Source organism: Ostrea edulis, chromosome 2 (assembly GCF_947568905.1).
Source record: "Ostrea edulis chromosome 2, xbOstEdul1.1, whole genome shotgun sequence".
In the NCBI taxonomy this organism is placed as follows: domain Eukaryota; kingdom Metazoa; phylum Mollusca; class Bivalvia; order Ostreida; family Ostreidae; genus Ostrea; species Ostrea edulis.
In genome coordinates, this window is record NC_079165.1 from 25,548,263 (window position 1) to 25,670,158 (window position 121,896).

Here is a 121,896-nt window from a genome sequence, read left to right on the forward strand (position 1 = left end):
TCCCATCCCTCACGCATAGTACTAATTATTTCCCCAGCCACTTAATGACCAGATATACACGACTATTGAATGTAAAGCACTGTTCAGTCATTGTGTACTCCCAATTAATTAACAATCTACCCTCGTAAATCATAATCGTTACGCTTCGTTGGACATGAAACCTTAAATCAATCCATTGACACTACTTAGTCAACGATTTTATATTGTGATACATTTCTATGATTTCGGACATTTATATATCAGGATTATCTGATTTATTTATCAGTGTTCAAAAATCAAAGTACATGTACCGTTACAACGATTTTATACCTACTTCTTATAATACCCCCCTGGATACGCCACTAGCTAAATTAATTCTGGTGATGCCTATAACAGCGGTACATGTACTCACCTATCATTCTAACTTATTGAAAGTTAAAATAAATGTAGATATAATCTAATGTAAACATTTTGAATACTTATATATATATATATATATATATATATATATATATATATATATAAAGGCATGCCTTCATCATATGATGTTATGTTTATTAACTTTAGTGGTAGATAACCGAGAACGAGACTCCACCCCTACTTCGCACAATTCAATTTCTAATATTGACAAGCGGCCCATTTTGACCAGATAGACATTACCCTTGAACGTAAAACACTGGTCAGTCATTGTGTATTTCTAATTAACAAACTTCATCATTGAATACAGCCACTGACACTAGTCGTGAGTTGATTTTGTACGTGATAAATTCCTAATGATCTTTACTCGTGTGTTTCATTGCTTATTTGGAGTTTTTATTTGTTTGGTTTTTCCCCCTTCTTCTTCTTCTTCAAGAGCAAAGTATTGATATTGCAGTTTAACCCCCTGGAACCGCCAGTTATTAGGTAGACGTATTGTGTTGATCTACTAATTAGGTAAATGAAGTCAATGGATATCTGCGGTAATATTTAGCGTTATTCACTTAATATTAGCTTCCTAACTATATTGAAAGTTGAAATAAACAACGTTAACATTTCGAATACTTTAAATATCTAGGATACATAATCATACGAGGATTATTTTTTAATATTTTGAAATTAGAAAAACAACTTTAGAGGCGGAGGAGCGGAAGCCATCCCTCTTCCTGCAGGATTTATGGTCCAAAATTGACAAAAGGCTCGTTTTGACCAGATAGAAATGGCACTTTCAAACGGAAAATATTGGTCAGTCATTGTGTACTTCCAATTAAAAAAACTACTCCCATTGTAACTCTACTTAGTCCCTGGTATTCTACAATGTACAATTTGAATATTTCATATTTGTATGGTATAAACAGTCACACGATGTTTAGTTCGGAAATTTAAAAAAAATGTAGTGGGGACACTGGTCAGTCATTGTGTATTCCCAATTAACAAACTACCCTTTTAAATCCTACTCGTTACGGTTCGTCAGACACGACAACATCTTGTGGGTGTACTTGTTTATTGTAATTAAGGTCTGCTTCGCAATGAAAACCTGTTATCATTGACAATTAATTGTTATTCCACTTAGTCATCGATTTTTTATGTGATACATTTCTATGATCATGGACATTTATATATATATATCAGGGTTGTCTTGTCAGGGTTTATTTATCATTATTCCAAAAGCAAAGTACTGTTATCACGATTTTATGCCTACTTCTTACCCCTCTGGATCCGCCACTAGCTAGATAATTTTGGTGATGCCTATAACAGCGGTACTCATCTATCATTGTAACATTATTGGAAGTTAAAATACAAGTAAATTTAATGTTAACATTTTGAATACTTTACATATATACATGTTAAGAAATTCATCATATGATGTTTATTAACTTTAGTGGTGGATGACCGAGAGCGAACATCCCCCTCTCCCTCGCACAGTTCAATTTCTAGAATTGACAAGTGGCCCATTTTTACCCTTGAACGTAAAGCACTGGTCAGTCATTGTGTAATTCCAATTAACGAACTTCACCATTGAGTTCTGGCCGTTACGCTTCGTCAGACACTAACCCACTAATACTACCTAGATACTTATTTTGTACGTGATAAATTCCTGTGATCTTTACTAGTATGTTTCATTGTTTATTTGGAGTTTCTATCTGTTTGGGTTTTCTATTTTTTCTTTCTTCAAAAGTAAAGTATTCATATTGCAATTTAACCCCCTGGATCCGCCACTTTTTAAAAGTACACATATAAATATAATTGTGTTGATCTATAATAATCAGGTAAATGAAGTCAATGGATATCTGCGGTAAAATTCAGCGTTATTCACTTAGCTTCCTAACTATATTGAAAGTTGAAATAGACAACGTTAACATTTTGAATATTTAGAATAGATAATCGTGCGGTGTTTATTTATGAATATTTTGAAATTTAAAAAAAACCAAAACTTTAGCGGCGGAGGAGCAGAAGCCACCCCTCCTCCTGCAGAATTTATGGTCCAAAATTGACAAAAGGCTCGTTTTGACCAGATAGAAATGGCACTTGAACGGAAAATACTGTTCAATCACTCTACTTAGTCCCTGATATTCTATACAATGTACAATTTGAATACTTCATATATGTACAGGAAATAATCACACGATGTTTAGTTCGGATATAAAAAAAAATATAGTGGCCCAACTGGTCAGTCATTGTGTATTCCCAATTAACAAACTATCCTTTTAAATCCTAGTCGTTACGCTTCGTCGGACACGACAACATAACACATTGACCCTAACCGAACAAGTCTTGTAGTTAAGGTCTTCTGCTCCCAAATGGAAACCTGAATAAGATATCATTAAGGTCTTCCGTTTCCAACGGAAGATTTCGTTGTTCTTGACACTACTTAAATAAAAAAAAAAAATAGTGGTCCCACTAGTCAGTCATTTTGTATTCCCAATTAACAATCTACCCTATTATATTCTACACGTTACGCTTCGTCAGACACGAGATCATAAGCCATTGACCCTAACCTATCTAGTCTAGTATAAATGGGTTTTTTGTTTACTGTAATTCAGGTCCTCCGCTTCCAACTGAAGACCTCATTGTTATCTCTGTTATCATTATGGTCTTCCGCTTCCAAAGAAAGATTTCGTTGTTATTTTTGACACTACCTAGAGACATAATCTCGAACATTTATGTATCGATGATTTGTTGTTTGTTGTAATTTTTTGGTGGAAGCTTTACTGGAGTTGAAATAGTTACGGTTGATATTGGAAATAGATTTTACAATGAAGAACTAATACTGTCTTCATTACTAGGAAAACTTTAGTAGCGGACTGATCAAAGCACCCACCCTTTCCCCAACCCCTCGACCAGCCATCACGTATAGTTCATTTTCCAAAATATATAGATGCAACACTTGATCGTAAAATAGTGATCAATCAATGCATATTCCTAATCAACAAAATACCTTTAAAAGTGCGACATTTAACTCTGGACACGATAAAAGTGCGGAGTTTTTTGTCTATGACAACCACATATTTTCTTCAATAAAAACACTAAAATTTCACTCTGTCATTAAATGTACGTATACGACGCGATCTAATCAAGCCGGCATAGAGGCGCCCCATGCGAAAATTACCCTTATCAAATGTTACGTACTTCGGATTTTTATTGAGCTTAATCCTAAATATTGCACATCTAGATAATTTTCCAAAAATATATGAAACTTTTTACTTGTATCAAAATTCTTTCTGTTTTATATCTTCTAAATTTTATCATAGAGTTAACTAACAGTCTCACTTGCAGAATTAAGGGGTGTGGAGATGGGACCCAACCCCCACCCCCCCCCCCCACCCCCATCATTTCAAAGATAAGAATTTAATGTGCTTGCAATTGATCATTACCTGTAATGCTTCAATATTTTCTCCCGTAAGGGAGGGGGACAACCCCTCCCGAACCACCCTAACCGTGATTTGGTTAGTCCTCAATTGCAAAGCCCTTGTAGTCCAATATCCAGTATCCAGTTAATGTAGGGCTTTTACATGTAATATGTATATCAGATATGTTTCATCCCGTGGGGATCCGGTGTTGTATCATAGACCCCCCCCCCCCCCCCCCCCCGGAAAAACGGGCCCGGAATTGCGCCCTAGGATATAATTTCCCCCTATGTACAAAATCAGTATAGAGTCTCCCCTTTGGCGGAAAAATCGCCCTGGTATATATATAACCCCCCCCCCCCCTGTTTCCGGATTTCATTTGTTATAATAGTTTAAGGAAATAGATATGCGCTCATTAATATTACGATATTCATAAAACAAACAAATATTTTTATTGTAAATACAATATGCTTACCAAAAGACTTTAACGATGGTCAATATAAGTAGGATTTTTCGTAAAAAAAATCGACTCACTAAGCGCACGGTACTGGTGTCACTTTACGTTACACTTATAACGTCATAAATTGTGGCAAAATATAATCACGAAAGCAACGTCACATTTTAAACAAATTCATTATCTCCAAGCTGTAATATCATAACTAAAGCACATGCATGATTTAATGTTTAAAAATTGAAAATAAATCTTTGTACGTGTATAGTGTACATTCATAAAAATTATGAATTCTTAGAAATACTCCAAAGTATACGTACTGTATTTATTTCACCGTGCCTACAACAGCAGGCATGTCGTATGAAATAAGGGTACCCGTTTCGGTAGGTTTCGTTTTGCTTCGGTAGATTTCGTTTCCTTTCGATTTCGTTTCGCATTTTACAGGTAACCATCCCATGAAATAAGGCTTGCAATTCTTATGAATATGACCTCTGAAAAATTTGAACACAGTAAAAAAAATCAGTTTTGGTTTTTTCTAGGATATATATAGACTTGTTCAAGTCTCTATGTTTAATAATCATTGCTCTCTTTAATACTTTTTATTAATGCCAAACACGGAAGGGGGGGGGGGGTTAAAAACTCCCGTACGTTTCTGTCATCGATCTACATCGATCACGCTCTAGTGGAAAAAAAACAACAACCAGCGCATAGAAAGTATATGTAGTTTTGCGCTTTATAAATGAATAATAATAATAACCACGGTGAGTTGAAGTGAGAGATAAAAACTTCCAAATAATATTACATTTTAACGTTTTAATGTTCACTTTCATTTCTGAATAAACAGTAGAAAAGGTATACAGAGTGTTATTTATACTCGTATGTTTTACTTGCGAATCGGTTAGTTTCAATATATATCATATTTAGTTTTGAAGGGGTGGTCTCGTGAAAACCGTGTGACTTTAGATTTTTTTGTCAGATGTTGAACTTTTGATCTAATGATATTGTTATTCATATGCGGAAATCTTGATTTGTATTCGATAATCTTGATATCTATATGCGGACGGAAATTTTGATTTATATGTGAGAAATCTTGATATCTATATGCGGACGGAAATTTTGATTTATATGTGAGAAATCTTGATATCTATATGCGGACGGAAATTTTGATTTATATGTGAGAAATCTTGATATTCATATGCGAATTTTTTTAATTTTACTCTACGAGAGAGAGAGAGAGAGAGAGAGAGAGAGAGAGAGGCTTCCTCTACTCTTCTGGAGTACCAACGCATATGGGCGAAATATTCCAGGGGCAATCGCTCACACCCGCCAGAGATCACCTGGGTCCTAAATACAACAGTGAGGTTGTTCAACACGTCACTGATACTCTAACAAGATTTTGACATTCAATTCATTTAATATGTGACTTATGTATATATCTTTCATTCATTGGAAGGGGGGGGGGGTACATAAGATCTAACACGCTATATATATCCACCGTTCTGGTGCCTGTGCTCACATCCACCTCCTAGGGAATGCTACTGGCTGGTGCATGTTGGAAACTGTAGGAGGGTCCACAGTTTGCTCTGTACTTGCTCTTTAAACCAGGTAGCACGCAGGAGACAGCTGAGATGCGCAGAGATCTCTTCCCCCTTAGATGATCACCCGTTCAGGTCCAGGCACCTATGTCCACATAGGGCCCCCTGTGTTGCCCCTACGTTGGTAGTCAAACTGGCCGCCTCCCCAGTTCCCCACAAAAAATTGCACGCGACCCTTTCCGCCATATATGTAAATTTGCACCCTGTTTCTGATTACGATTAATACATATTCAAATTTGTATCACACTTGTTAATCCAGCTAGGTAAGCAGCCTATGGGGGATTACAGGGCAGCCACCCAAGCTTCGACATAGCTACTGGGTTTATTCAGCATATTAGGGCAAGGTCAACTATTCAATTCAGGCAGTAGGCCAAATGTCTCACGGCTGGTAGTGCTGTATATTTATTAAAGTTTAATTTTAGCAGAGTAGCTCCTCTAGTTAAATTTAAGACATCCGAGGTCAGGTCATGGTCAATGAAGCTAATTCTTTTATCAATTTTTGAAATTATGCATTTCACATACAATCAATATGACTAAATTCATGCGTACATCTAGCATGTGTACATCAACATTATCAAATACGAATCAAATATTATGGAATATAAATCGAGATTTATATAATTATCGAATATAAATAACAAGGTTACCAAATGTAAATAAATAACAAGATTATCGAATATAAATCAAAATTTTCGCATATAAATATTAAGATTATCGAATATAATTAAAATTTTGTCATATATGAATAACAAGATTATCGAATATGATTAAAGAGTTTCGTATATAAATCAAGATTTGTATAATATTGCAACGTTTTACACACCGTAAGTGTATCTGTTCAATGCTGAATTTTTATATGCATACATACAGTACATCGTCGCAAACCACGGGTTATTGTTTCATTCTATTTCACAAACGTATGTGAAATAGAATGAAACAATAACCCGTGGTTTGCGACGATGACATACAGTAGTACATGCAACAAAATGTAGTCTGTACAATTGTCATTTGATAAAGTCAATTAAAGTATATGTACCAGATCTAGAGTAAAACATATCTATGAGATACACATGCAATAGCTTAAATACCTTGTATACTATTTTTAAAAATCATTTTAATTTAGATAATTCAAAAATAATAAAAGCAACATTTTACGTTTTAGCTAGACGTAGGTTGTGTACATTGACGTCGCGTCATTGCGCGACAAAATCACATGGGACATTTATTTGGACATTAAGTATCTTTTCGTTTTCCTAAATGGACGCGGGATAAAATGAAATGTTGTATATTCTATATAGTAAATTTTATGTACTTTCTGTAAGTTATATTCATTAAAATATTCGCGTTGGAATAATGCTTAGAAATAAGACATAAAATGGTAGAATTGTTTAAAAAGCGCGGTATTTGTAGAAAAAGGACATTTCACTGGACACCGATAAAATCAATCTACTTCATGGATATACTCAGAATTTTATAATACTGGTATACATTGTGCTCCACGATACATGTACATTATAAATGTAACAAGGATAGTCAACTTCCCCCTGTATTAGGCGTGCTACTGGTCATGATGATTTGCATTTGCAGTCTATCTACAAACACGGGACACCACTGACAGGCACTGTCTTTGCCATTTTTAAGGTCGCTATATCAATTCTATGAACTAAATGTTTAAAGTAATTGGTTTATGGTTTTTAGATAAGGACGTCACAATCATACACCAATTCTTACGTTATTTGGGACAAAATCAATCATTTTATTAATCTGTGGATAAAGCGTATGCGTATTTCATGTAACGCGGGACAACGAAAAATGACGACATCTGCGTGTATATAACTCCGTTATTGATAATATAATGCGTGTAAATTATATTTTATATAAGCTATTATTATTATTTATATATTTTCCTTGCCATTGATGTATAAGACTTTAATAATCCACAAAATATACAACTGTGTAAACATAGCGGAAACATTTTCTAATGCACGTATGAAAGTAACACCAGTACCGTGCGCGACGTGACTATAAGATGTATAATTAAAATATCTGAAAAGTGAAATAGATGAACTGTATAAATAAAAGTAATTCAATTTTCTCGTTTATTTAAATTAAAAAAATCATTTAAGTTCTTCCCAACTTTACTAATTCAAATGTTAGATACTAGTAAATAACGATAAAGACTTAAGATGTCTGAATGAATTTTGATATACCATTACACGATTTGAGCAATTTCCTTTTTATAAAAAATCATAAGATGATGATTGTTCACGATACACACACACAAAAATAATCAGAAGAATTACTGGGTCTAAATAAGCAAGAGAATTCTAGTAATAGAAATGGAAACAGATACATAGCTAAAATGTAAGAATGGGGGTGTACTGTCATTTAGGGGGAATTTCTATACTGGGACGGTTTTTCTTAGGGGGTTGGGGTTGGACCCGGGTTAATTCTTCGTAAGGGGAAATTCTATTCCAGGCCCATCTTTCCGGGGGGAATGTCTATCCCGGGCCCGTTTTTTCGGAGGAAAAGTCTATGCGGGAGGGGGGGGGGGATTTTATGCTTTACAACACCGGGTAGAATAGGTCCTCAGTACTCCTTGCCTGTCGTAAGAGACGACCCAATGGGACAGTCCTTCGGATGAGAACGCAAAAAACCGAGGCCCATTGTCTCAACTTCTGTGGCACGATAAATTCCCTCCCTGCTCTAAGGCCGTAAGCACCGAGCATAGGCCTATGTTTTAGCCCTTCACCGGCAATGGTGACGTCTTCATATGAGTGAAAAATTCTCGAGAGGAAACTTAAACAATATCCTATCAATCAAATCTGAGTGTCTGTTTTCATATCCATGTAACGTGTGTCTCTAGTACTTAATACATTCTAAGGAACTAAAGATCATGCACCCAATGTTGGGAATGAACTAAGTAAACTTAATTTGTACACTTTTAATGCGATATAGTTTTAGACTTTTTTTTCATTAATGTATATTAAATATGCGCATGCCAAATATACAGCTTTTAAGAATAAAGATATGCAATCAAAATACTTTAGAGAGTACTGGTGCTAGTTTTCGCAATAAAAAGAAGAAAGAAAAAAGCGGGAGCTTTCATAGGCTTTGTCCCCTGGAACCACCCAGGACTTTGTCCTGGACTTACTGAGGTCTAAAGGCGGTCTTTAGACCCACCCACCCAGCAATTTCTCCGGGCCCCAAACTGAAATATTGCACCCACCTCTGAATACAATACATAATTCATGATTATCTTGCCTTAAAATCAACAAATGTAAATTCATGTAATACTACACAATTGTCTATTACTTAAATGTGGCCATTTGCACGGATCTTGAGAGATAATTCAATTATCCCCTAGATTATAACGCGAGAATCGGAAGGATAGAGCCAGTCAGACAGCAGAAAGGCATGCGCATTTGAACGCGTGTAGATTCTTCTTTTCCAATATAATTTCATACTAGAGCATTACACACCCGTTTTTTTTTTGTCAAACTGCGTTTTGGAAATCTTAAAATCTTCAATTCAAAATACCCAGTCTAAGCTTCGATGATTCGGGCTGTATGAACTTCGTAATATCAGGGGCGGGTCCAGGAAATGCGGTTACAGGGAGGGGGCGCCACTTTATGAGGCAGGGGGTCCGGGGGCCGCCTTGAGGCCCACAGTGGACCCAGAGCAAAGTGCTGGTGGTAGCTCCGGGATTTTACAGGGCTTGAAATATGTCTCCTATTTAGTCATTTGTGAAATTAATAAAATGACTCAAATTTTATGGGTTTTAGAACAAAATTAAGTTCTCCCAATAAAGTAATGCAAGAAATCAAAAGATTTTGTCATTTATTTCTCCGGGAGTGGAAGAAATTATTGCTTCTTTTATCGTTTAGTACATTTTTTTAAACAAGATACCGCGATTTACCTTAAATTTGAAAATTTTAGGTGGGGGGTTGCACTGAATATAGGTGTATGGAAATGTATAGATCTATGTGCGTGCATTTTAATAACCAATTGGGACTTCACTTCAGAGTAACACAAACTGGGACTAAAGCATGCAATTCCTAACACTAAAAGCTGGTCTGAATCCCCCCCCCCCCCCACTCGCTTATATACCCTACAAAATTTACCTGCAATATTACATAGTATTTACTAATGTCAATTTATATACATGTAAGTTCTTTTCATTAAAAACATGGAATTTACAAATGGATGAAAAATACAAATTTCACTACATAGACTTAGGTGTACAAGTGGTTTTCGTCAAGTTTCCGCACTCATTTTTCATCTTGAAAGCTTTCTCCCTGCAAAAACTTGGTGTGTCCTGCTGAAACTTGACATATCTACGTTGTTTTCAAGTAGTTTCCGCAACGAAAATTTGCTGAAAGCTGATCAAGTTTGCGTAAATTTCGGTTTGCAGAAACTGTTCTGTTTTAGTATGCACGTTGCTATATTGATAGTCTACCGCAAAGTTTTGATAAGTTTCCGCAATATTTTAGTTCTGTATCAGTTTGTACAATATGGTGTATACCAATTTTCAGCTTTGTGGAAACTTACTGAGACTTTATCATCGCCATGTAATTATAATAGGATGTTTGTGTTGCAATCAATATATAGAATTTTTAAAAAGATAACTGAAAACACTCGGACTAAATGCAAAGACAGCCTGTTACATGTATATTATAATTTGCGGAATGTGTTTTTCCCCTTTCGTTGTTAGTCTCACCCCCTCCGTTTGGAGGGATGGTGGTGGTGGTGGTGTCCATTTGTACTAATGAAGTATCACCTATAAGGTGTCAGTATATTCTGGTAGATTATTGCAATATACATCAGTGGCGGATTTAGAGGTGGCGCAGGCGGAGAAATAAATGACAAAATCTTTTAATTTTTTTAATTACTTTATTGGGAGAACTTAATATTTTCCCAAAAAACCCTTAAAATTTGGGTCATTTTGTTAATTTCACCTTATTAAAATGATAGAAAATACATGTAATACAAATGACTAAATAGGAGAAATATTTCAAGCCCCATAAAATTTGTAAAACCCAGGAGTTTCCGGGGGCTTCGCCCCCTGGGCCCCAACCAGGGCTTCGCCATGGACCCACTGCCTCATAAAGTGGCGCCCCGTAACCACAATTCCTGGACCCGCCCCTGTACATGTAGATATGAGGAGATACTGTCTGTATAAGTTGATAGCTCATCAAACGCACCTCCTGCGATGTGAAAGTGAAAATAGCTGCAATCCTCGCCGGCGGAATTATGGTAAGGTTCAATTTCAGCAACTATTTGCGATAATGTGCTCCACGAAGATTTCCTTAAAGATTACAATTATTCTAAATGAACCCTGTGCTTCCTAATCCCCGTAATGTAGTTCTTGTTCATCAGTGGCGGATCGAGAGGGTTGTAGTCACTCCACTTTACTTCCATAGTTTTAAACAAAACTTGTCATTTTACCAGTTTGAGATATTCACCCATCTTTGGGGCCGGGGCGGAATAGGCTCAAACTTGGGTCGCAATCCGCTCATCCTTTAAACAATTCCTGGATGCGCCCTTGCCTGCACAGGCACCTTAAATATGGATATTACTACTCCCCCCCCCCCCCCCCACCTTTTTTTCATATTATTTTTGGTGGGAATAATTTCTCTGAAATGTATGAATTCGTAGTCTATTTCATCCCTCTTTCGATTCATGTACTCGTTTCACGCTTTTTTGTAAGCTTTAGAGATTGGCCTTCTACCGGTATAGAGATTGGCCTTCTACCGGTACAATAAAATTCATTTTATTATATACCAGTAGAAGGCCAATCTCTAAATACATGTATCCGTACTTCCGGTGCCTGTCCCCTTGCCCGTGGAGAACAATACGTAGAGTGCACTTGTAAATATATTACCATTTTGTCTGTAATGATATTTACGGGTGTATTCAATACCACCTCTTAATAAAAACACGGGGGGGGGGGGGGGGGGGTGGTGGTATCGTATAGACTCTCATTATTATCATTACAGACAAAATTACCGGTTCCTGTGATTAGACAAATATTGATTTATGTTCACAAAATAAAAATTAAACCAAAATCGGAACCAGGAAAGCTTAATTGATTCCCAACTACATGGAAATGGACATAAGATTTTAATAGTGATATTGTTTAGCTACAGTTCATAATGCATAAGATATAATTGCAAAAGTCTATCTGTTAGTTGGATAATATCTTGTATACAATATAAGAATTTCATAAGTTAACATCAGGGACCTATATACTAACTAGTATATAGGTTAACATCAACACTGTTCCAAGTATCTGATTTAAATCATTACTTCTTTTTACTGGCTAACAATTTATATTTCTATTAATTTGTCTTGAAAATGAAAAATCCATCGTACCACTGGACCTGTTCATAAAATGAAATTGATCCAACTTCGCCCCAAAATCACAGATTAAACAGTGGCGGATCTAGACCTCACTGTGTGTGTGTGGAGGGGGGGGGGGCTTTTTTGGTCAAGAAAAGGAGATATGGTTTTGGTATTAAATGTTAATGAAAATTGAAACATCCATACTTCTTCATTATACTAGCCCGAATATTTAGAAATAATTGTCAAAGTGCACAAATGATCTTACAAAGATTTGGCCTAAAAGCAAAATATGCTTGACCTGGACCATTTAAATTGGCTTTAAAAGTGTTTCAGGTGTTTTCCCCCAAAAAGTCACTAAAATGATTTTAAAAGATTTGAGATGACCTTATAGAAATTAACAAATTTTGCACTAATCAAAATTTATAATCCATAGTTTTGAAATGTTTGAGTGGTATGAATGGTTGGTATGAGTGATTATATATCAATTGTACATCTTACCTTTAAAAGTATATATTATGATGCACTTAATTTCTATTTGTACAAATAAATAAAAAAAAATTAAGCCTAAAAAAAAATAATTTAAAAAAATTATTATAATTCGAGGATTAATGTGCATTAAATTATACTTTGTTGTACAATATGAAAAAGGTACAAATTAAACAAATATTAGAAAGAGATTACATATCTTAATGGTAGTATAAGTTAACCACATTCACTAGCTGCAGAATTGTAGCTCTCTGAGAAAATATTGGGACAGATCTGTACCAATTAATATTTTCTCAGAGAGCTACAGTTCTGCAGCTATGCATTCACATGATTATGAATTTCACAATATTTCATATGAATTTAAACGTAAAAATTAAAATGTATCCTTTGCCTTTGTATTGGGTGATGTACATGTATATTGCAACATAATTTTCAATGTTCATGCTGAGAATTGCTTTGCCATTATTTTCCAAATATTACCATATAAGCCTACAATATTACATATTATGTGTCAAATGAATTATTTATAATATTGACTGAAATAGCATGACATGTTGATCATGATATGAAATGCTTATAAAAGTATTAGATGGCAAATTACAACCTCACAAAGTCATTCACCCAGTAATTGTAGATAAGGAACAATGAGAAACAAAGCCAGGGGCTTGCTGAGCTGTAAAGAACATCCCATGTGTATTATACACAGAGGGATTAGTTGGGGTAAAAGTCACAAGACAAAACCTGGGTACAGATATAAAAAAAAAAAAATGGACAAAGTGACCATGCAAGGACAAAGTCAATATTAGAAGTTTATTAAAGCATAATAACAAAATGTCACAGGACATAATACTGATTTTTATATAAATTCAGGGGGGAAATCTGTTCCTTTTGTAAAGTTTACAAAAATGCATGTGTAAAATATATGTTATATTTTTTATGAGATTGTTTTTCAATTTTAAACTATAGATTTTGATAATTATTATTAAATGCTTATTCCTTTTATCATATCTATTGCAAAATATGAATTAAAATAGGATTTTCTTTTACTGATATAGAATACTAATAGGCTTTGTAATCATTGGGTTTACAAATTGCTACACAAGATCTGACATTTTTCACATAGCTTCTGCGTGCATGCATGTCATTTGATTCCATATCAACATATCAATTAATAAGCAAGATTCAAAATGTGAAATTACTTTGAACCAAAAAAAAACCAAAAAACACAACAAAAATCTTGATGACTGATAATCTGTAATATGCATGATAGTTCAAATTTTCTTATGAATATATATGTATATCAAATGATATGTCAGAACAATCAATTTGCTATTATTGTACGTACATGTATATGCTTTCATAATTTTGCTGTTGTGTGATAATGAAATATTGTCAAATTTAAAAAAAAATGTGAAATTACAATTTAGTGTCCTTAGGTTTGTAATCAAGAATGAAGGAGTAAATGATAACCCAGTGGTGGATCCAGAAGGGGTGCTGGTTCAGGAAATTTTGCTAAAATAAAGTAAAAATAACACATTTTGAGGGTGGACCCCCTCCCTTGATAACCAAAATTAATGGTAAAATTCCCCTCTCTCAAAAATTCCTGGATCCATCCCTGTAAGCATTAGACAATCATTAATTTGTGATTCCATTATTCATAATTTCTTCATTGGACACATGGAGGCCAACTCTCACATGTATGTATATAGACATAATTCCAATTATTTTGAAAATAAAGAGGTCAAAGTACCAAATTGAATTCAATATAAAATATATAAAGAATATCTTATCATGGATATAAAGATTAAAACATTTCAATCATGTTAATTGATAGATTTTTAGGTCAATTGATTCTCTCATGTGACCTATTGCTAGTGGTCAGCTTCTGTTGTGACAGTAAACAAAACATCAAGCTTGTAAATATCATGATTCCTAGGGTAGAAATTCTGACTCCAGGAGGAACCAAACTTGATATATAGTGTTTATGTGTAAAACATTTAAATTTAGATAACATCTTCCTTAATGCTATTGATGCTTTTAGGTAGAACAGGTAATTGTAAATTTCATGACCTCGATCAGTGATAATAATAATAAAATTTATATACATGCAGCCTTATATAAAACAGTTTATTACTCTAAGGTGTTTTACAAGGGCAAGAAGAGGAAATGCAACAATAAAATAGAATTAAATGACATTATGACAACTTATACATGTATCTGTAAATTAAATTATCAAAATAAAACACTATGATTAAGATCAATAGCTAAAAGTTGGTTGGTTTTTGGGTGGGTTTTTTTTTTTTTTTTTTGGTATTTGATAATTAAAAACGCAGTTTATATATACATGTTAGAATCTAAAGGTTTTGATACTAGCTTTAAAATAGATGGAACCAAAATGGTCATAGTAATTACATGTCTTTATGATTTAAAAGAATCCTTCTTTAATTTTGTTGACACTAGAATATTATAAATGATGGATGCATTGTCAAGAAAAACAGAAAGATGTACAAAAATTGTGACACTTGCAACTCCAGGGTTCTGATTCAAGGTCAGATCCAAATAGTGTTAAAAGTGTATATCAAGTTTATAATTGTAAAATGTTTCATCAGTATAGATGATTTTGGGGGAATGAATTACACCTTATATTATACTTCTACTGAATATTAGAATTTAGCATATAAATGCATGCCTAGAGCAAGAAAAGTTACTGTATTATATAGATTTCATTCATATTGAGGTTAGTAATACTTTTAACTAAATAACTCAGGTGACTGGTAAGGTCAGTGTCTTGTTGATATTTTTGATGTGTGTATGCATGTACGTGTATGTGTGCGTGTGTGTGTGAAATACAAAAAAATCCAGAAAGATTTGTTTCAGAGTTTTGAGTAGTGATCAGTTTTAGCAATCATCAACAGCTAGGGTATGAATCTGTACACTCATCTTTGTTAATTTCTAAAAAGACTTAAATTGCATTTCAAAAGTAGTCAAGTGTTATGTGAAGGAGATTTGAGGAACAGATGTTCCTGCTGAATGTGTGTGATCATACATTTGGGGTGTCAATGGATGGAAAATCATCTGAAGATTGAAGTTTTGAAGAAATTGAAATACTTTTTTGAATATTAATCAATCTTATTTTCATTCTAAAATCATGTACTCAAAGGAATTTTCTTTCAATTACATATGTAAGTGCAATAAATTGAATTATTTTTCTATTTCTGACTTACATTTAAAACAGTTATGTTTGTCATTTTGTTTCTCAAAGTAGAAAATATTTTCATGTAGATTTTTCTTCCAAGATTATTATTCCTTAGATTTCAATTTAGAACATTCAAGTAAAAGAAAATAAGACTCTAAAAAAGGAGGTCTCCATGTGAATTGAGAGAAAGAAACGGAAATTATAAATTCTGTGGTGACATTAAATTTCATTTCATAATTTTGCCAGCTATAAAATAAGGTACATGTATGATATGAGATTCAGGGTGGTACATTTATGTGCATACATGTACCTTGTATCTCCAATTGAAAATTGATTGCTTTAAATCAATTTCAACATTATGAATATCCTACAAAAGTAAAACATAATGAGATTTAAAGTTTAAAAAACACATTGTTTCACTCCTGAAACCTTGACCTCACATGGATATATATTGGTATTTAGTGTTGGTAGGTTTTGGTTCTTTTGGGGTGGATTTTGGATAATGTAGTGAATTTCAGTTAGTTGTAGCACAGTAACATGGAGTGAGCTTGCTTGCTTCCTGATATCTAGTCAATCACTTTTTAAGACATACATATTTTCAAACTCGCATTGCACATATTTGTTTACATTTTTGTTAGAAGTGTTTTATATCCTCATTATATATCTCATCTTCATATATAGATGTGTATATTGTTTGCAAAAAGAGGAGACATCAAAATTCCTAATAAAAATGATAATTACATTTAAATCATAATTGTGCACTTCATGTACTTTTTACATGCAAATTCATTTCATATAATTATATGGTTTTTGTACTTTCTGTCCATATCTGTAAGTATGTCTGTCACAAAGTCTTAAATTGTGCATTAAAATGCTTCTCCTCCTGTATGGATTATCTGATAAACTTGAAACTTTGTACAATGCTTCATTGCCATTTGCAGATGTGCACATTGTTGGGAGAGGATTTATTGTTATCCTAAAAGTTATAGTGGTTCGATCCAAGAGGGATGCGGGTGTAAAATAGCTTGTGACCATTTCTCCTAGTTGCAAACAATATTGGAGAGTCTTGAATTTTTTTTTTACAATACTTCATTATCATTTAATGATGTCTAGATTTCTCTGACCCAGGAATCTAATATTTTCCTAAAATCTACAGTGGATCAAAAACAAGTATTTTTAAGTGTTGTTTTTTTTACCCTTTATTGAATAATCTTTGTAAAATTGCATGTGCAAAAGTAAAGATGCTTTGAAAATTCAATTACAAAATTAAACATTTCACTGGTTTGTTAAGGTACTTACTACACTAAAGCTTTATGACACTATGTTACAAGATGGCGATTTAAATGTTTTGGGAAAGTATTTGTATCGATCGATTTATTCGTCTATAACACGGTAGCTAAGTGGTTAATTAATAAAGCATTGGACAAGAGACAGACAGAGAGAGAGAGAGAGAGAGAGAGAGAGCATTGGGCTGGTGAACTACAGATCTTGAGCTCAAATCCACCAGTCTTTTGTTCATGTGTTGAAATACACACTTATTGTATATCTTCTGGATCTTTTTTAAAATATTAAATCAATTTGTACTGATTTGAAAAACTATTTCCCGGTGTAGTGAGCCACCTTAAATGTAAACATAAAAAGACTCCAGTCTTTGTTTACATAACGCAGAATGAAGGCTAAAATATTGCTTTTATTCCTGCATCCAGAAGGTTAAAATTTTGGCTGTCAACACAGATTTAGTCATACTTTTCATGTTTAACATTAAAAAAAAAATGAAAACAAAATTTTCAAAAGAAAAAACAAAAACGTAAACGTCCTGCTTGAGAATTTTTCACTTGTATGGAGACGTCACCATTGCCAGTGAAGGGCTGCAAAATTTAGGTCTATGCTCGGTGCTTATGCCCCTTTGAGCAGGTGTGGATTAATATTGTGTCACACATTTAGGTAATGTCATATAACTGTAAACAATGTCTCTAGAGGATTTGGGTGTTGCTCAACCGGAAATTTAATAAATTAATGCATAAGATTGGGTCATACTTCTTTTTGGACTAGAACATCCAGGACTGAACTTTCTTAAGGTCGAGATGTCTGTTAACCGTTTATTCGTATTTACCTGTCAAAGTCTTTTTGACGCTTAAGGTATAGGAGAAAGTACTTTGACTTCAGAATGAATGTGATTGTCAGAGGGAGAATGATGGACCGAAGCATGCATTTTGTAAAATGATTCTTGTGTTGTTAAATCTTCGAGAATCTTGTTGGAGATGTCTGATTCGGTTCACGAAACAACTTAGCATCATCTAGCAGTAGCAGATTTCACCGTAAGCACTTAATTAACACTAATTTTAATATATTGTAACTGTAAGCTAGGCTATTCCAAAATTCCACAACATATCAGAGGAACCGATAATTTAGCCTGTACATAATGATAAGAGTAGGGGTATATACCACACACCCCTAATAAAAGCACTGGGATTACTGAATCAGAATGACAATTGGGGTGGGTGACGATAAAAGCAGAATTTTCGAATTATTTTGAAGCGAAGTTTTGAGTAAGAAATGGTGCCATTCCTTTTGGGTTATTTTTTTCATTGGGGATGGTACCATAAGGCGTACTATTATTATTACAGACAAAAATACCGGTTCCTGTGAATATTCACACCTGACGACCTGTAAAGGGTTGTCAATAGTGAATATGAACAGCTGCATGTAAATAAGTTAGTGTTCTAACTGCATAATTTAATACCGTTCAATTTTATTCTGATATTTTTGTGATAGGGTTATATGTATACATTTAAAATTGCATGGGAAAGAGTTTAGTAATGCAGAGCTCTAATATAATTTAATTTCTCATGTTGTTTAGACATTTATCCATTAACACATGTATAGGTCTACATAATTTAGGAGTGTAATTACTAGATATAAAGTTAATGTCATTCCTTAGCTTGCAAGTACATTCTTAAGAATCATGACAAACAACACTCTTTAAGATACAATTTTCTGCTTTATTACTGTATTCATGGGATAAAAGTCCCCATCCTGTGTTTTATTTGGGATATTTATTCCCATTCATGCTCAAATAGGATATTCACTGCCATTTCATGTTCATTATGGGACATTTCCTCCTATGGGACATTGTATCCCATTTTAAATTTAAATACGGGAGTTAAAATCCTATGGGAGAAATTATATTTTTTCTCCCATGGGATTTTTGGTGGGAGTGAAAATCCCCCAAGTGGGATTAAAAATCCCTCCAAAATCCCATGGGATTTTTTGATTTCAGGTGAAATATCTTAAAAACTACAATAGTTACAAGTGTAAATGTTGGTGCATGTCTTGTGGACATAAAATCCCATCTTTTTTTGTAAAGGGTTTATTTGTATCCTTAATAAAAGGGTTGGCGAAACTCCGGACTTTTGTCGTGTCCGGAGTTAAATGTCGCACTGTTTTTTCAAGGTTTTCTTACTAAGTGATACTACGACCTTGGCATCTTCCTCTCATCATGATGATCAAATGTAAAAAGTTGTAAAAAGTTCGGTCTGTATTTAGCTCACAAGGTCCGGACAGACAGACGGACGACGCCATACCATAATACTTCGATAAACATCTGATGCATATTTATACTTCTCTTTACGGTTTAGTAAATTTTAGGAAAAACTTAATCTAACATATCAATGTAAGTCATTGTCATATAAAACAACAGCAGAGATACAAAGATAAGATTATGTCGAGTTTAAATAAAGAAATGCGAAATCGAACAGTCAGTATGCTGCAAGCAGGCGTTAGTCAGCGGGAGGTCGTAATACGTTTTAATCTTCATTCCTGTACAGTAAGCCGTTTGTTGTGACGATATCGTCAGACAGGATCAATAAATGATCGCCCAGGACTGGTCTACCATTTGTGACAACGCTACGTCAACAAGCGTACACACGTCACTTGCGTGATGTTGCGACCACGGTGAGGCAATGGTAGGTCAAATCATCCTAGAATAGTACCTAGCTTATAGAATATTGAAACGTCAAGGGATCGGCTACAAATTGCAGTGGACCAGATAGAGGGTAAATCAATGTCAAAACTGGACATGAGGCTTGTTCTCCGACGATTCTCTATACATTTAACATACATATCAGCTAGTTAGTGTACCCACTCTTAAAATTGGTTAAAAGTAATGATTACATAAATCTAAACTAAAACTCAGTCTTTAAATATTTGACTCTCGTGTTTATTTTGACACCATTCATTTTGCAAATCATTTTATGCTATGGAAAATGCGCATTTTACTGGTAATTGTATCTTAGTTAAATGGTAGAATATTTACAAGTGTGTATTTGCCTTGTTACAGTGTATCTATGTATGATTGCACAATATTTCCCCTCTACCAGTGCGCCCGAGTCTTGATAAATATATTATCCCGCGGTTCGCTAGTAAAAGCGGGAAAATGATGCATTCACGTTATAGTAGCGTGTTTTGATAAAGTTGTTGTAATGTTCCGGATTCCGCACGATTTGGTTTTGTATGTTAGTATATCTACTTCCGTAATAATTAGTTGTAACCGCATGGAGCTGCGTTATAACTCTGATTTATTCGAGTGAATACACAACATATCTGGCGATGAGGATGACCACCGGTCGTATAGGAAGACTCGACGTGTTCGATCCAGCAATCGAAACGTGGACGACTTACGAAGAAAGGTTGGATAATTACTTCACAGCAAACGAAGTGGACAACGACAAAAAAGTTCCCGCGCTTCTGAGCCTCGTGGGGCCCAAAACGTATGCACTGTTAAGGGACTTAACGGCACCCGACTTGCCAAAGTCTAAGACATATCAAGAACTCACAAAAGCATTAAAGGACCATCATTCACCGAAACCATTAGTGATTGTCGAAAGATTTAGATTTCACAAGCGTGACCAGAAGGAGGGAGGGAGCGTGCGTGAGTACATTGCTGCTCTTCGAAAACTCAGCGAACTCTGTGAGTTTAAAGATGTTTTATATGACACATTAAGGGACAAATTTGTGTGTGGGTTAAGAAATGAACAAATACAAAAGAAACACATATCCCCTACGTCCGGTATCAACAAGCTTAGCACGTATAAAGACAAGAAAAAAGGTCACCAAAACAAATCTACGGCAGCCCAGCAGTGTTATCGAAGCAATGGAAGCCATGCCTCGGATGCCTGCAGATTTATCCAGGAAACGTGTAGGCAGTGTGGAAAAAGGGGACACATACAACGAGCTTGTCGTTCAAAACCATCTGTGAAACCAGCAAAAAAGAACAACAGGAAAAATATACACGAAATGGAAGTGTCAGATGATTTTGAACCAATGTTTTCACTAAGTGGCAGCGCTATGGGAGGATTCAAGGATGCAATTTGGATAAAACCCCATGTGAATGGAAATGAATTCCCTATGGAACTGGACACAGGATCAGCAATGTCGGTTATCAACAGCGAAACCTACGGTAAAAAATTTCCAAACGTAAGGTTGACAGACGCCGACATTACCCTTAGAACATACTCTGGAGAAAATATCAAGCCACTGGGTGTGTGTTCAGTCAACGTAAAAATGGATGATCAACAACAACAATTAAAGTATGTAGTTGACAAGGGGGGACCACCCTTATTTGGTCGTGAGTGGCTAAGAAAACTAGACTGGGCCGAAATCAAGGCATTGGAGACTAGCAAACAAAGTGTAAGGGGAGTACTTGAGAGATACAAAAACGTGTTCACTGATGATCTGGGAATGCTGAAGGACATATCTGCAAGAATAAAAGTACAGGAGTCTGCAACACCCAAATTTTGTAAAGCTCGAGTTGTACCATACTCGTTGCGCCCCAAAGTCGATCAGGAACTGGACCGTCTTATCAAAAAAGGAATCCTTAGCAAGGTAGAACACAGTGAATGTGTTACCCCCATTGTTCCTATTCCAAAAAAGGATGGATCTGTGAGAATTTGTGGTGACTTCAAGGTCACAGTTAATCCTGTCTTGGATGTAGAACAGTACCCACTGCCAAAAATTGAAGACATATTTGCAAGTTTGGCAGGAGGACAAAAGTTTACAAAATTGGACTTGAAAAACGCCTATTTACAAATGACAATGAGGGAACAGGACAGACCATACCTTACAATAAACACTCACTGTGGACTGTTCCAGTATCAGAGACTCAAGTTTGGAATAGCCTCCGCCCCAGCAATATGGCAGAGAGCCATGGATACAGTTTTGCAAGGACTAGAAGGAGTACACTGCAATATGGATGATATGATCATAACCAGGAGAACGGCTGAGGAACATCTAGAAAACTTGGAACAAGTTTTGAAGCAACTCAATCGTTATGGATTAAAAGCAAATGTTGCTAAGAGTGAGGTCATGAAGGACAAAATCGAATTTTGTGGCCATGTTTTAGACGCAGAAAGTTTGCACAAGACATCAAAGAAAATTGAGGACGTACTGAATGCCCCTGAACCAAAGAATGTGTCCGAACTCAGAGCCTTCCTGGGACTTGTGAATTACTATGGACGTTTTATGGAGAACTTGGCTACTCACTCAGCACCATTGTATAACCTTCTTAAAGACAATTCTAGATTCATTTGGTCAGAACACATGCAAATTGGCATTTCAGAAAATCAAAGAACTTGTGACGTCAGACCAAGTACTGGTCCATTATGATCCGCAGAAACCTGTAACGCTAGCAACAGATGCCTCACCAAATGGTCTTGGAGCCGTACTGTCTCATACGATGTCTGATGGGTCTGAAAAGCCAATTGCGTTTGCATCTAGATCTCTTAGTCCAGCGGAGAAAAAGTATGCGCAAATCGATAAAGAGGCACTAGGATTGGTGTGGGGAGCGAAGAAATTTCACACATACTTGTATCGGAAAAGGTTCACCCTAGTGACTGATCACCAGCCGCTAGTATCTATTTTCAATCCTGCGAAAGGATGTCCTGTGACTACTGCAGCAAGACTGCAGAGGTATGCGCTCTTTTTATCTGGGTTCCATTATGACATTCGATATAAAAACCACAAAGAAACACAGCAACGCTGATGCACTATCAAGACTTCTGGTACCAATTGGAAATGAAGAATTGAATGAAGAATCATATGATGTAACTGAACTGTACATGATTCAGCAACTCGACAGCCTACCTGTTAGTAGTAAAGAAATTCAGAGAGAAACTGTGAAGGACACTACTCTGAAAGTGGTATATGACATGAATGCATCAGGATGGCCAGCATCTGCAAATAACCTGAATGAAGCCCTAAAGGCATACTTCACCCGCAGGAATGAAATCTCCATTTATCAGGGATGTTTATTTTGGGGAATTCGTGTTATCATTCCTCAGAACATTCGTTCCCGTGTCTTAGAGGAACTTCACGAGGGACACTCTGGGATCGTTAAGATGAAAACTGTTGCATGCATTCTAGTATGGTGGCCTGGTATTGACAAAGACCTAGAAACTCTTGTAAAAAGCTGTAAAGGGTGTCAAGACAACCGACCCATGCCACCAGAAGCACCTATTCACCCATGGGAATGGCCCCAACGAGCATGGCAAAGGATACATGTAGACTTTGCTGGTCCATTCCAAGGAAGTATGTTCTTAGTTGCAGTTGACGCATTCTCGAAATGGCCTGAAGTAGTCCAGATGTCAACGACAACAGCGGACCGCACAGTGGATGTACTGCGTAGAATAATTTCAAGAAATGGTCTACCAGACTCACTTGTCTCAGACAACGGACCACAGTTTGTGTTTGAAACCTTCCAAGACTTTATGAAGTACAACGGATTCGTCATGTGACTTCCGCTCCATATCACCCGAGGACAAATGGGCTAGCAGAGAGACTAGTCCAGACACTGAAACAGTCGATGCGTGCATCAAAAGTGGAAGAAGCATCTATTACGAAACGACTTGCCAACTTCCTGTTGACGTATAGAACTTCGCCGCATTCAACAACAGGAGAAACACCTGCAAAGCTTTTCATGGGACGTGAACTATGTACAAGACTTACACGGCTGAAACCAAATATTCGCAACACAGTAGAAGCGAAACAAGAGAATATGTGTTACCCGCGCACATCTGAACCTGCCCGTCAGTTCAAAATCGGTGACAATGTTGCTGTTCGTGACTATCGCTGCAATAGTGAGAAATGGATTCCAGGCAAAATTGATTCTAAAACAGGACCCCTTTCGTACAAGGTGGGAATTACACCTGGCACATGGCGAAGTCATACTGATCAGATCCGGTCCGCAGATTTCTCTAATTCTCCTCAAAGCCACGGAACTTGAATTGTGATCAACCATTAATATCGTCGTACGATACTACTTCAGCCATAAGAAATCTCGGACGACCATGTTGTTGGACAGCAGGACAAGGGCAATTTAATCGAGACCGATATTTGTGCACCTGAACCGCCTCGGCCAACTTCGGCAACCGCTGAAAAACGTTACCCAGCCCGATCCACGCGAAACGTTTTGCCAAAACGTTACCAGGACTGATGAAAAACTGTAATTCTATATACATGCAAAATTTTGAATAGTTAACATTTTAATCTAGTCAAAGTCTAGTCAAGACTCTCTTTTGGAAGTTAGTATGCAAATGTTCATTTTTTAAAAAATGTATTCCTTTCATTTGACTAGTGTGAATTATTTGTTTATCACATTTAAAGGGGGAGGAATGTAATGTTCCGGATTCCGCACGATTTGGTTTTGTATGTTAGTATATCTACTTGCGTAATAAATAGTTTGTAACCGCATGGAGCTGCGTTATAACTCTGATTTATTCGAGTGAATACACAACGTTTTGTTAGGCTGGTCACTTTCTAGCCGGCGTTCATGCAGATAGGACAAATTTTGCTATTTTCAGTTCTTATCTAGCATTTTATATCTTTGTAAAGTGTGAGGTCCGTCACACTCTCCCTGTATCATGGAGCAAAGACATCGGATACAGGTTTCCTAGAATTTTTCACGATTATTATCGTTTTATTTCTAGGTTTTTCCTGGCCGACTCTGGTGTTCACAAAGGGGATTAATGTACTATTGAATTTAAATGCAATTGTACTAGTATATTTATAGGAACGGTATTGTGTATTTTCACTCACATTTGCGTACAAGTCTGAATGATAAACGCCCGTCCTCCAGCGTACACGGCTGGTTGTATGCTATGTACTTAAGTGTTGAGTCATGTTAAATACATGTAGGTAGTAAAGTTTTATATTTACACGAGCTTCATTACCAATCGATACACTACATGTGGCCAGATTGGCAAATATATTTTATTGGGACTAAAATTGATGGACTGGTGTCTTTTCCTTAAACATATATTTCTTTTTTATTGAATCTTCAATTTTTTTTTAAAACAAATAAAATAATTGCATAGATGCACCGCCACGGCACATGATACGCCCGTCACATATTGTTAACAGTATAGATTGTACCCATTAAAACATTTTTTTATATCACCTTAATTAAATGTCACAGTGACTTAAAGTAGGATGTGACACACCTTCTACCTAAGATGCATTAGTTGACCAATTTTGGTGATTCTAGGTCTAATAGTTTTCAAGTTATGAGCCGGACAAGTTTTTGCCATATATGGCCATATCTTCTTAACGAAAAGTCACAGTGACATGGTTTTAATGTGCGACACACCTTCTACCCAAGATGTATCTACATACAAAGTTTGATGATTCTAGGCCTTGTAGTATTTAAGTTACGGGTCGGACACGAAAAAGCTAACAGACGGACGGACAGACGGATATCTTCTTAATGAAAAGTCACAGTGACCTGGTTTTAATGTGCGACACACCTTCTACCCAAGATGTATCTACAGACAAAGTTTGATGATTCTAGGCCTTGTAGTATTTAAGTTATGGGTCGGACACGAAAAAGCTAACAGACGGACGGACATGAACGCCATACCATAATACGTCCCGTCTTAAGACGGGCGTATAAAAACTCGACCAGTCTTCAATAAAATTTGATAAATTAATGAAATTATAAGTAAATCCAAGCCTTCGTTTGAAACTAATTCTCGTGTGGGTTTTTTTTTATGTAGCAGATTCCTGTTGCATAGATCGTTTTATTCTTTGGAAGATGTTCTGACAATGGTAAATGTAATTTTTTTTTTTTAAATTCATCTTCTCGTTACATTTAATTTTCATTTTATACATACAATTAAAACGTCGAGAGCTTGTGTTTTGTAAGCAGAGTGGTTTTATGGTTACGTAATACTTCCTGTCTTCACGCGTTTACAATCCGAGTTTTGAAATGCACGGGTTTTACGAGGAATTGTCAGTTCGAAGCGGCATGGTTTATCTGCAAATTCTACCTGAAAGTTGGTCAAATTGAAGGCGCACCCCCCCCCCCCCACCCCTTATATTAAGAATTGTTACTTATTCTGTCATTCATCTTTCATTTATTGCAAAGTAAGAAATTTTAGAAATGAAATAAAAATTGCATAGATCCAAGCCTACGATAAATCAATGAATTCAATTGCGAAAAATAATGATAAACAAAAAGAAAGGTTTTGGGGCGAGATCAAAAGTTCAATGTCTGACAAAAAACTAAATTCATATAGTTTTTACCAAGACCCCCCCCCCCCCCCTCCTAAAACTAAATGTGATGACTGTTGAAACTAATCGATTAACAGGTAAGGACAAACGAGTATAAATAACACTCTGTATACCTTTTCCACTGTTTATTCACAAAAGAAAGTGTACATTAAAACTATTTTAAAATCTTAATTAAAATGTAATATTATCATGTGGTTTTTAACAGTCACTTTTTTCTCTCTTTCCACTAATATCTAATCGATGTCGGATGACAGAAACTTGCGGAAGTTTTCATCCCCCCTCCCCCTCACTATTTGAATTTAGATTTTTATCCGATATCGATCTTTAAATCTCGCCCCTTACATATATACTTCATTTTGCCAATCATTTTATTCAAAATCTAATAAAATGTTGGATTTCGTGTCCATTACTGACTTCATTTGTTTCAGTAAATTTGTATGTAGTATGATTTTTTAAGGTTGCGTAATCTGTGCGTTCGAGTTTTGAAAGGCACGGTTTTGACTAGGGTCTCTTTATCAACACTACAAATGAAGATGTACACACATTTCCTCTCTCGTTTAAAATAAGAATGTTGTTGTGTTGACCTCGCAGGAGAATACATATACATATGTCTTTTAGAAAATATTTCCCCCCCATTTTTTATACTTTGTTTGATATACAGTTGTACATCACTTATGCATACCACGAAATTGATGATGTAATTTATGATGGGTTTTTACCCCCCCCCCCTCTTTCTGATGCTACTTTAAAATAAAATAATCATCTTCCTGATGATCAGTAATCTTCATAAACCTGTAGATATATAATAAATTGAAATAAACAAATAAAATAATAAAACTAAACATGAATAATTCTTCTGCAATACCGCGTTAGATTTTCCCCGGTATGCAGTAAACAATTTGGAGCTGCGTTGCAGTAGTGTATCCCCTAATCTATCTCTTTACTACTTTTGGAACTATTGAATAAATCTGGCAAATCGCTCATTTTATCACTATTTTGTCTTACAACCCAAGATATTAAAAAAAAAATTAACACTTTTCGCTGTATCAACGATAAAACGCAGTCAAAACAAATGCGCATTGAAAGTGCGTTAAAGTGCGTGATTGTGGGGCAAAGGTATATGCGTTAAAGTGCGTAATTGTGGGGAAGGGGGTTAACGTTAGTAGTGTTGACGACAGAGCCAATCTAATTAAACTCAGATTTCTTAGATCCGCGCCGTATACTCTGTGTAAAAACGTCATGAACATAAGCAAACGTAACTACTCGGCCATTTCCGTAACCGCAAATGGACCGGTTACGGAAAAAGACGAGCGCGTGATCCGATTGAAACGTTATGTAGACAATTGTGTCCTTGAACGTAACAGATTCGACAGAGGTAGCATGGTTGTATAGAGTGCAAAAACGGAATTTTTCTTTTACATTTGCTGATTTGGTCGTTTTGATTGGAACAAAACTATATTAATAAATAACTGACAAAACGACATCAATAAATAACTCACAAAACTATATCAATAAATAACTCACAAAATGATATCAATAAATAACTCACAAAACGATATCAATAAATAACTTTAAAAAACGATATCAATAAATAACTGACAAAACGATATCAATAAATAACTCACAAAACGATATCAATAAATAACTCACAAAATGATATCAATAAATAACTCACAAAACGATATCAATAAATAACTTTAAAAAACGATATCAATAAATAACTGACAAAACGATATCAATAAATAACTGACAAAACTATATCAATAAATAACTGACAAAACGATATCAATAAATAACTGACAAAACTATATCAATAAATAACTGACAAAACGATATCAATAAATAACTAGCAAAACGATATCAATAAATAACTGACAAAACGATGTCAATAAATAACTAGCAAAACGATATCAATAAATAACTGACAAAACGATATCAATAAATAACTCACAAAACGATATCAATAAATAACTAGCAAAACGATATCAATAAATACCTGACAAAACGATATCAATAAATAACTGACAAAACTATATCAATAAATAACTGACAAAACGATATCAATAAATAACTAACAAAACGATATCAATAAATAACTGACAAAACGATACCAATAAATAACTGACAAAACGATATCAATAAATAACTCACAAAATGATATCAACAAATAACTCACAAAACGATATCAATAAATAACTTTAAAAAACGATATCAATAAATAACTGACAAAACGATATCAATAAATAACTCACAAAACGATATCAATAAATAACTGACAAAACGATATCAATAAATAACTAACAAAACGATATCAATAAATAACTCACAAAACGATATCAATAAATAACTAACAAAACGATCTCAATAAATAACAAACAAAAAAAAAAAAAAAAAAAAAACCGATATCGATGCATATCTAAAAAAAATGATATAAATAAATAATTAACAAAACGATATTAATAAATAATTACAAAACGATATTAATAAATAACTCACAAAACGATATCAATAAATAACTAACAAAACGATATCAATAAATAACTGACAAAACGATATCAATAAATAACTAACAAAACGATATCAATAAATAACTCACAAAACGATATCAATAAATAACTAACAAAATGATATCGATAAATAACTAACAAAACGATCTCAATAAATAACAAAAAAAAAACAACAAAAACCAAAAAAACAACAACAAACAAACAAACCGATATCGATGCATACCTAAAAAAAAAGATATAAATAAATAATTAACAAAACGATATTAATAAATAATTACAAAACGATATTAATAAAGAACTCACAAAATGATATCAATAAATAACTAACAAAACGATATCAATAAATAACTGACAAAACGATATCAATAAATAACTCACAAAACTATATCAATAAATAACTGACAAAACGATATCAATTAATAACTGACAAAACGATATTAATAAATAACTGACAAAACGATATCGATAAATAACTAACAAAACGATATCAATAAATAACTCACAAAACGATATCAATAAATAACTAACAAAACGATATCAATAAGTAACTGACAAAACGATATTAATAAATAACTAACAATACGATATCAATAAATAAATGACAAAACGATATTATTAAAACATTTTTGTTACGCAATCCTTTTTAGGCTTTTATATAGAATAAAGTCCACTTGTAGTGAAGAGGTTACCTGTAGGTGCCCAATAAGTTGACAATTACTGTCCATTATTTTTAAGAATGGACAGATTCGTCGGGAAAATGTCTAAATTCAAATAGGGGGAAGAGGGGGTAAAAACTCGTAAGTTTCTGTCATCCGACATCGATTACACTTTAGTGGGGAAAAAAGACAACTGACTTTAAAACCACATAATAATACATTTTAATAAACATTCATAGTTTGAATGTACACTTTCATTTGTTTTACCTGTTAATCGATTAGTTTCAACATACTTCATATTTAGTTTTTGTATTGGGGTGGGGGGTGGGGGTGGGTCTTGGTGAGATTTATGCGAACTCAGTTTTCTCTAACATTGAACATTTGATCTCACCCCTAAAATAATTTATCAGATTAAGTAATAAGAGCAATAGATATTCTACTTGGAGAAAACATTTATTTTCAACACATGGCAATTGGATGCTTTTACTGTTATATATACCCACATTTTCAACACATGGCAATTGGATGCTTTTACTGTTATATATACCCACATTTTCGTAAGAAATTCGGAAGTAACCATCGCTAGATACTGTTAATTGAATGAACAACTGCAAGTTCTGGGAATTCTAGCAAAAACTAAATTCCCCGATCTAACACATTATTAAAGAAATTCAGCATTTCGTTAGCATTATCTATAACGTCATAATAAACCACAGCAAAGGTTGATTGTTAATGTTGCGTTACTGGCGTACCTTTCAACCTATATCACTGGTCCACCCCTAACTGCATGTCCATGATGTACGAACGCGACACTCGCGTATATATATATATATATATATATATATATATATATATATACCATAGTCAGTAAACACGCTTTACAACGAAACCATCACCATTTTTATCACTCAGTACAACAGTGTACCACTCTTGTCATCAATGTAGTTTATCGATACTAGTCGTTTTTGCGTGTTATTTGTTTATGTAATATACGTCTCTTGATAAAGACGCGGGTTGCGTCGAAAATTCGAGTTTTAAATAACCAACAGTGTCGTGGCCTTTTCAGTGCTTATATATATATATATATATATATATATATATTTCCAATGTTATTTATTACAAGTGTTTTGATTGGACAAAAATAAAGCTGAACAAGAGTTTATACATCAATAAATTCGAAAACGCGATGTATTCATACACGCCTGAAAACAAATAACATAGTGCGGGGAAACTATTCAAATTTTTGCAATTGTTAATGAAGTAAATGAATTGGAATTATAAGAATCAAACATTCTTTTTGAAGAATTTATCGATGTGTAAACTCCGGCCATTTTACTCACAAACTTAACATAAAAGTGCTTCGCACTTTTATTCAGTTTGTGAGTAAAATGTCCGGAGTTTACACATCGATAAATTCTTCAAAAAGAATGTTTAATCCTATAATAACACGAGTCGGCCTAAATTGCAATAAAATCAGTAGCAAAGACGTTTTCAACACTTAGTTCGTGTTCAGACCACAGGGACTCGCCACGAATTGACCCTCTCTATTCTATATTTACATTTATTTGTAAATATAAAATAGACGATATCAAATTTTAAAAAGACAAAACTTTGGTGACCAGCCCCTGTGTCCAGACGAAATATGCTTCTCTTGGATTTTGTTTGCAGTTTCTTGAAAGTCATCCCCCCCCCCCCCCCCCCAATTTCTTGCAGTTCTACAATTTAAAGACACCGATGGTACATTGTCAGGGGTACAAATATTTCTTCTTAATAAATTTTCTCTGATTTCTCTATTATATACACTCGATTTCTTTTTAATTTCATACTCGATAAACAAAAGTACATCCGGTGTGAGCTTCGTTGGCGACACTTTCGGTGCAAGAGTTCACATGATTGTCAATTTTATAAGGTGGCCTTTCTTACTGATTTTACCATAAAATAAACCCTCGGCATGTAATTTTAAAATCAACGTCATTGTTTTAGTTGGTATTGGTTTTCCCTTTTCAGTCTCTTCCATCGTGCTAAAAGATTATGTAATGACACGCTAGTGTAAGGACACGTACATGCCCATCTAAAATTATTTTTATTTCCACCCCTTTAAATATTGGTCCAATTGCAGTGATTGTTCTTTCCTTGATGTGTCATCATTGACAGATTTGTTTTGAAATCAACTATCCGGGACCGCGAATGAACTTGAGAAGCTGAGTCGTTCACACTTACTGTAAATTCACAGTAATGCACACTTCAATTCAATTATTGCTCTCATTAATTGAATTAATGAAAGCAATAATTGATTTGATGCATGCATTATTTCAATTGTTATCCTCTTCAATTCAAGAGAGCATCAATTTCATAGAAATATTGCTCGCAATAATTAATTTAGAGCTCAGTATAAATAATTTGATGATCTCTTTAATTCACTTGAAGATATCTTTAATTATTGACAATGCTTTTGTATAAGGAATTAATGTGTGCATCAATTCTTTTAAAGATCGAGAGCAACAGTTCAATTAATTAAAGAGTGGATATGTTGAATTGAAGATATCTTTAATTATTTAGTTGATCTCTCTAAAAGAATTATTGCTCTCTTCAAATGAATTAAAAATAACATGAATTCAATGGAAGAAAGCAATATAATTGAATTAATGCATGCATCAATTCAATTATTGCTCTCATCAATTGATTTAATGTGCGCATTATATCAATTATTGCTCTTTTCAAGTGAATTGTAGGGCACATCAATTCAATTGTTGATATCATTAATTCATTTGAAGAGATCATTAATTCAATTAAAGCGCGCTTCAATTCAGCTGAAGAATTAATGCTATCATCAATTCAATTCATGCTCGCAATAATTCAGAATTGAAGATATCATTAATTATTTGAAGAGATCTTTAATTAAATTGTTGCACACATCAAATGAATTGATGATATCTTCAAATAATTGAAGTCTTAGATATCTTCAATTATTTGAGTTTATTTAATTTGGCACTCCATAAATATATTACTATGTTCAATACAACCCTTTAGCTGTAACCATGTGAACCCACAATTTATAGGGGTCATCTACTCCTTATGATGTACCAAGTTTGATGTCTGTCAAGCAAATGGTTCTCAAGATATTGAACAGACAATATCTTCCTATGTCCAAAGTGGACTCGCTGACCTTTGACCATGTGACCTCAAAATCAATAGAGGTCATCTACTCCTTAGAATGTACTAAATTTGATGTTTGTCAAGCAAAGGATTCTCAGGATACTGAACAGACAGTTTATTCCTATGTCCAGTTTGACCCATGACCTCAAAATCAAGAGAGGTCATCTACTTCTTAGGATGTACCAAGTTTGATGTCTATCAAGCAAAGGGTTCACAAGATATAGAGCAGACAATATCTTCCTATCCCCAGTTTGACCAGAGTGGACTCGCTGACCTTTGACCATGTGACCTCAAAATCAATAGGGGTCATCTACTCCTTATGATATACCGATGTACCAAGTTTGATGTCTGTCAAGCAAAGGGTTCTCAAGATACTGAGCAGACAGTATCTATCTCCAGAGTGGATTAACCCTTGACCTGAACATGAATAGGGGTCCTCTTCTACTCCTAATCAACTCACATATAAAATATCATTCCAATCAAATGAACGGTTCGCAAGATATTGAACGGACATTATGTGGTCTACTGACCGTCCGACAGAGAGGTGTAAGACAATTATATGCCCCTCTTTTTTAAAGGAGGACATAAAAATCATTCTACCAAAACACGAATTTAATCCTCAACTTCATGAATGTTACATGATACACGATAGTTTTGGCAGAAGGAATGGATGAAGACAATGGATTGGTAACAAAAACAACTAGCACTGTTTTTAACTTTTAATCTACAAAATGCTCGCATCAAATGCAGTGTATAAGATTCTCAAAAGAGGATTTTAAACTTTTTAATATTGAAGTAACAACATGTAAATAACATTCAAAAGTCTCACAACGAGTCCAAAGTGTAACTTTCATGCAGAGAGACTAATCACAGAAGCAAAACATTAACAAAGATAATCAACTATAATAAATGTACAAAAAATCCTAATACTAGTTAATTGCACATTTCCTCCCAAACCAATCATGAAGTTAAAATTAACATCATAGTAGGAAAAGGATTTGTGAAAATGTACAGTGAAATACCATTAAAAAAATTCTATCAGAAGCAGAATGAAGCTCTCTGAAAAAAATAGTAAAGCAGTATTAAAATTTCTACAATGTCAAGCAGTATGAGAAGCCTAAATTATACTGATTCTTCTAAATTGGTATTTATAAAGCTGTTACTTCCCCAAATAATAATACATATTTCCTGTTTTCCCCAAATTACAGATATGATTGTTAATTTCAGGTCATGAACACCTAAGTGAATGCTCATTAAAGTAACCTAATTATAGATCAACAAATATGGTGTTTAATCTGAATTTTGTTTTTTTAAACACATGTAGACTTCCTAACCATGATCCCCCCACCCTCTACAACAATACCCTCACTCATAGAGAAAACAAAATTCATGCCTGTTTAATTCTTAAAAATCACAGTTAAAGGAATGTATTGAATTTTTATTTTTTATTGCAAAGCCCGAGAAACCATGAGGAAGTTATGTTCACAAATACTTTCTCAGTAAACCAACCATTTTTGGTTGAATGATGCAAATCCATTACTCCATGATGCAATATCATGGAAAAGCAACAACATGTAATTCTTGTAATTCATACTAAACTAAATATAAATAATTAGAGGTACAGCAAAATTGGCTATGGTGAGTAAAGAAAGAACATCAACATCTAAAAACCCGGTCCAAATGTTTACTTAGAACTAAGAAAGAACATCAACATCTAAAAACCTGGTCCAAATGTTTACTTAGAACTAAAAAAGAACATCAACATCCAAATGTTTACTTGGAACTAAGAAATCATGACTTTTTTTGGAAAAAAAAGAGAGCAAAACACGTAAGGATATGCATATCTTGGGAGTTTCAGCTTTCATATAATATATATATTTATAGAGACACTAATATGATTTATCACAGGGACCAAGCACTCTCTGTCACATACACAAGTAATGACATACTTAGCTTACGTGGTACTCAATCATAAAGGGATAAACAAACAAAAACACTAACACATGCTCGTACCAGTATTTCTAAAATACATTTAAAAATATCATACCCTCATTCAGTATTCTATTAATGAAAAAAAAACAACAACCAAAAATCAGGATACCCTGAAAACTGAGACTCCCTTGAATCTTTCAAGTGATTATCGAAGATTGTTTTTAATTTCATATTCAAAAAAGCTTTTAAATGTAATTTGTAAATACCATTAGTTTTATATGATCTTTTATAATGGATTTTTACAAATGTTTGTTTTTATATATGTATTATTTTTTTGTCATAACTTCATTTCGAGTGAAGTTCCTTCTAGTAATATTTAGATAGGGCACTATTCAAATGTACTTCATAATTATCAATATTCCAAGGGTATTAAATATAATACACAACAGCATTATACATTCCACGAAAGGGCAGATTAAATTATACATGAACTAATAATACTGCACTTGGAAATATAACAAGGGGGTGGGGGAAGTTAAACTTCCTTGTCAAAAATATTCCATTAAAGTATGAGAAGATTTAGAATTTTTTTTTTACATAATCAAAATAAGATACGTTGTTTGTATATTTCATGACTTTTTAAGCATAACAAACATCATCTCAAATATGATGATAGAAAATACATGCACTTTCAAGAAGATGCAGGAAATTTTTTACACTTAAGATTGGAAAGGTTGGCTATTTTGAACTGTCTGCCAACCAACTTACAACACTGATATTAACATCAAATCATTGGCACAGGCACCTTTAGTATGGATAATAATGACCCCCCCCCCCCCCCTATAATTTATTTCTCAGTGATAATTTCTCTGAAATGTTTAGATTCCCTGTCTATCTCATCTTTCCTTTGATCTATGTAATCGTTTCCTGCTTTTTGTAAGCTTTGATCTATGTAATCCTTTCCTGCTTTTTGTAAGCTTTAGATATTGGCCCTCAACTGGTATAATGAAATGAACAGGCTTATCTCTAAATCTTACAAAAAGCGTAAAACAATTACATAAATTAAAAGAGGGATGAGATAGACAGGGAATTCATACAATGCAGAGAAATTATCGTTGCAAAAATTTTTATCAAAGGGTGTGTGTGCGTGTGTGTAATTAGTCTCCACACTTCTGGTACCTGTGAACATTGGCAGTGTGTTCCCTGACAAACAATGTGGTGGGAAATCATAATCATTACCATTTTTATCATTACACAGTACATACATCACAGTATCCTGGGGAATTTTGGCATCGGGAATAGTTAGCAGATTTTTCCAAAAATTGAAGTTTGAAATATTAGCGCCTCATCCTTTGGCGCATTTTTATTTGACACGTGTATCATTTATACAAAGATGAATTTTGATACATTCATTTTTAGGAAATATTCATCATTCACCATAAAAACCAACATTTTCAGTGCACCAAAATTACCCGATGTACATTACGTCTGTTAAACCTTATGAATATAATCGGTATATCATAAAAGAATAAATAGTATAATTATGATCAACATGATGACTAGTAAAACACCAATGGCACACCACTGTCTTTTGTCTGTAAATTAAAAAAATAAACATTGAAAGAATTTATACCACACAGCTTCATTATGATATAAACATTGATAGAATTTATAACACATAGCTTCATTATTATGAAATTCTATTACTTGTATTAAGAAATGAATTTTATAATTCTTTTCTTAATACATGTATCATAGGGAAAATTGGATGGAAAACTTCATTAATGAGCGCATTGATGAAAAAGATTTCCGTCCAATTTTCCCTATGATACTGTGCCATCAAGAAAAGAATTATAAAATTCATTTATCATATAATCATCATTTAGATATTTCAAAAACATTGAGTTTAAATAATAAAACATGATTTTGTTTTCAAATTCATTTGATGTATCAATACACCACATCAAGTCAAAAATCAGGTTTTCTTTCATGCAGTAATCAAATGAATTTTTCAGCCAATAAAATTGCTGTATTTTCACCATGACAATAAATATTAAATGATCATCTTTTAACAATGTCTGAAATCAAGTTTTATATCCCCCCATGGCCAATCTTTGGATTGGCAGGCACCATAACATAGGAGACCTACCATTAGACATGTGCATTACTTTGGCCATTTTCTTCATTGTGACGTCCATTCTAGACTCTGTGTTGTCCATTTCATGGCCAAATTCATCTAATATGCTGAAAAAGGATTTTCCAACATACTTTTAGAATATCTAAAAATATTTATAAATATAAGGCTAAAGCAGATTTTCATTTAAAATGCAGCTTTTGTGATTGTCACAATGGAGGAAGTTTTTTAAATTTGGTTTTTTTAAAAACACATACATAATTATGTATACATATTCATATAACAAATATAGGCATATCTATGTACCAAATAATTAATATAGAAAAATTAAGAAAAAAGAAAGAAAGAAAAGAAGGAAAAATGACACCACATAAATCTTTTTAGACACTAAACAGGAAAATATGCTTAAGCAGGTTGTTTACATAGTTTTGGTTGAGATTTAATACAAAGAATCTTTTTTCCACAATTACAATTTGGATGAACAATACATGTATATATTATTTCATTAATACACATGCCATTAATGTTAGCAAATATTTTACTGAATATTTGAAAGGATTTTTGCTTAAAAATAACATTAAATCTCTGGCTTTCCATGCATACAAATATGACTAGTCTACATTTCTTCACATAATATTGGTGCATGCATTGGCCGGACGTACATGCTTTCATGAATTTTACATTTCTTCACAGAATATTGGTGCATGCATTGGCCGGACGTACATGCTTTCATTAATTTTTACTGTCAGAGTTTTATCCAGCATTTAGATGTTACTACTCATTTTATATTTAAAGGGAATTTTTGAGAAATCCAGTCATGAGCTTTCAGGGGATGGGGATGAGGGACATCCATGGAATATAATATCCACAGATTATAACAGCCATATAAAGCGATTGATTACTCATCTTAATATCTATATTGTAAGTCTGACAATTATAGAAAATGACTTAGAATATATGAAAATGATTTTTGTTGAAAATTCTCAAACAATTTTGTGAAGTTTCGATCTACAAATGAAGGGGATTTTTTATCTGTGGAAGGGGAAATATCCATTTGTTGCCAAAGAAGAAAGGTACCTTTAACCGGTAGTAAAAACAACCTAGGTAAATCCATGACCATGCATGCCAAATGATTGGGAGTCTTTATAATATCCTTTCTATCATACATATTAAATTTCAAAGCATGTCATTGCAAAATGAAATAGTTGGAGGACTTTGTAAACAAGTGGCCCACAGGCCTTATTGGTCACCTGAGTTTTAGTTAAAAGTACCACAAGCCCAAGAACTGAGACATCTATAATAATTTTCATGTTCTGTTATTCTAAGTTAAAATCTAATATTCAGCAGCAGTATAAAAATAAGTTCTTAAAATACAAATGACTCTGAAAGTGCTCATACAGATGAAAGACTCTACATAGTATAATACATGTATACACTTCAACCCTTTCTGACCATTATGGACCTGCCCTAGAGTCAGAAGCCTGGGCTTGCATTTCACAATTTTGGTACATCCCATTCTACTTTCCATTAATATGAATTTCATTTTATATAGTATCGGCAAAATTAAAGAAGTCTTTCAAATGATAAACATCTAATCACTATGACCATTTTGGATCCATCATGGTACCAAAACCCCTACCCCTGAGATCATGAAATTTACAATTTAAATAAAGGGCTAACTGCTCCATTTAAATTTCTATCTAGTTTCAGTTTAGCATTACTGTGGATTTACAGTAAGTGTGAACGACACATATCGGCAAGTACATGACATGCTCCAGATAGTTCATTGGAAAGTCCCCGAGTGATTTTAAAGAGCGCTTTTGATTGGTCGGTTAAATTATAGGCAAGCGTTTCCAAGTATTTGGCATTATATTATCTCGTGCTTAACAAGTGTAAGTTTCACTATTTGATTTCAATGTAAGTTGCACCGTACATAGCGTGAGATCGATTCAATATCGGGTTTTGATTTGACAACGGAGATTTGAGATTATGTTAATAAAATATCTTGTGAAGTTTATCTTATGTATACTAGATATCTACATGTATAAAAGTAATGGGATATCTTATAAAGAAAAAAATATAAGATGTCTTATAAAAGATACAAGATATCTCGTAAACTTTAGAAGATCTAACTTTTATCAGATACCTTATAAATTTTATCTTTTAAACAGGAATAAACGTGCCATACTAATATAATCCATCGCAGTATCAATAGGTATGGGAGGGGGCATGAAAGGAATTTGAAATAAAAAGGCGGGATATATCCCAGAATTCAAATAGTTTTGAATATTGAAAAAAAAAGACGGGATCGAAAATACTGCAGGAAAAGGCAGGATCCGCAGTTGCCTCTATATCCCAGTAAAAATTGAAAGATTACTCCCTTAAATTCCTGTAGATACTTGTCAGTTTTAAGTGATCAGAAATTTCAGTACATGCTTCTATAGGTGATTTTGTCCATTTTTAAACGAACAATGCTTTTGTTTTGTTGTCTTTTTCACATTTGCAGTTTCCATATCATTATTTTTAAATAAATCTCTCAGAGGATATTTTCGAAATCTTACATAGCATTGGATAAGGGCGAGATCAAAAGATCGATGTCGGAAAAATTTCTAAATTCAAATAGTTAGGGGGAAGAGGGGGTAAAAACTCGTAAGTTTCTGTCATCCGATATCGATTACACTTTAGTGGGGAAAAAAAAGACAACTGACTTTAAAACCACATAATAATACATTTTAATAAACATTTAATAATTTCAATGTACACTTTCATTTGTTTTACTTGTTAATCGATTAGTTTCAACATACTTCATATCGGGGGTGTCTTTGTGAGAACTATGCGAACTCAGTTTTCTCAAACATTGAACATTTGATCTCGCCCCTAAAATAATTTGTCAGATTAAGTAATAATCTCAATAGATATTCTACTTGGAGAAAACATTTATTTTCAACACACGGCAATTGGATGCTTTAATGTGTTTTACTGTTATATATACCCACATTTTCGTCAGTAACCATCGCTAGATACTGTTAATTGAATGAACAACTGCAAGCTCTGTGAATTCTAGCAAAAACTAAATTCCCCAAACCATCCCTCTCCTGTAACACATTATTAAAGAAATTCAGCATTTTGTTAGCATTATCTATAACGTCATAATAAACCACAGCAAAGGTTGATTGTTAATGTTGCGTTACTAGCGTACCTTTCAACCTATATCACTGGTCCACCCCTAACTGCATGTCAATGATTGCGATTACCCGTTGTACGAACGACACTCTCTTCATCAAATATATATATATATATATATATATAATCCAAATAGAATCGGCCTAAATTGCAATAAAATCAGTAGCAAAGAAGTTTTCAACACTTCGTTCGTGTTCAGACCACAGGGGCTCGTCACGAATTGACCCTCTCTATTCTATATTTACATTTATTTGTAAATATAGAATAGACGATGTCAAATTTTAAAAAGACAAAAATTTGGTGACCAGCCCCTGTGTCCAGACGAAATATGCTTCTCTTGGATTTTGTTTGCAGTTTCTTAAAAGTCATTCCCCAAAAAATTTCTTGCAGCTCTACAATTTAAAGACACCGATGGTACATTGTCAGGAGTACAAATATTCTTCTTAAAAAAAATTGTCTGATTTCTCTATTATATACACTCGATTTCTTTTTAATTTCATACTCGATAAACAGAAGTACCCAGTACACCCGGTGTGAGCTTCGTTGGCGACACTTTCGGTGCAAGAGTTCCCATGATTGACAATTTTATAACGTGGCCTTTGCGACGCCTAATATTTTACTGATTTTACCATAAAATAAACCCTCGGCATGTAATTTTAAAATCAACGTCATTGTTTTAGTTGGTATTGGTTTCCCCTTTTCGCAGAGTCTCTTCCATCGTGCTAAAAGATTATGTAATGACACACTATAGTGTATAGACACGTGTGCCCATCTAAAATTATTTTTATTTCCACCCCTTTAAATATTGGTCCAATCGCAGTGATTGTTCTTTCCTTGATGCGTCATCATTGACAGATTTGTTTTGAAATCAACTATCTGGGACCGCGAATGAACTTGAGAAGCTGAGTCATTCACACTTACTGTAAATTCACAGTAATTGCATTAAAGAAGATGTTAGTTAACTGTTTTACACATAAAAACTATATGCCAAAGGCCCCAACCTGAAGTAAGAACCTCTACCCCAGGGACCATGAAATTTACAATTTTGATACAAGCCTTCCTGCTCTACCTGACTATGCATTTAGTTTTTCTTACAGATGTGTGGTTATATAGAAAAAAAAATTTGACGCCGGACAAAAGGTGATAAAAAAAGCCCCAAGGTTTGACTGCAAGATAGGTTTTTTTTGTTTCATGTAAAACCTAGTTTATTGAACTCCAAGTTTTAAGATGTATTGTAACTTTATATTGTTTCTTAATAGCTTCATCACATGTTTTCAATACTTTTTTTTTTATTTCTTCATGATCACAGTTTTGAAAAAGTAATTAATGCAAGTCCCTGGTATTTCGAAATTCATACGATATCTGGCCTTGTGATTTTTGAAAAGGAAATCTCTTACAATGATAACTGGAAATCCAGTTGTTTTTTTTTATAAATGGAATTTGTTTTAAAGACACTTACAGATTTTGTTCCTCTAACTCATTGCCGATCTGGTGACTCATGTTCTTCAACACCCCAACACTGGACCCAATCATATCTAACTGGTCATCTTGTGATTTAATTATCATCTACAGAATATAAAATACATTTCTCATCAGTTACCCCAACACTGGACCCAATCATATCTAACTGGTCATCTTGTGATTTAATTATCATCTACAGAATATGAAATACGTTTCTCATCAGTTACCAGCAATCAAAATGTCAACACAGCAAGCAGGGAATTAAACTTTTAACACACGTATTTACACTGACTAACAATTTGTTGGTATAAACCATTGATGCTTCATTAATTTTCATGTATCTCTAGATAAAATCACTGACAATTAAAGGGACTGATTCACAATTTCCCCCAAATTTTGTTTTTCTCTTTTAATGATCAAAATCTACTCTATAATATGTTTAAATGCTTCACAAAATTTTTTAAAGTTTCACATTATGACAGAAGCTCATTGTATAGAGTTTATCATTTGTTTTGAAAATAAAGATTGAGGTGTGTTAATTTGTTTATGATGTTTACAAAATAAATGGATATTGATCTAAGTTTATATATATATATATATATATATATATATATATATATATATATATATATATCACATTTCAAGTATTCTATAGGTAAAATGTGTCAATTAAAAGTTAAATTTGTGACTGTGCAAAATTAACATGCTTTTAAATTACAAGATTAATATTTCACTGTTTTGTTTGTAAACATAAAAAGACTTGAGTTTTTGTTTACATAACACAGAGTTAAGGTGAAAATGTAGCTCTTGTCCTTGCATTCAGAAGGTCCAGATTTTGGTTGTCAACATTAAATGAGTTATATTTTTAACGTTTAACTTCAAAAGTGAACACCATTTTTTTCTTCAAAAAATAATAACTAGCTTCTTTAAGTGATCTTATCACAAAAACTTGAACTTAAATGTATGTGAGACACAAATTAACTTAAAAACTACAAACATATGGAATTAATGTTAAATTTGTTTGTATCAATATAGAAACAAAGAGCAATATGTCATTTCTGCATGATTACAAAATCTTACAATATTTCCATTGTTAAATGTTCCCTTCATACAAACAAACTAAACAAATTTTAGAAATGGTAGAAAATGTAATGCCATGTTATGAATTCAAGAAACAAACACTGAATTCCATTATCTTGTCCAATCTATAATCAATAAATTTGTAAATTACATTTACTGTAGTAACAGATCGAGATACATTTGTAAGTCTAAATATAGCTGTTTTTTTAATCCTGTGTATTTGGTGTTCACAGAATACATTACGTGTAAAACAACATATCTGTGTAAGTTTATACACACGTGTTGTAAAATTGTATTTTTGTGCATGCTCTTGTGGGCTTGTTACATCTATGATAAATATAAAAAAGCTGTATACATGTTGCTGTTGGTGGGTGTCTTCCACATATCTTTGGTTTGATCGCTCCATTTCCTGGTCCAGCCGTGTGTATTTGTCGTACTGTTTACTCTGTCCATTTAGAAGAGCCTACAAAACGTCAAACTTATCGTATGTGCACTTCTTATTCTAAAGAAAGTATTAAAATCATGTTTGTTTCAGAATTTACATTAAACTGTTACAATTACTCAATCTGTCAAAATATTGTTTTGAAAATGAAAGCACAAGGTATATGATGCAACATAATTTTTCAGGTGTTTAGTTACCTGTCGTACATTTCCATCATCTGTTCCTTTCGCCTGAGGACTGGCTAAATCATCTTTCATTCTCTAAAGACGATAAAGTTTAATCATATCAAACAAATATAAAATTAATATTTGTCATTTTTATTGCAACACATTTTCTTTCATATAAATATCCAGAGTACATTTTTTATCATTACTGACGGTTATTTCTAGTCATATGAACTTTTCAACATCTAAATTATCATATTTTGCTTACTTTATTATTCAGAGATCTTATTTTGAATTACAATTTTACAAGTTCTTATTCTGACTGATAATCAAAAGAAATATGCTAGCTATATAATTCACTTTCTTTGTACTTGTATAATATACAATGTGCTGGCTATATAATTCACTTTCATTGTTCTTGTATAATATACAATGTGCATTATCAAGATGTGTTGATAATCTGTTTATTTCTCTAAGTTTATAACTTTAGATTCAGACTCTATTGAATACCACGTGATATCCACTCCACTCCTGAGAATCTTTCACTATTTCAATCCTAAGGTGTTGGCTTCCCGTTTTGACTTTGTTAATATACAATGTATAAGAATACTAGTGCATACTGTACTGTGATGTGGACATAAATCAGCTGAAAGACTCCAGCTTACCTTCACAATGGCTTTACTTCGGTCAATGAACGCTCTTCTCTCCTGCAGCTCATCTTGATCAATCTTAAACTTTCTGGGGTTTCTTTCAACAATCCGTTAAGCAGTCAAGGCATATAAACACTAATGCACCAACAAAAGTAAAAACTACATTTGTCATTAGCCATATGCAAGGTGAAGATAACGAACAGTGATCAATCTCATTACTCTTATAAGCAATACAAAATAGACAGTTGGGCAAACATGGACCCCTGGACACACCAGAGGTGGGATCAGGTGTCTAGGAGGAGTAAGCATCCCCTGTTGACCGGTCACACCCGCCGCGAACCCTATATCCTGATCAGGCAAACGGAGTCATCCGCAGTCAAAATCAGTGTGCCAAGAACGGCTTAACAATCGGCATGAAACACGTCAGACATATCTGATGTTCCTAAAAAAGGCTGCTTTTCGAAAATATATGTACAATGTACATATGAAACAACATCAATTCAAAGGTCATGTGGTACATTTATTACTCTATTGAAAGTAAAGCAACCCTTCAAAATTTGAACTTGTTTAATGACCCATTCATGAAATACTGGTGAGGTATAGAACCAGGAATACCAAGTTTTTGGCATTTTTGAAAGCTCTATTGATCACACATGCATAAAAACATCTTTAGTCATAAAACTGTCAAAAAAATTCATAGTACAAATGTAGCTGGCATGAACAAACAAGTGTAGTTCTTAGAAGAAGCAGTCAAAATTAAATCCAAATGTTTGAAAACTACTGAATGTGTATAATTTTGTGGACAAATGTTGGATTCTAGTGATACAGAAGACCAGGGGGTGGAATATACATGTATATCCATCATGTAAGTCCCCTCTGCCTGGTTGGTAGCAAGCAGTCCACACATAGATATGAATCAAAGCAAAAGAGCAGTATGCAAATCTAACTATTCTTTGATGGGCTTATTTTAACGATCTAGTTATTTCATTTGTCAAACTATTTATCATCAAACTATCATAAATGAATTTGCATCTTTCCAACTGGTTGCCTATTTCAGGTCATGTTTGACTGTGACATTTTTGCCTATGAGAACTATTGGGTAAATTAATCTGACCATAATTAAACGATTACATGTACAGATAATAATCTGTTTTCATCTATTATAACCTCCAAAAGGTAAAATTATTTTGTTTCTGTTATAAAAGGATATCCACAGTCTCCTCCAAATCCTCAAGGTCCCATTCAATGCTTCTCAAACTGTTCCTCAATTCACTGGTTGTCCATTCCAGTTCCTCCTTGGTCACTGATTTTGGGTTACTTATCAACTCGGACCATCTGTCGTGTAAGTTCTGGGAAGTGTGAATAGACTTTTGTACTTCTCTGTAATTTAAAAAGAAAATAACTTGGGTGCAAGCATTACTATTATCATGGATAACATCTACCTGTATAGGAGGGAGGTTCACTGTAGGAGGTTCTATCATTGAAACCATGTACTGTGGATCTTTCATAATCCATGGGTAGATACAAGAAGTATTGAAGGAAATGGGGTGGAGGGGGCTATAATAAGGGTCTCAAATTTAGTACTTTACCCGTGAAACTGCATTAAAATATGTATTTTTGGCCATCTCAATTCCCCTTTAGATTTGCATTAGTAGTCATACCCATAACACGAGCTACTAAGCCATAATCTGTAGGGATTTGCTACACATTTGATGGCCAAAGAGACCATGAGAGCAGAGCTCTCCCTATAAGTAAGATATATATATATATATATTATATATATGCAAGACTCTAAAGTACGATGGTCGCTCCAAAGTGCGATGGTCACGCCAAAGTGCAATGGTCTGCGCCAAAGTGCGATGGTTTGTTAACGTTACGGACGCCAAAGTACGATGGCCATGCCAAAGTCCGATGATGCGGAGTTCAGTAACGTTTGTGACATCACGTCATTGTGACGTCCTTCTTAACGTCTTTCAAAATAAAACCAAAGAAATGTTACATGGACGACAGCAACGGCAAGATTTACATTGTTGAGGATAGTGAGAACGGCAAAGTACATTTGTTGTCGAACTATCTTCTTTGCCCAAACATTCTTTAATTCATGATTCATGATCATTTATTACTTTGACGTACACATATTAAATTCCTGGGGGTATGCTACAATATTCTATACGATTTCGTGTTGAAAACTTTTGTGTTTAATAACACGACAACTAGATGGTAATGAAATAAGTTCTTATTGCTATTTTTTGTGCATGGATTTTGCACTGATATTTTGGTGAAACAACACATGGTTGGTTCAGTCTGTACCAAAACACTGTCGTTTACAAACCAATGGATTTCGGCATGTCACACCATCGCACTTTATCGTGTCAGACCATCGCATTTTGGCGCATGAGTGAGGACTATCGTACTTTGGCGTGCCACACCATTGGGGTTTCGCGCAGACCATCGCACTTTGGCGTGACCATCGCACTTTGGAGTCCCATCGCACTTTGGAGTCTTACACACATTATATATATACAGGGCTCCCTTGATATTTGCCCCCCCCCCCCCCCCCATTATCATGCAATCCCTGCTCATTGCCTGAAAATCGTAAAGAACAGATTTCTCCCCATGTTAACACCCTCGATATAATGCCAACCCCCCATAATGCCATATGCCACTGATTTTCACAAACAAATGGTCAAATTTTATAGGGTTTACCCTCGATAATAATGTCAATTATTATATACCCATCAATGTTTTGTTTTTTGATACTGTGGATTTCACAGAGTGTGATCTGATTTTTCAAATCACCACACTGTATTTTTCTGTTTCCGTATCAGTATCCTCTGAAATTGATGACGTCACAATGCATCAATGCAACATTTTTCAGGAAGATATTGACCACGTCACAAACAAAACTGCAAATACAAAATATAATTTCCCTGCATGTGATGTCTGTGTTTTTGATAATTTGGATTATATTTATTATCTTATAAATGTGGATTTAAGGGGTATTTAATAAATTTATCATTACTACAGTAACTTGATACGAAGAGTTGGATCACGTCCCGTTGACAGGTGCGGATCATCAGATCAAACTCGACACTTTGCATCTCATGAGATCTAATGGTCCGCACCTGTCAAATCTACGTGATCCGATTCTTTGTTCAAATCAAGTTCCTGTAGTAATAATATATATTTAGGTAACACCCATCAATAATTACACCTGTACTTTGAGTACAGTGCGGTGAAGTGTGACCGTCTGGACAAGGAATTCATATGTCCATGTTAATTACAAATAATTGCTGAATTACACTCAAGATTATCTAAATGTTCATACAGAATGGAGCAAATGAATTTACAGAATTGAATTTCTTTTGACTGCTCAGTAAATTGTCTGTTCGTTATATTGCCATCCCCATTTTATTGCCATAATTGGTCTTGAACAAAAGTTGGCAACGTATCTAAGGAGCACTGTACATGTTTAAAAGGAAATTTTTGTCAAAATGGCGTAGATTTAAATGCAATCACGAGGACATGTATTTCTCCATTTCAATCTCATAAATATTCTGAGATATGTTACATAAAATCTGTAAAAGCAAGTAAACCATATTTTCTTAATCATATATATGTATTACTGTATATTATGTGTGAACCCTATGAAACCATATTTGCACATATGTACTCATTATAAACATGACATGTTGATCTAGTACCAATGCACCGTCCCGTGGTATCTTTTGCATTACAGTGGAGTTAATCATATACGTGTACTTATACTATCTTTACTATTATTACATGTAGTGTTGTTATGTACATGTATATATATATATATATATATATTTTCCTTTGTGTATTTCTGACTGTTTTGCATTAGGATACACGGTGGTACTTACATATAATACAAATAAGTATTATCATGTTCAAAATGTCTCATGTATGAACATTGCTCATACTAATTGTGCATATTTTGCTCTTGTTTTGTTCTGGGTTTTTTTTTATCGTCATTTTTTTAAAAATAAACATTGCATATTGAAATGTTAACAATCATGTATGCTGTATGTCCGGGAGGGCCCTAATTTGGAAATAAATCATATTCATATAATCACTTCTCAATTAACATGATTGTACCATGTTTCATATTGTATATTTGCTACATACCGATACTGAATATGAAGTTACAATGCACTGTTTACATCAATTGCGTTATATTTCCCACGTTCAATAAATAAGCGAATCAAATGTCTAAAGTTAGGATGCTTTAATATAGCTCTGTCCTCACACATTAGGTGCTAACTTCGAGATAATCATTTTCCTGTTGTGGATCTACATGTAGGTACTAATGTCAATAATTTTTGCTTCGCCCTCGAACACAGTCATGTCATTAAATTCATAACCGCATTTATTTGTAAACTGATGAACAAAGACTATGATTTGTCAATGTAATAAGCATTGGTCACTGGTCAGCTGGTATTAATCACTCTTAACTCCATACTTAACTAGCTATGGGGCATACTGACCACCTATACAGATTTAAATTGCATCATGGATTCAGTTTTTCTTCTTCAACTACAGCACTTACTCTTTCACAACGAAAAATGGGTCTTCAATAGACATCTTTCAATGTACACTATAGTACACGGATAATTTCTTTAACACATTCCAAGGGCTGTTGTAAATCAATCGATCATCACTAACCGGAAACAAATTGGTGCATCCTAATTGTTGGAACAAACATTCTTTCTCCGAATTAATAAAAATAAATTCAATGTAATTTTTTGCCGAACAGTAAAAAAAAATGTAAAAGAAAGGGATATATTGTTGTTAGTATCTTCCTCTTTTAAAAAAATCAAATAGATTATTTGCTTTTCTACATGATTTTTTAAAGGACCAACATACTTTTGAAAGGAATATTTTGTGAACGAAATAACAAAATTGTTACAAAGGCCACGTAAACATTTAATGGCCTTGACCTTAAAGATGGCTGCCACCGGTACACGTTCTCGCACAGGACTGATTATTGTGTCAGTATGGATGTTCTGTTTATATTTTACTATCGTGTTGGCACACGGACATGGCCACAGCCATGATCATGGCCACTCACACGAAGAACCAGCGTCCTTCAGATACAGCAAAGAAGCTAACGAAGCAGCTGACAAAGATAGCAAAGAGGGACACGGACATGGTCACGCCCATGGGGGGCACGGGCACTCGCATGACGGGCACGGCCATGCTCATGGACATGGTCATGCTCACGGAGGCCATGGTCATTCACATGATGACCATGACCATTTTCATGGCCACTCTCATGAACATGATGGACAACCATCAAGCAAATCTGAATTTTCTGTGGACCACATGGACACTGTTTGGAAACATGGTGACGCTAAGAAATCTTCAAGGAAAGAAGCTGATGTTTGGTTGTGGGTGCAAGCTTTAGCAGCAACGCTGTTCATTAGTGTTTCTCCAATCGTCATATTATTGTTTGTTCCCATTGAAAATGCTAATGACCCAAAACACCAAAACTTGCTGAAGATTTTACTCAGTTTTGCCTCAGGAGGACTACTTGGTGATGCTTTTCTTCATCTGATTCCTCATGCTGTCTCCCCCCACTCACATGGAGGAGAGGAGCATAGTCACTCTCATTCCCACAGCCATAGTCACGGGGACCATGATCATTCTCATGATATGTCTGTCGGTCTGTGGGTGTTGGCTGGAATCATTGCTTTCCTGTGTGTGGAGAAATTTGTCCGAATTGTGAAAGGAGGTCATGGACACAGTCATTCTCAAGGCCACAGTCACAGCGAGGTGTCAAAGAAGGAGGATAAAAAGACTGAGAAGAAAGCAAAGGAGACCAATGATAACAAAAAGGACACGGAAAAGAAGACCGAGGAAGAGACGAGTGACAAAGAAAAGGAGAAAGAATCAAAGTCAGATGAGAAGAGTGACTCTAAGAAAAGTGAGGCTGTAAAGAAAGAAAAAGGAGAGGAGGAAAATAAAGAAAAGGACAAGAAGGAGAAAGAAAAGAAAGAAGAGAAAAGCTCTGAAGCAGAGACAGAAGGTATAACTTTATGTACAGAATATCATAGTTGTGATTAGTTTTGGATGGAGTGATGTATTAATCCTAGATTACTGTTTAAATAATTTGCAATAGTCACCTAGGAGTAGAGTATGTATGTAATTGTCAATTAATCCTAAAGAAGTACTGTTTAAATAATTCAATAGTCACCAAGAGTATGTATGTAAATATCAATATTAATCCTAAAGCAGGGCTTGAAACTATTTTTTCATGCCACCAGTCCAGCTGGTCTGACAGGGTATAATTTCAACCAGTCCACAGAAAAATTTACCAGTCCACCAGTTTTCCAGAAATGTCGCCATTAATGAACATATTAAAATGAAATGATTGAATTTAACTAGATATGTCTCAGACAATATCGTAACACTTGTAAACATGTATGTGAGATTTATATTTACTAATCAGGTTCATCTGATATTTACAGAGGAATGCCATATGCGTGTTTCAGATTCCATAAGTATGTTTTGGAAAATTGACCAGTCTTATCGGACTGACTGGCGTAAAAGTCAGTCAGTCCACCAGACTTTTAACCAGTCACGGACTGATGGGCATGCTATGTTAATTTCGAGCCCCGTAAAGAAGTACTGTTTAAATAATTCTCAATAGTCACCTAGAGTATGTATGTTAATATCAATAAAGAGAGGAATTAAGTATATTTACATGCAAGTATTCTACTTAAACATGTAATGGAGAAATAGTATTGCTATTTGCTACATTCTAATACTAGGTATTTTTACTATGCTTTACAGAGGACATTAAAGTAGCAGGGTACCTGAACTTAGCAGCTGACTTTGCCCACAACTTTACAGATGGTCTCGCCATAGGGGCCTCTTTTCTTGTGGGACAGGGACTTGGGATCATCACCACGGCAACAGTATTCTTGCACGAGATTCCGCATGAGATAGGTGACTTCGCCATCTTAGTGCAATCAGGCTGTTCAAAGAAAAAGGTAACAAGATACACATAACTGCTTAAAACAGTTTTATAAGTAGAATATAGTAAGTAAAAGGGGAGATAATTTCATGAATCAATATATGGAAATTAAATCAGTTGAATTAATAAATTAAAAAATGGGCAACATTGAAATTCTAGCCAACGATATGTATTTTTCATGTTAGTATACTACTCTATATAGTTTAGATCCAACATTTTGATGAATTTTAGGCAATGAAGCTCCAGTTTACAACTGCCATTGGTGCTATGCTGGGGACTGTGTGCAGTCTGATGGCACAGGGTATAGGGGATGCTGCCACACTCTGGATCTTACCTTTCACTGCGGGGGGATTCATTTACATTGCCACTGTCTCTGTCATTCCGGAACTTCTAGAAGATACTAAACTAGGGCAGTCTGTAAAGGAAATAGCTGCCCTGCTTGTTGGTGTTTACATGATGGTTGTGATAGGACAGTTTGAGTAATTTTTTTGTTTTACAAGAATGCACATGTATATAGGTACTTGTTACTTACCGTTTGTCCTGCTTTTTATTTTCAGAACATCATTTGATAAAGTTTTATCATACTGTGGGAGTACATGACACAGGTATCATGAAAGCTTAACTAGTTTCAGTTCCTGTTATGTATAGGTTAATGGGGCCAATGCTGGAATAATTATCATTGGTACTATGAAAGGGTCACATTCAAATTACATGTCTAGTGTTTTAAAGAACCGTTTTGTATTAATCTGAACACTGTTTTTTCCATGTAATGCTAAGATTATAGCATTGAGAAGAAGAATCTGTTTTTGAAATTCAAAGATACATTGCATGGTTTGAACGTTGTACTCAACCACCCTGATACAAAAAAAGATTGTTACAACAAATCCCAGAGGACGGTAGAATTTATGTCCTTTTATCCATACAGAACCTAATTGTCCATATTCTAACTAATTAATTTCAAGACAGGGGATGGGTTGAAATTTTTTTCTATTTCACCCTTAAACAGACAATCGAAAACCCTGAACTCAAAATATTTCATTGGGGTTTTTTTTCCACAAAAAATTATATTTTTCATGTAGTGTAAATTTTTGTATATGCTTTATCGCAATCTTTGTAAAAAAAAAATGTATAGTGGTTTTTTTTTCCACGGATGTAAAATTTGGCAATTTTCCAGCTCAAGGGTATACAAATAATTTTAGCAGAATATATTTCGGTGGACATAGGGTTTCAAAACATAAAATTTATAAGCAGTGTACTGTTAATACATGTAACTTACTTTAAAGAAAAAAAGTTTTACTGTCATCAAAAACAACTGACACAAATAAAGCTAGTTTACCTAGTGCTACATACCAACTGCTAGACAGAGTTATCTTTCTTGCAAAAATATGTATTATGATTGTAGACACAGTTAGCTATTTTTAATTTGACAGAATGTTATCAAGCAGTTAAAATAAGCCAAAATAATCACCCCATGAAAAAACCTGCTGAGGATTCATCGTCACTGCATAATATTGTGTATATCTAGCTTCCCCGGGCCCCTCTCCACATTTCCTGTCTACCAACTTAGGGGGTCAAAATGATGAGTTAGAAAGGGGATACAAACAATATTTTAATGTAGACCAAACAAATTCTGTTAACCCACATTGGATTGCATAACTATTCTCGGTTCATTAAACAGTCACATGGTCACTCTGTCCGAGATTGTTTAAGGAATCATTTAACAAAACTTTTAAAAATTCACCATGCCCATACCAAAGTATTATGAAAATCTGTACCCTGATATTTATAACAACTTTGTTCTGACTGTAAATTCAATTTGTGTACTTCACTATTCAAATGCATGTGTCTTGTGAATGCTGGTGTTTGAATGACTGATGAAAATGTTCCTTTCGTGTGCTGCTGTAAATGCTATTGGTTGTCTAGTCATCAAATTATATACACAACTTAACAAGTATGAAAAATGACATACATGTACATAGTAATATTATATTGAACTTCCTGGAAGGAGGAACTGATGTGTTGGCAGAATGTGTAGCTATGTTTATTGCAGTGTATCTCTTTAGAGTGTATGTGATTTAACTTATGCATGGTTTGTATGTACATGTATATGCACTTTTAAATACCACGTGCCATAACTATCCAGATCAAAAAACTTCTCCTCAACTAATGAAGTATTACACATATACAATCACAACCTTTTAGGCCTTTCCAAAATGCAGGAAAACAATCTCCTGTGCATGTTATAATAACCTCGGTTTTTTTGGTAGTCTTTTTTGGAAAATGCAACCATAGCTAGGAACTGTCATGTTACTATTATGCTGGCTAATTCCTAAATGCATGTACATTGTGTCAAACCAACTGTCAATGACAGGCATTATATAAAAATGACAATGGCTAACATTTTCCATCTTGTACAGATTTCTTATTAATCAATAAAACATGCTTATGGCAAAGTGTTGGCCAATAGGGATGAACAATTTTGATTTGTTATATCCAATGAGTTCATAATGTTTTGAAACCACAGGGAATAAAAATCACTTCACAGTAAGCATGAATGTATGTGTTCACTGTAATCATGTTTTATGGTATCTGGAGATTGTAATACATTTAAACCTACATTATGTGACATTCTATTTTTGTCTGATGCAGGTATGTACATGTACTCTCAAAACCGGAAAGAATATCAAACTATAACCTAATAATAGTACATTTCTTACTCTCAAAAATAGGTGAATTTTGTGAGTATGAAGAGAAGACTTCAAAATATGAGAAGATAATTACAGGGATGGGAGGGGGGTTGCTTTTTATAATAAATGTTATTCCTCCTGCTTTTAATATCTTTCTCACTCATCAATTAGTACATATTGGATAGGTTTTAGAGTGTTCAGTGGATGTGGAGATAAATATCTTTTGATTATTGTATACACCACTATGGTGAGACTTCGAATTTAATTCATTATTTATTGTCACACTGGTGCTTTACGTGAGTGATATCAATGGTCATTGTATTATTGATAGTTTAAAAGAAGGCAGAATGTATGACTTTATGAATGTGAATGATGAAGATGTCATTTTTTGTTTCTAATAAAACTGGTGACAGGTCATTGTATTTTTTATTTTATTAATGTACAAGTTTGGCTGTAGATTTTAGTAAGTCATTGTCAGTGGCCCACTACCTTCTCTGAAATACTTCTACTATTTGTTATAGACTGAAGAAGAAATTACAACACTATATTTATTTCAAATTCCTAAAACCAAAATATTGAAATTGATTTAATACACAATTTATTTTTGGGAACATTTCCCGATACAAAATTTAGCCTTTTTAACTGCTTCAGGATTCCTCATTTCTCCTCCAAGCTTTTCACCCATTTTGCAATTTTCTAGAGCTTTATCTATTTTAGATTGTCTTAGATACAAAGCCCCTAAATTGCAATACAAAACCGGTAATGTTGGATCCTTACTGGCATGCCCAATAGCTAAAGCTCTTTTCAGTATCTCCTCTGCTTTCACCAAGTCATTCTTTACAATGTAAATTGTAGCGATATCATTCAAAACCACAATCCTTTGTGGGTGTTCTTCTCCTAGATATTTCATAACAATTTCTTCAGAACGCTGAAGGTATCCCAAAGCTTTATCAAACTGTTTAGACTTCAGAAGATACTTGGCATAACTTTCCAGGGACATTCCCAGCAGACCAAATGTACTGGGGCTTTCATCTGGATTTTCTGTAATTTTATCCTCCAGGGTTTTGATACAGAACTGGTAACCAGAGTGGGTCTCCTCCTCTTTTCCCATCATCGCATAAATAGCTGCTAACCGCATGCTTATCTCGATCACTGCACTGTCTGTCTGTTTTAAAAATTCATTGTGTATTGCTACTTTTAGTGTCTCTTTATATAGATTCTCAGCTTTCTCCAGGTTTCCTGTCTTAAGAGCAATGTTTCCTAATGCATCAAAAGCATAGATTCTAATTAACGTTAGTTGTCGTTTGTCAATTTTTTTCTCCTGAAATTGCTGCTGTGCCGTGTGTAATGCCAAGTGATATGCATTTTCTGCCTCCCTGTAGTCCTCGCGTGCTACTGCAATATGCCCTGCTCGAATGTGTTCTTTGACTGGATCCTTTTCTTTCGCACTAAACAAACTCACAAATGCAACAGTTCCAAGAAGTCTGTAGGTGCCATTTTTCAGAGGAACAATTCTAAGAAATAAAATAAAGGTTACTGTTAATTGTTGAAAAGCAGCTTTTTTTTTTTTTTTGTGCGTTACTTAGCTACTTATGAGTGTATAATTATATACTTTATATGCTTCATTTTCGAGGAAATTCGAAATACCTAGACTTGTATAACACATCGAGAAAATTCGAATTGAATACCTTTCCGATACATTTTTCACCCGTTGTCGATTGAAACTAAAAGCGGTATTCAGTATGGAATAATTGAACCGTATGTTAGAAAAATTCCACTTCAATGCCTGAAATGCTCGTGGTAATCTAAGCATACCCCATACTGTGGATTTCCACTTGCAAAATAACATGACTTATTCGGAAATTCTCAATGGTTTCTGGTTCAGAATTTATTGTTATTTCAAATAAAAAGAGAGAAAGAAAATTGTAAAAAAAAAATATTTCCGGAATACAATATAGTTACACTGAATAATATTTTATGCGCGTATTAATAATAAATATTTTAATGAATATTTACAAATGAAGAAGACATATTTTTTGTGTATCACGTGTCACGTATAATAAATATCACGTTAATCAGGGCATATGAACGAAAGCGAAAATCATCTATTGCGAAAACGCAAGTTCGGGGAAAGTTTTGCATTGTTTCGTATTTTTTGCCAAAATATTCGGAACAGACCCAGATGATTCATTGTGCATTTACGGTATATACATTTTGAACATTATTACTGATTTATGTTAGACACACTTTGCCATTAGTTTCGCATTGATATACTAAGAGCACATGCAACGACAAACAGCGGGAAAGATGCAGAAGTGCAAGTAAACGACATGCTTTGCAGAAATTTCATTAGGCTTAGAGACTAATTGCATATATTTTGATTCCACAAATATGAGTAGCAAAGCACTGAAGAAAGAAGATGTTAAGAAGAATCTTAGATCCCTGCTTCTGTCTGCACCAGCTGCACTGACAATCGACGAATTAAAGCGTGACTACCATGACTTTATTATGGAGCCGATTCCCTATAGGGCACTGGGATACGTCACTCTGGAAGATCTTCTCAAGGACATGCCAGATGCCCTGCATGTGACATGGAGGAAAGGTGTGATGTGTGTTGCTGGCATTGCTGATTCTAATACGGCTCACATCCAAAAACTTGTTTCTAAACAGAAAGTTGCTAACAAAAACAAATGGGCTACTCTCAGAAAAGGGGGCCCTCCGCCACAGAGACACAAAACCCAACATCCTCGACCTCTTCCTACTGTGCCACCTTTCATAAGACACCATCTAGGGCAACTGTTTAAATCGTATCCAGATGGTTTACCATTTACACATTTTGATGCTGCATTCTCTAAAAGGTTTAACATTCAAATTGATCCTATCAGACTAGGGTTTTCTTCTTTGAAAGAATTATTACAGACTGTGCCACATATTTTGGAAGTTAAGGAGCTGCAGAATGGAGAAGTGCGTGTGTGTCCAGTTGCCAGTAGTTCTAGTAAGTTTAAAATTGGGGAAATTGCATTCAACTGTTTTAAACAACACACTTTGAAGAAATGTTCATTGATTTGATAAACCTGTACCCAGAACAAGTATAACAGGATCAGTAACTCATTTCAAATCAATGAATAAGAAAGATGTCTTCATTTTTATCTCTCTAGTGGTTATAGAATACAAGGTAATAACCATTTCTCAAGATGTTAAGAACTTTTTATATCTGTCATGATTTCATTAATTTGCAGATAATTGGCCACAGCAGTCTAAAGAACATCCTTTTCACAAGTCATATCAGCCAAATTTACCACCAAGGCTGGAAAGACAAAGGTCTTCAGAAAACAAGAACAATGCACAGCCATGTCTTAGTTCAACATTTCCATCAGGAATTGCAGAAGAGATGAGAAATGTACAACCTAAGCCACAGATAAATCCATCTCAGTCACAGGGTGTAGGAAGAGGTAGAACATTGCAAGAACTATGGACCTGTAAATCCACTGTATGCTCTGAAAGTGTTACCCCAGTATTTACCGGGTACATGTATAGTCAGTCGCTGTACATTAAAAGAAGATCCTGTATCAAACATCCCCATTCATACTTTTCTGTAAAATTTTGTATGTTTATGCCCCCGAGATGGAAGATCAGGGGACATATTGTTTTTGTCCTGTCTGTCATTCTGTAATTCTGAAACTTAAACCTTGCTAATAACTTTTGAACAGTAAGTGATAGCTTTGATATTTCACATGAGTATTCCTTATAACAAGACCTTTCCGCTGGTACTAAACCTTTTTACCTTGACATTTGACCTACTTTAATTTTTTTTTCCACATTGGTCATAACTTCTAAATGGTAAATATTAGATCTTTCATATTGTACATGAACATTCCTTGTGACAAGATCTTTCTACTGGTACCTAGATATTTGTCCTTGTGACCTTGGCCATCTTCGGAATTAGCCATTATCGGGGACATTTGTGTTTCACAAACACATCTTGTTGAAATTATTATTAATAGTACTCAGGCGCATAGCAGCGTGCACATGATTTGCTGTAGAGAGAAAAATCTCTAGTTAAAATATCAGTGCCTCAAAAATTACTTTGCATTATATAGTTCCGATTTATGATTTAATCAACATCATAATGTACATTCAGGGATCGACATTAAAGGTTGTCCAATTGCCCGAGGCAAGTGAAAACCCAGTTCGGACAAGTGAAACTCAATACACACTTGCTCGATGGGGCAAGTGATCATTTGAGTAGGAAATGTGATTATCATAATAATTGTGTTAAGCTTGATGAATACAAAATATTAGAATATAAAGTCCAACTCCTATATTGCTGTGGTTTTTTTTTACCAAATCATCAGCTTACAGCGAAAGCCCATTCTAGTAGATCGTACTGTATCACCAATTGACAAAGAGATATAATTAGAGTTACTGGTTGACAGACTAATTAGAGTCTAAAATACTTCGGACAACTAAGTTTTTCATGAGGACAGAGGGGCAAGTAAGAAGTAAACTTAATGTCTATCCCTGACATTCAATCAGATTTAAAGTCCTTTTGATTTTCAAATCATCATTAACAACATCATGTCAAATGTCACCCCTTTGGGCCTACAGGCACTTGTTTCATAGACTTTGTAAGCTACACAAGCACTTGTTTCATAGATTTCATAAGCTACTCAGGTGCTTGTTTCATAGACTTTGTAAGCTACACAGGTGCTTGTTTCATAGACTTTGTAAATTACACAGGTGCTTGTTTCATAGACTTTGTAAGCTACACAGGCACTTGTTTCATAGATTTCATAAGCTACACAGGTGCTTGTTTCATAGACTTTGTAAGCTACACAGGTGCTTGTTTCATAGACTTTGTAAGCTACAAAGGTGCTTGTTTCATAGACTTTGTAAGCTACACAAGTGCTTGTTTCATAGATTTCATAAGTTACACAGGTGCTTGTTTCAGACTTCGTAAGCCACACAGGCACTTGTTTCATAGATTTCATAAGCTACACAGGTGCTTGTTTCATAGACTTTGTAAGCTACACAGGTGCTTGTTTCATAGACTTTGTAAGCTACACAGGTGCTTGTTTCATGGATTTCATAAGTTACACAGGTGCTTGTTTCAGACTTCGTAAGCCACACAGGCACTTGTTTCATAGATTTCGTAAGCTACACAGGCACTTGTTTCATAGACTTCGTAAGCTACACAGGTGCTTGTTTCAGACTTCGTAAGCTACACAGGTGCTTGTTTCAGACTTTGTAAGCTATACAGGTGCTTGTTTCATAGATTTCATAAGCTACACAGGTGCTTGTTTCATAGACTTCGTAAGCTACACAGGTGCTTGTTTCATAGACTTCGTAAGCTACACAAGCACTTGTTTCATAGATTTCATAAGCTACACAGGTGCTTGTTTCATAGACTTTGTAAGCTACACAGGTGCTTGTTTCAGACTTTGTAAGCTACACAGGCACTTGTTTCATAGATTTCATAAGCTACACAGGTGCTTGTTTCATAGACTTTGTAAATTACACAGGTGCTTGTTTCATAGACTTTGTAAGCTACACAGGTGCTTGTTTCATAGACTTTGTAAGCTACACAGGCACTTGTTTCATAAATTTCATAAGCTACACAGGTGCTTGTTTCATAGACTTTGTAAGCTACACAGGTGCTTGTTTCATAAACTTTGTAAGCTACAAAGGTGCTTGTTTCATAGACTTTGTAAGCTACACAGGTGCTTGTTTCAGACTTCGTAAGCCACACAGGCACTTGTTTCATAGATTTCATAAGCTACACAGGTGCTTGTTTCATAGACTTTGTAAGCTACACAGGTGCTTGTTTCATAGACTTTGTAAGCTACACAGGTGCTTGTTTCATAGATTTCATAAGTTACACAGGTGCTTGTTTCAGACTTCGTAAGCCACACAGGCACTTGTTTCATAGATTTCATAAGCTACACAGGTGCTTGTTTCATAGACTTCGTAAGCTACACAGGTGCTTGTTTCAGACTTTGTAAGCTATACAGGCATTTGTTTCATAGATTTCATAAGCTACACAGGTGCTTGTTTCATAGACTTCGTAAGCTACACAGGTGCTTGTTTCAGAGACTTTGTAAGCTACACAGGTGCTTGTTTCATAGATTTCATAAGTTACACAGGTGCTTGTTTCAGACTTCGTAAGCCACACAGGCACTTGTTTCATAAATTTCATAAGCTACACAGGTGCTTGTTTCATAGACTTCGTAAGCTACACAGGTGCTTGTTTCAGACTTTGTAAGCTATACAGGCATTTGTTTCATAGATTTCATAAGCTACACAGGTGCTTGTTTCATAGACTTCGTAAGCTACACAGGTGCTTGTTTCATAGACTTCATAAGCTACACAGGTGCTTGTTACATAGACTTCATAAGCTATGCTATTTGATAACACATTATTAAATAGCATAGCTTACGAAATCAATGAAACAAGTGCCTGCGCCCCCACCAGGGCAAAGCCCTAGACCCACAGGGGACCTGAAGGTGCCCCCCCCCCCCGTTGTGTACACTTCAATTTCTTTCTGGCAACACGACTGGCACCTGTGATTCCCTGCCAAAAGAGAAAAACAAATTTAAAACACATTAATTTGACACCATGAAATATTGATATGTATTGATACAAATTGAGAAAATTTTGGGTTATTATTTAAGTGCAAATACAATCAAGTTCATATCATCTGTATCTTAAGTGATTGAACAGGCTTTTGTTTTGAATGAAGGGGCAGTTTTACCTAGAAAGCCCTTTCAAAAAATTGGAAGCTTGATCAAAACTTTAGGATCGGATTCTCCAAACCAAATATTTCATATTAAAAATCATAACTTTGCAGAGTGGTGCAAAATTAGTTGTTTTAATTCACTTAATGCCAATTAATAAAATATTACATGCATTTCAGGGAAGAAAAAGAGTTGTTTAAACAGACAGAATGATGGCCCTAAACCAAGGCGACGGTATGAGAGTGAGGAAAGCTCTGGGACATTCTCATCAGATGTCAGTGTGGACTTTGAAAGCACCATCAGTCATCAACTTCTGTATGAACTTCAACAGGTTCCTGGCTTTCTTCAAATACATAAAAAATTCCCAAGTGCTCTATATTCAATGTATATTTAATTTGTTCAACATCGTGTGAACACAAAATTATTCATTTTTATGTCAAAGTAACCTTGCAGAGTGAAAATGAAGTTCTTCCATATAAACAGTGATTTCCAGTATACATTCATCTATTACATTTGCAGGTCTTAAGTGAAAAGCCAGAGGGACTCTGGGCTACTAAACTACTAGCAGCTTACAAGGTACTTCAATTTACAATTCATCAACAGTGTACATGTATGTAATGCATTATTAAGAAGTTTGTTATATTAGATAGCCAAGTCCTGTATTACTTGACAAGTAGAGTAAAGAATGGATGATTACTTACAATGCAGTGTAAATTAATACAATAACATGCATAGGCAATACATACTTATTAGAATTCTTAGATGGATATTGGAGGTATTGAAATTTTATTTGTTTGCCAAAAATGAATTATGATACGATCGATTGTTGAGCTTATAGCTTATGTTTTAGGAGACTTTCAATAAAGAGCTAAAACCCCTGGACCATGGTTACACTAGTATAATAGAATTGTGTTCAGCATTGACACAAGTCATCAGAATGGAAAGACCACATTCTAAGGGAGACTGGAAATTGTTTGACAAAAGACTGCCCTCCCCTCCACAATTAGGTAAAGAAATCTATGGATGTTTTGATTTATTCCATATCATAACTATCTTTGGTTTGCATTTTCATGTGCTTTTGGTAGAAATTATTTTGATTTGTCTTTGTCTTTATCTTTGTCTGTTCACAACTCGAACTTTGGTCTTAAATTTTGAACTTTACAAGATAGTGACTTCATGCTGAAAGGTCAAAGTCAAAGCTAGAGGTCAAGGTCTTTCATCAATTTCAATTTGCCACACATGAATAGTGCCACACATAGTGTTTTACAAACATGTTGTTTTAGATAAAGCAGAACAGAATGAGGCATCAGGCCGCCAGAGACACAGCAGTGAGTTGTATGCAGACAGTGTCTTCAAGGAAACCGTTCGCCAGGTTTTACAGGCCCATCCTGAGGGAGTAAGACTACAGGACCTTGGTAGAGTGTTTCAGGTGACACAGGGCATATTGAACATGATGTAGTATAATTACATTAACAGTTAACCAAAATTATGTCCCTTGGCTGCAAGGGCTGAAATGATTTACCGAAATATCGATACTGTTCAATATAAACACTCGATTCAATGTTCGATTCATTGCCTCAATTTTTGGTTCGATACGTTGATTATAAATGGGTTCAGTAAAATACATCAGGCTCGCCCTGTACTTATTATTTTTACCTGCATGAGGGACAAAATAACGTCAATTAGCATTCAGACTGTTGTTTGCCTTGAGTCTGATGAAAATAATAATGAACTTCATCAGTTTAAACTACAGAGGCAACAGGCATCTTACCATTTGGCTGTTTGGAAACATATTGCTTTTAAAATTATGATTGTGAATCTTGGTAATTAAATTGTTCCTCTGTAAATTGTATCGTATTGAATCGAGGCATAATTATTGCAATATGTATCGTATCATGAAAGGGGCGTATTGTTTCAGCCCTATAACGGCTTCCATCTTGCTATAAAGTTATCAAGTTGAAAGTGCTTTAAATTGCCCCAATGTCATGTTACTTTTCAAATAATCTCTTGCATACCCCACCTTATTACTCTCTTTGACTGTTATGATAGCAGCTTTTGTGTAAGGATCATAAGATACATCACCTTCATGACCCTATTATACAATTATTGGCATTTATTTGTCAGTACGATTCTTTAATTATCTGAGAAGTACAATATCACTGAGCCCTTAGGGCAAGGTGAATATTGTAACTTGAGGGTAGATGAAGCATTGTATAGACTAAGAAAATATCAATAATTGTTTTATGAGTTGATTAAATAATTTAAAAGATCGAAACCGACTACTAGAGCTTATGAAATGATACTTCGTTGGTCATCTTTGTTTACAGCTAGAGTGCAAGACTTAGTCGAAAGATGTAAGATTTTATTGAATGACCAAGACGTGATGACCAATGATATCACTTCTGAAATTCTCTATTTATTTCCAAGTCTGATGTTGGAAAAATCAAGTGTTATATTTACCTCGAAGGCATGTGGATGTGAACATAAAATTTAATTTTGTCTCCCCTGCCCAGAAGGGGGACAGACATTGTTTTACTGTGAATTCTTCTTCCGCTTCTCATACAAAGTTTGTCCAGGCCATTACTTATTTGTTTTGACATAGGCCTTTAATATTTGGTTTGAGGGTATACCATAAGAAAGTGTTGTGTGTCATTTTCGAGGACCTCTGGTCTTGACCATATAAAGGTGGTGCGTGCCATTTTTGATGACCTTCCACCTTGACATTTTATGTAAAGGTCAAATGATAGAATTTTTTCTGGGCTAGGCCTTTGATATTTGGTACAGTGTATGTGCAAACAAGACTACAAATTCATGTATTTTTCACAAACTTGGAAAACAGCCTGAGTGCACCTTAGGAAGTAGCTGCAATAATATAGCCCTCTCTGAATTTTTTTTTTTTTTTAGGGAGAGGTCTACAACTCCTTAGGATCTCCGTAATGGTGCAAATGCGGGAGTGATTCACTCCCGCAACATTTGCGCTCATTCTAAACATTTCCTGACTTTCTTTACGTAAATAAAATGATATTCTATGTTTCTTAGTCAATATATAATTTTACAACCTGCAACTTAAGATTTGTGAGGCTCTATTCTACCGTTTTCAACAATTTCGATAAATTCCAATTTCTCCATTCATATTTGTGCGCCATGTTTGATGTACTGAAGTTTCAACTTCCGATTGTCAAGTCATTTGCATAAGCCATATAAGGTAGTATTTACATCAATGGACAAGTATGGAGGCGAAAGCTATTTCGTCGGTATTGAAAAGGTTTGAATTTAATATCAAGCAGAGTGTAAATCCTTTCTGCAACAATATAATTTTCCTTTCTTTGTCGAAGTGGCTTGAGTAACTACATTTTCGCGCTGATTGTCAATGTTTAGGTTTTTCATTAGATCCACCTACGAGATTTCGCGATAACAAGCATGGCGGAGCAGACCAAGAATTTTGCATGCTGTACATTATATTTAATGAAAAACACCTTTATTAGACATGCCCGAGCACAAAGTTGGTACTCCTTTTTGTGTAAACAACATTTGGGACTAATACACAGTTTATTATCGGTTATTCTTAAAATTATTTTGCACCATTACAGAGATCGTATGGAATTGTAGCCCTATCCCGAAAACGTCAGAATTAAAAAAAATTGGATAGGGCTACATTATTGCAGCTACTTAGGAAGTAATCTTATCTACCAAGTGATTACCAACATCAATGCAAATGATTGATTATTTCTACAAACTGTACAAATTGCATAAAATAAGAGATAATTGCAACTGACAAAGTTCATTCTAATTGGACAATGCAATTAACGGTGTGCGGTGTGATGTAGAACACAGCCATTTTTTGTGGTTTTAGCAAGTTGCTTGTTGAATATTAATGTGATTTATGTACAAGTTACCTTTCACAATTACAAGTATAGTCATTGTTTTATACTTTAACAAATAAACCACAATGTCCAATCAAATTATTTGCTATTTATTGATTTATTTTTATTTTGATGGTAAATTTATGCAAATAAGATGAGTAGAATATCCAACATTATATTTAATGTGACTTACCAGAAGTCTACAAGCCCATCAGACTTTTTTGATTTTCACTGACCCGACCTTTAAATTCATTGGCCTTGGTCTTTGGACCACTGGGTTTTCGTGAAGACTGTGTTATGTACTGTACCGGTAACTCTTACTCCTCCACTTTGTAGATGATCCCTAAAATGTTTTAAAAACTATGGACAATGGAAGGAGAGACATCAGTGTGCTAAAACAATTCCTCCTAGTTTTTTCCAGGTTGATGAATCTCAACCAATCAAAAAGCTTGGAATTATTCAATAAAATAACCATTTATGATATCCAGCTGGATATTATTTTCTGAGTGATATTGATTTAAGGAAGAACCTGTATGTATTTAGTATTTTATTTAACATTTTCTATAGCATGCAAGTTAACCTGTGTTTTAGAAAAAATACATAGTGGTTTGCATTTGTTACCATGATTACTTTAAATGTAGGAAGAAACGGGCAAATCTCTGGAATGGGAAAAGCTGGGATTTACAAGAATTGAGAGCTTTGCTCTCTCCATGGCAGACACCGTCCTACGATTCGAATACAAAGGCAATAGTGAGTACACTTCACTTAAAGTCATTGTGTAAGTGTTACTTTAAAGAGAATGGTATCAGCATATTCACTTAAGTCATTGTGTAAGTGTTACTATAAAGAGAATGGTATCAACATATTCACTTAAGTCATTGTGTAAGTGTTACTATAAAGAGAATGGTATCAACATATTCACTTAAGTCATTGTGTAAGTGTTACTTTAAAGAAAATGGTATCAGCATATTCACTTAAGTCATTGTGTAAGTGTTACTATAAAGAAAATGGTATCAGCATATTCACTTAAGTCATTGTGTAAGTGTTACTATAAAGAGAATGGTATCAACATATTCACTTAAGTCATTGTGTAAGTGTTACTTTAAAGAAAATGGTATCAGCATATTCACTTAAGTCATTGTGTAAGTGTTACTATAAAGAAAATGGTATCAGCATATTCACTTAAGTCATTGTGTAAGTGTTACTATAAAGAAAATGGTATCAGCATATTCACTTAAGCAACAGAAAAAATTTAAGTATTCCCCCCAAAAAAGCTTGCAAAGTTTACACTCATATCTTCAGAATGGCTGTGTAGATCAGGTAATACATATGATAAAACTATTAAAAAGATAAAGTTGTAAGACATGAAAAAGGAGCTTGGGGCACTTTATGGTAATGTAGTAAACTGAACATTTCTCCAGGTTGTTATATACTTATCCAAGTCCTTCTTATTTTATCGCAAGTATCTTCTATTGTAATTTAAATTCTATTGTTCTGAGCCCTATAAATTTGGCCGTTTACTTAAACTCAGGGCCTTTTCTTTGTTGGTCTGCAGACTGAGCTTTCCCTTCTTGGCCATTTCAAGGTATTTACTTTTTCTTCATTCATTTCTGTTAAATACACTAGGAATTATGTTCAGTTATTGGGGGTTAGAAAATGTATCTATTGTAGACTTCTAATTGCATGTTTCCTTTGATAGATTATAAACCGTGTTTCTTTCTTGTCATTTTGGAATTACAATACGATCCTGGGTTGGAATTCAGTGGGACTTTGTCCCGTATATGTATATACATGTATACTACAGTAACATTGCAAGGATAAGTCTCTTCCTTAATTCCATCTACAGCTTAATCCACTTATATTGAAGTCGCTTATTTTGAAATATCGCTTATTTTGAAGTAAAACAAAATCCCCATTCTCAGTCTCTTATTTTCTTTGCTTTAAGATATCGGTTAAATTAAAATCGTTTATATTGAAATATCGCTTATTTTGAAATCAATTATCGGTCCCCTGAGTAGATAATATATTGTTTTTATAACGCTTATATTGAAGTCACCTGTGATAGTAGTTGTCCAGGTTGTTGGCCTCATAATTACACAGGTAGGTGTCAGTTAATTGGTTTCCCATGGATTACTTTTCATTGCGTGTTTTTATAGGAATAAAATAACAGTGGGGTATAATCACTCTTTAACAAGTTGATGACTTTGAATTTGAAGTCAAAATTTGAAATTACTATTTTGCTTAACCCCAGTAATTTCAAACACCTTACCGCTATCACAGTTCATTAAAAATAGTTTTTGAAAGATTGGGTTCACATTAAAATCTCCAAATAAAGTCTGTAACATCTGACGCTGACAACGACAATGTCTTTACAGAAAACATGATGCCACTTGCTTATGTTAGTGAACTTTATTTTTTAAAAAAATGATTCTGAAATTCTGATGTTAGACATACAAGTACATGTGTGTCAAACGTTTTCACGGCGATCGTTTCCAGGGTAGACTTACCTATGATATTATATACATGTACATACTGCAAGAGAAATATCGGCGACGGAAGCAAAAACGAAATTCCGGATGAAAATGTGACGTACAAACAACCTTGAAATTGTATGTGTAAATTTAATAATAATATAATAAAAAGATTATGTACAGACGCTACCTAAAGTAGACGACGGCAGTTTTGTAGACATCGGAAATTGAAATATTCATTCTTGGTTAGCTCAATAAGAATCAAAAGTTAACAAAACTTACATATTGTTTTAAAAATAAAAATCTTCAGTGGACTAAATTCAATCAATAATCTAAATGTTGTAGATTTTGTAATGTAATAAATTCATATTTCTGCTTTCGTAATCGGGATTGAGATGCCAAATGAAGCCTCCGATATGGTCGACATTTCCGATTTCGCTTATTTTGAACTTCGGTTACATTGAAAGAAAAAGATTGGTCCCCTGAATTTTAATATATCCGGAGTAAGCTGTACTTTAATATCACATCTATCAACCCGTACTTATTGCTGAAGTTGATCAGTAGAATTTAAACCAAAAGAACTTCATGTGACACATTCAGACTGACTTCCTGCATTGTGTGTAGTTCTGTGATGTCTGGGAAGTCAGATTTGTTCTCTCTGCGCACATCATGCTCCTTTATCTTTAGAGTTTATATATCAAATTATATTTGTACATTCAAACTAGGCTGTCATTTGCAATTTTATTGATGAAATCGATCTGAATCAAAATTATCTTGCACTATATATGAAGGAATCTACCAAGTCATTTATGTATCGTAGCTGATGCGTCGATACTTGATACATGCATTTTAATTTATATTGATACATATTTATATTACTGTATATTGGGTAATTTTGGAGTGGGGGTTATTTGACATGTCAAGTTTTTTGAAGTAGTAGTTTTAAATTTTAGCATTTTAAGTTTTTGGCACAAGTTCATTTAACAGGTGTATCATTTATATGCAAAGAAATATTAGCGCTTTTATTTTTGATGAATTTTTTTCATCTGCCAAGAAAGCCAAATATCAATTGTGCCAATATTACCCATTATATGGTATTGGTTCATCCCTATTATGTAGTAAGGTAGAAATCTTGTTGATCAGTTAATTAATGCATGAGATAGTGATTGATGTGATTATGTATTTTGTACAGATTACATTTCCCTGTATGCCATTGATGATGGATCTCCACCCAGAACAAACCTCCTCAAACCAAGGGAAGCCACATATCAGCCACCGGCTATTGCTGTGAGTTGTTGAAATGAATTTTTGTTTAATCCCTAAGGAAACAGACTCTTTAGCTCACCTGAGCTGAAAGCTCAAGTGAGCTTTTATGATCACATGTTGTCCGTCCGTCTGTCTGTAAACGTTTTAGCTCACCTGAGCTTTCCCTGAGCTGAAAGCTCAAGTGAGCTTTTCTGATCACCTGTTGTTCGTCGTCTGTCTGTCTATAAACTTTATACGTTTTCGACTTCTTCTCCAGAACTACTGGGCCAAATATAACCAAACTTGGCCACTAGCATCCTTGAGTGAAGGGCTTTCAAGTTTGTTCAAATGAAGGGCTATGCCCCCTTCAAAGAGGATAATCACAAATTTGAAAAATGCATAAATAGGTTTGGGTCATTTAAAAATCTTCTCAAGAACCACTGGGCCAGAAGAGCTGAAATTTACATGAAAACTTCCTGACATAGTGCAGATTCAAGTTTGTTTAAATCATGGCCCCCGGGGGTAGGATGGGGCCACAATAGGGGATCAAAGTTTTACATGCAAATATATAAGAAAATCTATAAAAATCTTCTTCTCAAGAACCACTGAGCAAGAAAAGCTGATATTTACAGGGAAGCTTCATGACATAGTGCAGATTCAAGTTTGTGCAGATTCAAGTTTGTTAAAATCATGGCCCCGGGGGTAAGATGAGGCGACAATAGGGTATCAAAGTTTTACATATATACATGTATAGGGAAAATCTTGAAAAATCTTCTTCTCAAGAACCACTGAGCCAGAAAAGCTTAGATTCACATGAAAGCTTCCTGACATAATGCAGAGTCAAGTTTGTTAAACTCATGACCCCTAGGGTTAGGTTGGGGCCACAATAGGGGATCAAAGTTTTACATAACTAATAAATAGAAAAAAATCTTTGAAAATGTTTTCCTTAAGGAACATCGGGCTAAAGAAATTACATTTGTACAAAAGCTTCCTGACATAGTGCAGATTGAAGTTTGTAAAAATCATGTTCCCCAGGGGTAAGATTGCAAATTCAATTTTGTAAAAATCATGGCCCCCGGGAGTAGGTTGGGGCCACAATAGTGGATCAAAGTTTTACATGCGAATATATAAGAAAAATCTTTTAATATGAGCCAAGGTGACTCAGGTGAGCGATGTGGTCCATGGGCTTTTTGTTTTTAAATCATGGCCCCTTAGGGTAGGATGGGGGAATAATAGGGGATTAAAGTTTTACATTTGAATATATAGGGAAAATCTTTTTTTAAAAAGTTCAAATTTTCATGAAAGCTTCCTGACATAGTGTAGATCTAAGTTTGTGCAATTCATGGTCTCCGGGGGTAGGGTGTGGCCACAATAGAGAATCAAAGTGTTATATATAGGGAAAATCTTTAAAAAATCTCTTGAACTATTGAAGCTAGGCTTTCATATTTTGTAGATATATTCTTTATGATAAGACCTTTCATGTGATGCAATGATGTGTGATCTTGTAACCTTGACCTGGAAGTTTGACCTACTTTTGCAAAATTAGGGTGGGATCATTTAAAAAAAATCTTCTCAAAAATCACTGGGCCAGAAAAGTTAAAAATTTTCATGAAAGCTTCCTCACATAGTGTAGATCTAAGTTTGTGCAATTCATGGTCCCCGGGGGGGGGGGGGGGGGGGGGGGGGTAGGTAGGGTAGGGTGTGGCCACAATGGGGAAGCAAAGTGTTATATGCTGATATATGGGGAAAATCTTTAAAAAATCTATTGAACTTTTTAAGCTAGGGCTTTCATATTTTGTGTATACATTCATTATGGTAAGACCTTTCATGTGATGCAGAGCTGCCAACCCTCACGGTTTTGACGTAAGGCTTACGATTTTAGGGCCGAAAATACGCCTTACGATTTCACTATACATCTTCCGATTTTCACTTATTTGACATTTCGAAAGTTTTAGAGCTGTCCGTCATTGGTTTTTACTTTTATAAGAAACAAGCCATAATCGTTACTACGTTGTTTGCATAGACTATATGTATACAAAATCTCGATCATTTTAATGCTTTGAAATAAACAATATGGCAGCTGCTACTAAACGTAAGGCATGCATGATTGATGGAAATAACAACGATACTCCCCCAAAGAAGAAAACCTAATGGAGCCAGAAATTCAAAGAACAATATGCAAGTACACTGTAAACATCTATTCGTTTCAAAGCCAGAAAGGAGAAGTTTGCATGATAAGTGTACAATCTGTTTGACAAACTTCAACATTTTTCATGGTGGGAAAAATGACATTAAAACACTTGCCAGAATAACTGACACAGTAACTGTAAAATTATATATTATACTAATGTAACAAGATTTTGTACACAAGGTTTAGAAAATAAAATCAATAAAAGATATATTTTACCTGCAGTTGTAAAATGCCTAACAATTAGTATGTCAAAATTCATTAAATTTGAATTTGAAATATGCCTAAAATTGCTCAGGTGACATCTTTATTCATAAAAGATCTCCAGCGGCAGGGGCCCTGACCCCTGCCTTACTATTTTCCATTTCATAATGTTGGCAGCTCTTGTGATGCAATGGTGTGTGATCTTGTGACCTTCAGCTGGAAGTTTGACCTACTTTTGATAGAAATATTAATAGAAATATGTATATATTTAAGGTAGATTTTTCATATCTTGTACATAAATTTAATATGGCAAGGGCTTTCATTTCATATCATGTACTTTGATCTTGTGACCTTGAACTTTGAGTTTGACCAACTGTTAAGAAATTGTAATCTATTATTAGGTATTTCCAGAACTATTTAGGCAGGGCTTTCAGATTTTATATATATATGTTCTTTATGACAAGACCTTGTTACACAATGGGGTTTGATTTGACTTTGGAGTTTGACATACTTTGAAAAAAAACCCTGACCAATTCAATATTTCCTGAGCTGCTGCTATTTAAGATAGGGCTTTGATATTTTGTGTATAAATTCTTTATGGCAAGGTTTTGTTATACTTTGGGATTTGACCCAGTCTTCGACGTTAACCGGTGGCCCGAGGCCGGTAAAATCAGGATCGGGCTTCTAAAAATATTTAACCCAGGAGTCCGGCGGGCCTGTAAATGTTTTATTGTATGTTTTGTATATATTACAAATAAAGCGTGAGATTGACTCAGACTTTGTCAGGATTCGCATCGTAAAACGATCAACCATGCTGCCTTTTCTGAAGTATAGGGAGGCAAGGGCACTGGAAGTTAATGTAAATATATAGTATGTGCATGTATGAAAAATACACATACTATATTTTACATTAACTTCCAGTGTCAGTGTAGGGAGGGGGCTCATCCGTGAAATTCCAGACCTCACGAGCGTATTTCGCAATCACAACCATCAGATCCAAATTAAAAAAACACGGTCGTACAAGGAGAAAAGAGAAACGAAAATTCATGCCGCATGGGACCAAGGATGGGCCTTTGCTAAGATTTAATTCTGGAGAAAACAAAATGTTTTGTATGTGGTGTTTACAAAACAAAGTAGAACATGAGCTGTTGTGGTATCTTTGAGATTAATATGTTGAAAAATATTAATATGTATTTTCCTACAGTAGAACATACATGTATCTATAGTGTAGAATCAGCATGCAACACCTTGTAAATGACAAGTAATCAAATTAGAAAAAAACATTTTGGGCCTGTAAAATATTGTTCGGGCTTGCAAAATCATTATACTGGGAGGCCTGAAGGGCTTGTGCTTCACAAAGTTTTTCGTGAAGACTGACCTTGACCTGGAAGTTTTGACCTGGAAGTTTTACCTACTTTTAATAAAAATCTGACCTATTCAATATCTCCTGAACTATTTAAGGTATAGCTTTCATGTTTTGTATAAGATTTCTTATGGTAAGATCTTTGATATCATACCTTGTTTTATTCAGAGACGACTATTATTTGAATTAATTTTCAATTGAAATGTGACCTTTTGGGGCTAGCTTGGGGTCATAATATGGGGTCAGAATGTTTCATGGGAATAAAGATTGATAAGAAAAATCTTTAAAATCACAGCAGTTGAACAACAGAGGGTCTAAGGTTATTCAGGTGAGTGATGTGTTATTCAGGTGAGTGATGTTATTCAGGTGAGTGATGTTATTCAGGTTAGTGATGTGTTATTCAGGTGAGTGATGTTATTCAGGTTAGTAATGTGGCCCATGGACCTCTTGTTGGGTTTAAGGATTATTTTTTATGTCCACTTAAACTATCTCTGTCATTTTGTCTTTGTCTAGTCCCCACCATGTGAACGAGTCACAGACAGCAACATTCCCTCAGATGCCATTGGTGTTGGCAGTTACTACAGCCAGGTTGATCTTCCTCCCTGTAACAGCTGGATAGAGGTTTATGTTTCCAATATTGCATCTCCAGGACAGTTCTGGTTCCAACTCCGAGGGACCAAGACCTCTCTAGCACTCGAAAAACTGATGAATCATTTAGAGTACGTGATGAACAATTTTTTATGTTCTTGTCATTGTTAGCATGAAAAAATTAAAATAATTTTGTGCATATCCACAATGATTGGGAAAAATTTCAATTATCAACCTTCCAAGAGCCTTTCATCAGTGGGAAAGTTAACTTGGGGGTTGTTAGGAAATATTTCTTAAGCCAGTTGTTTCAGTAATGAAGTAGTTGTAGCCACGGTATGGTACTGTACTGATCTTGAAATGATGCAGAAAAGTATTCTGTTTTAGGTGGCTGTTGTTTAAAACAGAAACCAATGAAATTCAGTGTGATGTAAATCTAGATAAAACTTCAAACAGAGAGAGCAAATAAGATAAGAAATATAATGACTTGTTTATCTTCGTTATTATTGAAGATCTTAGGTCATGATGCAGACATTTCTTATAGTATATACGACAAAATGCCATATGTAAATTTAACTACTCATAAGTTATTTGATTCTGTGCTCATAGGCTGTAATAAAAACATGAAAGAATAACAGATGACTTTCTGTTTTTGAAATATATCTACAGAGAAACCTATTGTGGAGAGTTTGGCTTAAAGTATAGCATTCCCAGTGAAATGGTGACGGTGGGCCTCATTGTAGCAGCAATATTTCCCGAGGATGACAACTGGCATCGCTGTGTGATTACTGGAATGTCGCCTGGAAACTATGTAGAGGTGGGCAGATGATCTATATTTTAACAGTAAATCACTTTATGTAAGTCAGCAGTTAATGTTCATGATAGCCTTTTTAGCTCACCTGAGCTTTTCTGATCGCCTGCTGTCTGTCGTCTGTCCGTCTGTAAACTTTTTACGTTTTCGACTTCTTCTCCAGAACCACTGGGCTAAATATAACCAAACTTGGCCACCAGCATCCTTTGGTGAAGACCTTTCAAGTTTGTTCAAATGAAGGGCCATGCCCCCTTCAAAGGGAATAATTACAAAAATGCAAAAATAGAGTTGGGTCATTTAAAAAAATCTCAAGAACCACTGGGCCAGAAGAGCTGAAATTTACATGAAAACTTCCTGACATAGTGCAGATTTAAGTTTGCTTAAATCATGGCCCCCGGGGGTAGGATGGGGCCACAATAGGAAATCAAAGTTTTACATACAAATATATAGAGAATATCTTTAAAAATCTTCTCAAAAACTACTGGGCCAGGAAAGTGGAAATTTACATGAAAGCTTTCTGACATGGTGCAGATTCAAATTTGTGAAAATCATGGCCCCCTGGGGTAAGATGAGGCGACAATAGGGGATCAGCGTTTAACATACAAATATATAGGGAATATCTTGAAAAATCGTTCTTCTTAAAAACTACTGGGCCGGGAAAGTGGAAATTTACATGGCTACTTCCTGACATAGTGCAGACTCAAGTTTGTTAAAATCATGACCCCCGGGAGTAAGATGAGGCGACAATAGGGAATCAAAGATTTACATACAAATATATAGGGAAAATCTTGAAAAATCATCTTCTCAAGAACCAATGAGCCAGAAGAGCTGAGATTTACTTGAAAGCTTCCTGACATAGTGCAGATTCATGTTTATTCAAATCATGGCCCCCGGAGGTAAAGTGGGGCCACAATAGGGAATCAAAGTTTTACATAGAAATATATAGGGAAAATTTTTAAAAATCTTCTTCTCAAGAGCCATTGAACTTGAAGAGCTGAAATTTACATGTAAGCTTCCTAACATAGTGCAGATTCAAGTTTGTTCAAATCATAGCGGCCGGGGGTAGGTTGGGGCCACAATAGGGGATCAAAGTTTTACGTACAAATATATAGGAAAAATCTTTAAAAATCTTCTTCTCAAGAACCACTGGGCCAGAAAAGCTGAAATTTACTTGAAAGCTTCTTGACATAGTGCAGATTGAAGGTTGTTAAAATCACGGTCCCCAGGAGATGGATGCCCGGGGCCACAATAGGGGATCAAAGTTTTACATACAAATATACAAGGAAAATCTTTAAAAATCTTCTTCTCAAGAACCACTGAGCCAGAAAAGCTGACATTTACATGAAAGCTTCCTGACATTAGCATATTTATTTCCAAAAACTGGAAAGGGGGGGGGATTGACAGACAATTTAAGCTAATTTGGTGGAATATGTCCTATGATACTGGATGGGCATGATACTCGGTAGATCTGAAATTTGATGGGTGTAATACTCAATGGATGTGATACTAGATGGGTATCATACTCAGTAGGTGTGATTATCAATAGGTGATACTTGATGGGTGTGATATTTAGTGGGTGTGATATTAGATGGGTGTCATACTCATTAGGTGTGATATTTAGTGGATGTGATATTTAGATGGGTGTCATACTCAGTAGGTGTGATATTCAATGTGTTATATTCAATGGGTGTGATATTTAGATGGTTAGGGTTAACCCTAACCTTGGGTGTGATATATAGATGGATGTGATACTAGATGGGTGTCATACTCATTAGGTGTGATATTCAATGGGTGTGATATTTAGTGGGTGTGATATTTAGATGGGTGTCATACTCAGTTGGTGTGATATTCAATGTGTGTTATATTCAATGGATGTGATATATTTAGGGTTAGGGTTAACCCTAACCCTGGGTGTGATATTTAGATGGATGTGATACTAGATGGGTATCATACTCAGTAGGTGTGATATTCAATGGGTGATACTTGATGGGTTTGATATTAGATGGTTGTGATATAAGATGGGTGTGATACTAAGTAGAAGTGATACTCAATAGGTGTGATACTTAATAAATGTGACCTTTTTAGATGTGATATTAGATAGATGTGATATTTAGTGGGTGTGATATTAAATTGTTGTGATATTTACTGGGTGTGATATTAGATGGTTGTGATATTTAGTGGGTATGATATTAGATGGATGTGATATTTAGTGGGTGTGATATTAGATGGTTGTGATATTTAGTGGGTATGATATTAGATGGGTGTGATATTAGATGGTTGTGATATTTAGTGGGTATGATATTAGATGGATGTGATATTAGATGGGTGTGATATTTAATGGGTGTAATATTAGATGGGTGTGATATTTAGTGGGTGTGATATTAGATGGTTGTGATATTTAATGGATGTAATATTAGATGGGTGTGATATTTAGTGGGTGTGATATTAGATGGGTGTGATATTTAGTGGGTGTGATATTAGATGGTTGTGATATTTAGTGGGTGTGATATTAGATGGTTGTGATATTTAGTGGGTGTAATATTAGATGGGTGTGATATTTAGTGGGTGTGATATTAGATGGGTGTGATATTTAGTGGGTGTGATATTAGATGGGTGTGATATTAGATGGATGTGATATTTAGTGGGTGTGATATTAGATGGGTGTGATATTTAGTGGGTGTGATATTAGATGGATGTGATATTTAGTGGGTGTGATATTAGATGGTTGTGATATTTAGTGGGTGTAATATTAGATGGGTGTGATATTTAGTGGGTGTGATATTAGATGGTTGTGATATTTAGTGGGTGTAATATTAGATGGGTGTGATATTTAGTGGGTGTGATATTAGATGGTTGTGATATTTAGTGGGTGTAATATTAGATGGGTGTGATATTAGATGGTTGTGATATTTAGTGGGTGTAATATTAGATGGGTGTGATATTTAGTGGGTGTGGTATTAGATGGGTGTGATATTTAGTGGGTGTAATATTAGATGGGTGTGATATTTAATGGGTGTAATATTAGATGGTAGTGATATTTAGTGGGTGTAATATTAGATGGTTGTGATATTTAGTGGATGTAATATTAGATGGTTGTGATATTTAGTGGGTGTGATATTAGATGGGTGTGATATTTAGTGGGTGTGATATTAGATGGTTGTGATATTTAGTGGGTGTAATATTAGATGGGTGTGATATTTAGTGGGTGTGATATGCGAAGTGTTGGATACTCATTAAGTGTTATTAGAGGGATGTTGTACTTAGTGAACATAGTAGGTGTGATACTCATTGGGAGTGAACTTGGGTGTAAACCATGGTGTAATTTACCAGATGACCATTAGAATGCTACACTAGCTTTAAAGGTTTCATTACTCCTATTCCTGTTATTGTAGGTATACTTTGTGGACTATGGGAACACATGTGAAGTTCATCGAAATAATATACGTTTATTAAGGTTTGTTAAATTGAAATTGGTTTTTAAGCACAGAGAAAAAACTGAATAAGCTGCGAACACAGCAAGTTAATGAGAGATAATGATTTGAATTAGTGCTTTCATTCAGTGTCAAACATTTTGATAAATGCATGTAAATGTACATGACTTAATGAATTTCAGATCAAAGTTTTTTAAACTGCCAGCACAGGCTATTACAGGCCGACTATCAAACATCCAACCAGAAGAAGATGTAAGTCAACGGTTTATTTATCTAAAAAGCATAAAAGCCAGGTTTTTTGGTTTTTTGTTGTTGTTTTTTTTATATAGAGTACAAAATTCCTATATATTTGTATCCTTGATTTACATCTGTTTCAAAGCTTTGTGATTTCAGTGAGAAGATAGTGAGAATATAAATTCAGTCTGTTTTTCAGAATTGAAAGTAAAGCATATGTATATTGCAGGAATGGAGTTTGGAAGCCAATGCCTGCATGCTGAGGCTTGTCAGGTGTCGACCGCTAGTGGCCATAGCAACATCAGAGAAGGTTAGGATTGAAACAGATTTCTCAAATAAATTTTTAGAATGCTTTAGATCATTTTAATCAGAGTTCTTGAAAAGTATCGGTAATGTCGGATTATCCGATAAAAGTAGTAAATGTCTGACACAAGTTACTTAATTGTCGGTCCTGATGGCCAATAAAAGATCGGGATCGAAGTCCGTTTTTTACCGGGAAAAATGGCGGCCATGTGGCCCATAAATTTTCAAACCGATGCTAAATCCGGCAAGACATTGAAACGTAAACATGAGGAATCTGTTGTAAGAACTACGAGGAGAAAAGAAACCTGGAATCTGGGAGACAATGGCTTTTGTTTGATGCGGTTTTACCTATTGCTAGGTGACACCATGTGCTCAAAGTCGCGAGACCAACTACACCCAGGCCAAAGTGAGAGAGAGTAATTTAAACGATTGCAGAGGAAGATGAGAAAGAAGTTGAGAGGAATAGACAGGATAGAGCGAATTTTTAGTGGAGGGTGAGAGAGAAGTGGAGGATGGGACAGAAGTGGAGGATGAGATAGAAATGGAGCAAAAAAGTGACTCAGTGAATTGAGGAAGATTCAGAGTGTGAGGAAGATGCGAAAGGGTATGAAAGGAGAATTTATGAACGTATAACTGAGATGGAGATTGAATACAATAACACATGTAGTTGATTATTAATAAAATTTATAAAAACCTCAAAAGCAATGCATTTTTTTCTGGACTGACAAAATTTTGTTTGGGCTGACACTATTTCTAACAGTATCGGACCAAATGTCTGACACTTCAAAAGAAATTTCAAGAACTCTGTTTTAATGCTACTCAGAATAAGTAAATCTTATGTTTGTAAGATTAGCAGGTTAGATCAAAATGTTTTCATATACAGGTGACTCTCAAAAACTCGAGGTCTACTGGACCACAGTAACTCTTCAAGGGTTCTTGAGATTGTGTGTGTTTATTTTCTGAGAAGAAAAACACGGTACTGTAACTCTGACTTTGGGGGCAGGGTGTAACTTTTTGAAATTCTGGAAATCGGCGCTTTGATTGACAAGTTTTAACTTGCACATTAATCGGAGAAAGCTTCATCTATTGTACAGGCTTGGACTGGTAAAATGGATAATTTTGTTCTTCTTGGTGATATATTTATTTCAAAATTTCATTCAAATGAAATAAGAAATTAAATTTATTTTCTTTTATCTCTTCTACATTTGTTGGTAGAAAAAGTAAGTGTAACATCTTATACTGGTATTTATCGTCTAACTTTCAGAATTTTATAAGTATAGGTGACCATCACATTAAGGTACTTATAGTGGGACGTCCCTTCAGTACATCGCCAGCTTTTACAGTGTCCCTTCAGTACATCGCTGGCTTTAACAGTGTCCCTTCAGTACATTGCCAGCTTTTACAGTGTCCCTTCAGTACATTGCCAGCTTTTACAGTGTCCCTTCAGTACATCGCCAGCTTTTACAGTGTCCCTTCAGTACATTGCCAGCTTTTACAGTGTCCCTTCAGTACATCGCCAGCTTTTACAGTGTCCCTTCAGTACATTACCAGCTTTTACAGTGTCCCTTCAGTACATCGCCAGCTTTTACAGTGTCCCTTCAGTACATCGCCAGCTTTTACAGTGTCCCTTCAGTACATTACCAGCTTTTACAGTGTCCCTTCAGTACATTACCAGCTTTTACAGTGTCCCTTCAGTACATCGCCAGCTTTTACAGTGTCCCTTCAGTACATCGCCAGCTTTTACAGTGTCCCTTCAGTACATTACCAGCTTTTACAGTGTCCCTTCAGTACATTACCAGCTTTTACAGTGTCCCTTCAGTACATCGCCAGCTTTTACAGTGTCCCTTCAGTACATCGCCAGCTTTTACAGTGTCCCTTCAGTACATTGCCAGCTTTTACAGTGTCCCCTCAGTACATTGCCATTAAAAAATCTTCTTCTCAAGAACCACTGGGCCAGAAAAGATGAAATTTATAGATAAGCTTTATTAGGTAGTGCAGATTCTAAATTGTTAAAATCATGGCCCCCGGGGGTTGGATGCCCGGGGCCACAATAGGGGATCAAAGTTTTACATACAAATATATAGGAAAAATCTTTAAAAATCTTCTTCCCAAGAACCACTGAACCAGAAAAGCTGAGATTTATGTGAAAGCTTCCTGATATAGTACAGATTCTAAATTGTTAAAATCATGGCCCCTGGGGGTCGGATGGGGCCACAATAGGGGGTCAAAGTTTTTTTGTTTTTTTGTTTTTGTTTTGATATAGTGCAGATTCAAGTTTGTTAAAATCATGGACCCCGGGGATTGGATGGGGCCTCAAGGGGGGCATCAAAGTTTTACATACAAATTTATAGGAAAAATCTTCTTCTCAAGAACCACTGAGCCAGAAAAGCTGACATTTATATGAAAGCTTCCTGATATAGTGCAGATTCTAAATTGTTAAGATCATGGCCCCCGGGGGTCGGATGGGGCCACAATAGGGGGTCAAAGTTTTACATACAAATATATAGGAAAAATCTTTAAAAATCTTCTTCCCAAAACCACTGAGCCAGAAAAGCTGAGATTTATATGAAAGCTTTCTGATATAGTACAGATTCAGGTTTGTTAAAATCATGACCCCCTGGGGTAGGATGGGCCACAATAGGGGATCAAAGTTTTACATACAAATATATAGGGAATATCTTTAAAAATCTTCTTCTCAAGAACCACTGAGCCAGAAAAGCTGAGATTTATATGAAAGCTTCCTTATATAATGCAGATTCTAAATTGTTAAAATCATGGCCCCCTGGGGTTGGATGGGGCCACAATATGGGATCAAAGTTTTACATACAAATGTATAGGAAAAATGTTTAAAAATCTTCTTCTCAAGAACCACTGAGCCAGAAAAGCTGACATTTATATGAAAGCTTCCTGATATAGTGCAGATTCTAAATTGTTAAAATCATGGCCCCCGGGGGTCGGATGGGGCCACAATAGGGGGTCAAAGTTTTTTGTTTGTGTTTTTTTTCTCGTTTTTTGTTTTTTATACGCCCGTCTTAAGACGGGCCGTATTATGTTATGGCCTTCATGTCCGTCCGTCTGTCCGTCCGTCTGTTAGCTTTTTCGTGTCCGGCTCATAACTTAAATACTATAAGGCCTAGAATAATCAAACTTTGTCAGTTGATACATCTTGGGTAGAAGGTGTGTCGCACATTAAAACCAGGTCGCTGTGACTTTTAATTAAGAAGATATGGCCAAATATGGTAAAACCCTGTCCGGCTCATAACTTGAAAACTATTTGATCTAGAATCATGAAACTTGGTCAACTTATGCATCTTAGGTAGAAGGTGTGTCGCACTGTACTTTAAGGTCACTGTGACATTTAGTTGAAGTGATTTTTTGAAAAAAGTATGTTATAATTGGTACAATCCCTACTCATATAAGAGTTTTGTAGAAAACATTCAAAAATGTTACATCAAGAAAACACATATTTTTTTTATGATATACTGTACAGCTTTTTTTAGCCTATGTAATGTTTCCTTTGTTTCTAACAATAACATGAGAAATTCCACTTGTCCCATGGGAGTAGCATGCAAAGGGCATTTTGACAAGACTAATTAATGAGTTTTGTGTAGAGCATCTCTGATCAACATGATCAAGCAGGTGTTATCTTTATCTCTAGGGAATTGGGCAGAGAGATCTTAGCCTCTTAATTGCAGATATACCAGAAATTATTTGTGAAAGTGAATTTGTTTGTTGTGGTTAGTCTTTATTTTCAAAATTAATTTGACATTGTACTATATAATTTTTAATTTTTTTTCTCAGCAACCTATATGCAGAGTATCATTTCTCACTAAGACAACAAATGGTTGCAATATGTATAAAGGCCTATTTTAATGATTAGTATTTTGATGTTTTGTTATTGTTCAGAAAAAAGATATACAATGAACAAAGCTGCAGATTGGGCATTTGTGTAAATCTGAACAGATGAAATAGTATTGCAATAACCATATTAAAAAATGTTAATTCAAGAAACTACACATTCTTCATTATATACACTGTACTATACAGCAGTATATAACAAATTATTTCTTTTGTGTCAGTAACAAGAGAAATTTCCCTTGTCCCATGGGTGTAATTATCAAGCAATTCAGGAGGCATTTTGCTAACAAAAAAATTGCATTCTGTCAAATTACAGATTAATTAATGAGTTTAGAAGATTTCTGTTACAGCAATCTGATCAAGGAGGTGCTATCTATATCTCTTGCAATCGGCAATTGGGCAGAGGAATCTGGCCTTCTAATTGATCTGTCAAATTTTAGAACAGTTCTAATTGGTAGCCATTACTTTGAAAGTTAATTTGGTATAAAGTTTAAGAATTAATATGATATTGTAAAATATATTTTTATTTTATATCTCAACAACAAGGTGCAGATTGTCATGTCTCAAGTCTAACACAACCAGTTGAGAAATATATGATGTATTATTTTTTTCTAATTAATAACTACACCATAGGAGATGCACCAGTGTTTGAAATAACCGTTTTTAATCTATATTTATTTATATTGACATCACCATGCATTTTTTACTTTTATACTTGAAGATTTGACAAAGGCAGATACTGATATATGTATTTTTTGATATGTTGAATAAATCAACCTTTTTGAGTATTCCCATTTATTGTAAGTTGTTTGCTTGGATAAAGGGCTATCTTGCACTTTAATCATTTCATTGAAAACATTTGGGAAAATGTTTTTATATCCTTTTAAAAATCATTAAGCTTACATTATCAATATTTGAAGCAATGTCACATGAGGCCATAAAGTGGGTAAGATTCTTAAAGGAAGGTTGACATTTGGTTCCATGCATACCTATCTCTTCATGGTGATATGTTCATGTTAACAGTATGTGACAGGCGTATCATGTGCCGTGGCGGTGCACTTTATTTTTTTTAGCTCACCTGAACCGAAGGTTCAAGTGAGCTATTCTGATCACATTTTGTCCGGCGTCCGTCTGTCTGTCCGTCTGTCTGTAAACTTTTCACATTTTCGACTTCTTCTCCAGAACCACTGGGCCAATTTCAACCTAACTTGGCCAAAAGCATCCTTGGGTGAAGGGCTTTCAAGTTTGTTCAAATGAAGGGCCATGTCCCTTTCAAAGGGGAGATAATCACAAAAATGCAAAAATAGGGTGAGGTCATTTAAAAATCTTCTTCTCAAGAACCACTGGGCCAGAAGAGCTGAAATTTACCTGAAAGCTTCCTGACATATTGCAGATTCAAGTTTGTTCAAATCATGGCCCCCGGTGGTAGGATGGGGCCACAAGGGGGGATCAAAGTTTTACATACAAATATATAGGGAAAAACTTTAAAAATATTCTTCTCAAGAACCACTAAGCCAGAAAAGCTGAGATTTACATGAAAGCTTCCTGACATAATGCAGATTCAAGTTTGTTCAAATCATGGGCTCCGGGGGTTGGATGGGACCACAATAGGGGATCAAAGTTTTACATACAAATACATACAGTACATGACACGAGTTTTATGCGTGTTCCACGCAACGCGGTGGAACAAATTTGCCCCAAACACGGTGGACCTTTAAAATTGTCGGCACCTTTGAAGTCCTATTTTTCCGCGCGAGCTAGACATTGAAGTCCACGGAGGATCTCCGTGAATGCCACCGCGCATCTCCATGGATGTCACCTGTACCTCTGTCGATACCACCGTGTACCTCCGTGTGATAAAACAAAGAAATATTTTCCGAAGTGATTCACCCAAAAAACCTTTTCGCTTGGCCAGCATGCATACTCCCACCCCATTACTTATTTAGAAATTAGCTATAAATCATTCAATTCTTGTAATTGTTGTTTAATGATACGTTGGTGTTTTCGGTACATATCCGTATGTAGACTTCCCTGCAGACGTTCACACCTTTTTATGAAACGCCCAAATTCTCGACATCCTGTATATAAACACCTGTGTTATTCCTACCACTCGTCGGTACATTGTTTCACAGCACGTGCAACACAATTTCACCAAATAAAAGAAGGGTCATGAACAACGACAATCACATGCCAGTAATTTCAATTTGATAAATAGCAGTTCAAAGAAATGTGTACCATAAGCAATTGTTTATTTTTACATAAAGTTTTCATTGTAATTAGGAATACATGTATGTGATTAAGGTCAGCTATATACATGTACATGCTTATATTGGATATGAATTTCATTATGTACTCAACTGTGAAGCAATGTGAGCAAAGGATCAAATTTTCATCACCTAAACAAATAAAAATTAAAAGTATCATTACTTTTAAACAAACCTTTAGAAAACTCCGTACTTTCATTAAGAAAATAATGAAATAAAATGTACTCCCCTACCTAGAATGCCCATACTTCACATTAATAATAACACGGTTTTTTTAAATAGTTTTTTTTAATTTGATAAATACTTTATTACACGCATGTATTATTTACTAAGTGTATATATAACAGCATTTTGTCTTTATATTTTTGTATACCATTGCATAATGGTGATGAGATCCAATAAACTGAATTAAGTACATGTAGCCTTGAAATATCACAAAGTATGGAGTTGACAACGATTGAAATAAAAATGCAGACGTTTTCTCGTTTATTCAGTAACTCAATAACTTGCGCGTCTTCTGAATGAAAGTTGTAAAATAAACGTACTAGGTTTTGGTCAGTTATAACATAATAAGGGGGCAAAATTCATCTAATCTCCTCTAGCAATGGGTTTTGAGTCAACTGTGCCTTCGTGGACGAATAATTTCGGCTAGCGAAGATGGAAAAAAAGCCTAGATAGTCCGCTTGCATTAACATGTATTATGAAGGTGAAATCGAAGAATTATCCAGTAAATCCCATGATGTTGCAGTATACATAGCATGTATTTATTTTATTTTTGACCGAGAGGGAGATTATACAGCTAAGCACGTTAAGTCGTTTTAGAAGAAGGGGGGGGGGGGGTGCTCATTCATTAGTCCTAACCCGGACCAGCCGAAAAATTTAAACATGTAAAGAAAACAAAATGGGAAATAAAAAAAAATATCAGAATGAAAGGGGGTGGATAATTAAGCAGAAAGAAATTGTACTTTCAAGATTTATACTAAACGTATTAAACTTCCCGTATCTGCATACATTCATGAATATCATAATCAATGCTTACCAATGCTCTCTCTCTCTCTCTCTCTCTCTCTCTCTCTCTCTCTCGCTTTCATTATCTAATGCATCTAAAGATTAAATTAAAGATTTTAATAATCGATAGCGTATATGAATAAAATCCAATAATCGTTAAGTCATTTCTGTTTATATTGATATTAGTTTTTTTTTTTTTCATGAACTAGTTGCGTTTGACACCGAGGATTTATATCCTTAAATATTGATTACAAGCACGTAGAATCGGAGAGGGTGTACTTTGAAAACTTGAAAGTTAAGGATTTAGCCTCCTAGCTTGTAGCGACCTACCCACTGCACGATTTATGAAATTGAAGTCGGAAGGGGAAATTGAGACAGTTTCAGACTACTACCCCCCCCCACCCCCCACCCCCCACCCCCCCCACACACACCCCCCCCCACACATTTAAGGTTTTCGTAATCGGACAATTTAAGCACCATTTTTGTTATTTTATTGCTTGTCAAGAAATTTACACAACTTAACCGGCAACATACCCCTTCTGATACATTGAAAAATATAAGTAATGTTAGCACGGGGCTCTATAAAGTTCAATCTGCAGTTTGGTCATACTTCGTCATTCAATATTAACTTATTCAAAATATTTTAAAAAATGTTTGTCGGGTTAGCGGTACTATGATGTATGACTATAACAATGACCTGTGTATAACTTGTACATTCCATGCAAATTCGAAGGGGTTTTCGCCTCAGTAGAACAATGGGGGTCAGCTAATCCGTGTATTTGAAATCAACAGAAGTGCTTCAGCAGAAGTACTAACTTCTTGCGGAAAGTGTGAAATATATTTCACACTTTTCATGAGAAGTCAAAACACAAACTAGCTAACCGTAATTTAGTAAATACTGTGAGAAAGACCCTAGGAATTTGCATGGTATTACTTATTATACAAAAATCATTGCATTATCCAGACACTCCCGATGAACATTTTTTTTTTAAATGAAAACCTCTATCAAAGTACATCGAACTCGGTCAAATGTAATCAACTCGGGATTTTAAAAATAAATCATCCGATGTTTTGTATTTTTGCTTCTATTAATTACGTAATAAATTAATTCCAATTTGTTAATCATCGACAATGCTCTAATTTCTATATTGGATCAAGTTATATTTGTCAAGATGCATATTAACACAATGTGATGGAAGTAATTATGTTAAACAGCGCATTTGTCAGAGAGAGAGAGAGAGAGAGAGAGAGAACATCGGTAATTATTAAATATCCCTATCACATGTTGTACATGTATGTTTTTCATTTACTGAATATACTAATTCGCATTCAAAACAGGAATTGCTTGCAAGTACGCATTATTTAAACATAGAATTTAAGAATATTTTAATGAAGAAAGAAGACTAAAAGAAAAAAAGAATTCAAAACCAGGTTTTCTTAAAAACATAATATATAGTGTTTGGTATCGTTGGAATTGGCTCAAAATGCTGAAAAACAATATAAGTATCAAGGGGGGGGGGAATATTTACATTTTTTTCTTTTCTTAAAATTTCTCCCTTATCTTGATTATTTGGCCTGCGGCACATTTTCACGTCTTCCGCAAGGCGCCCGTGGCCAGAACAAAGGTCTTAGCAGCTGTGTGTATTCGCAAATAACACACACCGTGGAACACGGGGGACACGGTGTATCTCCGTGGATTTTCCACCATGGTCTTTCCACGGTGGGGTGTATAAAACTCGTGTCGTGTACTGTAGGAAAAATCTTCTTCTCAAGAACCTCTGAGCCAGAAAAGCTGATTTTTACATGAAAACTTTTTGACATAGTGCAGATTCAAGTTTGTTCAAATCATGGCCCCTAGGGGTAGGATGAGGCCACAAGGGGGATCAAAGTTTTACATACGAATATATAGTTAAAATCTTTTTCTCAATAACCACTGAGTCAGAAAAGCTGATATTTACAAGAAAACTTTCTGACATAGTGAAGATTCAAGTTTGTTCAAATCATGGCCCCCGGGGGGTAGGATGGGGCCACAAGTGGGGGGGGGGGGGTCAAAGTTTTACATACAAATATAGGAAAAAGCTTTAAAATCTTCTTCTCAAGAACCATTGGGCCAAAGAAGTTGACATTTACATGAAAGCTTTCTGACATAGTGTAGATTCAAGTTTGCAAAGGGTAGTTTGGGCCATAATAGAGACTAAGGTTTTACATGCAAATATATATGGAAAGTCTTCAGATATGGGCCAAAGTGACTCAGGTGAGCGATGTGGCCCATGGGCCTCTTGTTGATATAGTGCAGATTCAAGTTTGTTCAAATCATGGACCCCGGGGATTGGATGGGGCCTCAAGGGGGGCATCAAAGTTTTGCATTCAAATTTATAGGAAAAATCTTTTAAAATCTTCTTCTCAAGAACCACTGAGCCAGAAAAGCTGAGATATATATGAAAGCTTCCTGATATAGTGCAGATTCTAAATTGTTAAGATCATGGCCCCCGGGGGTCGGATGGGGCCACAATAGGAGGTCAAAGTTTTACATACAAATATATAGGAAAAATCTTTAAAAATCTTCTTCCCAGAACCACTGAGCCAGAAAAGCTGAGATTTATATGAAAGCTTTCTGATATAGTGCAGATTCAGATTTGTTAAAATCATGGCCCCCTGGGGTAGGATGGGGCCACAATAGGGGATCAAAGTTTTACATACAAATATATAGGGAAAATCTTTAAAAATCTTCTTCTCAAGAACCATTGGGCCAAAGAAGTTCACATTTACATGAAAGCTCTCTGACATAGTGTAGATTCAAGTTTGCAAAAACCATGGCCTCCAGAGGTAGGTTTGGGGCCATAATAGGGACTACGGTTTTACATGCAAATAGATATGGAAAATCTTCTGATATGGACCAAGGTGACTCAGGTGAGCGATGTGGCCCATGAGCCTCTTGTTTGTATGCATATATAATAGAGGATTTTGTTTCAGAATACCCTATAGTATTGATATCTTTATATAAATGTTACATAAAATTTGGAAACAAACAGAACCGGGAATTTAATTTTTGAGATCTTCCCATAAATGTATTTATGTAGCAATATTCCATTATCACCTGCATATTGTGCTTATGTCTCTCAACTGATTTGATTTGCAAGAGCATGCTCTACATATGATCAGTTTTTAAATTGAGATGGGATACTGACAAATAAGTTGATGTTACAGGTGTTGAAAGATTTTACGGGAGTTTCAACAATCTCATTTAATGTCAGCAATTTGCAAATTCTATGGTCATTATAATGTTCAAATTTACCAATACAACCTATCATTAGGTGAAATGCTGTCTGACATGTTCATACCGATTGGCAGGCCGTTCTTTACATACTAATTTTGACTACAGATTACTCCGCTTACCTAATGAAGATATAGGGCTCATCATGGATGTGACCGATCAACAAGGGATGCATGCCTCCTCTGGTATATCCAGGGGTCCATGTTTGCCCAACTTTTAATTTTGTATTCTTTACAGGAATTTTGAGATTGATCACTGTTCGTTATCTTCATTTTTTCATTGAAGTTTGAGCCATTGAGAGTCTCCTGTAATTCATGAAATCATACTTGACTCTGGGAGTTACTGTAATTCTTAATGGATTTGAAACAGATATTGCAAGGTCCTTTTATTATACTCTAAAGGCATCCACAATAATCCGATTATTATAACATATTAAAGATACTATGATTTTAAATGGCTTATTATTGAGACCATGCACTTGTTTAGAGTCGTGTAATGTCCCTCTGCCTGAGTGACACTTCCGGGAAAGAAGACGTCCACATCAACGATATCCTGATCCAAGAGGGCCACGCCCAGTTTGTCATTGATAATCCTGACCTTGTCTACACTGAGGACCCACAAGTGGCAAGTGACATTTCTAATGCATTTTGTTGTTGAAAAAAATTATCAATGTTGAATTTGTGTAGATCCATTCTTAGTATGAGTTGTGTTAATTTGAATTGGGAAATTATCTTGCTACCATTTTAGAAGAGCAGCTAGATGATATCATAAAAGAGGTTAGGTTAATGTGATTTGTTGAATGCATTCTGCATCGCCTTCTCAAATAACATTCAGATGACTGTATTGTCTGTGGACAGAGCAGCATACCAAATTAACAAGACTTTCTTGTGTTTAATATTTTATTGAAAACAATTTTCAAAACAACTATCACATGATAAAGCAAGTTGAAAACAAGGTTTATCAATAACTTGTTAGATATTTCCTAGACTAAACCACCAGAGACAAGCCTTGCCATTTAAATGCAATTTAACGACACTGTTTAACTCTAAAGAGCAAGCTCTATACAAATAACTACCAACAGGGAGACAAACATGGAATGATAAACATGCTGGCATGCAATCTAATATAAACATGGCTTTTAAAATCACACAAAGATGTCAAGGTCTGTAGTGTCTGAGAAGTTAATTGAAACTTAGTGAATAGGTTGTATTGTAAAAACATGAAATAAGGTCTGTTTGTATGTTATAAGTACAAGGATACAAAGAGCTATAGAAATGTGAGATTTCTCTCCTATTTTCAGTACATTCATGTAATTTTTCCAAAGTAAACTTTTTAAACTTTAGAATCGCTTATTTTTGTGGGGTTTCAATTCTATGATGTTGTGGTTTGAGATGCAGCAGCGTGGTGGCTGCATCCTGATTTTGTGGTTTGAGATGGAGCAGCATGGTGGCTGATTCTGTGAATTAAGACTGTCTTTCTTTACTGTAGTTTATGGAGCATATGTGGATATTCCACACAGTGAAATCAAAGAATGTTAGACCTTGAAAATTAGTGATTTTCAGCATTTGTTATTGTTGGTCCTTGGACTTCTGCCAGTCTTCTTATTTATTTTTAAAAAATCATTCATGTCAGAAAAAACAATATTTCTATAGCATGATAGGAATCAGTTAAATGGAATTGTACAGAAATGAAAGCACTATTGTTACGCCAAGAAACATGTTGAAAACATATCAAAAACACAAGAATGATAAAAAATAATACTGTACCGAACTATGTATCTCCTAATTGTAATTCAAAATAAAAAGTGTTGTATAGCATCTATATATGGTCTAACTAGTGCTGTAACAATTGTAGTAAACAAATAAAGCACCTCTGATATTGTACCATATACTTGATATGTATGCCACTCAAAGAAACATGATGTTTTAAATGTGAAGTACTTCTGCAAGGACGGACAGTGATCCTACTCCTGCTAGGATGGATAGTGATCCTACTCCTGTAAAGATGGACAGTGATCCTACTCCTGCTAGGATGGACAGTGATCCTACTCCTGCAAGGATGGATAGTGATCCTAATCCTGCAAGGACGGACCGATCCTGTAAAGATGGATAGTGATCCTACTCCTGCAAGGATGAATAGTGATCCTAATCCTGCAAGGATGGACAGTGATCCTACTCCTGTAAAGATGGATAGTGATCCTAATCCTGCAAGGATGGACAGTGATCCTACTCTGGATTGGGCTGACTAATCCTACTTGGCAATTTAGTGATGTCATTTGTTATCTACTAATAATCATTGCTTAATGCCAGAATGTTAGGAAATGTTAGTTAACCAGGGAGAAGCATTCCAGAAAGGTGTCACTGATTTCACTGCTCACTTCAAAAATGCATTCACTTTGTCCAGATATAAAAGTTAGCCCAGATAATCGTAAAACTTCATGCTACCATCAGGCATGGCTGTCACCAGAAATTTGTCGGGTGTGGCACCAACAAATCTTGGAATGTCATCAGTGAAAAAGGACTTCTTTAGGTTTCCTTTGGTTCCAAGAATATCAATTCTACCCTCTCGTTTGTCAGTAACGATAATGTTTCCATATTTGTCAATGGAGATTAGGTCTGGTCCTTGATAAATTTCCTCCTGGTCATCTATGTTTCCGTACTCAAAGACGAGTTCACCATTGGCATTTAGAGCAATAACTCTGTGGCTGCCAGGATCTGCAACATAGGTTTTATTGCGCTTTTCATCCACTGCCACCATTTGGGGTTTCTCTAAGAGATTTGCATGGAAATCTTCATTGGTAATTCGGCGTATCAAATGTCCATCGGAGCCATAGAATGCAATGTTTCCACCAGATTTAGCAGATTTGCCATGGTTTTTGTGGATTTGAGCATAGCGGTTAGAAGTGATGATGAGTGTTCCGGATTGGTCAGCAGTAACAAAATTGAGTCCGAAGCTTTCCACATGAAAATCTGACATAATGTGTCCTGTGCCATCATTTTTCAAGACTCTGACTTTGAATCTGTTATCGCCTCTTGGGACTGTCATGGAAACTTTGCCATCGCTGGACACAGAGTGAATGTTCCAGCCATTTTCCAGAGGGACTTGGCCTCTGACTATTCCACGTTTTTCAAGGACATGCACAGTAGTAGTTGTTCCGACAATGATATCCCCTTTCTCATTAATTCCAATGCCCTTGATACATTCTTTTTGAATGGGAGCAGGCAGAGTGACTTCTCGTTTCGGATTCTCCAAGTTAAATACATTGTCATTTTCAAATTCATTTTGGTCGACATGTTCTTTGAACTTGACATTCTTCATTTTGTCGCTTGAATTGCTGGAACTCAGCATGTCTGTGTCGGAGCTGTCCTGCTTGCTGTCTTGCCTTTGGAGGTCAATTGGAGCTTTCTCAAAGATCTCCACAAGTTCTGGCTCATTTTCAGCATGGTCCATGGTATCACTGCCATGTCCAGAATCTCCGAAGCTGTGGTACCTCTGGAAGTGCTGACTTGTCAGATCGTCTACGGTGTGTTCACTTTCAGAAGTTACAGACTGTTCTCCTGTCTGGATGGTGCCAAACATATCACAGATGCTATCACCGGTCACATTGGGCTCCACAAGCTTCACAGATAGGATCTCTATGGGATCTGTTCCCAAGGACTCCTCGCAGAGTTCCCGAATCCTGTACCCTACTTTTTTCCTCAATAACACTTTCTCCTCATAGGAACCATAAGTGATTAAGTTTTCTGTAAAATCTTTGACTCCTTTTATGGCTTCTAAATGCATTTTCAGATCGAGTCTTCTAGTCTTGATATCCTCTATTTGGTCATCAAATCTTCTCTCAATATCATCGAGAAGAAGTTTTTCATAATCTTTAATTAGGCTACATAGCTGCTTTGTTCTCTCTTTAACATGATGCTTCAGTGAATCTTTCTGTTCAAGCAAGTTATGCTCTGTGGCATTTAGGTTCACTAGAAATTTGCTGATATGTTCAGAGTCATTGTCAAGTTCTTGTAGAGGCTCTTTAATTTTGGTTTCAAAGTGCTGAGCTATGGCCATCAGTTCTGCGCACCGATGTTCACCGTGTTTGTTCACATGACAGTCAGCACACACAGAAATGTCACAATCCACACAATACATGGCACCAAAGTCCAAAGGATCATATGCCTCACAACACACAGGAATAACCTGACTCTGACTAGATGTGCTGGTAGTCTTTTCTGCATTGTAATCCTCATCACTCTGTAGATGGTGGTCGGAGAAGTCCTCTTGAGTAGTGTGTGAATCGGCACATGGCTTGCAGAGAAATTCATTGCAGTCTACACAGTGAGTTTTACCTTCCACAAAGTTTCCTGCATTCTTGCAATAAAAGCACAGCGTCTCTCTTTTGATGGGGTCATTTGCAGGAATTGAGAGACGTCGGGCCAAAATGTTCTCGGGAAGATTTCTAGGCACCCCGTCATCCTCCTCAGGGTTGACTTCAGTCATGCATGTCGGACAGGGGAAGTATCCTTCCTTGTCTGTGCTGCTAAGTCTGTGCTCATCGATGCATTCCTGACAAAAGGTATGAAGACAAGGAAGATAGCAGGGTTTAGTGAATTCCTCATCACAGAGCTTGCAGCAGAGGAGCTGTCGAGGTATCACCAGCTCGGACTGTTCCGTGTCCATGCTGGCACATCTCTGGAAATATACTGAGAAACATAAGTACATGTGCACTCAAAATTATATCAATTGCAGGGGTGTGATTTTTCCTCTTTTCAGAGGAAATCCTCTGATTTGCTCAATTTTCGAAAAAATGAAACACTCTGGATTTGATCTAAAGTGGCAGAAAATGATATTTTTCCAGGTAGGGTGAAGTGTTTTCCTCCCTTTTTGACCAGTTTTCCTCTGATTTCTGCGGAATTCAGTCACATCCCTGCAATCGTGTGATGGTCAATATGATACTGTGAGAGATTGTCTCAATTGTGTGATGTGAATGTGATAATGAATGTTAGAGATTATCTCTTCATTTTGTATTGCTATCGATTATTCCCAGAATGTATGAGGAAAATGACTTTGTAAGATAATGGGGCAAAAAAAAAAGTGATGGTAAGTTATATAAGATGGGATTAATGTACACAGGGAAATTAACAAAATGGAGTTTTATTTACTACATTCACAATTCATCATTTTTCCACGAAATTAAACCTATAGTGAATAATATATTAAAAGCATTTCAATGCTTTCAGAATTGAAATTTTAAAAGATGAATTACCTTTAAGAGAAATTAAAACTATTGCAATTAAATTGTGAAATTTTAGAACAGTAGAATTAAAGCAACTTACAGTATTTACAGGAACGGAAAATAAAGTCCTTTTCTATTGGTCATTGGCAATATTCTATGCCATAAATCTGTTTTAATAAGTGAACAACTTTTGTAATTGGACAATAAATATATGAGAATATTCCCAGAGAATGAAGTTCACGTTAATTGTCTTTCTTTAGTTATAATCCCATTATATTTCTTAAGAATATTCATGTATGAAATTCAATTTCTAACCAAATTGCTGTTTTTCTAAGTAGTACAGACTTGACTGCTTTTGGCACTAGAGTAAAGCCATTTATATTGAAATGTTTTGGAATAATGTTACACATCTTTGAAAAGTTTTAAATCCCATTGTATAAGCTTGATTTAATTGGAAATACAAACATGAAGAAATTCCTAGACATGGGTCACACACAACGTTTCTGCCATTTTTCTCTAAACATGTAACTTGGTTTTTTATCTCCTCAATGTGAAGAGTTGTTGTATGATTTCCTTAATATAGTCTTAGATTTTATATATATTATAGTAATATTCCTATACTTCAGCTTGGTTAGCTCAGTGGTTAGCTAAGTCATCTAACTAGATCGGATACAAGTATAAAGTTAACCCCTTTCATTTCATGAAGTTATTAAGGGCCCGCTATATGGTGGGTGTCCTATAGTAATTGCTATCTGTCCTGCTGTCCTTGAAATTATTGGAGAAGATTTCTATAAAATTTAAGGTAATGTTTGAATTAGGAAGAGGAAGATCCATTTAGATTTTCAGATTTATCGGTTTTGTTGTTACGAAGTTATCGGACTTAGAATTTTAAAATGTTAATTAGATGACAACTATTTCTATGGCATGCGATGAAAAAAATAAGGGGTGATAACCATGCCAATTTAACTACCAGGCCAGGTACACATAATTCAATAGTAGAGCACCTTATATATATATTATTGTGAGGCCCATTCTGACTCCTTAGTTACCCTTTAATCAATTGCTGTCAGTATTTTGATTGTAATAAGTTTTTGTATGTACATTTTGGTATAATTATTAAATGTTTTAATTTTACCAATGATTTTCTAAACCAGAGTTATGAATTTGTATGTTAATTCACTTGGTTTATAGTTTTCTGGTTTATAGATTTTAAGTCTAAACATGAAGGATCAGATTCTTTTTTAAAAAAGACTTACGGTTTTTACTTTCATTGCCCACAATAGAGCAAATTTTCCAGCAAACTCCATGGTCAGAAACACTGATGATTATTCAACATTAGTTTCACAAAATTCAGATGTGTAAATATATATAATCCTTTAAGACTGAATTAATATTTTCTCCACTGCCTCAGTACATGCATCTATGCATTTGTATTTAAATGACAATGCGGAAAAGCAATTTCATACACCAGTAGTCTGCAATGTTCAATCCAATTTTTTTGTAGAAAAGAAATTAATCCAATATTTTCCAGCGTAAATGAAATTTGATTCAGGTATATTAAAAAGTTCTCCACCGAGACCTGAGCTGTCCTGAGGTATATGACGAGGACCCATAATTGTCAGTCGGGGCCACAGTGAAGGCATAATGTGATCAGAATTAGGAATATTTTTCCATTTATCACCATCTGCAGGATATACAGTAATTTTCTTGATTGTTTGCAGAACCATAATGACTGGTGTATTGAAGTTCCATTTCACTGAATAATCAATGATCACTTTTTGAGATTCACAGATAAACAGTTAATAATAGTTGTGACCTTGAATTATTTTTAGCTTTTTTGAATGTGAAGAGGACAAAATTAAACCGGCAGTTCACAAATCCGCAAGTGCTCAGGATCATTTAAACTTTTAAGTTCCAAAATAAACAACCTTAACAACCTTCTTGTAAGGTAATGAGTTAGATCAGCCAAACTATTATAATCCACTCAAATGAAATTTTTCTAAGCCTTCATGTAAGAATGATGACACACATGCACGTACACATGAAATTTAGGTTTCTTAGAATCAGAACTCCGCAAAGTTCCACTGAGTATTGAAATTCCACTGTCTATTAAAATTCCACTTTTAATTGAAATTCATCTTATACAACTTACAGCAATGGTATTTGTAGCATTATGTACCTAATACACTGTAAGTTCGTAAATTGAAGTATAATATTGTTATTGATTTGCTTTCTCATCCACTGAACCATATATGTTAGGAAAACAACTCCTATTTGCCAATCAGAATGGTATATATATAGATCTAAAATCAATTCTGAAGGACTGTGACAATGTCGGATAAAGAGTAAGGAACTGCTACAGACAGCCGGCAATGCTGAGAGCTCTAGAGTATTCCCTCAGGTGTTGCTCTGTAATTTACGAGCTCATCTGAGTCTATAGATCGGTGGAATTGAAATCGATATATCTCTACAATGTTGTGTCCTATGTCCAATATTTACAGATTTAATGTTTTCCAAATCAGTAATTGTAAGTCAATTTTATGCATTAAAAAGGTATGTTTGCATCATCAATGGAAGAATAGTTTAATTTTGTCGGCCCCAAGATACTACACAATGATTTGTAATATATTGTCTAACTAATCATTGTGTGGTTTTTGAAACATCATTTTGTAAATTAACTCCTTTTGAAAATTGGTTATCTTAGTCTTATACACTTCAGATAATAGATAAATACATTACAGTTTGATTGCACCGGACTGCTCATTTGATGGGGGGGGGGGGGGGGGGAATTTTTAGACAAAAAGATGATTGTTACTTGAACTATTTGTGGTGCTTTGAAAGATGTGCATTGAGTGTAAGACTAGCTTGAGTAAATCCCAGGTAGGCCTAACAGTCCATAGGGTTCTTGTTTCAGAAAGGTGATAAATAATTTAAGTCATGAACCATTGTGTAATTAATACGTGGTTGTGCTGTTACATATACTCTCCTGATATTGACAACACATAGTAATGCAAAATTTATCAAACTGCACTGTAGCATTTCTAGATTTCAGATAAAACATTTTGGTGAAAACCATACTGTGCTTAAAATTGATTTTCTCACAGTCAGTTAAAACCTATTGGAATCATCAATGTGTCGCACTTGCAGCTGCCAAATGAAATGAAACTGACAGAATGTTGGTAGAAAAAGACTTGTGTATACATATCTTACATTTTACAAAGAACATTCATCATCTTGTCAATGTATTTATAAATAAATATTTACTCAACTAAAAATGTCTCCATTCTTAGGGAGTGTCAATAAACTGTATAAATTAAACTTCAAATCTCAACTGGTTTTCCCCCGAAAGAAAATTTTCTAAGCAGTCTATTCCATATTTCTATCCATGAATAATGGATGAAAATATATTAAACAGATCTGCTGGAACAAAGTGCTGATTTAACAAAGTACTGAACAAAACGTTTTTGTGTTCATGTTAGATTTTGAATTGAAAATCCTGCAAGCTAACAAATATATCTGATAGAAAATTTATTCACAGGAAATCATAGGATATTTTTGAAAATGGCAGAGAAAAAACAAAATTTATATGATATTGATTTTCCATGTAGAATTTATATTTCATTAAATAAGAAATGAAAAAACTGAGAAGTCAATGTTTCAATTCATATGAGCCTTCGTCCAACAATACCTCTAGAGGAATGCTACTATTAGAAATCCTGATTAAAATCAATATGAACTTATTATGTCTCCCTAGTTATTCCCTTCTCTGCATGCTAATCCTACGTTAATGAGAATTAAAGAGGTTTTTATGCCTTACCTGATGATGTCAATGTGGAATGGGAAAATTCTCTCACCCAGCCATTGATAGAAATTCTTCTAGACCCATTTGAGAAAACATTGATAGACGTTAAGTGAATTGTCAATACATTGTATAAATCGGTTCAATAAATTGATCTGTTTTTTAGAGAACTTTAAAAGGTGCAGAACAGGTTGTGCTCTATTTGATCTGCTTATTAATGTAATGGGTTTTCTGGTTTCATCTTGGCATGTTAAAACTAAACTGCTCAAACTCCCTGTTGGCAAAATGTTTTATTTATACATGATTATACAAACTGTAACTTAGTACAAGTATATGCTTCCTTTATTTTTAGAGTTACTCAGACTTTTGATTTCAAAAATTAAAGAAAGGATGAAACATTTTGTACTTATATTCAAGAAAACTGGACTTTTGGTAGGGGGTGTTGATATTTTGGATAGTACTGCATGTATTCGGAAATGCTCACCATCCACAAGTGAATATAGGCATATCACTGCGGCAGACATTCCAGAATGTGTTTTCGGGTTCCATCAGGTTTTCGCCCGTTATGTATATTTTTTGTCACATGTTAACACTCCAGCCAAGTTGGGTATTGGACGATGGTTTTGTTATTTCAGACATATGGTGTTATAACTTTGGACAGGTAGTAAATTTGGTTGTTGCTTTTTTATTTTGTGGTTCAGATGTTGCACAGTAGATGTTGATATGTGTGATGTAGTGGTTTTGATTTTGTTTACAAGTTTAAATGTATTGGAAACCTTTGCCTCAGCGAATCTTGAATTTGCCAATCAAACAAAATGGATGTTGTTGTCTTTTACAGCTGCAATGTTAGTGAAGATCATGTATTTAAAATAACTAATCAGGGCTTAGATATTTATGCACATATATTAGGTGTTTTTTATTTTGTTATACACATGGAGTTTATAATTAAGTTTAAATTTAGAACAAATAACAAAGGAAAAGTAAGTTACTGTATGTGCATGTGCTTTGGCTTTTGCAATGAAGCAAGAGTGCTAATTTATGTTGCATTAAAGAATGAAAATCTTTTATTTATCAATTAACATATACAGAATAAGCACTAAATCATGAGTAAACAAAATAGTGGTATTCAGCTCAGGCTGCACCAAATTTTAGATGTGTTAAAGTAAGTATACACCTAGAGTATAATGCCTTTTTATTGACTGTCCGAAATATCATTCCTTTCCAAAATATCAACACTTCCCTGTAATTTAAATTGAAGTACGCAGTGATGTTAGTAAAGTATTTACATTTCAACTTTGGTATCGTGAACATCAGTATCTAGAATACTATGGATAAGTCCCTACTACATTTTTATTTATCTATTTTAACGTCAATATCTTGAACCCTTGGATATATCAAGTTTTTTTCTCAGTCCCATGAAGTTTGAGATGAGGAGGTTTGACTGTAAGTGTTTGATTTGCCTGGAAAATTTTTTTCATGAAAGACTCTTTACAGTCCATATGAAAATCCGAATTCTGAGAACTTTTCTCTATGATTTTTACATGTATCAAAATATTGCATTAGATTTGTGGGGAATACCTGTGTATTTGATATGAGTTTAAGGAAGGTCTGACATCTAAATAAGATTGTAATTCTTTTTATCATGGGTCTCAATTGAAATTTCTTCATCACACTGCAGGAAGGTTTTATTAATTTCGTTATTGGAAAATGTCTATGTGATCAATGGGCTTTGTACGTTAGGGTTAAGGCTTAGCCAGAGAAATGGACTTATAATGCTTTTTTAATTTCATAAACAATTACAAAAGGTCTTGTATGTCCAGGTCACGTAATCTGCTTATAACCTTTAGGGCCAACCCACACAACTCAGTAAATTATCAAATTTTACAGTGTGGGATTCAAGATGACTTTCAGTGAAATTAGTTTGCCTGACCATAACTAACCTTTTTATTTTAGAAAAAAAAAATCCTATAGGATCTTCATGTTATCCATCTTTTAAATTCCTCCATACTTGTATTAGCTTGAAATTTCTCAGCTTCTTGCATTATTTTCTCTAGAAATTAACAAAAATTTTAAATATTTTTAACTCTTATAAAATATTATGAATTTAAGATATCAATTTACTGTTAGTTTAAAAATATTTTGGTTTAATTAGCTTGCATACTTTAATGAAATGAATACTATGGTACATTTAATTATGCTGTCAATACAAATTTAATTTCTTTAAAAGGGGGGGGGGGGGGGGGTGGCATATTTCCTGCTAACAAGATCACAGTTATTAATAATTATGAAATGACCCCAAGTTGATAATTTTTACAGCTTGAATGATTTAATACTGTTTTCAATGTAAAAAATGTAAAAGAATAAGGATTGCCGGATCTGATGTCCATAATCTAACCACAATATTGCAGATGTCTGCTTAGTGACCTAATTGAGCCATTACAAATTTACTGAAGATTTATCAGGAAAAACTATATGGACATAATACATGTATTCTGACCCCCTGCAGTCCCAAAACTTTACAATCTTTGTTGTCTATCATATTCCTCTACATGTCACAGTCTTGACTCTTAAAAGACAGAAATGCAGATGAGATATGAAGTTTTACCAGACAAACATGTATGTTGTTAAAGACAAGTGAGTTAAACTAAAGAGTGTCTTAATCTACAAGTATTAGAGAAGGTGTCAATTTACCTTTGTAGCCCAAATCATGTTGTTACCAGCTGTTAGTAAAGTGACTTACAACAGACATGTTAAAGCAGAGATTGAAGTCAATTTACTGTTTATTTTTCACATTGTTATATACAATACCTACCAAGTAAACATTGATTACATCAGGGAATGTTTCCTTGGAATTACCACAAACTAGGCGACGGTTCCGTTATTTGATTGTCTTAATCTCAACTCTGATTAAGAGTTTGTAAATATTTATGTTCACTCTTTCCTTAGCAAACTTCTTTGGTACGGATATAATGTGATTTGCACTTAGTCGGATAAGGGTGACGGGGTATTGACGTAATTCATGCAAATTGCTTTACATGGACATTTTACAGGGTCATGACCTCCAGTGTGTACAAGGAATTTAATGCCAGCCAGGGCTTACCCTCTTTTATTTCGATAAATTTAAACTGTCAATGAGCACATATTGATCTGGGGATTTAAATTTTATTGTAAACACTGCTCCCCTTTTTTGAGGCCATTTGAATTGCATATTTTTCAGTTACAAAATGATTTGCATAATTTTTCTACAATCTACATTTTTAAAATTTAGTGTCCTTTTGATAGTTACAAAGACTTTTTTGAATTTTTAAAGTACTCATTTTCATTACAGGCGCGGTTACAACCCTAGCCCTGTATGTATTATATAACCCGGTCTCACTTTTAAAAAACATTTTGGAAATTAAGTCAAATTTATAATCTAAAGTTAAAGTTTCTATCAAGTATCTTAAAAAAACCCATTCATCTAATGAATTGGAATGAAAGTATAAATTTCTGCAGCCCAGTATGGTGTTTTCAATGCCCTGGGTTTTCTATGTTCTCTGTGAACACCAAAGATTGAAAGATATGAATGAAAAAGTCGTCTCTTTGAAGTTGTCTTTTCACGCTGGTGTGATCCATTAAATGGATTCATCAGATAGCTTTGGATTAAAGTAAATTTGATATGACAGTGAATTTTAAAGCAATGATTTGATACACATTTGCACGGAGTACATGCATATATTCCTGATTAACCTGAATTTGTAGTCCCCCTTCACCAGCTAGCTGGTCAATGCTCTTTATTGTGGCAGTCCTAACAAACAAGAGATCATGTGGTCATTAGCATTCTAAGACTATTGCAACTTACACCCTTAAAGAAGAAGGGGCAAATAGTTTGACCTTTACTAAAATTACATTGGTTGGAAATGTCTTTTCTTGATCAGGTGTTTTGTGTCATGCTTAATGATCATATTCATGTCTCCATTAGACAAATTTTCAGTTTCCACAACAATGGAATCCCCCCCGCCCCCCCCCCCCCCCCCCCCCAAAAAAAAAAACAACCCCACAACAACACAGAAACAACAACAAACAAACCAGTGAATACATTACAAGAAACAGAAGATGTGGGTGAGTAATTTGAAAAGGCTAAATCTGCAGTGACTTTGAAGATTATACCTGATATACTGTGCTAGAAATGTACCTAATTAATGGGAGATAATCACATTAAAAATTAATTTTCATATCTGGACATCAAGTCAGATCTTACGCATACTTGGTCTGATATCAGATACAAAGATAATTCATGGTACTATGGCAGGGAACATGGTGTTTAGCATCATTAGGGGATCAATATCTTCCCATCTTTGTCATTGTCCAGGTTATGATTTACCTCGCCCTACAGGTATAGCCAGGCTTTAATGATCCTTCAGAGAGTACCCCAAGATGTGATTCGCAGATGTGCTATTTTATGAATAAAAGGACTCAATAAATTATAGATATGTATCGACTTGTTGCATTGCTTTAACTGCTTTGATGTTGAATGAAGTGTTCTGATATTTGACAATTGATCGTTTTGTACTTTCTTAAAGGTTGGATGTTTTCCAAGACAATGAACTCGGGCAAAAACATTTCTACATGCGCAGTTTCACTATCTATCAGTATGTTTGTCAATTACAAAAATCAGAAACAATGTATTAATTTGAAGTTAAAGAAGGAATAAATGAATCTCACAAATTTTAACATCATACAATTATATTTCATATTCAAATAGATTGATTGACAGATTTTATTAAAAATCAAAGTTCTTTCTTTTCTTTTTCTTTTTCTTATTTTGGTTAATTTGTTAAACTTCATTTTCTACAGATATATGAATGCATAATTGCAATATAAGAGTTGAAGCATTTTTATTTTTTCAACTTATCAATGCAGAAGAAGCATTTTTTTTTTTTTCAACTTACCAATGCAGAATTCCTCCTAAAACGAAATTCTACTTTCAGTTGCTGCACTGCCCATAAAGGGTCATCAGATGTGTCCATGGACATTTTCAAATTTGCAGTTTTTCATTCATTTTCTTGCATGTGAAAGTTAATATATAATGTTTACTATCCAAATAGGAAAACGCTGGTTGTTGAAATTGGCCTCACACTTTAAATGAAAAGTGGGGAGTCCTTGTCAGAGACGGGCTGTTAAATTTCACCACTTTGCCTATAAATGTTCAAATTTTGAACAGATGCCAGATTCATTTTTCATGGTGTAGATTTAGTAAGAAAATAAAGTTATTTTATCATGCATTAACAGAACAGTTAAGCCTATGATAGTGGGAGTAGTTTAAATATTGACTTAGTTGTTTTTCTAAAGAATGTGATATCATAATATTGGGAGTCGCAGACGACTTAAACGTATATAGTAGGAATTACACAATTAGTGTGCATGACGCAGACAATGTCACTATACTTCCATTGTTGTTTTTGGCCTTGACAAAACTTATCTAGGGTTTAATGATTGTCACAAAAAAATAATAGGAGGCTAATAGAAGAGAAGATCTCCCGGGTATTAGTGTGACATTGAATTCTGATAATCTCGTGGTCTTGTCATGTTAAAGAAAGCCAAAGAGAACTAGAACTTTGACAAGCTGACAATGATTGTGTTTGGTATAGGGTTATCTGAACTTATACTCATGGTAACAATCTTGTCGGCAAGCAGTAACTGTAGTGTTACCTACACCATTTCTATGAGTATATTAAATCGAAAATGAAGGGGTACATTTGAAAGAGTTTGTAATATACAGCGTTTTTAAACTACATTAGTGGAGTATTGGATTGTGTTTACTTATTTCTAGATTTATCAAATGGGGAACATCAAAGACAGAAATTTAAATTGTGCGTGCACAAGGATCATTATTATAAAGGGAAAGCACTGTAAATGGACTGAAGTGATTATTACAGCGTATTTCAACACATTGTAGTTAGCTAGGTGCTCTCTAGAGACCCTTGAATTTAAAATGATGTTAATATTTTTTAAAAGATATTTGTATATTTCATGGTCAGTTGTTTAAAAAAAAAAAAAAAAACATTTCGGTTGTTAAGATGATTAAAAATCAACATTTCTCTTTACTGTACAGAATAAATGTCTAGTTTGTATTTTGGGATATAAATACAGTTATGCAGAAATTGCATACTTGGTGCTTCTCAACAACCACAGGGGAGACATATCAAATATGTAAGCATGGGGACACACAAGATGTGAAAAAACTTTTCTATAAAAGTCTTTAAAACATTTAATCAAATAATGAGGATGCAATATGTTAAATTGATATACAAGCATCTGCATGTAGTGTTTGGTGAGTAAAGTGGCCAACTGGGCCTTTTGTTTACATTATATTTTGGGCAGATCTTGAGAAATTGTCATGGAAGAGTTCTAGAAGAGTAACCAACAAGATAACAATAAATAGATCCTGCCAGGAGAAGAGAACAATAACCAACAAGATAACAGTAAATAGATCCTGCCAGAAGAGGAGAAGAATAACCAACAAGATAACAATAAATAGATCCTGCCAGGAGAAGAATAACCAACAAGATAACAATAAATAGATCCTGCCAGAAGAAGAGAACAATAACCAACAAGATAACAATAAATAGATCCTGCCAGGAGAAGAATAACCAACAAGATAACAATAAATAGATCCTGCCAGGAGAAGAGAACAATAACCAACACGATAACAATAAATAGATCCTGCCAGGAGAAGAGAACAATAACCAACAAGATAACAATAAATAGATCCTGCCAGAAGAGTAACCAACAAGATAACATTGACCAATTTTCAAAAATCTTCTTCTCTAGAACTGCACATGTGTAAGAAAAACTAAATGCATAGTGATGTAGGGCAGGAAGGCCTCTACCAAAATTGTTAATTTCATGATCCACGGGGTAGGGATTCTGACCCCAGGGCGGGGCCATACTTGTTATATAGTGTTTATGTGTAAAACACTTGAATAACATTTTCTTTAGTGCTATTTATACTAAATGGATAGAGCAGGTAGTCTTTTACCATAATTGTAAATTTGATGATCCTCAGAGTAAGGGTTCTGATCCCCAGGGTAGGGCCAAAATAAGTATATAGTATTTATGTATATAAGTTTGCTGATACTGTATAACATCTAAAAGCATACTTGCAGATGTTTTAATGTTAATATACCTATTCTTTAAAGCCTTTCATCAGTGTGTGCACTTTTGAGGGCATTAAAGTTTTAAGAACACATCTTGTTTTATACTGTTGCTGAACATTAGAATTTAGCTTAGATATTCAGAACAGCAAATTTTTTCTAGATTTCATAGGCCATGGAAGTAGTGATACTTTTTCACTAGTATTCAGGTGACCGATAAGGCCTTTGGGCCTCTTGTTATAGAAAGTATGATCTAAAAAAAAAAAGAAGGTATTTCCACCCTCCTGTGACGTAATAAGATTTTGCAAAGTCGATGATTTGATAAGATTTATGCATGACAGGAACATAAATTTTGTTGCAGTCTTCTTCAATTGTTGTTGTAAAAAATCTTATTAACCATAAAATATTTCAATAGTCTAAGTTATATATGAATAATCAACAATGTTTTAAAATATTGTATCCAAGGGCAATAACTCTGTTTTCAGTAAATTCTTTATCAAGTCCATTATGCAATAGATTTCCTTTATGTTTCACAGACATTTTGTATATTTTTGTAAAGAAACAGTTTCATGAAATTGTTATGAATACTAGCTATTATATCGTTATAGCCAGTTTTTGTGAATATTTGATAACGCTGTTGAAGGAAAATTGCATTTTCTAACATTGATAACAGGTATATGTGTGCTAATTGATAAAAAAAAAATTAACAAAACTGCAATATTATTTTATCATTTTTATTTGTTACTAAGATATATTATTTGAAGAATCAATAATTAGATATAAGATTGAACCTATAAATCTACAGGGGTGGAATTACCTTAAAACCCCTGTTTAATTCTAACCCATGATCTACAGAGCAGCAGTTAGTATGACACATTAACTTGCTGAACTATCCAGTTAGACAATTACATATTAAAAGGAATGTGCATGTATTGCTGATTCATGTCTCAAAAGGAGGTTGTTTTACAATCTGATGTGTTATTCCTCCTAACTTCATTTCTGTGCATACTGTGTAAGAAATGTGTTGGGGTGATGGAGTTCATTGATACATGTGGTACAGTGAATTATATTCCAAATTTCTTTGCAATTATCAATGAAATAAAACAGATGATGATAGCAATTGGAACATTTTACCTAGAATAGCAAGATTTATGGTCAGATTCAGTAAAGTGTTTTTATAGATGCACAATCAGTGTCAATAATTCTGACAAACCACGACTTGAAAGCCACAGCAAAAGCACAATGTGAATTTGAAAAATTTGAGAGCTTACACTGCACGTGTCTACCAGAGGTTTAAGCATTTCAAATTTTGCTTTTTTAATTTCCTGAAATTAATGATCCCATACATAAGTGCTGTGGTAGTTCATGTTTGAGAACATTCATATATAGAGAGAAAACAAATTATTAGGTCTAAATGATTTGGGATCACTTTGGCTGAAGTTGATTTCAACATGACAATGAATTTTAAAACCTGTGTTTACAAAATTTGAATTCATACATATACCTTGCAATGGAGTTGGAAAAGATTGATGCAAAGGGGGAGTGGGGGGTGATTGATTATGTGTATTGATGCATCACACTCTTGTGGGGTGTTCATCATATACCATATAGTTTCAAGGGGATGCTCGTGTGCTTGCATGTTTATAAGTATCAAAATTTAATCTGCAATGCTTCTGTGGAAATTGAAAGAGGTATAGATTTAAAGATCAAGGTCATTCACAATTTGCAAAATGTAACAAAAACTCTTGTGTTATATTTTTAATATGAAGGCAGTACTGTAAATTCTGGAATATACCAGAGGAATTTTTTATTGTGTAATTTAGTGAGAAGCACCACTGACTCATGAACTAAAATTACTCACCTTTAACTGACTCGTGAACTAAAATTACTCACCTTTAACTAACTCATGAACTAAAATTACTCACCTTTAAGTTTTATATAGTTGAAATGCAAGAAAAAAAATCTTGATCAATATAGCCCACTAGCAAATTCATGTGCATGCAATTTAAAGTCTGCAAATCATTTCGCAATATTAAGTACTCGTGGAAAATAAGGAATATTTACAGCTTGAAACTTCTTTGTCACACAATGATACAATGTAATTATATTCGTACTGAATTGTTCCTTTTATCATACATACATTTTAAGGAATAAATAACATTTTCCCTCTTCAAAAGGTCATGGTCATTCACCATGATATGAAGGAAATTTTCAAATTGTAAGGTATTGATGAAATAATATTCAAGTGATGTTTGCAAAACAGATTTCTTAATGAATAGAAAATTTCACCATGCCTGAAGGTTTGAAAGTGAATATATGCATTTTTTGTAGAGAATTTACAACTATTCAACATGGCTCACTTTATATATGATATACTTTTGTCTATTTTAGATTACAGACTTCCCCTTCTCATGTGAATCCGAGACAGGGAGCACATTCTCAGAATCCACATATTTTGAAAATTTGGCATCTCTTGGCTCATCAGAGACCGCTAGTAGACATTATGTTCTACAGTAAGTAATTGAAGAAAATGCTATTTACTGTTACACACACACTTTAGGCCATGCCAATTTGTAATCTAGTTCGTCGGATTCGCTGCTTCTATTTGTAACAAATCCAAATTATAATATTATCAAAAAATAATATCCGCCCGCGTGTTCAAAAATATCCGTAAATATTTTTTTTAGTTTTTACAACAAGCGCACAAATAACTTTGATGTACATGCTGACAAATGACAGAAGCGCGGGCTCTCGAGAAATTTCCTAACAGTGTAATACGGTTAATTATTTAAGTTGTTCATGATGTTTATCTTAATATGTACGATACTTCATAACACTGGATTGGAAGTTGTTCCTTATGCTGGAATCGAACTGGAAGCCGATGAAACTTTTGAAGCACTATTCGATGCCACTATTTAGAGAACATTGATAGCATATGATTGATTGTTTGATTAGCCTATATATTGACTGAAGTCTCTCTTGAGAATATTTCACTCACATGAAGACGTTACCATTGCCGGTGAAGGGCTGCAAAATTTAGGCCTATGCTCAGCGCTTATGGCACTGAGGGATCTTTATCGTGCCAAACCTGCTGTGACTTCAGTTTTTGCAGTCCTATCTGAAGGACCGCCCCATTTATTCGCCTCTTACAACAAGCAATGGGTACTGATCGATGACTATTTTAAACCGGACCGACAGTTAACGACAAATTCACAAAAGGTTTGGTGATGTCATATCAAAATTCAAGAAAATGCTCAAAGCGATGCAATGGATATTGCATTTGCAATGAATGTCAAAACTGGATGTGTCCCTAGCAATATGCATATCTCTGAATCGAAAGTTTGTAGAAATGAAACTTAAATAAAATGCTTCAAAAAGACCTTATCAGTTAATGTTGCAAAGTACATGTATTAGGTATAAAGAAAATAAGTCTTTGAAACCTGAAATACTTCTTATTTATTGTAAACTATATCAACAAAGTTGAAAAATATTAAGTTTATGTGGTAAACAAATGATATCTGATGATTTTAGATCTTTATTTTTAGGCGCTCGCTTTTTAAAATCACACTTAATTCAATTAAAAATATTTATATTTCTTGTATTAGCTCGCCTCATAATTTTTATCTCCAAAATTAAAAATGATATTTGTAAAATAATTTCGCCCTCTCGCCTCTCTTTTTTTTGTTTGAAAATCTGAAGAACTATTTTACAAATTGGTGTGGCCTTATATAATATTGTAGAAAATGCTTTTTACTGTTACACACACACACACTTTATATATATATTGTAGAAAATGCTTTTTACTGTTACACACATGCTTGACCATCTATGTAAAACTCCCTTGACTTTAAATTTCATTTTTGAAAATGAAATTAGGGTCATGCAAGGAAAAGAGTTCAAACCTTGTGTTTCTTTACCTTGATGTACTGAGTATATTAAACTTCAGTAGTGTGTACATTGACAAAGGTCCCTGTATGCCTTATCTTTTATAAACTCTGTAGGGTTCCTACAGAAGGCATATCTCCTACAGCACAGTAGTAACAACTGTAGACAGACATTCTTTATTCTGCAATTGATAAAGTTCCTTTAATACACATTTGTTTTTAATTCAGGCTGCAGTTGACCTCAGCTGTGATCCATTTAATTAACCTGGAGGGAGTGGCCTATCTTCTCTCTTCTGAGATCTCGTCTTTCTTCTGGGACGATGATGTCCTAACCTCCATGGTAAGTGGACTAGTGCTTGGAAAAGGAAGAGAATTTGTTAAAACTTTGTTCTGTAATGGACTGGATCCTGTAATCTTGGAGAGTAGCAATGGACACAAAACATTATCTGTCTGAAGAATTCTATAAAACATTGTCTATCTGCCTGAAGAATTCTATAAAACATTGTCTATCTGTCTGATGAATTCAAAGTCAGCATAACTAGTCTCTCGAGGAATACACATGTCGCCTGGTATTCAGACCCACAGAGGAATACACATGCCAATTATGAACATCCTTTTTCTGAGAGTTACAAGATTTTAGGATGTAACACATGAACAGAAAAAAATTGTGATAGCACAATGAATTATGATACGGTATTTAGGAAATGTCTTTTAAGGTTTTGCAAGCATACGAGATGATGTACCTCGAGCCTCTACTCAACTGGTCTGTTGAATGGAGTGCTAATTCACTCTATGAAATATACCTGATATCATTTTGATTATAAACTTGTGCTCTTTAGGTCTAGTGTATTCATACTGTGATTTTGAAAGTTTATGAGATATTAAGCTTCCGTTTCGGTTAGTAAGAATGTTTATGGGAAAATGTAGTGAATGTGAATTTATGACTATCGTTAGGGGCCTCCGTGGCCAAGTGGTTAGAGCATCACGCTCAAAATCACACGGCCTCTCACCTCTGTCGGCGTGGGTTCAAATCCCGCTCGTGTCAGTAGGTGAGAAAGTTTCCCAGTTTACTTTCGGAAGGTCGGTGGTCTCTTCCCAGGTACATTGTATCTGGTTCTCTCTTCCACCAATAACAAGAGATGTTTGTAAAATACATATGCCCCCCATGGTGCAAAATTGAAAAGAGTTATACACACACACCATTTAATTGAGAGTAGTATCATCAATTCAAAATATTGAGCAGACAATATCTTCCTATGTCAAGAGTGGATTGACCATGTGACCTAAAAATCAATAGGGGTCATCAACTCCTGAAGATGTACCAGTGTACCAAGTTTGATGTCTGTCAAGCAAAGGGTTCTCAAGATATTGAAGGGACAGTATATTCCTATGTCCAGATTGACCTTTGACCATGTGACCTCAAATTCATTAGTAGTCATCTTCTCCTGATGATGTACCAGTGTACCAAGTTTGATGTCTGTCAATCAAAGGGTTCTCGAGATATTGAACAGACAGTATATTCCTATTTCCAGTTTGACCCTTGACCTTTGACCATGTGACCTCAAATTCAATAGGGGTCATCTTTTCCAGAAGATGTACCAGTGTACCAAGTTTGAAGTCTGTCAAGCAAAGGGTTCTCAAGATATTGACCGGACAGTATATTCCTATGTCCAGTTTGACCCTTGACCATGTGACCTCAAAATCAATATGGGTCATATTCTTCTAAAGATATACCAGTGTACCAAGTTTGATGTCTGTCAAGCAAAGGATTCTTGAGACATTCAGTGGTCAATATATTCCTATGTCCAGTTTGACCATGTGACCTCAAAATCAATAGGTGTCATTTTCTCCTGATGATGTACCAGTGTACCAAGTTTGATGTCTGTCAAGCAAAGGGTTCTCAAGATATTGAGCGGACAGTATATTCCTATGTCCAGAGTAGATTGACCCTTGACCTTTAACCTTTTGACCTGAAAAACAAAAGGGATCCTCTTCTTTTTATAACCAACCCACATATGAAATATCATTACAAACAAGTGAATGGTTCTCAAGATATTGAGCGGACAACTCATGGTCTACCACATGGGGTTAAGACCAGCAGTTTGACCTTGACCTTTGACCACGTGACCTGAAAATCCATAGGGATCATCTACTCTCTAAGGAAAGCCTCTGTATCAATTTTGGCTATTATCAAGCAAAGGGGTCAAAAGATATTGAGCGGACAACACATGGGCTTAAGACCAGAGGTTTGACCTTGACCTTTGACCATGTGACCTGAAGGTCAATAGGGATCATCTACTCTCCAAGGGCAACCCTTGTACCAAGTTTGGTAGTTATCATGCATAGGGGTAAAAAGTTATTGAGTGGACAACACATGGTCTACCACATGGGGTAAAGACCAGCAGTTTGACCTTGATCTTTGACCATGTGACCTGAAAATGAATAAGGATCATCTACTCTCCAGGGGCAACCCCTGTACCAAGTTTGGTTGTTATCAAGCAAAGGAGTCAAAAGATATTGAGCGGACAACACATAGTCTACAGACCGACCGACAGTTGCAAAACAATATGCCACCTCTTTTTCAAAGGGGGGCATAAAAACTGGGTGCCACCAGATAACTGAAAAATTGTTGAGTGGCGGAAAACATTAATCAATCATGACCATCGTTTCAAGAATGCACACACTAAATAGCAAAGTTCTAAATTGTGACAGACAGACAAATGGACAGAGAGCAATGACATTCAAAGTCTGATCACTTACAGCATTCTCAGGTGAGAGATGGACAAACAGATGACAGGAACCCATTAAAATGTTCCTATCTTTCACAGGCAACACAATTTATAGAGAACATATTGCTAGTAATCAAAGTATTGGAATTTGAAGCGAAACTTCTTATATGGTGAATTTAAAAGGTTTCAGTATGTTTATGGAGCTTCCTTTAGATATTAATGAAGAGTGGTCATTGATCCTACATTTTATCTTTCTATTTACTGATTAGGAGTACATGTGTTTATACGTTTCACTTGACTGCTCAACAAAGGAGGATATTGACTACAGGTGATTGCGTTTTGTGATATTGTGTTGTGGTCTGTAACTAATGCAAATTAATGAGCTTTGCTTTTTGTAGTTATTCCAGAAGAAATCACACATCAACAAAATCAAGGTCACTGTGGAGGAATATCCTGCATTGTTCCATGAACTTTATCAGTAAGTGGTTATAAACGGATTAGCCATGTAGAGCATGTTTTATTGTTCCATAAACTTTATCAGTAAGTGGTTATAAACGGATTAGCCATGTAGAGCATGTTCTATTGTTCCATAAACTTTATCAGTAAGTGGTTATAAATGGAGAAGCCATGTAGAGCATGTTCTATTGTTCCATGAACTTTATCAGTAAGTGGTTATAAACGGAGAAGCCATGTAGAACATGTTCTCCTTCTATGGTCATCAAGTCATGACACATGCAAAATTTGGCCATTTATTGAGCAAGTAATGTCAAAGGTCAGATGCTTTTTTTTTTTAAAGAACTTGCATGGTAAATGTGGTCATCATCATTGAATTGACCTTCAACTCTGGAGTTGATGTAAATTTTGTAGTTCATAAGATTTTTTTAAATTTTAAATTATTGTAGATACAATATATAGATGGTACATGAACTTGTATGAAGTAATGATGCTATTAATGTATTTCAGATATGGAGTAAAAAGTGTCAAGCAGAAAGTGCTCACCCTTTATGAACTCAGCGGTGTTCCTGATATACTCCGGCTGTTCCAGTGTAAATCTGAAGAATTTAAGCAGAATGTGCCACAGCTCATAGAAAGTTTTGATCCAGAAGACCCCTACTGGAAGGTAAGGGGGAATTAACACTGGCAGCTAACCAAGCACTCGTGTCGCTAAAACCCTGCCAACTAACCAAACACTCTCATGTCACTAAAACCCTGCCAACTAACCGAACACTTTCGTGTCGCTATAACCCTGCCAACTAACCGAGCACTCATGTTTCTATAACCCTGCCAACTATTTGGGTACTTGCATGTCGCAATCGTAACTGCTCGGCTATTTCCGTAACTGCAAATGAACCTTGTATATGGATCAACGCCATCAGAGTCGTGGTTGCCATATGTACACAAATGTAACTATGACGTCACAGTTGTATGTTACAATATGAAACGTGAGCTTTCAAATGCATTTAAGATATACAAATTTAAGGTTTTCTACTATCAATTTCCACTGATATGTTTATGTATTAAAGTGAATAAGACGTTAATGATACCAAAACTGAATCTGTGGTGAAAATGTAAAGAACACCTTATACTGGCCTTTAACTTCATCCACAGGCGCGCTTCCGGCGAAGAAATGCATCAATTTGATGCAATTCTTGGGGTGATCCATGTCCGAGTCTTCTTACTGGTTACGGAAAAAGACGACCTTGTGATCCGATTGTCTCATGTCGCTGTAACCCTGGCAACTAACCGAGCACTATGATGCCACTGACATTAGCTTCCTGTGGTACTAGCAACATGTATTCATAAAGTTCTTGGCCATCTCAAGTTCAGAAATTGGTTCAATATGAAATTCTGAATGTTTAATCTTCACACAGGGTGAAGACTTTGAAATGACAGGCAGTGAGATGGAGCAACTCAGCACAGATGAAATTAACGAAACTCTGCAGATTCTACAATTCAAAAGGTTAGTCACGGTGGAAAATTGATTTTCTTTTATGTCAAATTCATTACATATTTAAAAAAAAATTTCTATACATTTGTATATTCTTTTTTAATGAGGCATAAAAGCTCACACAACTAATGCCCAGGGACTATTTTTACCCCATTTGTGATGTCACATTTGCTGACATTTAAGCAATGAATTATTATTTTTTGAAAGACGTAGTATCATAACTACAACGGTGTGTACATACAAATTGAATAACATGTGCTTTGAAATTTGTTTGCACATACCGTTGCAGTTATGAGACTACATCTTTCAAAAAACAATAATTCATTGCTAATACTTACATTTTAGAAAACCTTTTTAATGTGTACATTTTTCATTTATACATGTATCTTAAAACTCCCACTTAATTCTTTGGGTATGTAGCAAGTAACAAAACAGCCTTGGAAAGCAAAATGTGATGGTGTAATTAACCTAAAAGAAAAGTGCGCAATGCTGAAAAAATTTAATAGTCCAATTCTTGAATTGATTTTTAATTAAATATCATAAACATCAACTTATTAACGAAGTTGTGCTATCTGAACTGGGTTTAAACAGTTCATATTTTTTCAAATATGATTGTAACAGCGTAGGTATAGTCACTACAGGTGTTAGTCGGCCATGTTGTCTCTTCGAGAAATTGGAAGTACAATTACTGAAAGAAGAATGGTAAAAATCCTGCACTTGGGTGAATTTTTTGTGTTTGTTTGGTGATATTAACCACATTAGAAGTAAGATCAGCTTCTCTTGGCATCGAATGAGGTGCACTTACGTTGTCTGAGATGGGAATGGACAACAAGGCTTTGTTTTCATTCTGCACATGTGCGGCCGAGCACAGGAACTGATAATTTTGTCTGTAATAATAGTAGGGGTCTATACCAAACCACCCCTTAATAAGGGGTAATAATGATTTGATTAGGAGGTGGTATGGTATAGATCCCTACGATTATTATTACAAAATCACCGGTTTCTGTGGGCTGAGATGCAGACAACATGCTCGACAGTGGTCATACATTTAACAGATTTTATAGGGATTCAGTCTTTGCATTTATAAGCAAATATCCTTCAAAATTATCCAATGTATTTTATCACAGGATTAAAGAGTAAATATATCATTGATTGTGTCAGCTCATCTGTTTATGAATAATAATGGACATAAACATTTTGTCTGCTACTAGAAATGTTCACAAATGTGGTCTGCAGAAATCTTTGTCCTCTATACTGCTCCATGACCTCTGGTGGGCATTTTCTCTGATAATCGGTCAATGAATTATAAAATGGAAAAATTATTCATGAATTGTAGAAATGAAGCAAGAGGGTTTGTAGTTTGCATGATAGCAACATATACTGTACCTGCAACATTCAGTAAGATTCACACTTTATATGGTAATTGCACATATGTTGAAGATTTGAGCCTCCTTGGACAGATTTGAATTTCGACCATACATATTGAAAAACTAAATCATTGTGTGATTGTATGCTCTAGAGAGTATTGTATACTGGAAACGATTTTACCCAGTTTCATTTTTGCCAGTTCTTTCAGTGGGTGAATTGAAATTCGCTCACTGTTCTAAAGTTGCTAAATCTGGGAGAAGTGTAGATAGGACAATGTTGCTTTTCCTGTGCAGCTGGGCAATAATAACATGCTGTCAAAATCTCCCTGTATTTGGTATTGAAGCAGGAACAACTCCGGTCAAAATTGTTATTTATGAAAAGTAACCATGTAAAATAAAGTTGTGGTGTTGGAATTTTGCTTGATTTAACAAAAATTGGCATTTTTAATTTAAATGAAAACTCCCTAAGATTTCAAACACCTACAATCTACAGATTTGAAGCCACTTAGCTAATTAGTGAATGAAGTAATGAAAATTAAAAGGATAAAGAATAATTATGCTTTTGTTTATTTGTCATAATGGTGTACTGCAGTTTGAAAAATTTGGAGGATATGTTATTTAGACTTATACCCATTTAAGAAATATCTACAATATTCATAAGCAACTTTGATTCGCCGATTTATCATCGTGGAGCTGTCATTTATTTTTCTCAAGTCAATGTAAACAATGTTGTTGCAACAAAGAAGAAGACATGTTGCACAAAGTTGATCATTTCAAATGTAAATAATTATATGAAATTTTAAACACGATGCATGCTTGGAAAATAAAGAAAAGATGGCTGATTGATAGCAGAAATTGTCATGCTATGGGCTAGTTTTACATCAGCCATTTACAAATTAAAAAAAATGTGTATAATGCATGTACATGTAGTTGGTTTATAGTAATTGTATAAACTAACTTCAACAATTTACATTCAACACTCAAACTGATCAGAAACAGTGAAGATATGCAGCTCCTATTTTGTACGGAATGGAGAAGTGAGGATGTAGTCCGTGTGAGAACTAACAAATAAATGTCACGCTCTGTACAGAATGTAGAGTGAGGATGTAGTCAGTGTGAGAACTAACAAATAAATGTCACGCTCTGTACAGAATGTAGAGTGAGGATGTAGTCAGTGTGAGAACTAGCAAATAAATGTCACGCTCTGTACAGAATGTAGCGTGAGGATGTAGTCAGTGTGAGAACTAACAAATAAATGTCAGACTCTGTACAGAATGTAGAGTGAGGATGTAGTCAGTGTGAGAACTAACAAATAAATGTCACGCTCTGTACGGAATGTAGAGTGAGGATGTAGTCAGTGTGAGAACTAACAAATAAATGTCACGCTCTGTACAGAATGTAGAGTGAGGATGTAGACAGAGTGAGAACTAACAAATAAATGTCACGCTCTGTACAGAATGTAGAGTGAGGATGTAGTCAGTGTGAGAACTAACAAATGTCAGGCTCTGTACAGAATGTAGAGTGAGGATGTAGTCAGTGTGAGAACTAACAAATAAATATCAGACTCTGTACGGAATGTAGAGTGAGAATGTAGTCAGTGTGAGAACTAACAAATGTCAGGTTCTGTACAGAATGTAGAGTGAGGATGTAGTCAGTGTGAGAACTAACAAATAAATGTCAGACTCTGTACGGAATGTAGAGTGAGGATGTAGTCAGTGTGAGAACTAACAAATAAATGTCACGCTCTGTACAGAATGTAGAGTGAGGATGTAGACAGTGTGAGAACTAACAAATGTCAGGCTCTGTACAGAATGTAGAGTGAGGATGTAGTCAGTGTGAGAACTAACAAATAAATGTCACGCTTTGTACAGAATGTAGAGTGAGGATGTAGTCAGTGTGAGAACTAACAAATAAATGTCACGTTTTGTACGGAATGTAGAGTGAGGATGTAGACAGTGTGAGAACTAACAAATAAATGTCAGACTCTGTACAGAATGTAGAGTGAGGATGTAGTCAGAGTGAGAACTAACAAATAAATGTCACACTCTGTACAGATTGTAGAGTGAGGATGTAGACAGTGTGAGAACTAACAAATAAATGTCAGACTCTGTACAGAATGTAGAGTGAGGATGTAGTCAGAGTGAGAACTAACAAATAAATGTCACGCTCTGTACGGAATGTAGAGTGAGGATGTAGTCAGTGTGAGAACTAACAAATAAATGTCACGCTTTGTACGGAATGTAGAGTGAGGATGTAGTCAGTGTGAGAACTAACAAATGTCAGGCTCTGTACAAAATGTAGAGTGAGAACTAACAAATAAATGTCACGCTATGTACATAATGCAGTTTGAGAACCAACAAATAAATGTCACGCTCTGTACAGAATGTAGAGTGAGAATGTAGTCAGTGTGAGAACTAACAAATAAATGTCACGCTCTGTACAGAATGTAGAGTGAGGATGTAGTCAGTGTGAGAACTAACAAATAAATGTCATGCTCTGTACAGAATGTAGAGTGAGGATGTAGTCAGAGTGAGAACTAACAAATAAATGTCACGCTTTGTACGGAATGTAGAGTGAGGATGTAGTCAGAGTGAGAACTAACAAATAAATGTCACGCTTTGTACGGAATGTAGAGTGAGGATGTAGTCAGTGTGAGAACTAACAAATAAATGTCACGCTTTGTACAGAATGCAGTTTGAGAACCAACAAATAAATGTCACGCTCTGTATGGAATGTAGAGTGAGGTTATAGTCAGTGTGAGAACTAACAAATAAATGCCAGGCTCTGTACGGAATGTAGAGTGAGTGGAACTAACCAATAAATATCGGGCTCTGTGTTGTAGGAAACGCGTGTTGCAGTCAATGCTGAGCAGCACTGAAAACACGGAGGAAGTTGTAAATGAACTTAATGAAGTTGAAACCAAAATAAAACATCTAAGGAGTTTGATGAAAAGCAAACAAGGTAAATATAATATGTTGTACATAGGCATATTATGTTTGGAAATCTATTTTAGCTCATGTGAGATGTTCTGATGAAAGATTGTCCATCTCTCTGATCTTCTCACATTTTTTATGTCTTCTCTGTAACTCCAGAAGCAATTTCAAATTTGGCACAAAGCTCTCTTTGGTTTGATATGATTTAAGTGTGTTTGAATGATCACATTCTCTTCAGAGGGGAGATATTTAATAGTTAGAATAGAATGTTATAAAAAATCTTCTCTAAGATCAAATGAGCAGAAAAGGCAGAACTTGCATGGAAGCATGTTAGTTAGTTCGAATCATGAACCCCAGGAACTAGGCCTGGAGATTATAAAGCTTTTTAGAGCACATGTTCATACTCAAACTCCGTGCTCTAAATCATGCTCAAACTCAAAAGTGAAGGCTATAAAACTTTTCTAAAATCATTCTCGCACTCAAATGGAGTACATGCTTAACATTTTTGTAGTATGTTTTGAAGCATTGCTCAGAGTTGTACTCGAAAGAAACATGTTTGAGTATGAGTACGATGAAAGTTTTATAACCTACAGGCCTGGATGGGGCCACAAGAGAACAATTTTATCAAATTACTTCTCAAGCATCCTCATGTAATGTAGGTTCAGGTTTAAGTACACCATGGGAATATGTTTTACATGGGAAATTCCTTAGATAGAAAAGTAATACAACAGAAGAGAAATTTTTGTTTGTCAAAGGGCCTTGTACAAAAAGTACCTAATTTTGCCTCCTCCCCTTAACACCCCCCCCCCCCCCCCCCTTCCTCTAAGAACTTACGTCTTTTTAAATTTCGTATTTGCACATGTTGAAATTGACCATCTATTTAGACAAGTATGAATTAAAATTTGATGAGTACTTAGACTTGTTTCAATTAATTTTGCCTAATTTTAAAAAGACTATATTATCAACACAAAGTACTCATAGATATCGATTATGGAAATTCCTTAAGATAATGGTTTATGAAGGTTCAATGATTAGAATTTAATGAAAAGAGTGGACGTTTTTGTACCTGCTAGCAATCTGCAAATATAGAGTAACTCTACAATTACATGTTTATCTCCAATGCATATTATTGGTAGAATAATAAAATCCTTCAATAGTATGAGTGTGGGATTAATAGAAACCTTCATTAGTATGAGTGTGGGATTAATAAAATCCTTTATTGGTATGAGTGTGGGAGAGGGAAATTCCACTGAGGGGACAAGATTCGCAGTATAGGACAATCTTAGATAGCGAATCTTGTTCCAGAAGTGGAAAATCCCTATCCCATGCAAGTAAATAATGAAGAATTATTTTTCTCACAATTTATCAACAGTTTAGTGCATAAATTTAGGAGCTTAAATAAAATTCAGAATCATCAAAATCCTCATCTGAACTTCAATGCAAAAACTAATAAGACAGGCAGAAAGAGCATACCCGAAAATGGTTTATACTGTAAGTGTAAACTAGAAACCCCAACAAATTAGGATTTAAAGAAAACAATACAAAATATTTTACTTCACCATGTAATGCAAATCATAGAAATAATATGATGTCACAATCAAGTGATGTCACAGCAGTGTGAGACAGAAAAATCTCACATGGATAAAGTCAATCTCGCACTGGTGATAATGTGAGAAAAGATATTCTTTTTCACAAAGTTGCTCGTTGTTTTTTAAAACAATACGACAAGCCTTCAATGATATAGTTAAGTCGCTTATGCGGTTGTTAAAATTTTCTGTTTCAGACATTTCTGGTAGGGAATCTGAGGCTAGTGTTATAGGGGCTGAGAGTAGAGTGGTGGATCCGGGACAGTTTTTGGATGTACGGAAGGAAGAAAGGAGGTCTCTGCCAGTGTCTCCACAAAAAATAGTGTTTGGAACTGATTTATCCTCCAAGGTATTAACGAGAGTTATTGTCACCTTCATAATGGAATGATAGATCATAGCCAGAGTTCTTGATTTAACTTTGGCACAAGGTGATACAACTTCAAAATTATTGTTTTCCACTTCCTTGGTGTATACAGGGTATGATGGTGAGAAGCCCTTTACGTTTTGGTGTATACAGGGTATGCTGGTGAGAAGCCCTTTACGTTTTGGTGTATACAGGGTATGATAGTGAGAAGCCCGTGCTCTGATTTTGGCAGTTAAGCATGTATCCAATTTTTGTAATCTTTTAATTGCAAGTGCACTTTAAATTTAACACTTTTTAGCTCCCCTTCAAAGGGGAGATAATCACAAAAATGCAAAAATAGGGTGGGGTCAATCTTCTTCTCAAGAACCATTGGGCCAGAAGAGCTTCCTGACATAGTGCAGATTCAAGTTTGTAAAAATCATAGTCCCCGGGGGTATGTTGGGGCCACATTAGGGATCAAAGTTTTACATGCGAATATATAAGGAAAATATGGGTCAAGGTTACTCATGTGAGTGAAGTGGCCCATGGGCCTCTTGGTTTTTTTTGTTTGGTTTTTTATGTCCTGTGCTTTTTCAATGAGGCAAGGAAAATACATAAACATTAAATGGATAGATATTTGAGAAATTGGATGAAAAAGAAAGGCAAAGTATGTAAGTGAGAACTTCACAATAGTAAAGGGCATCATAGAAATAAAATTGAGATCGATGAACAGTCTTGCTATTAAATGGGTAAATATTTAAAGAATGAAAAGCTTGAAGTAGGACTTTGCCCTTAAGATTCCCTCCTTTCATTGTGATTTCATATGAAATCTTATTTGAACTCCCTTCTCTAAATTGCAATCCTTAAATTTTGTCATCTGTGGAAAAACTTTCTTATTTCATGTATATAGAACCCAAATGTATGCATTGTACTTCTGTTTAAAATTTGATGCTGGACGTATGCCAAACTTACTTTTTAGGTTTGAATTTTTTCTGATTAAAATTTTTCTATGACTGTAAACTTTATACATTTTAAATTTCTCGAGAATCATTGTGCTATTTTCAACCAAACTTGAACTATGCCCCCTACAAAGGGAGATGACAACAGAAATAGAAAAAATAGATTGGGTTGTTTAAAAATCTTAAAAACCACATGAGAAGAAACTGAGCTATGGCAGGAACACAATAGGGGTTTTTAGATTCACATTGAAATATCTTATTCTTAAGATCTACAAGGATGCAATTCAATGTCAAATCAATATGCAAGCAGCCTCTTGTAATGTTTTGTTCTTACCAATACCTTTACCCTCTTGAGCAGGATAGGGCCTCAATAGGTATTTAAAGATTTTTAAAGGAAAATGATTGAAAATTCTACATGCATGTTGGCATAGTCAAGATAAGTCAAATGACAAACAGCAGAAACTTATTCTAACTCTAGCATGTAAGACAAAGTCACTCCTTTTTGAATGTCTATAAACTTATTGATATCTTCTTAAGAATGAAAAGTTTGTTCATGCAATGGCCTAGAATGTTAAAGAAATATCTATCCTATCTTTTTGTTTAGCAAAAAAAAGTCCAAAGAAATATGTTGCATAGATTGCACATGGTTTGTGTGCTGCAGGCAGGTTTATCACACGAAGTGGTGTTGAACATCCTAGAGTATGTGTTCATACTATATATGCTTCTGGCACACAGCACAAGACCTACTCATTACATTGTAGCGTCTCTTGTTTTGCACATAAAAGATGATAATGAGAGGGTTGACTTTCCTTACAGCCGGTAGCCACAGTCGCCAGTATGCCCCAACCAAAGCCAGCTGTAACAGAATCACCAGTACTTACTGAAAATCCATCCATTCCTCCTCTGAATGCAGCCAGCATCCTACAACAAATCACTCAACAACAACAGCATCTCAACATGTTCCAGACCCTCCTATTGAATCAGTATACCGGCTCGGCCACCAACTGTCCTCTGGGCCCTGATCCCTTACTTCAGGTGCCCCCTAATTCTGCTCCAGGATTGAACATTCCAGGTTTGGGAAGGGGTATGCCTACCCTGAATAACCCACTGGGAAATTTCTTGTTACCCGGACTGGTGCCGTTGTTGGAGAATCTGAATCTCCGACAGGATGGGCCCACTTCACAGTCTCCGGGAGGAGGACATGGACTGCCCAACTTTCAAAAACAAAATCCAAGTACGGAATAGCTGAGCAGACTTCTTGTGACTTTTTATACCAGTGTTTTATAAGCTTTAAGTTGACCCAGTGATACTTGTACTGATGTCCCTTTGATACGGTGAAAGGAGAAATGACGTGGGAATATTGAAAGATTTTGGCATTTTTATTTGAATATTTTATGTGAAGCGCTATTGTGGAGATATTCAAATTCTTGTGACCACACTCCTATTCAAAATCATCTTTTTAAAAAAAAAAAAAAATACTGACAGACTTTGTGTATGTAAATAATTTGTATTCTTGTGCAACAATGCTGTTTTCAATCGATCAATAGAATTATGTGTTATGGTGCTTCATTTTATATTCCCAAAGAGGGAACTGTTATTGTATAGAGACAGTTGATTAAAATGTTCATAGTAAAGGTCAACATTTGTTACACGAGTGCGTTTGTTTTTGTAGAATGGAGAAAAGTAAATCCTGGATTTTCTATTTCCAAGCATCTGTAGGACGCTATAGTGCAACAATTGATTGGAATGACTAAAGTGATAATGAACAGCCCTTTTCAAATCTGGGGGATAAACAGGAGGTGCTGAATTTGTCATCCTGGCAAAGGTGCTGCGGATATGGTAATTTGCCTTTGCGCATATGTATCTAGACCATTGGCACCATGTGAATAGTGTCATTCAAGCTATGTTCCACTATTTGATACAGTAATTGCATTAAGGCATAGAAAAGTACCTTATTGACTCCTGGGTCAAGGTCATACTCAGTAATCAAATGTAATAATATTGTAGGCACAGTGTTTAGATTGTTATACCACTTTTCGGTCTCGCATTCACTAGAGATGGCAAGTGGGGAGGAAGAAGATACGTTGCATTCTGGGGTCAAAAGTTCATTGCATGGTCAACATCAAGAAGATATGGCTTATGGGAAAAGATACCTTTGGTTTCTTGTTCATGGGTCACAATACATGTACATTGGATGACATTTACATACACTGTATGACTTTACATCTTGTGACCTTTCAATGCAGAATATTGACAGACATTTTCTCTCTTCGTAGGCCCTGTCTGCATCAAGTATGTATGAGATGGAAATCTAGAATGGGTCCCGTTGTATGGTATGTTTAGCGTGATATTTCTTCACCTGTCCAAGACAGGACATATTATTCTGTCTCTCCTCTCTCCATTCCATGAAGTTCTTTGTTTCTTGTTCATAACTTTGTAACAGGAAGGGAGAAAATGCAACAGACCAGACTGGGATTGGAACCCCCAGGTGCTCGACCAGCTGAGCTATCTGGCCACCAGCGATCAAACCCATCTGACTGCTACAACTTTTACTATGAGGCCAAGAATCATCAAACTTCTTACATGTAGATGATGTCTGTTGGGTAGAAGGTGTGTAGCACTATAGTTAGGTCACAGTAAACTTTTGCAAAATCCTGTTTTGCT

The 121,896-nt window shown here is 35.0% G+C and overlaps 7 protein-coding genes across 11 annotated transcripts; 4 read left to right on the forward strand and 3 right to left on the reverse strand.

The window, feature by feature from the left end:
* The first annotated feature begins 20,484 nt into the window (after nt 1-20,484).
* Nucleotides 20,485-22,539, forward strand: LOC130051423 (uncharacterized protein K02A2.6-like). The gene has a single exon (XM_056153344.1). The coding sequence runs from the start codon at nt 20,485-20,487 to the stop codon at nt 22,537-22,539; it is 2,055 nt and encodes a 684-aa protein (XP_056009319.1).
* A 332-nt stretch (nt 22,540-22,871) lies between these two features.
* LOC125679829 (uncharacterized protein K02A2.6-like) lies at nt 22,872-23,666 on the forward strand. Its single transcript, XM_048919288.2, has one exon. It carries the CDS (start codon nt 22,872-22,874, stop codon nt 23,664-23,666), a length of 795 nt encoding a protein of 264 aa, XP_048775245.2.
* A 9,797-nt stretch (nt 23,667-33,463) lies between these two features.
* Nucleotides 33,464-48,534, reverse strand: LOC125679053 (syntaxin-6-like). The gene is made up of 8 exons (XM_048917964.2): nt 48,375-48,534; nt 45,015-45,184; nt 43,820-43,914; nt 43,188-43,250; nt 42,904-43,011; nt 41,467-41,573; nt 36,840-36,934; nt 33,464-36,285 (listed from the first exon to the last, which is right to left on the reverse strand). The coding sequence occupies exons 1-8, from the start codon at nt 48,407-48,409 to the stop codon at nt 36,209-36,211; spliced, it is 750 nt and encodes a 249-aa protein (XP_048773921.1). The 5' UTR covers nt 48,410-48,534; the 3' UTR covers nt 33,464-36,208.
* Nucleotides 48,535-48,536: 2 nt separating this feature from the next.
* Nucleotides 48,537-53,906, forward strand: LOC125679043 (zinc transporter Slc39a7-like). Its single transcript, XM_048917943.2, has 3 exons — nt 48,537-49,853; nt 50,621-50,820; nt 51,036-53,906. Exons 1-3 carry the CDS (start codon nt 48,755-48,757, stop codon nt 51,285-51,287), a joined length of 1,551 nt encoding a protein of 516 aa, XP_048773900.1. The 5' UTR covers nt 48,537-48,754; the 3' UTR covers nt 51,288-53,906.
* A 119-nt stretch (nt 53,907-54,025) lies between these two features.
* Nucleotides 54,026-55,412, reverse strand: LOC125679050 (tetratricopeptide repeat protein 19, mitochondrial-like). 2 transcript variants are annotated; one of them, XM_048917960.2, is made up of 2 exons: nt 55,307-55,412; nt 54,026-55,005 (listed from the first exon to the last, which is right to left on the reverse strand). In XM_048917960.2, exons 1-2 carry the CDS (start codon nt 55,309-55,311, stop codon nt 54,090-54,092), a joined length of 921 nt encoding a protein of 306 aa, XP_048773917.1. In that variant the 5' UTR covers nt 55,312-55,412; the 3' UTR covers nt 54,026-54,089. The 2 variants fall into 2 exon arrangements, with proteins under 2 accessions (XP_048773917.1, XP_048773915.1); XM_048917958.2 differs by having other exon boundaries at nt 55,180-55,369.
* A 105-nt stretch (nt 55,413-55,517) lies between these two features.
* LOC125679040 (tudor domain-containing protein 5-like) lies at nt 55,518-120,879 on the forward strand. Its single transcript, XM_056156505.1, has 22 exons — nt 55,518-56,486; nt 56,731-56,943; nt 60,405-60,556; nt 60,745-60,801; nt 61,076-61,232; nt 61,509-61,654; nt 64,730-64,838; nt 67,752-67,846; nt 72,073-72,278; nt 72,814-72,961; nt 76,348-76,409; nt 76,569-76,638; nt 76,850-76,930; nt 87,814-87,951; nt 105,875-105,996; nt 107,596-107,707; nt 110,495-110,574; nt 111,060-111,216; nt 111,968-112,056; nt 116,254-116,372; nt 118,128-118,279; nt 120,049-120,879. The coding sequence occupies exons 1-22, from the start codon at nt 55,883-55,885 to the stop codon at nt 120,475-120,477; spliced, it is 3,498 nt and encodes a 1,165-aa protein (XP_056012480.1). The 5' UTR covers nt 55,518-55,882; the 3' UTR covers nt 120,478-120,879.
* On the reverse strand, nt 88,209-103,748 carry LOC125679041 (E3 ubiquitin-protein ligase TRIM56-like). Of its 4 annotated transcripts, none has more exons than XM_048917939.2 (2): nt 101,279-103,748; nt 88,209-92,004 (listed from the first exon to the last, which is right to left on the reverse strand). In XM_048917939.2, the coding sequence occupies exons 1-2, from the start codon at nt 101,360-101,362 to the stop codon at nt 89,740-89,742; spliced, it is 2,349 nt and encodes a 782-aa protein (XP_048773896.2). In that variant the 5' UTR covers nt 101,363-103,748; the 3' UTR covers nt 88,209-89,739. The 4 variants fall into 4 exon arrangements, with proteins under 4 accessions (XP_048773896.2, XP_056012482.1, XP_048773898.2 ...); XM_056156507.1 differs by lacking the exon at nt 101,279-103,748 and adding an exon at nt 99,160-99,330; XM_048917941.2 differs by lacking the exon at nt 101,279-103,748 and adding an exon at nt 99,039-99,141.
* Nucleotides 120,880-121,896: the final 1,017 nt, after the last annotated feature.

Excerpts from the sequence above, each read along its gene's own strand:
- LOC130051423 (XM_056153344.1), top strand. The coding sequence starts at position 20,485 with ATGAGGATGACCACCGGTCGTATAGGAAGACTCGACGTGTTCGATCCA.
- LOC125679829 (XM_048919288.2), top strand. The coding sequence starts at position 22,872 with ATGACATTCGATATAAAAACCACAAAGAAACACAGCAACGCTGATGCA.
- LOC125679053 (XM_048917964.2), bottom strand. The coding sequence starts at position 48,409 with ATGTCTATTGAAGACCCATTTTTCGTTGTGAAAGA. Across the intron at positions 43,915-45,014 it reads GGATTTGGAGGAGACTGTGG|GGATTGTTGAAAGAAACCCC; the intron begins ATATCCTTTTAT and ends TGACTGCTTAAC. Across the intron at positions 36,286-36,839 it reads AGTAATGCACATGTCTAATG|ACAAAAGACAGTGGTGTGCC; the intron begins GTAGGTCTCCTA and ends TTTAATTTACAG.
- LOC125679043 (XM_048917943.2), top strand. The coding sequence starts at position 48,755 with ATGGCCTTGACCTTAAAGATGGCTGCCACCGGTACACGTTCTCGCACA. Across the intron at positions 49,854-50,620 it reads CTCTGAAGCAGAGACAGAAG|AGGACATTAAAGTAGCAGGG; the intron begins GTATAACTTTAT and ends TATGCTTTACAG. Across the intron at positions 50,821-51,035 it reads CAGGCTGTTCAAAGAAAAAG|GCAATGAAGCTCCAGTTTAC; the intron begins GTAACAAGATAC and ends GATGAATTTTAG.
- LOC125679050 (XM_048917958.2), bottom strand. The coding sequence starts at position 55,340 with ATGTTATTTTGCAAGTGGAAATCCACAGTATGGGGTATGCTTAGATTA. Across the intron at positions 55,006-55,179 it reads GTGAAAAATGTATCGGAAAG|AATTGTTCCTCTGAAAAATG; the intron begins GTATTCAATTCG and ends TTTATTTCTTAG.
- LOC125679040 (XM_056156505.1), top strand. The coding sequence starts at position 55,883 with ATGAGTAGCAAAGCACTGAAGAAAGAAGATGTTAAGAAGAATCTTAGA. Across the intron at positions 67,847-72,072 it reads ATCAGCCACCGGCTATTGCT|TCCCCACCATGTGAACGAGT; the intron begins GTGAGTTGTTGA and ends GTCTTTGTCTAG. Across the intron at positions 87,952-105,874 it reads ACACTGAGGACCCACAAGTG|ATTACAGACTTCCCCTTCTC; the intron begins GCAAGTGACATT and ends TGTCTATTTTAG.
- LOC125679041 (XM_048917939.2), bottom strand. The coding sequence starts at position 101,362 with ATGTCCATGGACACATCTGATGACCCTTTATGGGCAGTGCAGCAACTG. Across the intron at positions 92,005-101,278 it reads TTAGGAGGAATTCTGCATTG|AGATGTGCCAGCATGGACAC; the intron begins GTAAGTTGAAAA and ends GTATATTTCCAG.